The following is a 144,179-nucleotide window of genomic DNA, read 5'->3' as shown; positions in this document are numbered from 1 at the left end:
GGCTGGGCTTCTACGCCGTGTTCTCCCAGGCTAGGCTGTCATGTTTTTTATTTCTCGTCATACATCTGAGGTGATTCCGCCCCGCTGCTCAGCCCTTGCTTGTTTATTTTTTTTCAGGAGCAATAGGTTCATACTTCCTTGACGTTGTAGCAGCGGATGCGCCATGGCATATTGTGTGTGTGAATGTAACACAAACAATGACAAAGCCTTTATCTCTCTTTCTGGAGAAATCCAAGTCAAAGGCTCCGTTCTATGTGGGCTATTTGCCGCAGCTACAAATTTCCTCAAAGCCACTTTTGTAAAAGATTGAAAATGGCGCTCTGAGACTTTGACGATAGCAGTGTGGAAAATGAAAGAAAAAAAATCGTACAAAAAATAGGCTTGGTGACTCAAAAGTTTGTCATTATGTCCACGGTGGAAAAACTTTTTCTTTCCTTGAGGGTGTCAAGAGTAGAGCCTTGTGGTTGATAAGGTTTGTGGGAGATCGTACCAAGGATTACAAAAAAACACAATATTCTATGCTTAATCACCAAATCAACAGCCTGCTTTTTAATAATATACCTGTACACATCAATTGTCAAACTTCATGAACACTTCATAATCCATTAAACTTTAAAGTTGTGATAGAATCAGTATTATTAAAAAATTGTGAAAAAAGCAGTGAGTAAAAGAAAACTGTAATTGAATATTCATGTTTTAATGATTTGACTTTAGTCCAAATTTGCAATGCATTAAAACATCTCTTCTCCTAAGCCCAAATCATATTTTGCACATGATGACACTGGGTCTGTTTCAGCTATGAATGGATTTGCTGAGTAATTGAAGGGATTGATAAGGATTAATGGGGGAAGTCGGAGATCAATATCATTTCCAGCTCATTTACAGCACTGCAATTATTCCTTTAAGCAAAGCTCTGAATAATTTACCTTAATTGTAAATCGATCTATTGTAAGGAATAGGAATAAAACTTAGTGATGACAGGAAATCTATGGTAATTTTAGGGGTATAGGAAACCCATAATAGCTTTGTTACTCAGTTACAGTCTTGTTTGCTCTAAGTTTATTAATATAAATATTACTCTACTCAAATATGTATGTTAAGAGGCAGAAGCAAATGGGCAAAATAAGAGTCTATTGGTACATTGTGTTGAACATTATTTTGATTTACAAAGGTAGTTATAGACCTACTTAACTAATAATATTAAAATTAAATTTAGATCTTAAAGACTAATTTGTGAAAGAAAGCAAACCTTCAATACCGTTCTTTGCTCTTCTTTCAATGAAGAAATCCTCTCCAGTTCTAATATAACTGACGCTATTGCAACAGCTAACCTATTTCGCAAGCCGCCATTGTCGCCCCTCCGTGTCATCTCACACCCCTAAGCCACAGCCGTAGCTGCCAGTAGCTCCTCGCAGGACTCTGATTGGTCCGTGCTCTGGCTTGCCGGACACAAACGCATTACTTGTCTGACTGGATGGATTTATATGTGGTACCGGATCCAGCGATTCTCACCTAATCTCGCAACATCGTGGGAATCCAGCTGCCGTGCAAGGTAAGCCACACCTGACCATCAAAACTGAAAAGTTTTAAGGTCTTGTCAACATCATGCTTTTATTTGTGATATGTTGCTGAATAATTAGGTGTATTGTGTATATTTTCAGAAAGAATCTTTTTTATGGTAACCGTATTGTTTTACTTAATTTGATGACTTTACAATAATAGTCAAAATGTAAATGCTCTACCGATAGAAATGTCTATTAATGCTATCACAAACGCTTTGTTCAACAATTGGATATTGCCATTGATTACCAAGTTGTTTTTCTCTGAAAAATAATGTAATGTCATCATATATTTTTTTAAGTTATGATACCAGAAAATAATCATGTAAATCAAAGGTGATACTGACAATATTGTTAAAGTGAGAACAAGGCATTTACTAATCTCACTGTGATCTCTGGGTGTGGTGCTAATCCTAGGCAAAGGTTGCATCTTGATTGAAGTGTAAAGGAAACACTCGGGAAACAAGTCAGAGATGGTTTAAAGAAAACATCTATAAAAGAGGTTTCATAGCCCAAAAGACTGTGATTGTTAATACATGTCTAATATTATAAAAGACTGTTGAACTGGTGGCCCAGCCCACAGATGAGTAGGTATATTCTGGTTGTTTAAAAAATATTTCACATTTATATTTCATGTAAAATGTTCACATTTTGGAGTTTCAGTTATTTCTCTCATCAAAATATATCCCAGTTACATTTTGTTATAATTTATTTTAATTAGGGAGAAACATTAATGCACCTTTTTGAAAAATACTTATTCTGTAAACATTTATATCACAATGGAAATATCTATTGTTTGGTAGAGGCTCATGACATTGTTTTTTAACTATATGTTCAATTGAATACAAATATTTCTGTCTTAGTTTGGAAGTAAAAAATTAAAATAAAATCAATAGTTTTGCTCTTTTTCTGAATAATAAAGGAGTTACCTTTAAGTGACATTGATGCGGTTGTGCATCTGTACTTTGGTGACTTTTAAAGTACACTACTGACTATGTTGTTATATTTATAATATCTGCAATCATTGAAGCACAGTTCAATGTGCAATGTAGAGCCTTTCACTTACTTAGCATTCTGTCAAAGAGTTCCAACATGACAGGATTTGATTTACAGTTCTGCAGAAAATACTGAAGGCAGGGAGTGCTGACAGCTACCATAAATATGGAGAGAGCACTCAAACTGCAATCAAAGGATGCACAAATCATAGATTTTAATTTTTCTGCTGTCAATACATATGTGCACTGTATATTTGCCAGACCTCGAATGGAATTTTAGTTCCACATCTTTTTAGTGCCCAGCTGATATGCAATGAGATTGATTCTGTAGCTTTTTATCTGCAGTTTAAGTGTTTGAGTGCGTTTTTGTTCCATACTTTTCATCTTTAACAGAACACACTGTTAAGTCATCACCCAAACACACATTGTACAGAAAAATGGAAAACAACAGAATATTACTGCAAATGTGCATACAAACACACACACAGACACACATTCGAAAAAATGCAAGCAGCCACCGGACTTTACCTCCTGCTTCCCCAGAGATCCACACCAGATGGAAGCTAAGGCTTCCACACACTAGGTCCAACTGAGTTTGTCAAAGCACCATGGATCAAAAGCAAACGTCTGGAGATACCTGTGCAAGAGCAGACAGAGAAACTAAAGTATTTTTAAAAAAAGCAAATAATACAACAAGTGTGGGCCTGAGCTGAGCTTGTCATACTTTAGATTTAGATTTAGATCTAATGCAAATCCCTAGCAGTGGTGATTTTTTTTCAGGTATTCTAAAGTTTATTATTGACTTCTGTGGTCGGAAAGTAAAACTTGGGAAACAATGAGAATAACTTATCGTTATGCCACGAGATAGAATCACATGATTTCAGCTTACTTCCTTTAAAAAGTTGCCATTCAGCAGCCAACCCTCAAGAAACAGTTGTTCAAAGAGCAAATGAACGCACCGCAGCACACAAGCATTGTCAGTTAGTGTCAAAGCAGCCTATAGCATTCTTTTCAAATCAAAGGTAGTAAATGAGACAAAGTATTCAAAAGCACAAGTATGATCTTTGAGTAATGGGGAGAAAACAATGAATTCACCTGTGTGTAACCCTTGAACTTTGCAGCAATGGAGCGAGGATGGTTCAGAGCAGACAAGCAGTGTGCTAAATACCTCAGTGACAAGGGGAACGCTTTGTGCACTGCATGCAATTCAGAGCTAAAGGTGCTGGCAACTGCACAATGAACATGTACTGAAAAGGTAAACCACACGTGTTTGTGGTAGTGAATGCACACTCAGCGCAGCTCATCAGGCTCATGGAGAGGTACAATGACCAAAAGCTACAACAAACACGTGTGGCTAATCTATTTGGACTATCTGAAGGATAAATGCCATGTCTACTTATGCTCATGGCTTATTAAAAAAGGTGTCTTCATAAATCAGCAATTTGTATGACAATAATTCAATATTAAATGGCACATATAATAATATATTTCAGAAAACGTACTGCTTTAAATGGAAGATTTAAAATGCCTCAATAAAAACAGATCAAACAAAGAAATACAGTGAGCACATCGTTATAAATATTTCCATTTTATGTCGGTAATTGCTCCTTCCTTTTTGAAAAAAAAATATATATCAGATGTCTTATCACAGCTTGGGAACAGGACCATGGTCTGACAGCCTCCCACATTAAGTCAGTTTCTAGTGGGCCTGAGAGAGACAATTATTGATTGTACACTTAGTTCCATTTGTGATCGACTGTGTAGACTGTGCTGCAGGGAGCTGTACAAACAGACAGCAAAAGGGATCTTCCAACCAGCGCCCTGCCCCCCAAGCAATGATTGGACAGATGATTGTTATTCATTTTGGCGGGGGTCTCCATCTCAAAAAAAGAAACAGCTCCCTTTGTACCTTCTAATGACAGTAATTTGTGTATTGACAGATCTGACCATGTATGGCACACATGTGCTGTGAATAATATTTTTAAAATTTTTATGACATGCTGTCAAAGTTAAATGATAAGTCTGTTGTCTTTCTTACTTTTTGTTATTGACAAGAAATCTTTTGAAAACGAGGAAACAACCAGTGAGTTAGTCCTTTACTCAACACATGCCGACTCCTCCAACAGGTCTGTAGATGTAGTAATGTGTATTAATATAAAAGGTTAAATAGATTCCTAACTCAGCTGGACACTGTAGTTTGGGTCAAACATTACTCAAACTCCAGCAACTTAGTCATTTGTTGTGCACTATTTACAGCTGCGGTATTGGCACGCGAGGGGCTTCTTGCAGCGCTGGAATTGGAATTGACTCAAAATGAACTACACAGCATGTGTTTGTGGTAATGAAGGGCACCCAGTGTAACAGTGTTTCTCATTGATGTTTTTTTGATAGTATTTGGAAAACAACGGATGTCAATGGCACAATTGAAAAAGCTATATCAGGCTTTGGCTGTAGGGAAATAGGAGGATGTATTCACTGTTGGTTTTAGTCTCTAGACAGGAAATGTTGACTATGAGAAAATGAATATGTCTTTGAATATGCAAGCAGGTTCTGCTGAGGGAATTTACTCTTTAATCTCCAATTTCTGGAGATGTGAACGAATGAAATGAGCTAATTACAATAGCAAGCACATTTTGACGTTTTAGTTTTATCAGCGATACAAAGAATGGTTTTAATGAATGCATCTGCTAAGGAACAAGAGGTTTAATGATAATCATGAATGTTTCATCGAAGTGCTCACTGATACTGCATACGATTTGCTTTCCTACACTATCCTTTCCTTCAAAGGTTTCTTTCAAAACACTGGAAAAATAAATGTTTTTTGTGGTATACAACAGTAAATTCTAGGAGACTGGTTTGGGTTGGGGGCCATTTTTCTTTTCTTATTCTACAGATTGATCTCGTCTACTACCGAGTTTCCAGAACCTGTACTCTGGCTGCATCTGACAAGGGACAGCGATATGATTGTCACTGGGAGGATGATCTCTGTTACGTTTGGTCTTGCCCGGAAGTTGTAGCACCCCCTCCCCAGAGTAGTGACATCCAGAGCTGCTGGGAGCTGACATGGCAAATGTGACTCACGGCTGCTCTGCAGTCAGCCTACCACGCTTTGCAGTGAATATCACGGTGGACTAATCAGTGAGATACTACTACACTCACTCAGAATCAAAAGATAGCATTTTGTCCAGGGCTGTGTTTAATATGTTCTTTCTGTGTGACTATGTTGAGAAAACGGCTGTTTTTGCTCTTGCTAATGTGGCTAACATAGTGGCTAATAGGGAAAATGTGAATGGAGATAAAGCCATTGTTTGACAAGCTTCAAATTGTGACAATTCTTGCAATGCTGTTTGCGGTTTAATGCCGGGTATGTTTTTAGGTTTTGGGTCATTAGGCGGACTAAAGAGCTTATAGGCTAACAGCCAGGTGAGAGGCTTAATCTCTAAGCTGGTTAGAGGTTTTATCATGGAGAAAGCCAAAGGCAAACCATGCTTGGCACTGTGTTCACGGAGAAGGCTGATTTCTCCACCAGTATGAGCATTGTCCAAGCGCTTATAGTTTTACTGGACTTAACAGACAGATGTACATTATTAGCGGCAGAATGTTGCTTTTGTATCCCCCTGTCTTTTAAGGTGTGTATGCCTACAAATTATTTCAGGTCCTGGCTCTCTGGTGTTCGAATAAACAAAACATAAATATACATATTCAAAAAAAGACTCATAACCTGGGCTTTGGCACAAAATACTCATCTGCTGCTGTCCAGCTTTTAGGGGTAGGAAAGGTTCTCAAAAGAGAAGAAAAAGGGAAAAAAAAGACATGTGTTCCTCTTATCTGAAAGAATACGTCCTCTGCCACAAGCACAGGCATGGATGAGAGATGAAGACACAGGTTTAAGGCCGGAACCACGTCAGTCTTTACATTAAAAAAATAACTCGTTGACCCGTGCTGACAGGGTTGCTCTGGGTAGTGTTGTTCTGGACGGAGCGCAAGAGGTTTTGCTGTAGACGGAGAGGGTGTCAGGCAGGCAAAGACAGGTCATTTTCCAACCATGTAGGAGGCCAAAGTTGCAGACTCAGCAGTCCTGGATTCAGATGATGATGACAGCTATGGATGCACCCGGTTGGCTGCTCCACAAGGCCATTCCTCCTCATCAGCCTCTCAGAGGGTGGGTTCAGCCGAGTCAGCACTACACAGATAAAAATGTCGCTGTGTGGCCTCCTTGCTGTGCTTCGCTCCTCCATTCTTCTCTACAGAGCGAAGGAGAGTTAGCGAAGGAGAGTTACGCATTCACGAGAAAGATGGAGGGCGCAGGAATAGAAGACAGAGACAAAGGAAGAGAGAACAGAGAGACTATCCTTGTGGGACACACTCGCTCCGTCTCTTGCAGCTCCTGTTGCTCATAAACATGGAGGAGCACATCTGCGATTCTGGGTCCTGACATAAATTGCATTTCCAATTTTCTTCAACAAAATCTGGTCACAGCATATGGCAGTAATGGAATTCAAATGACAGTGAACGTTATATTTCCACGGTTACACTCGGGAATTTAAAGGCCTCAACACGAGCAACACCTCGACGATCACAATCACCTTACAAAAGTTCTTTGGTGAGAGTTATTTTGTCTTTTATGTTTTGGATGTTTGAAATGTTTGATTTAGCATATGACTAGGCAATGAAAATGTACCAGTGTAGGAAAAATAGAAATACAGCTTTTCAGTTTCTCTACATCTTGATTAATGGGTTAGACAAGGAGGGTTTGTGCTTAACTGGTGAACCACAACTTTGCCTTCAGGATTATCAAATGCAAACTCCAAAAATGTTGTCTCTTTAACTTTTATCTGTTGCAATTTCATTTAAAAACATCTTTAAGGAGTGGGCTATTACAGGTTTTCCTTTATTTGTCTAATGAATTGAAGTCAGTGAGATGCAGTTGTCTGATAAACATTTCTTCAATGAACTTGAATATTTTATTCATATCAGTTTAATATAGGTATCCATAATATGTTGTGAAAAATGTCTGAAGCTACAAAACATCTGTTGAAAAAATATGGTAAATGTATGTTTGGCCTTTCTATCCAACTGTGAGACCGGCGTTTATGTTTTAAGCAAATGAAACAAAAGGTCTACATGAATACAGAAAATTACCTCAAGATGTCACACACAAAGAGATCCAAGTTGCAAAATTGCTATGGCAACAGACATTGAGTAGCCTCACCTCCAACTTAAAACAAAGGTATGTTTATGTAATGCACGTGAGAAACAGTCAGAAATGAGTCCTGCTTTGTGTTAGCTAGTGAGTGGATGAAACTGACACTCACCAACATGATCTGATCCCATTACACATTAGATCATGTGGTTAACGTTGTGAAACGGTGACGGTTTAGGCAACAGAACCACTCAGTTAAGGGTAGGAACAACATCATGGTTTGACTTGAACTAAGTACGCTTGTAAGGTATTGTAAGCTACAGTTGTGTCACGTCAAAATCACAAAAATGTTGGTTTCACATGGGGCAAAAAAGCCAGTCCCCTGCGATAAAGTCCTGTGTTTGTTTGATGTTGTATTGGAGTTACTTGAAAGCTTGGTGCGTCGCATCGAGACGCCAAAGGGTGACTTGTGCGTAGGTATCACGACTCCGAGGGCCACTGCCCAAGCGTCGGTGTTTGACGCCCTGGGAGTGAGACTCACACATCAAAAGGTGGTGCCCAAGTAACTCCAAAATAAGAAAACCTTTCATCTTGTGACAAACATTCATTAACACTTCAGTATGAACCATTTCAACCAGAAAATGAAGATGGAACAATAAAGGAATGGCTTGGCAGCTTTGAACAGCTGTTGACGCTGTTCTATATCTTGGAGATGTTCGCGAGACCACCAACGTAATTTGAAAGTTAATTAAATTCACAGCGTTGAGTTTATCTTTAAATGAAAGGGAATAATAGACCCTCAGCCTTGATTTGGTTTGTGATATAAATGAGGAGTTGATTATATACGAGATTGTCTGTTCTATTTTTTCACTCTTTTTATTAGATTAAAAGAGGACATTGGAGTTCAGAACGAAGATCATCAGCCACTCCTCTGTGCCTCTATCCGTCTTTCTTCTATACATTTCCTCTAAATTTCCCTCCATCCTTGTCATTTCCGGTCCTCTCTCCTCCCACGGTATCTTCCCTACCTACCGTGTGCATCCTCATAAGAGCAGCATCAAAAAACATGGCTCCACCAGTTAGTGGGGAACGATGTTGGCTCAGTATTGACTAAGCTCGTCACGCACTCTGGTGACTCATGTTAAAGCGCTTTTTTGACTAAAGGGATTGGTAAAAGATGTGTCACTCACAGAGCGTTTCCATTCCTCTATCCCCCAGTGTTGGGTCTCTTTAGATGAGAACAGCCAAACCATTATCTTTTTTTGCTCCCGACTTATCGACAGGATGCTGGAAGAGGGCTAAATGGAGGTTAGCCAATCACAGCTATTAAGGTCAAGCACATAAATATACACTTCTTTGACATGGTGATAGGCAGCATGAGGGCCAGGCTTTACTCCCTGCTGGATTCACATGGTGATCAAAGCAACTCGTACACTGACTGCGGTTGTCTCATTGAGAAAACTGTACCCTTTTGATGTCAGGAGACAAAGACTAGTAGAGCTTAACAGTTGGCAGTGCATATGTGAGAGTGGAAAAGCCCATTTATCAAAGCACATCGGCCAATCATTCAACACAGGTCGTTGATGAGTCAGGTTCACAGTGGGTGTCCGACTCTGAACGTCGCACTTCAAACCGCCAAACGGCGGCAATGTGATAGAATCTTGCTTCTCACATTTTCTGAATTAGTTCCAATCCTAGTCAGTATCTGCATGATATTCACAGACCTGTGGTTCAGAGACGTAGACTTCACACTGCATAACCTTTATTATAGATTTAACTCCATCCAGGTTACAGCGCATTAGATCTGCACTGTTTGTACAACAATAAAGACAAGCAAGCTCTCTTACCAAAATTAGATTATTTTGTCAGTGGCTTACAAAACGGCCCATATAAGCATCTTAACAATGATTCATGATAAATCCCAAGTATAAATCGGTGCAGTCTATGTGTTGCTGTTTTGTGTGTTGTCAGGTCAAACCAGATCTCATGGGACGGTATATGACTAGCAAGAGATTACCTGACCATTCAACATGCCATGGAGTGCATTTTAGGCTTTTAGCGTGCCACTTATAGGCCTAGGGGTTAACATATCGTGAAAGCCTGAATAGCAAAATTGTCAAAATGTCACATGCAATTGTCACTAAAATGTATTACAAAAGCTTACTAATGGTCCAGCAGTTTTCATTATTCAAACTGCAAAACATCTATTTATATATATGAGGAGCGAGTGCAAGAGACAACTTCCCGCCATAAATCATACAGCATGCCAGAAGCGAGACTGTCTTCAGGTCTTTGTAGACCTAAATGGACCCCCTTTGGACAAAGTTGATCCAGTGCCTTTTGTGAAAGCATTGATGAATGCAGGCAATTATCTCTCCTCTTCTTGGATACCAGGACGGCAACAAAAAGAAGCCAAGCCAAGTTCTGTGCATGTGTGTCCGGTTAGCGTGCGAGGGTCGAGTAAGCTTTACGTATTCTTTTGCGGGGCGTAGTTGTTGTGCTGTTGTATTACGTGAGTTGCCTTGTGCTTATTGTGTCTTGAGTCTGTGTAGGACTTTGCCACTATACTGGAGTGTGCGCGGTGGGGGGGGGGTTTGCACACTAGACCACTTAGTTAGGTTTAGGACAAACATCATGGTGGAGCTTAAAATAACTACGTGAACTAAGTAAAATATGTACAAACACAACAGAACATATGTACGGAAAACATGTTACAAACATCAATAATGTAAATAAATAAATGGCAACACTTTGGGACACTGGTCTCCTTATAACAAGTGTGTTTGTTTGAGTCAAACACCTCCCCACTCTCCCACCATGAGCTGTCTCTCGGACATTTTACACTCGGTCACATGTTGAGGGCATATTATAGTGACGTGGATGTTTTCATATTGCACTCAGTACAGACTGCACGTCATACAAAATCAAGAAAGACAATCTTATTGCAAGCAAAATTACTTACAAATTGTTGTGTCATTCATATGCCAATTGGTGAGAGTGGGCTTCTTGTATGGAGTGCATTGTCTGTCACAGAATCTCCCATAGGTTGGTGGGAGGCTTTAAAGTTTAGGCTACTAATGATGTTTTCTCATTTCAAAGTCTGTATCCGACTTTGTTTCAAGTCCAACTCAACTTACACTATCTTCTGCCTGCTATAGCATGCATATCTGCTCTTAAAATCACTTGTCCTGTGTTCCTCTTTGAGAGAAAAACCCCAAAACCAAAAGAGACAATTTCTACTATCAACACAAGAGCAACTTTGAACTTTGAACAACAACCACATTAGCTTTCCTAGTCTCCTTCTTATCTCCCTTACAAAACATGAACATACAGCTTTAGTCCACCCTAGCTTGTTAAACAAGCCACCAAACAAACATTCAGCAGGGAGAAGTGAACCGCTAACCGCTTGGAAAAATTTAAAAAGATTGTCGGACACAGCTGCCCTATTCCACCTGGAAAATAGGTGATTTCTGAGAGTTTGATGATCTGACAAACAGTCATAATTCCTCTTTTACCTCTGAGAAACTCAGTCATTATTCTAATGATCGTAGGATTTTGGCTTTTTTGAAATGTAAACATAGATTTTGACAAAATAATTGGCCATTAGTTCAGGTCCTATTGCACAGCCATCCTTAGCAGGATGACTTTACCTATAGAATTGCAAATATAGCTCATTTTTAGTTCTTTTGTCTGGTGAGGACAGTTTCTGTAGACAAATGCATTGAGACACTATTGTCATACGGAACAAATGGAGGCAAATGACCTTCTCTCATAAGCAGATGGTCCATTTTTTGTGAATTTGTTACTGATAAATGTTACATTGCAGGCAGATGGCGGCGGACAAAGTTCTATCAAGCAGAAAATGATACAAGGTATTTCACAAAGCTGCTACAAACAGATGTTTTGCTCTGTTGTCACCAGCGATGACCTCCTCAGACACATTATCATTAGATGCCAGCTCCTCTGACTGTGGCTGCCATCTTGAATTAGTGACGGCCTGGCGTGCGCAAGGCCTTCCTGTCTCCCTGTCATCTCCATGGAGACGGAGGAAGTGGATCTCGCCCACAGCTTGTGCCCACATTTCACATCTACTCAGCTTCACGCCACACCATTCCTGTAGGCTGCTGCGGAGCACGATTCTACCCATGAAGCCAAGCAGACTTAATAAACATGATCAACTCTCCCCATCCCTCTCCATTTAGGGCTTTAAAAGTCTTCAGATGATCTAAGTACAACAGCGGAAGCAGCAGCTTGGCTGAATGCGACATTACAAATTGAGGCGTGAGTGCAAGCAACCATGTTTGTAATTCAAAATTTCAGTGTATTGCACCAAACATCTCTTAAACGGCTACCTGGCATCCTGCAAACTCAGACGAGTTACAGGAGACTGTAAAGATGATTTGTGTCAGCTCTCTCAGTGACCACTGTCGGGCACGGCTAGCAGAAACCAATGAGGTAATGGACAGCGCACAAAGCTCAATATACTGTAAGTTTATTGCACTTTGATCAGAAGGCGGGATGTACTACAGCCTGCGACTTAAAGAAGAGACAGTGTTAAAAGATTATTCCCAAGGGTTAAAAAAAAATACTGCAGATTGAGAAAACGGCACATAAAATGGGAACTTAACATAAGTCAAGATGTGTTAATTTTACTATGCTGATGAAAGCAAGAACACTATGAATAATCGTTTTGTCACACATGAAAACTCCTAGGCGGACTTCTTTTCATTACACTTATTTAGATCTACTTCCTCGCATAAAACGAGAAGAAAAAACTAAAAAACAGTGAGCGTAGCATTACTCGAAGGTAATATGACAAGCCACATATGGCACTGCAATGAGGAGAACAAACATAAAAGGATTATCGTTTTGACAAGGGCTGTTTGATGAAAATCAAAGGAACGGGAGATTGATGGAGCGTTGAAGGCAGTCAGGCTGTATTTATGTATTCATCATGACATTTAGCTTCCTCAGTTTCAAAGGGTTTTCTCTACTGTCACTTTCAAGGAAGCTCAGCTCATTTCCAAAGGAGAGTTTACCCTGTTTGACATTTGAAGTCAGTTCGACGGGAACTCCAGGTGGAAAAAAAAAGGCTTAATGGGGACGTAAGTGGATGAAATATGAACTGTGCAGGAATGGAGAGTTTATTGCTGTGCCACAGTGGTTGTATTTATGCATCATTTCGTAAAAGAAGTGGCATTATAGTTACAACATCTTTGTTGAAATGTTGGATTGTGTGAATGATATAAAACATATAGTAAATGGATGGATGGCCTGAGTGTAGGGAAAACTAGCAACAGACAGTGAAAGACAAATAATTCTACCTTTTTTAGGATGTCATTATCCATTATTCATTTTCATTCTGCACAAAGTCTGACCATAAATCAAGTGCACTACTCTGAATCTGTATCTAGATCCATTTGAGCTACTGCAACCCGGTGGGCAGCGTCAAATTTTGCATTCTAAGTTTCAGCAAACCACGGATAAGTTGAATCTCGACATTCCGGAACCAAACATGTATTTCATATCAACATTTCTACATATGTCTATATCAATCTTATAGTGTTTTAACCGCTCCTCGTGCTTTTGCCATTTCAAAACTGCACTCTCAATTAAGCTTAGGTTTAGGTAAATACGTTTTTCACATTTGGTTTCACACAGAAACAATGGACAGAGGTCTCCTGGGTTAAAGTCCTTTGTTTGTTGGACACACCCATCCACCCCGACCTCTTCTTTGCATGGCAAATGTTGATGCAAAATGCAATTTACCGTTTCATTGGATAGGAAAGACCAGGTTGGCTTCTGGGGACCTTTTAATTACAGGAATATTATACCCACAACCTATATTTTTTATGCCAAACACTCAATGTGGGCTTACAAGCTGACTCTGAAAATGTTGTAGCTGGTCGCCTATATTTTTGAGCGTTCACACTGAAATTTGTGTTTTTTGTGAGTAACAATCAAATGCATTGTATCTATCTTTTAATTCAGAAAAACATGTACAATGCCTTTCCTTCGTCATTAAACATTTGCAAAGCCAAGTATTTTAAATCCAACATTGTTTGCAACAAAGTCAGCCGCCGCTTGTATTCGTGCTGTTACAGTACCGCTACTTGAAGCTGCCAGAAGGGAAGCAGAAAAACTTGCTTTTCATTTAAATCTTAATGATATACAACAGTTTCCTTATTAGGTTTGTGTGCTATGGAGTACTTCTAACAATGTTCCTGCCTATTACCAGAAGTAGTTTCACTATATGTTACTGTATTAGGAAAGTCAGCTCACACATAAAAATGTCCTAAAAAGTCAGCTCACATGAAAATGTTTTCCTTCACAAGCTATTGTATTCCTGTGCAGAATGACCCTGAAAATCAGCAGTAATATTACTAACTCACCCCAAACTAAATTATAAAGTTGGCAGCCCTGGTGTAAAACCATTGGCAGGCCTGTGTATCCTTTCCCGCTCATGCAAGTGTGTCCTCGTGACAACTGAAATGATGACCCACACATAGAAAAACAGCTCCTTAACTGTTAAAAACTCCACAGGGAACCTTTTTTCATCGGTTTGTCAATAACCGATTACAACCATGCCTGCTTAGCAACATGCTAATCATTGGAGCTATGTATAAAGCCAATTTGTAATACAATTTTCAGGAAGAATTCTGACAATTTTTAAAACCAGAGCATAGAAATTAAATACAGAGAAGTGGATTTGTTGGAATATTTCTTTCACTGGAATTACAAAAACATCCATAGCTCAGCACTGTTAATTCGTAATTAAAGGGAATGAAATTAACCATTTTGTTTAATTATATTATAATAATGCTAAATGTCATTCTAAATATTAAGTCTAGATTTATGTTTTTGGTGCTCTATAATTGATTTGTCATGAAGTGCTCTTGACGGAAAACTAATAGGAACAATAAAAACAGAATCATCTTCTTCATATACAAAATGACCTTGTTGATAATATTGTCCCGTAACACCTTTCATGGTACAACGGGCGCATGCAACCGAGATTTGTGAAGGCTCTGACATCCCTTTGTATGCAATTATTCACTGTCACACCGCGTCCTATCTTAGTTGTCATCTTTTTTTTTACCGCCATCCCGCGTGTCATCTTATCTTCCTGAGCCCCAGTGAACCGTTTCCTCAGCCCAGATTCCAGGGCGCAGCGGGGAGCGGATATCTCAAACTTGCCTTGTTAAACACAAAATAGAAGGCAGGCCACTGAAAGGCTGAGTGTCGGAGCCACTGTGTTTGTTCAGCAAATACCATCAGCGAGAAATCCTGTGTTTGTTTAGAAGAGACGCTGACAGTGTGTGAAAACAGAGGCAAGGAGAAGGTGGGAACAAGGCACATAGATGCTCTCTCATAGAGGCATTTTCTGATCTGATGCCTCTGTCAATCGGGACGGCATCATCATATGGTTTGGGTTTAATTAAGCACTGTGCTGCAAAAGGGAAACATGGGTTGTATTGGGGTAGTTACTTTGTTCAGGTTAAAGTCTTGGTTAACTCCCAAATGGACGCATTCATGGGCATCTGTGGACAGTTCTGTCTGCTTGGAGGACGCTATGTTACCACTAGTGTACTAGTCAGCATGGTCACAACAAATTGGAAGTACGAGTCCACACAGAGCTTATTCTGACTTAAAAAGTGAAGCATCATCATGGTTACCGTAGTAAATAAATATTTACTGTATGGTAAAAGTTATGGAAAGATCGTGGCCATGCCTTAAACAGCAGTGGCTAGAAGCGGTTTGTCACTTGAAGGTTAACACGTGTTTTAGTGTGTGTGTGTGTGTGTGTGTGCAGGGGGGGGGGGGACTTGCTCAAACGACCAAGGGCTGTTGTTCTTGTGAGGGCAGACTCCAGAGAAGATTATTGAAAATTTGAATGTGACATTTTTGAAAAGTCAACGCATGTCACAACTTGTAAGACATCAGAACATCTGCACTTTGGTATGACATCAGCGGCTTGTTCCAACAGACTCTTCAAGTAAACAGAAGGCCATTTGAAGTCACTACTTTATTGGCAGATAGGTGCGATAGATGCCATGGCATTACAAATCTTTTAGCATGTAATTTACAAATGGGTATGTACTGTATGTGTGTGTGTGTGTGTGTGTTTTAGAGCCACAATAAAGAAATTCAGGGTATGGAACATAAAACTTCAGTCTGTAGTATTATTTCTCCAGTTTATAATTGTGAGTTTTAACATGTACAGCATAACTGCATTACTTGCATCAGTTAATGGTTTGTCCACTCAGCACATTTAGTGGCCTGGAGGTCATGCATACAGTTTCCGGAAGAAGTTTTGTCTTACTGTGATTGTCCGCAACATGCGTATTTGTTTCTTTTACAGCTGTTTTGCACTCTTGCCCCAGCGTAAACACGTTGTTAAATTGTATATGGATACATGATATTACACTTCAAGTTGAACAATTGTTTTTTTCAAATTCTCAAACTTTTAACACGTAGCGCTTTTTTTACTTCGCATTTTCTCTCGCTGTCTATTAAAGAAACAGCGCACATTTCAAGGGCTAGCCATCTCACTTTCTCTCTGTCTCATTCTGTGGGCACTTACACATGTACATACATACGTGGACCAGACAGGAGCATGGTCAATACCCATAGGGGAAACTAAGATGCGATAGCAGTGAAGCATGATGAGTGGGAAGTGCATGATGTTGAAGTGCCACATCTATTCTTCTGACTCTGCATGACATCGGTCCCAAAGGCAAAGTCTTGATACTGGATGTCTCTGAGTCATGGGGCACAGGGCCAGAGCGAGATCAGATCTCTACTTCCTCCCTGTCTCATAAACACACACACTCACACACACACACCTATATTACCAACAGCGGACTATGCTACTGCAATCAAGTGAGTACATCTCCCTCTGGTAATTTCTGATACTACAAAAAAAGGATAGAAAATGTACTTTTCAGGAGTTTTCACAGAATATATATACATTTTTTTTATTGCCAAGATGGACTTGTCTCTTTGAGCGATGTCTACCTAGCAAAGCGGGGACCTACACATACTGCCGTGGAACTGCACCAATCGTTTCAGTCACATAACTATTTGCCTTTCCTTTTATGCAAACGGTCAGTTCCATAATAGTAATGCTGCACCATTAGACAGCCTTCAAACATGTTGCACCATCTATATTCACCAATAAATATAAATCTTTGACACAGATATAGCCTCAATAAAAAATAAACATATATATATTTATACAAATGATATCAGGTTATAAGGATAATGAAGTGCAGGAAACAGTGATTATTATATTGACAAAGATTTAACTTGGTTGAATGTCGGTACCTAACTAGTAAAATGGATCAAATCATTATGATGCCATGTCTTCTGTGAAAACTGATGGTATTGTGTCTTAACCCTTTTGTCTTACCTGCTCTACCTGCCAGGTTTGTCCAGTCTCCATGAATTCTTTGTTTAGCATTGCAACCTCTGACATTTACCATATATGTAACTGACAAAAAAATAGAGGGCATGATTCAAATAAGATGTTTTGACTCTAAATCTAGTTTAAGCTCAGGCAATATTTTAATAACTTTACGTCAACCTTTGCCACCTACTCCATCAGTGCCAAGGCTTATCAATACATTTATAATACAGTAAATTATAGTGCCTATTTCCAAAATCTATGAACTGAATGTCCCAGGTTTATTGAAGAAAGTACGAGATGACAAAGAGATGGTCTTCTTTGCCAAAGTCTCAGTGGGGAAGGGCTGAGGTGCTAAAGATTAATATTCTCTCAAGACTGTCATTCATAATGTCAGTCCTACCCATGCAGTTTCTATCAAGCTGGTTCAAGGAGTTAAAATCGTTGTTCTCATCCTTGCTGTTCTGGTGTAATAACCTACTATTGTGATCAAGATAGAAAACAATGACAGTAAGGATAGCCACACAAGTTTCTATGTAGAAACGTAATGTTTTAGAAATGCATATCTTCTTCCAACTTCTCCAGGTAACAAGTATCACTATTAAACAATGTTTAACCATGACTAGCTCCAAACCCACTAAACCAACCTGAAAATGACAACTTTCAAACAATTGCATGCGAGTCTATGGAAAAACAGCCGGATAGCTATAGGACCCTGGTCAAAGCTGGCTGATGCTACGCTATGATTGACCTGACTGTGTTCAGACTTAGCAAAGGGTCAATTAACGTGCAGAGTTAACACAATGTATGCGATTAACAGAATTGCACAGTGTCTGCCCAGCTTTATTTTACTGTCATTTTAAAATAAGTCAATTGAAATGTTAAAGAACTAAAGCCCATTATTACATGCACGAATCTGTCTTGATTTTTTGTTGGTTCAATTTGACATTCATAGATTTGCATGTTATTGTTTTAAATATGCACACACACGTTTGTCCTTACAGTTTTAACAAACCCATTTTATAAGAAATATTTAACTAATTTGCATTTGAATGTTATGTCTATAAACTGTTAACAAGCACAATTTGTCAAATTTGCCAGTAAAAGAAAATGATGAAAGAGAATAAGTAGTGAGAATACAAATCAACTGCATATTATTCATCCTATAGTCACAAACTCTAATGTTTAAATCCAACTGTCACTTTCATTTCTGTATTGATGCTTTTTTTATTAGATTGTTGACTAATAAAAAAAAAAACTATTAAATTCCCAATGCTGCATCTTACAATAAAAACCCAAAATAAAAATCTCTATCCATTTCTATTAAGGTGAAATTGAACATATCACACAAAAAAAAAGTGCGGGTGTTTCTCAGTTTTGTTTCTTTGCTCTCCGAAAAGTCACATTTCAGAAATTCAAGAGTAACGAAACAAAAAGAAAGTCCTTGTGCGTGCGCAGTCCCTGCTTGTATGTTTACCATCTTACTCCACTGCCGGGATGTACCTTTTGTGATGAATGATTGTGATTTCCAAGGTGCACATTGTATGAAATTCTACCAGTGATTGATTTCCCCTTACACAAGGGGAATGACAGTGGGCAGATTATTGGCTTGTTTTTCTTCTCTCTACCTCTCTTCCCTGGTAATTTTCATGTTGTAAATGGTGGTATTGATTCACGCGCTTTGTGGTTTGTCCTGAGCTCAGTTTATCATCTACGGAGAAAAAAGAAAGGGAAACTTGCTAAGGTTTTACATCATATCATGTGGGACTGTGATCCATGGCTCCAACATGGCATGCTGTTTGCTCAGGGATGTTTGTAACACGTTTGTGATTTGAATTCCACTCTACTCTGTTGATTCACTCTAATGCATATTTCCCCAAAAGTTGTCCACAAACAAAAGTGCTTTTCTATCCTGGCTGGCCGAATCTAAATTTGCCGGTCAAGCTTCTGTGTGGTAGAGTCACGGTTGCCCTATTTTACCACGGCGGTAAGGATCTGCTTTGTTTTGAGAGTTCTTTTTTAGGGTTTTGTTTCCTCTTCTTTAAATTAGTCACCACGAGTAAGGTTGGGAACTGTAACTATCAGTTTGAAAGACCAGAACTGTGGCTGGCCGCATCTGAGTTTGCCAGTCGAGTTTCTGTGTGATAGAGAAGCAGTTCCTATATTTTACAGTGGCAGTGAGGATCTGCCTTGTTGAGTGTTTTCCTTTTCTTTTACTAACCCCCACAGACACAGGCACATAGTTACACACACACTGGTTTAGCTAACTACCTCAGACACGTGTATGTTAACACGGTCTCTTTTGTCTCTCGCCATTTTGGAGTCTCATGCCATTTTGTGTCTTGTGTGGCGTGGTCACGTACGAGACTACCCTCCTCCATTTTTATAGTCCTATCTACCACTGCCATATTGTTTGTAGTTCCACGTGGCGTGGCCTTGTTTTAGATTACATTCAGCCATTGTATTGAGTAGTTTCTTGCTTTTTTCCCCACACATACATACATGCACACACATACACTCTCACCACAGATTGTTTGTTGATTTTAGATAGTGGGCTCATAATTTTATAATAGTTGTTGTTCGCTTTGGATATTATTTGACTTGATCATTATTATTGTTATTTAATAAACTCTGTTATACATCACAGCTTTCTGTGATTACTTTGTGCATGTGTATTGTGATAATAGCTGGATATTGTGGCTTATGCTCAAATTCAAACCTTCACTGTTAACTCTGAATGCGGAATAATACTTTGTCTGTTGACAAAGACACCAATCTTGAGACTCAATTTATAGTTTGGTTATTGGTCCCTGATCTGAGGGTGGTGCTCCCTTATTATAACAATTGTTAGTATTCTTTTTGACATTAATAATTGTATTGATGTTAATAATTTAGTTTTTAATATTTGCTGATAACCAAACACGCTCCTGCCAGATCCCAACAAAGGTTAATGGATAGTTAGCGCTACTGGAATTGGGTCACAGCAAATTAGTTGAATACTATGGATAGACATATCACAGTGTAAACCTGTCCAATCCAACCAATGAGTAGACTGCAGAGGGCCCCAAAAAAATGGTTAGTAAAACTATTTAAATCACAAATGCAACCATTGTTGTGGTTCAATAATATCTCAGGTAACTAAGGCTTTTCTAAACTGGAAAACAAATAAAAAATCAAACGGTATTTTGGGGAAGATGGTTACACAAGTATTATCATCTGGCATGTAACACTGTCTCTTCTAAGTCATTTATTTTTTTCAGATTAAAAAAATACATTTAGTCTCTAAATTATACTTTCTTTGTCTCTATTAAAATACTAATTATTGATGGAAGGAAGAAAAACATCAATTAAACAGGTGACTGGTGACAAACGTATATGTTAATTATATGTCTGTTTCTACGAGCTATTCATAATCATTTCTTGATATCAAAATATTGATTATTTACAGCTTTAGTAAATCCAGCAGGTTAACCTCTGCTGACTTTTCAAATTTGATGAAGTGAGCACACCTTGCCAGCACTGTGCAAAAGCCTTAATGGGTCTGACTGGTGTTTTTTAGTGTGCCAACCTTGTCTCCTGTGAATTATGTTCTTACTGAATTAATTTAAATAAGCAAACCATTTTGGAGGGAACAATGCCTGAATTCATTGCATGCCATCCAAATTTTTTCAGTCTCTCTCAGCTGTTAACTTTCAAATAAAGACAATTTCCCCCGAAATGTAAATAAGACCAGGAGTGACTTGAAGCAGTCAGCAGGCCATTAATACCTCCATGACCAGATTAATAACTGAGCACAGCAGGCAACTGACCACCAAGGGCTCCATAAATCCTCAGTTTATTGCATGTCTATTGGTAATTTGATTAACTGTTCAATCCGGCTGTGCATCCCTTTAACTGGTAATGTCACAATCATTCCTCCAAAAATAAAATTGCCATTCATCACTGCAAACAACACTGCTTGGTATTACATATCTTTCAAAACTTGGCCAATATGAATGAGTAGTATAAACATTATTCATAGGCGTTTGGGTTCTCTTCGTGCCCGGGGCTCTGTCCCATTTCATTCGGTCCTATCCTGTTTCATCGTGTCCTGTCCTTCACTGACTGCTGCCTTACTCTTTGTTCTTCTTTTCAGTTCTACTGTATATATTAAAATATATATTATATGTTCATGTTCATTTTCGCAATGCTACAGTAGCAGTCCATAAAAGTTTTCCATATTGAAAATGGTGGAATATAGGGTGGTGAATGGTAATGTCATTGTTTACAAAATGTACCTTTAAATGGATTAGCTGGTCACATCGTCTAATCTTGAAGCAGAGTTTATGTAAGCCTCCAGAGTTTGTATAATATGGTTACATAACACACTGTAATAAAGGTAAGTACTTAGTTTCTCCTGGCAACCATGTTCATGCACTTCAACTGAAAGAATCACATAAAAGGAATATCTCAAATGCACATCAGATGCCTACTTCAAAAAAAGTTATGAAAATTAGGAAGATGTCCAAAAAGCAGTCAATCCCACAGCTGGTGTGAGTGTCTGTTTCTGTACTATACACGAGTACCGTAGTGTTTGATCAAGCTTTTGCTTTTGTAAAGCATGTTTCCTATTCTGTCTTTACGGAGAGAAATATATAATTTGCTAGTGCACATTTAGTGAATCTTGATTGATGCTTTTTTTTTTCCTGAATGCTATTATCTGTAAATAAAAATGTACATGTATTGCTGAATAGAGATGGTGTAACATATTTAAAGTCTGTCTAATGGTGCAGCAATGCTATGATGGAACTGAAAGTGTGTGTGAAGTAGAAGAAACGCATCGAATTACACATTACATATTGATACTCAGTAGCAGTTGGTCTTAACAGGCATTTACAGGTTAATTAATTTACTTGTACAAAAAGGGGCATTGACACATTCAGGGTAAAGATGGACTTACCTACATCCTCTCTCAGAACCAGCACAACAGGATGTAGACCTTTAAAGAGGGCTTCACATGTAGAATTTTGTTTTGTACTTCAGAATGACTGATATCCCTTCTTAGCCTGAACAAAATGACACTTCCCCCTGTTAAATGGAATGGTATGCACTAGTACAGACACAAATACAAAATGTGTTATGTGACATAGTTTGACAAAAAAAATTAGTTTGATCAGTTTTTGTTATTGTAAAGATTGTATTTACTGCTCTGTGTGCAGAGAAATACATAATTTGCCACAGAAACTTCAGTGAAATGTTTCCTGGCCTGCAGAAATAGGCGCAAATGCTTTATCCATGAAAAATAAATGTAAGAATAAATTAAACATCTACAATTAGAATACCATTTCCTATTTAATTTAATGTGTACATGTTGAGGAAACATTTCTAGCTATCTGTGATAAAAAAAAATGTCACTTAAAGATGGATGCCAGCAATGCCAGATGTTGTCACCATGTGTATTGTCACCATAATTGTGTATTTATATTATATACAGTTGAGATTTGATTATAAGGTTGCTTCTTGCACTGCTAAAACTGACCTATTTTTTAGGCCTCTGCTCAAAAATTGCATACTTATGGTGTTATAATAAAGGGAACACTTGTGAGAAATATCAGTATATATGTTACTGGTTAAGAGTAAATGAAGGTGGGACACAGCACAAATTGAAAGGTTTCAGGTTCGCTTAAAAGTAAAGAGCACTTACAGGATTACTATTTCTTTGTAATGATGCAGCTGCAGGTCTAAACCTCTCCCAAATCATAGCACAATATGTGAACAGTCTCTCTGCAAAGTTTGACTTTGATAAAGTGAAGCAGAACAACGTTAGAGAGGTTTTTGTACAGAGAGTTCAGGTCAATGGTCATTTTGGCACCATCTGTGCCATTTGAATTTACTCATGTACCAAACTATATATTTCTATATATTTCTATATAACTATATATTTCAATATATTTATATATGTGCTTTTTTTATATATAAAAAAAGCACATTTGCAGTAATATTCTGGGAAAGGACCGTAAAAGTAAATGTTTTATTATATTTTTGTTTTATCAAAATGACCAGAAGCAGAACTCCTCACTTTGTTGGAGTAATGTGATAGTCCACTCTTGGTAATGTAGGAATGCATGTGTGTTTGTGTGTGACTTTAATATCATGCCTCAGTAAAGCAAGACAAAAAGTGCACTGGTGACTTCATTTGTTGAATCAGTGATATCTGCCAGATTTTGTGAAATGCTCACTTTAGGAATGTACTTCACTGAAGCAAACCTCAAAATGTCCATGGTGGCTTATAATTGCATTCTTATCCAAAATTGAATCTATATATATATATATATATATATATATATATATATATATATATATAATATATATAAAAAAGTACTGAACTTCAAATTCACAAAGGACTCTGAGTTTGCTCCCTGAACCATGCCGTTGCATCAGTTTAAGCATAATTATTTCTCCAATAAGTAAAATGGGCATTGATCCTAAACTTTCAGTCGTAAAGACATTTAGGCTCATAATTCTTTAAAGTCAGAACTTTAACTTTGTAATCTTGGCCAGGTGTTTAAATCAATTTAATATAATCTAACTATCTGTGGGAGCTTCTGCTCCATTGGATTTATTCAGTTAATTTGGAGGCACTGCAAATACACAATCCCATGAGGCAACACCCTTTTAAGAAATGAGATTTAGCTTTGGTACCTTTTTTTTCACTCTTATTGTATATTTCATGAATGCACAGCAGAGGGTAGAAGGCTTTTTGCCCAGGCCCTGGCATAATCTTTATTGCTGCAGCTACAGTGTGGAAAATATCAGCTCTCTAACAGAAAAGGAAAGGTGAAATCATTCGCGTCTGACTGCATTCTTGGTGACGCTTTACATTCTTTCATTCAAGTAAACATTAAATTGACATGAAAGTGTTCTTAAATCTATCTTTGTGGATGAGAGGACTACAATTGCATTTCACATTAGGTACATGAAAATATCTGTGCCTATAATAGCAGCTGTTGGTCTTGATCACCTCGCAAATTAACATCCCTCTTTTCCTTGATGAAAAGTCCAGAAGTTGTACAAATATGAAAAATGTTTTACAGCAAAATAATTAAGAAACAATTCAACCAAATTTGCTCAACAATATGTATTAATCTACATTAGAACATTATTGTTTTCTTTTCTTTGCACAAGTCACTGAAGAATGGGTGTTGGCATATTTATTCTACATATGCCCTTATATAGTATATTCGGTAAATACACTGTAGTCCTCTATTCATGCTAAAGTCACACTCACATTTGCAGTGGAACACATGGTCCATCACAGCTGCATTTAACTGATAAGGCACTTAAGGAACAAACCTGATGGCAGCACTGAGACCATAGACCAGTAAAATAGATTGACTGTATAAATCCCATGTGGAGCTTTCCATATCTTAATAGACCAGCGAGAGGGCAATGATTTACAACACAACAAGCTATGGTGGTAGGTTGTGTGTGTGTGTGTTTGGCAAGCTCAGGATTTCCTGTGCAGGACTCGCATTACTTTCCGAGTTAAGAAATACAGCTCCTGCACTGCACACCTGCTCAGAGCCACAGAGGTACCCAGTGAGAAACCAAAATGATCAGCCACCGCTCTCTCCCCACACACATTTCCATCTTTCCATTGCCGACCAAACTATTAACTGTTTGTACCCTCTAATCCACACCTGACACTGAAGGCAAATCCAAATGAGACCGACTCTACTTTTGGTGGATCGGCTGGATTTAATGTGGAAATGCTCGAAACACACATAAATGGGAATTTTACCCATTCAGCCAACTATTGCAATAGCAGAATGTAACTCATTTTGATCAGTGAGTTGAGTGAACTATCTCAACAACTACTTGATGGATTGGTAAAAATATATATATTACACTCATAGTCCCCTGAGGATGAATTTTCATGACTTTCGGTATTCCTATGACTTTTTCTCTAGGTTTGCAGTTTTTAATTAAATGCCTTAAACACCGTTAATTAAATGTATTGTCATTAATTGTGGTTAAGAGATTCATATTCTCCTAAGATTGAATTCTGGTGAACATTACACCTGCTTGACATTAGCTTGTTAACATTGTCACCTCTTCTACAATATATCTAGATGCAAAGTGAATGTGTGGGTTTGTTTATATCATCTTGATATTGACTTTGTGATAGAGGAACTAAAAGCAACCATATTTAACTATATTTTGATTTCTCTATACACCGAAAAGCTTGGGAATAGCGATTTCCATCAGCTATCGGTCTGATGACGGATAACCCTCTGGGGCCAAGGGGCTATATTTCTGGGGTTCCAATTTGAGATTAGGGACTGAAGTTGGAGTTGAGAGACGACTTGTACGACCGGATTATTTCTTAAGTAGTCAGTTTACAAGCAAATTTTAAACTAATAATAAGCTCAATCATCGTCAGACGACAGCCGATAAGATCCAAGTTTTCACTTCAGCCAATGCGTCTGTTGCGCTCCACATGGACTGTTTACCTGTTTGGAACCAAAGCCTGCTTGGAAGTTATTGGTCAATACAACTCGAAATAAAATTGCTTTCGATGCTAAAATCCTGTACCATCCCCTACATATTCTACATGTGAATGCAGAATCTGTTTATAGAGATTACCGAGGAGCTAACCTGTGGGAGCCAGATAAAAAAGAAGCTTCATATATCTCTTGTGGCTGTTACCCAAGAGAATCTGTCCTGATTTGCTGAGACCTTTGATCTGGGATTACACAGGGACTGCTGAGAAGAGAACTAAGTGTTTGGCCTGGGAGAGCTCATGGTGCAGCCTGAGGTGTTCCAGGCCTCTGAAGTCAATGCTGTTGCTGAATCCACTGGAAAGATTTAAAAAAAGGTTGAATTTAAGTGGTAGGAATATTGAGAAAACTTGTTTAAGCCATCAGGAACACAGTCATTGCTAAATTTACACTAAGTAATATTTAAGTATTTGGCACAAAACAATTGTGTGTGTTACATGAATAGATATGAGCCACAGCACACTATTTTGAATATAATTGCAAGTTTTTATTGTGTGTTTTAATTTAGTGATTATTCTAATTCTTTATTTTTATTTTATTTTATTCAATTTGTAATGAGAGAGAGAGAAAAAAAGAAAAAGAAAAGCCATGCTCTCCCAAATAAATGCTCGTGTTTATTTAGTTCCATTAAAAGGTTTCTGGGGGGAAAAAGGCATTGAAACAGATGTAGCACCCATTCTCACACAGCCCCGGGCTTGACAGCTCAATGTTACTCCAGGAAGATGTCACCTCCCCTCAAACCAAAGGCGTTTTACAAAAAGAGAAGAAAAAAAAAGAAAAATGCACAATATGTGTGTCACAGAGCTCGCCTCAGGTCTTTAGACTCTGAGAGGTGAGATACCTGCTGGGATCCCCTTACATCACTGCACTCGCCTGAGCTCAGTGATCTGAATATTCAGGGAGAAATATCCTTACTAATGCAAATAAAGACAAATACGTTTACCATATCGTACCCATTTTCTTTTTTCCATTAGCCTGAAATGAACTTACAGCTGATTTTCTTTTTTTTTACACCTAAATGTTTCTTTCCTCTTTCCTCCTTTCCCCTCTTTCCCCATCAAAAAGCTTTGAATCAATTTCATGCCCTACAAATGCTGTTTACCCTCTTGGGTGTGAAACATCTGCTGCTAGCTCCCACTGGCTTCTTGAGCTTTCCTTGCTCTCTCTCCCCCTCTCTCTGACTGTTTTTCAAAGAGCTTATGAAGAAAATTGTCACAGTTCAGGCCCGGCGTGGAAATGGTCGATTGCTCATAATGTGCCTTCGAGAATGAGCGCGTGCTGCGCATTCATTTCCTGCATTCATTGATGAAGGACACTGCTGCAGTCGATTGTTAATTCAACCTACAGTACATTTCGTGCCGCAATCGTTTCTTTGTATCCAGCGCCTGTCTCTTATGAGCCTTAGTGTTGTTGCTGAAAACTTATCTCTGATGTCCAAAGAGCCTTTACAGTCAATTAAGGTTCCCGTCATGTGGAAATGTCCTTCATGAAACCCTTTTAGAATAGTAGTTGTATTTATGAACACCCTGTAAATACCATTAGAATTTCTCTCCGTGTCTTGCTGTCAGCCTGTTTCTTACTCCTGTTGTGAAATTTGCTTTTCAGGGGGCTGTCGGCTTTGGGGTGATTTAAAAAAAAGCCGATCACTTTTGGTGCAAGTTCTATATGCAGTGCTAACTACTGAAAAATAAACAGTTTATATCAGAGTACAATCTTAGGAGATGTACACATCTGTAAATATGCTTTTAATGGTCAGTAACCTATACTGACAATCAGTAAGAGGACTTGCATTATTTGTGTTGAAGCTCAAGGACTTATCAGTACATTTTGTATGGAGTAAAGGAATACATGAAATCCTGTAATCCACATTTTTTTAGCATGGTTTTACTCAAAAACAATACATTCAATGTTATTTTTAGAGCCTTTAACCAGTTACATGGGCATTTCTAATGAAATATGAAACCACTCTTGAAAGACATTACTTCTAAAAAAGGGATCTATATTAACCAGGCTGTAGCGTTTTCTCAATCTTTCTTCAAAGGTGAACTCTACCTTTAAAAAAAAAAATAATAAAATCACAATAGCATCTGCGAATTGATCTTATGCTAATTTCCTCTGTAGCCTAAACCTAGCTAAGTAGTTTTGTTTCAATCCCCAAAGTTAACCATGTGTTTTAAAACTGCCACTGAAAGGAAATATGTTTCCCTGGAAACATAATTGAGGATGCAGATTTGTTGTATGGGGACGGAATTCTTTGGGAGAGAAGGTTGTTTGAAAGGTGGAGGTTTTAAATTCGCTTTGACTGTTTTTCCAAGAGTGTGACTAGGAAATGCCACTCTCTTTTTTTTTCACTGGGACCTGACCTTTTCTTTTCCCAGACAGGCTCTCTGGGTTTTCAATGAATTCATCTCGAGATTACCGGGGTTTCAAACCCACGAGATAAATATTTACACAGTCATGACATTCCACACAGAGAGGTAGCAACAAGATTGGTACGGCAGGTTTCTATCCAAGGATTGAAGTTTAAAGGTGTTGTATTATCATGCTAATATAAACCCTCACAGCTGACATGATGCAGGCAGATAGATATTGAAATGACAAGAATCATGAATCCCTTGTTCATATTTCTATTGTTCAAATATACTACATGCATATACTGTACACAGTATACATTTTTGACCGTTATAGAAGTACCTGGGTTACTTTATCTCTGGGATTTTTCACACCTGAAAGTCAAAAACCTTGGTTTGCATTGTTGTCCCGTAGTGCGTATACATTGGATAGATAACACCAAAGACCTATACATGGCATACCTACATCCTGTCATCAATACCGATGTGAGCTGCGTTTCCTTCCATTGGTTGGTTTGCAGATAATTAAAGTGTCTGAATATTTGTACATTTCATTCCAACAAACTCTTTATAAAATCAGGGGACCAACAAGAAACAAAACAAACATTTGGTCATCTCCATGAACCACTGTGAATCATTTTGTTTTGTTGTGTTGTTTTTTTATTTTTGTGGGTTCTGAAGATAGCTGAAGATAGTTCAACCACCATCTTTCCTTTACCTTAAATAAGTACTAACTTTAATCCAAACTATTATTTTTCCCCAGATCCATGATATTATGCAGGAAAACACTGTTGTTCTAGTATTCTAAGGGTTTAAGCCAACTTCACATATGATGCTAATACAAAAGACAGCCTCCACCCACTTTAAAGCGTCACTGAGCACAAATATTTAATCCCAAACGACATATTTGAGATGAAATGCTTCCATAATTCTGATAATCCCAGAGATCCCTGCTGTAGTGTGACATTCAGGTAATACGGCTCTTATCCAGTAGATTAAGGTCAGACTATAGGCGTTAACATGTCACAACATGCTAAAGTGGGTATTCCAACATTGACAGGTTTGTCCAATGCAAATAATGTTACTGAAAAGCAAAACTCTAAACATAATAACCGTTTAGTGGGACATAAATCCTTTCATATGTCTGATAAGGAAACTTTTAAACCTCAACATATGTCAACGGAAATTGTGGGCTTTAATCTTTCCCTTTTTCATGGCAGTAGTTTACCCTTTGGTGTTATTGACGTAAAATGCTTCATTACAGAATGCTTACTGTGTTCTGCGCTGCGAGCAGCGTCTTGTTGGTACATCTAAGGTGGGCTGTTTCTGTTAACCCTTACCTGCGCCCTAAACGGGTCACCACTCTGGGGAGGTGATTGTTCTCTAGCCTGGTTAATGGTCCTTACTGACAGCACTTAATGAAAATTAATGACCAGCTTTATAGGACGGCGCCCACATAAATAGGGCAGCCACTGTATTTTGCTCGAATATCACAGATTCGCAAAGCAGCCGCGGTATGAATTTAGATAGATAGAAACATAGATACATGCAGATAGATGGGGGGCACTAAGAGTTTACAAAGTCCTATCAATGTGTTTGCAGTCCGTGCCAATGTGTCCCCTTCGCAGAATAAACGATCAGAAGTAAATCAAACATCCCCGCGCTAATACTCCAAATTTACTTGATGGAATGAACTCCAGGATGTATTTCTGTCTAATAATAACTGATTTCAGATCCTGGCCAAGCCTCTGATGAACTACCTTGGCAGTATTCTTGCTTTATCATCTACTCATCGGCTGGCCCAGCCGCATGCGATGAGAAAGCAATAGCTAGAAGAGATCAGCCCCCAGCACTAAGCCTGTGAGAATCCCATTAATGAGCATTAATAGATGTCTTGGAATGCCGTGATCCCCACAACATGGATCGGATCAACAGCCTCTTAACCGGACTCTAGTCTCAAAGATTAGGATTTACTCGAGTCGTAGGTAGATACATTTTACTGACTGTCTTTGAGACTTCATCACCTTCGTCGTGCACTGGCTCGCAGCAGATTTTTTACCAAGACTGTCATTTTCCTTTATAGTGGGCCAGTAGATAAGTGGCATGCACTGTGTGGTGTTTGAGGATTGTGTTGTTTGCCTTATGATGACATAGCACCATTTCATTTATTTCATGATTAGAATTGCGTTGGTCGACGTGCTGGACTCAAAAACAATGCATTTCAAAATGGCTAAAACATGGGAACAATTGTTCCAGTGCAATATGAGTGAATCCAAGTTTCAGTGCAGAACATGTGTGAATTCATGTTCTTGCAGAATTTGGATGGCCGCCGAGCGACACAATGATTGTTAATGTTTCATTCAGATTGCTGTCAGTATTTAGGTGATCTTTTGGATCTCATCTGAAGTCAAAAGCTTTGGTTATTTAGGCAGGTAGAGCGTTGAGATTGGTGTTGAACAAAGTCAAACCGTGTAAAGACGTGGGACTCTGTACATATACACAACTATGTTAATCTTGGTTGTCTTGTTTTAGAATATGCACCTGTCATTTGGGGGTGAGGTATTCGGGGGTATTAGCTTTTAGTGGGAAAATGTGATGTGTAAATGTAGCCTCCAAACATTGGACATAAATGATTCGACTTTGAAATACATTTGAGAGTATGCCCGAACAACGGCTCACTGAAAAGACCGCTGGCTAAGTGAGTTTAGTATGACCCCGTGTTAAACAGCGCTCATTCACATTGTGGCTGCTATCAGGAATATGTATTACATTCTCTGAGAAAATGTGTACTTAATAACTAAGCAATTTCATGTAATTTTGGAGTATAATTATTACTATGACTAATGCCCAAAACGTTTTCAGAATAAACGTCTTACAGTTAAATAATTATTGTATTATTTACAGATACCAAAGCCTTCATCTGAAATGTAATTATAGTTGGACAAGTGTGACCTATTCTGTAAATCAAGAAAGCAGATTCATCTGAATTATATTTTGTTATTTGTTCACATTTTTACTTGGTGAAAGTTATGTTCATGTCTGAGAAATGTCTCACAACTGCAACAGCACTGATTGCTTTTTTAATACACTGAACTGACTAAATCAATAACTAACTAACAAACACGAAGCCGTGTTAATTGGTGGCAAACATCATGTTTATCGTTACTTGGTTCCCTTTGAGAATACATTCACACATCGCACGTGATCCCCAGTCTGTCATAACTTCAAATATGTCCATTCCAACTTCAGCTGCTGTTGTGTTGCTCTTTTCACTCTGATTGATTTCTGTGTTGTGCATTTAAAACACTGCATAAGTGGTTTAACGGATCTACCGAACATGCTTATTATGAAGCATTCCCTAAAGTTTTCCTGTTTCGCAGAGTCAGGGGAGCCTTGGTGAATGTGCAGAATTGGTGAATATTTAGTGTCACATTCAGCAAGAGGGAGACTTTCATTTGGATACAGTAGGTGCAAGCATCAGGGCGGCAGTACATTTGCATGAACACATGCTGTACACATAGAGCATATTGTATGTCGCATGCTTGTGTGCATTAAAATGTATATATGTATGTTGTGTTCACACGTGTCTGCCTGTCGAATTACATTGGGTTTTTTTTTCTGGAATAACAGATATTTCTTTGTGTCTGGGTTTGTTGTGCTATTCCACAGAGGCCCAGCCAAGATATTAGCAGTCAATACTCGCATGAGGCATCTGAAACCATTGCAATTTATAGGCCTTGTTTTTGCTGATGCAGCCCGGCTGTCAAAATCATCAGCGTGTGCACACACACAAACACCGGTCCTTCTGCAAGGCACGGAAACGCATACCGAGCAGACGCACCACACACCCCGAGAAAGAGAAGAGGGAAGAATTGAATACCCACTCTCTGTGTCTATTTCTCTTTTTCTCTGGCTGTTTATCTTCCCCTGCCTCTACCACCCCTCACTACTTCACGCCACTCAGAGATTATCTTGTTTTCCTCCACTTCCCAGTCAAGCTGGGATTTGTGTGGAAAGCTGTCAGTCAAAAACCTCTCAGCCGTGCTTTTGCAAATATTCTATAGCATTAGAGGAAAATAGCTGAGGTCGCTACATGCAATGCTGCACGGCAGCAGCGAAGCGTGCAGGGGGGAAAAAAAAATATCTATTTTTCCAGAAAACAATTCAATGACAAGATATTATTCAAACCGTGACAGTGTGTGAGTTTAGAGTTGCATCTTGCAGAAGCATTTTTTTAACAAACATTTATTAGTTACATTTTTTCCTGCTGTGTCACAATGTGCACTATTATCACCAGCACTCTGGGTTAAATTGGCCACCATTATTTTATTCCCAGTTGGCCACACTAGATATGCCAAAACCCTAAAGAGATGGATACAATTGGATTGTGAGATTATGAAGGACTGATAAGTCAGACTGATAAACCCGACACACTGGTTCCTCCAGTGGCCTGATCCAACATACCTGTTTGTATCAAGCTACAATGTCAATACCACACAGTGATTTGATCTCTGCCTCCGGGTCCTGTGATAATTACCTCGCGAGAGCATCAATAAGGATTTATTGGTCTTCGCTCCGCAGTGCACAAAAGAGCCTGCCTTTAATCTTTGTGGGGTTGAGAGCCTTCGACTTGTTAGTGACGTGTGAAAAGCCCCATCGTTTCTCTATCCTTGACTGATCATGAGTGGAAATTAGTGTGAACGGGGGACAGAGGGAGTGACGATGATGTGTGAAGGAAAAAAATAAAATAAAATGTGAATGTGAACCATGCTCACAAAGTAGATGGTCACTCTCCATGACAAATACGCCACACATGACCACGAGAGGCCAAGGACAAGGCAGCCCATTCAGGATTGAGGTAAACATTTCTCTAATGCTGAGTGGACATTAGTGGAAATTATAAAATTATTTTCTTTGTGTGTGTCGAGTGTGAATTTTCCTGATGTTTTTCCCTGTGTTTGTGTTCCTAACTAAGGCAACCTTTGGGGACACATTTCAAACTAAAGACCAGTTCATTGGGGGTGGCATTGGGGAAGCCATGTCCCCATAGGGAAAAAGCTGTTTTTTGATTAAAGGTTTTGTAGGTGGTAGTTCGGGTGATGGTAAGTCTCCAGGAAATTAATATAAGTCAATGTATTGTTCCCAAAAGTGATTTAAATACACATGCCTATGTGTGTGTTTGTGTGTTAATTTCTGTCTATGGCCACATTCGTGAATGTTTTTTGACAGAAGTCCATATATTATGAACAGCTTTTTTAAAAGTTTTTATTCAAAACTGACTTTTACATTTATTTTATTTTTTTATTTGGATTAGGTTACACTTTCCTACTCTCTACAAAAGTGTATTTTAGGTACATATAAATGGCACTAAATCATACACTGATATAATCTGCTCTGTTGTAATGCAAATGCTCCGATTGATAAATGTATTATTTGATTTTCAACAGTTGAATTATGTTGTTGTTATTTAGCCTTTCTGAGGCTATTGCCAAGATGCTGCTCCAACAGTCTCGCAACTTTGGATAGCCCAACCTAGTCTACCCGAATGGAATGATCCTTTGTTTCACTTTCCGCCACTGCAACTATTCAACTGTGAGATTGGCAGTCGAATCAGGCTCATTAGATTGAATCGGCGAATAGTCTACTATCCGGGGTCAGCCCTTAACTCTACGCAATTAGATTCAATATGTTAATTAAGGATATATCATGACTGTGTTTCAGCTCAAGCATTTTTGCCTCTGCAAACATGTTTTGGTTTTACTGCCATACGACTTTACCATCTTGGCCGTTTCCAGGTGCAGCAGGCAGCTGTTTTTAGAAAATAAGCTCAGATAAAGCAGCGCTGCCCAGCGCCAAATGGCAGACAAATTTAGTGACTTATTAAATGTGATGATGTGTGTGTTATGTTAAGAGCTTGTTTCCACTGGCCGCAAGAGACCCTGAAAAATGTCCACTGCAGGTTTAAGGTAAAGGTTAGCTTTAGGCATGGATAAAGGTTAAAGTAGCCTTCACTTTATTGAATGAAAGTAAATAAAGTGTGCTCTCAAGTAGGCTAAACTGTTTTCTGTGTGTGCGTGAGCATCTGTGTATTCCCATACCATCCAAATCTAGGTCACAGAAGCCAGTAAGCTGTGCCCTTGGCCTAAGCGTGTGAACTCCGAGGTCTGAGGAAGGTGACTCCCACAGTGTGTAATTAAACAGCAAACTGCCTCACTAAACGTGGACGCTGCCCTACTGAGCGCCTCCTCGCTCTGGCATCTGTGCCCGACACCAGAACGGCTTCCTTCGCCCATTTTTCATGGCACTCCTCACTCTGTCAAAAGAGTCAACCAGCCAAACCAGGGAAAATCAGTCGCACCATATCTTCAGCTTGACAGGTTCTAAGTCAGGAACTGTATGAAACACAGAAAAGTTTGTTTCACCCAAGGTAACACATCTCACAGAGCCTCATTATACTGGGTCTCCCACAACACGGAGGTGGCAGTTATTATATAACAGCAAAAAGCACACTTTGAAGATGGGATTTATATTTTTAAGGAAAAAATGTCATGAAATGTCAAAGACAACAGCACTGAGAAAGGAAGAGGCATTTACTCAGCTCCCTTCTTTACCGTAGAATACCAGAGCCAAATTCCAATTTATTGCAGGTATTGATATTTTTTACAAGCACTTGGTGTTTTAAACACTAAGATGGATAGATGGGTGGATGGATAGATCGAGAGATAGTTTGATGGACGGATGGATAGGGATGATTAGTTGGATGGATGGATCAAAAGATACTTGGATGGATGGATTGGATGGATTGATGGATGGAGAGATAGATGGATGGACGAACGGACGGACAGAACGGTAAGAAAAATTGTAGTAAGTAGGTGCTTTCTCGCTTGATGGCAAGACGTTATGAAAGCCATAAAAAAAAGCCTGACATACAGTATTCTTCCTTCATCGACAGTTAATGAACCTCTGCAGGAATTTTCTGAGCAGCCCACCCAGAAATCGGAAGTGCTGAAAATGCCACATGCTGCAAGCACACGGTGCAAACTTGACACAACAACAATATCCACTAACTCCCCCCAAAAAAAAGGCCGTACCGCACAAGTTCAAAATGAAATACTCTCTCGCCGAGCCACAAGTAATGAAACCTTATATTTGTGTGGGTTTCAAAATGATTCTGTGCATTGGTGTTTAACCACGGTCACCCGTATGAAATAGCCCGAGACCATCTGCGATTTATGATTCGCTCCCAGCCTCTGGCAAGCCAGGCTGAATAATTTACATTGTGCTGAGGCCTACGTGCCCAGAATGTCTAATGCCAAAAATAGAGGAATGAGGGGCTGCGAGCGGGACGAGGGGACGGAGTCTGACGAGCCCCCATTCCTGTTGGAATGTGACACAAGGTGGGTGTGTCGGGGGGGGGGGGGGGGGGGGGGGGGGGGGGAGGGAGCGGGTAGCACGCTGAGTAATTGGCCAAACATGCTGAGTCATATGGAAGTGCTCTTCAGAGCCTTTGCTAATCTGTGCGCCTCCAATGTGTCACCATGACACCATAAACACTATGTGCAGGCATCTCTTTCCAACAATAAATTAGGTGGAAAGAGTGAAGTCTTTTTTTCTGTTACTTAAATGTAAAATACTGTTCATTTGGCTCAAATGAAAATATAAAAAATATGAATGTACATAAGTTGTAAAAAAATAAGATAAGAAAGAGAGGAAAAAGAACTCGGGAGGAAATCTGTGCAGGTGTGTGTTTGTGTGTGTGCCTGTTTGCAAAATAGTCTATCCCACCAGCGCCTTCTGGCTATATAATAACCTTGGATGGCTCTGACTCTCTCACAGGTGAATGCACTTTAACAAAAGGTGCAGCCCCACTGCTCACAGCCCCTCCCAAAGCCCCCCCCAAAAAACTGCAAGATGCGGAGAAAACAAAAACTGTAGCAACGACCCCGTTTTTCATGGATACAGCATGTGTTCATTTAGTGAAGGTCACAAGTAAAAGAGCCATTAACATTGCCAGAATTATGGAAAATAATGAGATACGATTATGATAATAGCCCGATGATATTGCCTCCGCAGAAACAAAACACTTTTTTGTCACTAACAGCATTAAGTGTGTCCTTGAGGATGCTTTTCTTGTGTCTTTGAACACAAAAGTAAGCAGGCACACATGAAGATTGCGTTCAGTGATAATCTTCAACTTGTGCCAATCAGCCAGGCTAATCACATTGGGGCTTTAATGAAAGTGGAGGACCACAGGCAGCACAAAGTTAAACTGAAGCAGATAAGAAACTCCAGTGGCCTGTAATTGGACCTCATTGATCTGCTGGATTTATAGATCCTTATCATCTGACATTATGTAAATGATTCCGTCTCGCAAGAGCATCAACAGACATCCCTTGTGTCTCTGCCCACATGGTTGTAGAAATGTCCTCTGTATAGAGGTAATAGGGGCAATGAAATACATATTGTAAGACTCCTGGTATCTTCTCTATTTTATATTACCAACATGAGATCACATCAGCTATGGAAGTTCACCATTTCAGATTTTCTATCAATAAAAGATATAACTCGGGTGATTTGAGTACATAATAGCTTTCTTTTGTCATGCTTGTAATATAATAAAATAAAACAAAATTAAAAAAATAATTAGATTTGCATATCTCATGAACCAAACTGGAAACTATCTGCCGACCCATGTTCCACCCATGTGAGCTTATGTCCACAGAGACCCCATGGGCAGTTGACAGATGGCAAGGCACTGCCATACACAGATGCCCACCTCTTATCTCTGACATCTTTGCCAAGACAAAACACACGAAGCAGGCATGGAATCAAGCAGTTGAGGGAACACATATATATATCGGGAGAAACACTGAGGGAAGAAAGCCACACTCTTACACTACAGAGATGTGTCTAATCAGCAGAAAAAAGTATATCTTCAGTGTTGTCACGTCTGGCACAAACACACAAGGCTAACAATTGTCTTGTGTTGAGGAATGTGTTATCCTGTGAAAGCAGATATACAGCTTGAAATTATTCCAAACTACAAATAATCATACATTTTGAAATGATATTTGAAGTAGGGCACATACCTATTTTCTTTTTGGCTGGTTTTGAATGCATGTGTTGGCAAACGTTTTGAGAGGATAGGGGAAGCAAAGGCAGGAAGTACAGGCTTGTGTACAACACAGTCCCTCAATTCCATTATCACATATAAACCTCCCTAAAAACTAAATCTGCTACAGAAATATGAATAAGAAATCTGAGCTAATATTTACATGAAGAGAAATGCAAAAGAGCAACGAATTAAGTTGATTTAACAGCAATCTAACAAGTTCTTCTGTGGGTGGAGAACAACACAGAAAATGTGATAATTGCTTCTGATTTATACCAGGAAATCTTAACAAAGACAAGTTATTATGTTTTATATTTCCCACATATCATCCAGACCGTATAGTAAGGGTTTCTTTGGATTCAAGAAACTATTCATTCCATTCCATTATCCTAACCGCTTATCCTATAGAAACTATTCATTCAATAAGTAAATTCCCAACTGGATCATGCACCCACTCTAATGAGCCAGATCTATCAGTCTCACAGTTCATGAACTAGTCACAGAATAGAATCTATTGCTATCGTGTACAGGGAGACAAATTGCCCGTATTCTTCGTGTCGCTTTCTTTTTCCCCGAGATGACACTACATTAAAAAAAGGAAAGTTAAGTTTTGGCAACTAAACCACTTTGTTAGGTTTGATAAAAACAATGTTTTGGCTTTAAATAACTACGTACAGTTAGGTTTAGGTAACAAAACGAACGTTAGGTTTAAGCAACAAAATCACGTAATTAGCAACAAAAACACAACCATAAAAACACAACGCGATGTCAAACACTGGGCTCAGGGTTGAAAGTCCTGGGTTTGTTGGACTAATCCACCTCCCCTCCGCTCTGCCATTAGTTTATTTTTGTATTTAAACACTACGTCACTTGCTCTGCCTGTTGCTTAGTCACATGAATGCCTTTTAATTTGTGTGTCCGCCATGAAAAAAAGATCCCAATTGACTTTCCTTCGGCATTATTTTTTCGTCCTGATCGACACAAAAAAGAAAAGATGTGCACAACCAATAGATTGCATTTTGTGACTATTTCCATTTCTATGGGCTAATCTATGATGAGGATCAAAGGGAACTAAAGGAAGCAAAACATTGGGGAATCTTTGCCTCAGAAAAAACATATATTAATTAAAGACTTACAATTTTTCTTCTGCTCATCCTGCTTCACAGTGCAATCCACCAGGTAATGTAGTTGCAAGCCCCGCGCGTCTCATGCATACGCTAAAGAGTGTCAGAGAACGGGTTAATGGTGATTCATTCAGTTTACCATATTTTCCGTATGGTATGAAAATCAACAATTCATTCATTTTAGTCTTACTATCCTTGCATGATAAGATACAAGCAGAAATAATTAGTCGCAGTACTAATTAATAAAACAACAACACAACTCTGGACAAAACCACACGATTCCTGGCTTACCAGTGATGAACGTTACAACGAAGAAGACCCGGCATCACATTTCTCGTCGATAGCTCCGGCTACTTGCACTGAGCGAACAGGTCCAGGTTCAGTCTCTCCACTGAACTCAGAGACCAAAACTGATATCGACCATCCGTTTAATCCTCAAATTTGGCAAAGAAGCCCACCCCCAAATTTATGAAGTGAAAAAGTGTTACCCTACACGTAAAGTAGTCGCAATAATGTAATGTGTTACTAAATAATGTGTTACAGCACAGCTAAAATGCAATCTTTACCATGATGGATTCCACAAGCCAAGCATGTTTCCAGAGCATGCTTATATCATTTCATTTTGTACAGACATTGATGGAAACCAATTAATCACTGAAATATTAGACTAAATACACAATTTAAAACAGAGCACCGGGATTGTCTTAATGGTTTGCCACAGTGTAAAGTGTGGGATATGGGCTAAAACGTACACGCCGGTCCAGTCTTTTCACACCATACCATAAATTGCTCCCGTAGCTGTGCCTACGGTATGATAGCATCTAAAATGTCGCTTTGGATAAAAGCGTCAGCTAAATGACTGTAATGTAATGTAATCTAATGTAATAAACCCTTCTCCTCTCCTCTGCGATCTATACAAAGTGTGTGCTTTACCCTGTTTGTTTAACATGCTCCAAGTGCTTTGCATGCGTCTGGTTTCAAGCACGTCTAAACCCAAACACCTCGGCCCCAACCTGAGCCGCAGTGTGTGGAACACAGCCCTCCAGATTGGAACCCAGCTTGAGGTAAAGGTTAATGGAAGCGACCTGCAAAAGCAGAGATTTACAACTACCGCATCTGCTGCGGCAACCTTGGTATCACAACATTCTTTGGACTAAAAACAGCTTCCTTTATTTCCCCCCCACCAAAAACAAAATAACCAAAGGGGAAGAAGAAAAAGTTGTATTTTCGTATGGCGCAGTGTTGGCTGTATAAGCTGTCCCTGGATATTTGCTCGATGATTCACATTCATCTGTGAACCCGAGAAACTCGATGTCAGCTTGAGAATTGCCTTGAGGCAGGTTAAGATGATTCTGCCAGGCTTAAGATCAGAGGAAATGGAAAAAGAAAAGAACACTAGAGAGAACAAGTCCCAGTCTAATGTGAACACGAGAAGGACAGTGCAGAGCTGTCTCTCACCCTGGAGAAAGCCTGAAAATATCTTGTGTTGTCAGAATCACTTAGACAGAACACATGCACCGGTGAGGGCCATACATCTACCCATACAGGCGAGTCTTAGGAACATTCTCACCCTGTTCATCCATCTATATTGTATCTCAGATATTTTTGTACTCTTATTCAACTTATATCTTTATTATTATACATTTTCTTTACATTTAAAAAGCTATTTTTAGCCATCAAAATGATGCTTTGTCAGTGGCAGCATGCAGGGTGGATGGGCCCGTGCACACACTTCTGTTTGGTTCCCAGTACCATCACTTATGAGCTTATGAATTGCTTCCATGCAACGGAGAAGATTGTCTGTATTTTCAGTCACTGCACACTTTTGTCTCTGAGAGAGCTCAAGGAGAAGGTGCTATTGAAATCACCGACAGCCTCAACATTTGAGACCTGGAAGATTGTTCAACATGTGAACGTTGCCGGGCAACTAACACAGTTCCAACCAGGGAAGAGTGTTTAGGCAGGTATTGGCTTTAAAAAGGTGCAACGTGTGAGATTTGGCCGGAATTTTTGTTTAAAACATTCAATGAAATTAAACATAATCAAAAGAATGTGAAGAAGCAACAGTTTGTGCAGAATACGTAAATGTATTGTGCTGATGTGATTTCATTTCATAATGTGGCAGAAATTAGAAAATGACTTGAGCCGCCTCGCCTCGTCCTGCCTCCTCACTGCCGGGAGGCTGCCTGCTAGAGTAGAGCATCCGGCAACAGCTAGTTGCCGGATGCTCAGCCAACCAAATACCCCAACAGTGTTGTAAAAATTGGCCTTTCTCCCGTGAGACCGCTGTTCGTGCGTGAAACGATAAAGTCAAGGATGATTTATTTGTCACGTCACGTCCGTACTGAAGCAACGGCCCTACTGTAGTTTTGTTGTCCAACTAAGTACTTCATGATCTTTTCCTCAACCTGACGGAGTAGTTTTGTTTTCTTAACCTAACGTAGTATTTTTTTACTCTCTTTTCCCTAAACTTAACCAAGTAGTTCTGTTGCCCAAACCCAACTAAGTTGTTTCCTGTAAAGACGGAGGTTTATTTTTTTCAATGAGATATCATTCAAACCATTGGATCAGGGATACATTGGCAGATTATAAGCTGTTTTCTTTGACCGGCTCTCAGAGGTTCAGAAATGTAGTTGAATTTTGTCATCTTACTGCCCTGGCTTTTCTTTGATAACTGACGACTGCAAATTCATATTGATAGGACCCAGTAGAAGAGGTAAAATACTGCCCCCCCCCCCCCTATTTAGAGCAGATGGCGAGACATTACATGTTACACATTTAAAACTATATTTTGTTCGGGGAGGACACAATCTCTCATGACAGCGACCGGCTACAGTCGCAATATCGTCAAGACTTGTCTTGTCTTGTTCAAGACCTCTAAATTACTCTCCCCCCCCCCTCCCCCCTGTGCAAATGTTGAATACGACCTACCTGACAGACGCTTAAACCAACAAGCAAAGGCAATTCATTGGTAGAGTTAAAAAAAAAAAAGGTGAGGGTAAACTATACACAGTTCTATTTCTTCAGGATAGAAATCACTGCTGTGGGCTGGCACTGTCTCTGTCTCCTTAACTTCACAGGGTATTAATTGTTTCAGCGCCGTCAGCAGAATGGCCTCTGCTTGTTGAACCACATCCAGGAGTAAAGTCATCAGACAAATTGCATGGCAGCCAATGCTGAGGCTGAGCCACGGAGCAAGCATGCTGAATTTGAAGACGGTGCCGGAGAATCGTCCGAGAGGTGCATTGAAAACAGGTAACCGAGCAGATGAATGGGCGCGGCCGGTCGGTAGCATGGGAAATTGCTAATGCATCAGGACAGGATGGCTGTGAAAAGACGTGATAGAGCTGAGAGATGTCATTGACATTCATGCGACATGTCTCACCGACACTGATCTGCAGTGCTGATTAGTAGGCGAGGATATAATATACCATGAGATCAAGTGAAGAGAGGCATTTGGTGGCAGTCACATACCAAGTGATTAGCTGGGAATAAGTGCAAGAGGTGCCGCAGGGTGTAAACCTCTGTGCTAGCTTATAACGATGGGGGGACATTTTCGTTTAAATAGTCCAACCTTTCACAGGGAAAGACATACGTCACCCAGCAGGTTCTATTTAGCAAGGGCTCCAAGAATGTTAGTGGTGGAAGTGGTATTCAGATCCTTTATTGAAGTAAAAGTACTATGATGGAAAACTACTCTGTTTCTGCTTTTAGTAAAAGTGCGAACATGTAGCTGGAGCATACACTGGAGTAACAAACAATAAAAGTTCTCTCTGTGACTGTTGGTACTTTGAGAATATTAAATCATAATTTCAGCTTGTTGGCTCCAAGTTTGACCTTTTATTTTTCTCCGTATATACTAGTTACTATATCATATATCTAGTACGCTTATGTTTTTAATTGAGTATATATACACTCAATTAAAAACATAAGCGTACATATATATTGCGTATATATATACACATACATATAAAATATACTGAAGTAGCAAAAGGTTAAAGTTATCTTTGTGACTATTGGTGCATTGAGAATATGAAATCATTATTTCACTAAGTGGCATTTTAATTTTGTAGTTGGCTCCCATTTGTACCACTTTTTCTCTGTGGAGACATTATGGTATATATATATATATATATATACACAAAGATAGGGAAGAAATAATTAGTAGTTTTTATTAAAATGCAGAAAGGTTCAAATATACAAAATGGAAAAACCCAAGTGAAGTACCAGCACTTCTGCCAGTACAAACAAATATATGACAAAAAAGAAAAGAAAAAATACCAAATAATTCCTGACTTAATAAGAGTTATTTATAGTATATGGTTGCATGGATGCCAGTAGGAGGCCAGCTGTATTCAAGTCTGAAATAAAGGGTACACATAGATTAGCAACCAAGTGCAGATGCAATCCACATTAAAAATTCAGCTGCCGGTTCCTTCCTTAAATACACCCAAGCTCTAAAAAGGCAGCTGGGGGCGACGCGGAGGGAGGCCGCTGTCGATTAAGTGCCCTTTGCGTTTCCAATCCGGGTTGGTGCAGAATGTTAAGTATTCTGTTCACGACTTCTAGTTCCGGTCGTTCCCTAGAACCTGTCACTGTTAGAAACTAGGAATCAGAAACCCTGGGCAGTTCCGAAAATCAGTCACATTTCAGCACCACGGACAGCGTCCTGGAGCCGTCTGTATTGGTTCACAGTATGTAGGTTACCCTCACGATGGACCTCGTTCCCACACACGCAGGCCTGTGCATGTTCTTTACAACACAATGCATTTCATCGATTCTAACCACAGACGTAGCGACAGCAACAACCTGCAAACATTTATCTAACCTGAATCTGAATCCTTATTCTAACCTTGAGTCTGAAACTCATTCTCTGCCCTCAAACATGTCACTCTGAAGGTGTCACACTCGAAAATGGTCCTCACAAATATAGAAGAGCACACACGCAGGCGTTTAAGCACACTTCCATGTTTAGGAAATGATAACTAATTAATTCCTTATTATATACAAATTCCTACCTGCGCATATGCTCAACAATGGATTTTGGAGAGAGTTTTTTATAAACACATGAGGCTGTTAAAATAATGAAGGGGTCGCTTGTGATATTTGATTTTCGGTTACGCCGTAATGGGGGGGGGGGTGGGGGGGATGTCGGTGTAGTCCGTGGCAGCACCCTCCCCTAACACACGTCTCACCCTCAGACGAGTTCACGGGTCGCGGTCTCGCCAGAAGAGGGCATTCCGGTTCTGCCTGACAAAGTTGCATTGACACGCGGTCGTGATTAACCACGGCGTCACGCCTGCATTCCAACACCGAGCGGCGACGAGACCTAGAGGAGGATTTGGAGCAAAAAAAAAAAAAGAAGATGGATATTCGGATGGGTGATTGTTGCGCGTGACTCCTTTCACGGCGGTTTCGCAGAGACTTGTGGACAGCCGACCGTTACTTTTTTTTCTCCCTTCTGTGCGCCATGCGCGGATCCGACTGAGCATCCTCGAGGATAGAGACGCCGGGGGTTCACTTGGTTGAGGAATCTAAGGGCTGCTTGACTCATTTTGGAAAATAACGTCTTGTTGATTTTTTTGTGTGCACCATGCCACCCGATTTGTGAAGTTTCTTTGGCGACAGGATTTTCGCGGATTCTTCGTGTAAGACTGACACAATTCACTTGGACGTGGCTCCGTATTGTCTGCACCTACTGCAGTACTCTTTTTGGCTGTAACTTGAAAAAAAAAAAAGAACGATTCTCCCGCTGCGAAGACATGGATAGGCAGTTTTGAAACCGGATATTTCTTTTTAATCTGGAGTTGGAAGTAAATTACATTAGCCCCGGTTCGGCTGCGCGGTTATAGATGCAGAACTAAACCGGATAGCACAACCAGGTCCGGGAGAGTGAAAAAAGGGCAGGTGCGCTCTGGAAAACGGCGGCTGCGCGGAGAGACCGGGCTAGTGGATTAGACGGTACCTGTCTGTGGAGAGCGCGTCATGCGGACTCGGATGTCGCGCACCAGAAGCCATTAAAACCTGTAGGCTGGAGCTGACAGAGACGCGGACATGGGTGAGTTCTGTTTCGTGTTATCATCTTTCATCATATTCAAAAATATATATATATTCTCCTGCTGTCTTCTTTTCTCTCAATACAACACGAGGACGCCTCTGTGTCTCTTCCGATCGGAACCTGGGTTAAATAATATGTGTGCATCAAAAAACGGTCTTCTTATTTTCCAAAATGCACTCTTGCAATGTCAAATATGGGCTTTTGGTGTCTTTTGTGAAGTGGTTCGGGGAGCTTGAAGGATGTGGCTGAAGCCTGTATGTAGCCTGTTAGTCGCAGAGCTGCAATGTGTTTTTCTCCTCCATTTCTTGCTGGTATATGGCTTATTAGAGCCCGTACTTATACTTGTATTTCACAACGCCGTGCGCCAAAATATTTGGTTCAACAATCGCTAGCAGAGCAAATAAGCTCGTATGTCTAAATGAGGTCTATCCTTTTTTCTTTTTTTTTCCATGACTACTTAGAGTCGCTGGCTCACTGGCGTGGACTGAAATGCTAATCACGGCAAACGCTGGACGCCAGTCAACTTTATAAAGCGTGGCCCTGCATAATCATTGATTTGGGCTTAATCTGTGCGCACGAAGCCCCATTGTCCAGTTTCAGCCCGGTGCTGACGCCTCCCCCGAAACTCTTTGCGGGCTGAAGGCGCGGGGCTCGTGCAGGTTTTTTTTCTTCTTTTTTTTTTGCTTAGCGGACTGATTTTCATTCAGAGACAGCCGTCGTGTTCTGCACCTGGCACCGAGAGGGACTCTCCAAAATCCAGCAGAAAACTGCGCGTCCATCTATCAATATACTCTGCGTCTGTGTGTTTGTTTGCAGGCGTGTGCGTGTGTGTGTGTGTGTAAACACCCCACTCTTTCAGCAATGCATCATGTTGTTTCTCTGTCTGCGCGCGTGCACGTGTTTTAACCACCTTATTCGTAATCATATACATTGAGAATTAACAATGTTTCGCCTCGTTCTGTGTCCTTTACGCGTGTGTCAGTTGCACACTCGTAGTCCCCCACTGCTCCCCCCCACACACACACACACACACTCTGTACCTCTCTTGGTATTTAACCGTTAGCTGTGTCGTAGTAATTCATGCCTTTCCTCCATGGAAAAATCTAATCAAATCAAACATTGAGCTTCTTCTCCTCCATCTTTTGTTTTTGCATTGTCTCGGTCTGATTTCATTGTCTGGGGTTGCCCTAATCTCCTCAGCCATCCTTAACTGGTATACAGATGGCCAAGTTCACTGGTGGTGCTGTGCCATTAATTGCGAGGCCGCATGATGTATCGACCCACGGCGGGTTACTGCACCACATCAATATAAGCTACAACAGCGCAGAAAAGCCATACAGTATGGGCCGGTGGGAGCTCAGATGTAATTTATGTGTGCTGCAAAGCAACCATATATTGTTAATCATAGAGGTCCAGTTTATGGGCCCCAGTACCTTAATTTAATACCAGAGTATGTCAAAAGAACCCGGCATAGTCGACGTGCAGAGATTTTTGCTCCAAAAGTATTTCAAGTCCAGGGGTTCAGGCCAGCCCCCGAAAAATGCAACTCTTGTCGGGCACACGGCGTCACGCTGCTGCCCACAATTATTTCATGATTATGCGTCGCCGTAATCTCAGTCATCCGCCAGTGTAGCTGACAGCGATGCTCTTCATTAGCAGCATGCAACGCACTTATGTTTCATGGGCCATATCATTAGAGATCTCCCTTGCAGGAGAACAGTAGGGTAGGGATTGTAAAAATTAAATAAAGAAATAAAAAGCCACAGCCAATGAGGCAGTTGCAGAGCTTTAAGATGAATTCAGAGGCCTGAATGACATCCCACATGCTGTCTGCATCATACAAAATAAAAACAGATGCACTGTTTCTTTGCATCAGTGCGACAGTGGCTCGTCCGGCGAGCTCACAGTACTCAGTGTTATGGGCAACAGATGACATTCTTCTAGCCCTCAAGCATCCTACAGGTAGCATTGTTGAAATGCCACGGTAAAGCAAGTCAAGGGCCGGAGATTAAAAGGCCCTTTGAGGGCGATATGGGGCCTTTTCTTATTTACATTTACTTATTTTGAAAGAAAAAAAAAATCAATTGCTTGTGAGGCGCTTGGGATCCAGCATTTATAACCTGCAATATACATGCTGATCCTGTCCAGGTTTTTAGGGCCTGGATGCATTGAGCTACACCCTGGAAGGGTTTGCCAGTAACATTTCATATGTGTACTAATGTAATCTAATCATCAGCAATGTTAGGCAATAGTCCCAGTCAAAGAGATATAAATATACTGTTTTTTATCTTCTCTACAAGAACACATGGAGGAAGTCAGTTACAATGCTAATCTAAACCCTAAAACAGATCTTTGAGGAAGTGTGGGGAAATCAAATGTGATCCTCACAAATGAAAAACCAGAGCAAGGCCACTTGTCTACTTTCAGAGTTATGCATGTTTTTATTGTTTCTTTGCTCTTTTGTCGGGGGTGTGTTGCCCAGTCAAGAATGCAATCCCATCACTATGGATTTATTAGTTCAACTTGATCAGGATGCTGCTCTTTTGTTGGGTACCTGAGCTATTGTAGGATGACACGGTAGAATAAAAACAAAGCACAACCTTGACATATGAGGTCAAAACCTAGTTTGTATTGAGCCCTGAACAGGAGGAAAGCTGTTGCCTGGTTACTGTTCATTTACCTTTTGTTCTCCAAACTGGATAGGATAAGGGTTGGGTGATCACTTCTACTTTCACATCATCCATTTGGGGTTACTCGAGATCGCCAAGAGGCAATCTCAATCGCCAGGAGGCGGAGTGGGAGAGGGTGTTATGTTACAGCACGCCAGTGAAATGCCATCATGGAAGACTTTGTGTCAAAAAAGATGTAGTATCTCGTATTTGGGGATAATATGGGTTTTACCCAGATGTCACGTAACTTCCATGCTTAAGTGATGCCACTTCCATAGTTACAATCTTTTCTTAAACCTAACTAAATAGTGTGTTGCCTACCTGCGAACCAAAACCAACATGGCGAAGGCCAAAATGACAAACCCCAAAATGACTACATATCACAAACCAATGAGTGACGTCACAGTGATTATGTCCACTTCTTGTATTCAGTCTATGGTTCCAACTCACACAAGCTCCGCCCTCTACTAGAGACCATGCTTAGTACTCTTCTCCAATCACAGGCGCGCATTTAGTCCAGCCGAGGGCCAATGCTGTGTTTATTGAACTAGACTTACAGTACTGTAACCTTCCTATAAATTACGTGGATATACATTGATAAAAGAGTTTGAACATTTTATGTAAAACATTTAAAATTTCTATTCATAAAACAAGCTCCCTTTTAAAAGCCTGGGAGTCTGGGCATAGTGCGACAATATTACAACATACTTGTTCCGTTTACCATCAATATACTATTTTAAAATCTCAATACAAATCACATCCCTAATGTTAACTACTCTTATGGCGCTCAAAGCAACATTTGTTGAGCGAGCATATGGATATCCATGGAAAAGAGACGGCAAACTGTTTCATAATGAAGGATTTAAAATTCACTTGTAGCTCGTGCTGATTAATTGCGCTCAGCGGGCGGACATGCCATTCCACCGGAAACATCTCTAAATGCACAGTGGGGCTCAGATTCTAGAGATGTTTTTAAATAACATCTTAGGTCTGATAGGAAGTTAGTTAAAATCGCTTTAATATCGGTGTAAAAAAAAAAAAATCTGCGATATACGATCCGATCGCCAACCCGCATTAGCCTAGATTGTACAGTAATTTCAGTTTCGAAAACTTTGGCAGATGTAGCATTATAATGTATTGTCACAGTAACCGTGTGTATGTTCACAGTATTCATGACAATACTCCCTGTAGTGCATTTCCATATTCTACCCTAATCACTGCTACAAATACAAGACGGGCACGCCAGGACACACTGTTTCCCAACCACTGTTGAGATGGGCCTAACTTGGCAGGCCTTGCTATCATCTCAAAGATAATTGGAGACTAATAGGATGGCTTAGGCTGGTCCGGGGACGTCCTTCCCTGTGTGTTCGGCTCTTGTCCAGCCTTTATGTGCAGTCAAGGCTGAGGCTGGTAGCCGCTTTGTCAATGACAGGCAACACATAGCAATGAGCCACTAGTGTGCACTCAAAGTGCACCAGTTAGCGAGTCCATTTCCCAAAGTTATTAAGCTACATTTGGTTTTATTTTAGGTCAGCAGTAAAGTGCACTTACTCTCTCCATGCGTTAGGGTTGAGAGGCAGAAAACGGCTATCTTCCCCGTGCTGAGGACAGCAAGGCCGTCTGCTACACAACTAAGCGTTACGAACATGCCTTGAGACAAACTTGAGCTTTGACTCTTCCATTTGTATTAGATCTAGACAGATAAACTGCAGAGGGTGACACAGAATCACAGGTGTCCTAAAAGCTGGATCTGATCGAGGCAAGGAAAAAAGACGTTTGGAGGGCGAAAATGGAAATCAGCAAGGGAAGCGAAAGGGCCACGGAGATGCATAAAGAATAGGCATCACAGTCTAGCAACAGCCTGATGGCAGCGTGGTTCAAGGACGTGAATAACTAGCATATTTTCAAAAAGGACAGAGAACAGAATGAGGGAGAAATTATTCATCTCACTAGATCCTGCATAAGAACAGTAATGGTGAGAGGTGCATCAGGTAAGAGGTAATGGAGACACAAACCCCACGAGTGACAGCTCAGAGGGTGACTTGTGCTCCTTTGTGAATAAGATAAGAGGAGTAGAAGGGAATGAGATGACTTACAGAGGCATTAGTGCACAGGGCGCTCATTAAACCGCATACAGTGTCAGTGTGTGTGTGTGGGGGGGTGGTCTTGTGAGGCAGGCTCAGTTTGAAAGAGACGGCGGAGTCACTTCTAATAAAACAAGCCTATTATGCACATGGGAAATAAAAGCAATAGGTGTCTGTTTCTGCAGCCTCCTGGGACTCGCGAGTCAGACACAAATTTTAGAAAGCATGCATTCATGTTTAACAGCCCACACATTCTCTTCCCCAGTCTATTAAAATTGCTTCAAAACCACATGGAACATTACACATGGCCATTGTTCTATATTGGCATTCGTCTGCCGTCTTTACCTTTTTTGCCTTTGATGCACAATGTTGTTGGCAAATTAGTTGAAGCCACATTCAGAAACCTGCCCTGTAAAAAAAGCAAACAAATTGGCTGCACTCAGATGCGCTGCGTCTTGTGATCGCCGTCTTTTGTCTCCGTAACGTTCACGGGAATGTATCACAGTTGTTGGAATCCAAGATGAAGAAACGTGATTGATGTATCTGCTGGTATAATCAATAGACAGCACAAATTATCTGTACAGTTCCATGGTTCCCTCCATCTGTAAGGAATGATGAAAGATTCCTCTGAAAAAAACAAACAGTAAGTGTGTCTCCCTCCCTCAGTCACACTCTCAGTCAATACCCATATGGGATCAGCAGATGCTTGGCAAGGAGTGGAATGGCTATGTTAGATAGCATATGCTCCATGATGCCTCTCAGCCACTCTATGTCAGGGAATTATTTCTGACAAATCCTGCAAAGATTACAGAAAACACTAGACAAATCCAAATAACGCTTATTGCCTCAACTGCAACGGTTATTCCATGTTTTTAGCTCATCCTCAATGCAACACAACTCATTTCTGTTACAAAATTCATCGTGGTGCGTGCCAACACATTTTGTAAGCTATTTAATGTGTGGACTACTTCCATTGTGACATATTAATATTATATCACTATGATAGTGGTAATAAAGTCCACACTTGATGATATTGCCTTGAGAGACACATATAAGTAGTGAATCCCCCCATACCACTCCCTCAAGGGGAAATCAATGCATCTTAATGACACATCATTAGTGGCTCTGTAAAGGGGAACGATTTTAATGGAAACAACTCTGTCTCACCTCAGAACAAGGAATGATATCACAGGGAGCTACTTACCACTGTTTTTGACTTTTCAAATAGTATTTGAAGCCCTGCTGCACACACACACACACACACACACACACACACACAATTAAGAAATTTACATCATAGAAAAGTAGCAATTCTCCACAGACACATTTTGGCATTCAGTTAGTTGTTTTCTGCAGCACAGATGAGTTGTGTAATTCCATAGGGTTTATAGTGATTTCTCTCCGAACCAGTGGAAAGCAGAATCGATGATTCATGCTGAACCTGTGCTGCTTCGGTTTTGGTTATACATGAAATGGCTGGAATTTTGAATTGAATACGCCTCCGGGATTGTATGCACAACCACCAGCTCTTGAATGTTAATTTGCTCTGTACACGCTGCCTTTCACGACTTATCTGCCTCTGCCATTGGTGCAATGATGGCTTATGGGTTGACTGAATGCAAACACAGATAAAGATATGACTGAGCAAAATTATAAGTTGCTTCGCCTCAACACTGGTTGTCAGTTTGTATTCAGTGTAAACATGCAGGGGCAAATTACATCAATTGAAACAGCTAACAGCATGTCATTTGAGGTAATGCATCCACACAATGTTCTGTATCTGATTGTGAAATGTTTTTGTAATTGAAACAAGACTTTGACTATACTATTCGGTCATTAAGTGGGAAAATTCAATTTTCAAAAGAACCAATATTACTTAGTATATAACAACTCCTACTGCTTTAAAATAAATCAATAAAAAGTACAGTCAATTCTAATTTACAACTCAGTCTATAAAGTTTTAAGTCGCAGTAAAATCACAGTAATGATCATGGTTCATGATTAGACACAGGTCATGAACCCTCGGGGTCCAAACAAGTCATGCTGTAGGCCTTCTCTTGATAATATTATTTCCACTGTCATGTGGAACAAATTGGTGTCAGACAAGCTGCTTGCTGGCTTGTCAGACTACCCGCTAGTCATCTGACCATAAGATTCACCAAGAACACTGGCCATATCAGAGATGACATTCTTATTTGTATGCTGTAAGTAAAACTTACTGGGCTGTCATTTATTCCATAAATCCATAGCGTCTGTCCTGAAAATATTAAAATGTATGTGAAGAATCTTATTTGCTTTTACCTCCCCATCCATAGATTACATAGTTCAAATGGTTTGGAAGCCTTCGGGGTAGGTGAGTCACGTCATTCACAGTCACAAGATGTTTTCCAGAAGTTTTTTAGACTTGAATTTCACAGCAAAAACTAGGCTTGTGAGATGTACTTCGGTTATAAGAGATGACAAATCACTTTACATCTACTGAAGCTGAAGAGGCGTCTATCTTTACTGGGCAAGACTTCCTTTGTCCCAACCTACATAGAAGTTGCGCTGTGGAGTTTTGTAAAAAATATCTATAGCTGCAGACACTGGTGGTTTGAAGGCACCAGGTTTGATGACTTACTGTAAAGGACATTCTCCTCAATTGTAGAATGTGATGTGACTGGACCTAAGTGTCAATAGTTGTGTTGTAAGGATGGTGAACAAAGGTCTGTGTAGGGGGAGGTGTTAACAATGTATTTTACAACCTTGGAGACTGCACATTTCACAGGTTGATTTACAACATTGCTGTGACAGTTGAGTGGAAGTAGGGGGTTTCCAAGAAAAGGAAAAATGGAAACTGGAAATACTAAACGGACAACCAGTTTTGAAGATAAACAATTCTGAAAAGAGACCCTGACAAGTGAACCTCATTGTTAAATGCTGGCAACTCCACATCAATCAGTATATGGAAGAGTCTTCCTTCCTCTAGTGTAAGGGGCAGAACTGGCAGGCATGATGAGTCACAAGTGGATTTAAAAAAAGAGGGGTTATGTACCCCAAAATAAAGCCAACAATTGTCAAAATACGTAAATTAGGTCTGAGCTCATAAAAAGGGGTCAACTAAACACAACTACACTCAATAACAATACAACAATAACTTAATAGACTAAACTGACCTAATAATGACAAAAAGTCACCAAACAAACTGAACTCATAGGGTGGTGGAGGATGAATTGGACCAAACAAAGGGGTAACACAAAGACTAACTAAACTACAAATAAAACTACAGGACAAAAAGTTACTATCAATAAATAGAAATATTTCAGCAAATAACCTAAACAAAACTAATATATAATCAGTTGAACTAAAAACTAGAACTCCCAATCCCCCTCACAATGTGACGCTTGGCAGCGTCCAGCCGCACTGCTATAAGCATTGGTAACTCAAAGAAATAGAAATCAGGGGGGCATGAGGCCAACTTATCAAAAGACAAATTAAAGTGCCTGTAAATATATAATGAACTATAAAGTGCTTCCATCACATCTGGCATATAAAAGCTTTTATCTTTATTTTTCTTGACTTCCACAGCTCAGTGTTGTGTTTTTTGGTGAATTTCCCTTGCTTTTTTTACGCTTTTGGCAAACGGGTTAGTGTCCTGAACACAGTCATCATTACACTGAATATGAGCTAAAAACACAAAAGAGTTAACTTTTTCCAGCAATATTTTTACACGATAATAAAAAACTCATCCAAATGTTAAAGCACACTATATTTGATGCTGTTTCTGGCTACCTCTTCAGTAGTGGTAAGCAAAACCACAGAGTTTGCTGTGCCTCAAGGATGTGGCTCTGGATGTGTTGAAATATATTCTTATTTTCTTTTCGAGAAAACAACCAATGGTTGGTGAACACCATCATTTACAATACTGAACACAAGGAACAAATAAGCTACTCAGTAGCATGCATTTGTTTACCTAAAAAGAATTATAAATTCTGGTTTAAGGTTTCTGTAATAAACTCATCCGCTTAACTTTTTTTTTCTCCTTTGCCATTTTCCTCTCCCTCTCCCCCTTCCCTTTCCCCTTCCTGTAGGCTCAGCTTTGCGGCGTCGCTGGTTAGTGGTCCAACTCCTGATGCAGGTGTGGCTGGCAGCAAATCCATCTTTGAGTGAGCGCGCATGCCCCAAGAGTTGTCGCTGTGATGGAAAAATTGTCTATTGTGAGTCAAGCGCCTTTCGCGATGTCCCCAAGAACCTCTCAGGAGGCTGTGAAGGCCTGTCTTTGCGGTACAACAGCCTTGCCAGTCTTCGCGCAGGCCAGTTTGTAGGCCTCAACCACCTCATCTGGCTCTACTTGGACCACAATTACATTGCCTCTGTGGATGGAATGGCCTTTCAGGGGGTCCGCAGGCTCAAAGAGCTGATCCTGAGTTCCAACAAAATCACGTCGCTCCACAATACCACATTCCACCCTGTCCCCAATTTGCGTAACCTGGACCTGTCATACAACAAGCTGCAAGCCTTGCAGCCTGGGCAGTTCCAAGGCCTACGGAAGCTTCTCAGCCTTCACATACGCTCAAATTCTCTTAAGATTGTCCCAGTGCGTCTGTTCCAAGATTGCAGAAATCTTGAGTTCCTGGATCTGGGTTACAACCGCTTGCGCAGTATCACTCGGAATGCCTTTTCAGGCCTAGTCAAGCTCACTGAGCTGCATTTGGAGCATAACCAGTTCTCAAAGATCAATTTCTCCCACTTCCCTCGCCTCTATAATCTGCGGGCACTTTACTTGCAGTGGAATCGAATTCGCTCAATGAACCAGGGCCTCACCTGGACCTGGGCCTCCATCCAGAAACTGGATCTGTCTGGAAATGATCTGATGGAAGTGGATGCTGTTGTTTACCAATGTCTACCTAACCTGCAGACCCTCAACCTGGACTCCAACAAGCTGACCAATGTCTCGCAGGAGGTGGTTGATGCCTGGATCTCTTTAACTACGATAAGCTTAGCTGGGAATGTATGGGACTGTGGCCCTGCCATGTGTCCTCTGGTGGCCTGGCTGAGAAACTTCAGAGGGGCAAAGGAGACCACCATGATCTGCGCCTCCCCCAAGAAAGCCCAGGGGGAGAAAGTGATGGATGCTGTCGAAGCTTTTGGTGTTTGTCAATCAAATCCAGCGACAACGCTCACTGTGAGTATCCCTCCAACCCCATCCAGAGTCCCTATACAGACTGAACGCCGACCAGCCATTCTGGCCTCACCTACTGGTTCTGGAAAGAGAGGAGAGGGATCTATCAGGGGTCCCACATTGTCAGCTGTTACCCCACCTGTGGCCCTTCCCCCAGAGCAAGACATGGAGCCTGTGTCCTTTCACAAGATTGTGGCTGGAAGCGTTGCCCTTTTTCTATCTGTTGCGATGATCCTGTTGGTAATCTACGTGTCTTGGAAGCGCTATCCTAGCAGTGTCAAGCAGCTGCAGGAGCATTCGGCAGCAGCCCGCAAACGCCGCAAGAAAGCTAGAGAGACGGAGCGCACCCTGAGCTCTCCACTTCAGGAGTACTATGTGGACTACAAGCCCACCAACTCTGAGGCCATGGATGTGCTTGTGAATGGGACCGGACCCTGCACCTATACCATCTCAGGCTCCCGAGAATGCGAGGTATGACCCACACCACCGCCACTCCTCCTAAACAAAACTCTGTCCACAGCGCTGCGACCAGAGGTAATTATTTACACTGCTTTGATAGATGATTAAATCTGCTACTTGATTACTTAGCCTTACACAGCAGGTTAGGTAAACACTCTGTACACATGGATTATTACAGAAGTGGTTTAGCATCACTTTGTGTACATCAAGATATCTGCTGTTTTCAGATGCTTATTTGCATATTCGCTTAAACCTTAATCTCTGCTGAGTTTGTTTTGCTGCAAAAAAAGTGTACAGACATACAGATAAATGAGACTGATTGCATTTCCTATTATGCATAATCTTGAGCCTCAGCAATTCCGTTTGTGATGAGACATTTGTGCTTGTTTAGGTACTTGTTGGCTTGTTTTTTTGGTTGATTATCACAGGCTTTGAGCTTTGTGTGTTTACTCTAGTGCTATTCAACCTTTGATGAGCAGTATTGTGTAGGGACAATAGCTGAATGGTGGTTAGATTCACTTCTGGACACTGGATGTGAATGCTAAAAGAAGCTCTTGTCACTGAATAGAGCTTCCCCCTGAGCTTATGACTGTACACTTTTCTTGACAGAGCTATGGCTCAAGACAGTTGGAAAAGATGTAAAAGATGCCCATAGTCCCCCAATAGCACATCCTTCTCTGATAGGTTTCCTTCATTTTCACACAGACTTGCTGAAGTTACTCACTGCCTAATCGATTAGTCGCACAAACTGAAATGCATACTTTCACTGGCCATCCACAATGTAACTAAGACAGGGATAGGTGTGTGTCTGTGACATACAGACAGACACACACACACACACACACACACACACACACACACACACACACACACACACACACAGAAAGAAGGAGTGTTTGATACTCCCGAAAGGAGTGGGACTCCTTTGAAATGTTTTGTTCACTGGCAAGTGAATTTCTTCAAAACAGTTTTTACAGACTACAGCAATGTGGGAATACTACTTTTCTCCCTTTGCTTTCAGCTGCTACACTCTTGTGTACCTGACATACTGTACCATCCTTGGTTAAACATTTTATTCTACTGCTGAGTTTATCCAGGTTTTTCCACGCTATATCTAATCAAAGCTGCTGGAGGAATGTATTCATCATCAATGATTAACCGGCATATTTGTAGCAGGGAGCTAAGAAAGCTTACCTGGATGATTAGGTAGCCCACATTCAGAAGCTGTAACCCAAGCGACATAAGACATATTTTGGTTAAGCTCTCCATATATTTACACATTACCAGCCCACTCATACTAAGTCTAGTTCCAAGATTCCCTCGGCATTTCCATCACATGAATTTCTGGCAGGCTCTCTCCGGAGGAATGACTATAAATCCAGAGGTTTAAACATCATGGTGGAGGAGGAGGACTCTATACCTCAAATTATTTTCTATTTCTGTTACTGCCCATCTGGCTTTCCTGGAGACAGGTCGCCTGGTAATATGTTATACTTGCAGGACTGTGAAGAGGGACCACCAATCACAACTGCCATCTCGTTGTTGTTTGCCCTGCCCTCTCCTATATATGCTTTCGGTGCCTCCTTGCAGCCTACAGTGCTGTTTTATGTTTGAATGTCAGACTCCATTGAAAGTGATGTTGGATGGATGGAAGGGGAAAAAAAAAAAGAGGATGCTGCAGTTCATTTTAACGGCTGTGATTCATGCTCTACAAACATCCATTTGAATTATATGCTTTTCACTTTATTGCATTTTGATTACCTATAGGAAAAAGGCACGAGTTGCAATAAAGATGAATATTCTCAATTACTGAAAAAGGGAAAAAAGTGATATGGATACGGATTACATTTTGACATCCTTTGTCAGACGAAGATAGTTGTCATTAAAACATTTGAAAATAGTAATCAATATGGACCCCTGGATTCTCACTGTGTTTACGCCATATTTAAATGTGTCTCAGGGAACTAAATAACAGACAACAAGCATATGTTTCCATTGTTTGGTAGAGAACTGCTAATGCCGACAGTTACATGATAATATACAAACAATTGAAAGGTAGGTGAAGGCGAACAAAAAAGTGCATTGATTGCCTTCCTCTGTCCCGTCACAAGGGATGAAATGGCTAACTTTAATTCCCAACACTCATTGTCATTCACGATGCCCCATGCCAGTTGGATCGGAATATTTTCACACTCATATTGCTCATATTGAAAGTATCTATAAAAAGGTGCCCCCCCAACCTCACCTCGCTTTCTCTCTAAGGGACCCAACACAAACTACCTCGCAGCCTCTCCGTCAGCGTAAGCAGGCCTGCAATTTACCATTGAAATCATTGCGTCTATCATTAGCCTTTTGTCTTGACTTGATTGAACTTGGCAATTTAGCTGGCTCCTTTATCTTTTATCTGTGAGCAAAATAAAGCAGAAATTAACCCATACTAAGAGGGGCAAGGGCCAAATCAACATTACAGAGCCAGCAGAGTGTAACAACTCACCCGGAAAATAAGGTACGGGAAATATCTGTGACTCATAGACAAGCGTATAGGAGAATCGTCAACAAAGAAATAAGATCCAGAAGAAAAGTCATTTCGGGCAAATCAGGAGAAGATCGAGTAATTCAATGAAAAGGTGGATAAAGGAGAGAGTAAGTGAAGTGAGCCATTATCTCTACAAAAAAGTACACACAAATATATTGCCAACATGGTAAGGTGGTTTCCAGTTGAAATTCCTCTGCAAGGCATACATGAGGAGTAGAATAGCAGTATGGGCTCCAAGTTGTCCACCTTGTGTGTGTCCCTCCCTCCCCTGCTTTCTGCAATCTGCTAATTAATTCAATACACCTGTAGGGGATTGCTACTGTCAGCACTGTGGCATGTTAGCCTCCGGTCTCTTACAGCTACAGCCTCTATGTAGGCATATTGCGTGTAAAGCGTTTAAACTCTTTGTGTGAACACGTGGAGGGGAAGCGAGTGAAGGCCCGCCCCCCCCCCCCGCTCTCCTCCATTTTGTTTCTTGAGATATATTCTTGAGAATGCATTCTTTCCAGCCTTATCTGTCCCTCTGTCTCGTCCCTAAAACATTGCGGAGGGCGGACGGGAACTATCAGTCAGCGGTCCCAAGTTCATCTCAGAATGTGCTCCGATCTTGTTCCTACGTTCCGCTGCTCTCGCGTGGACATAAATCACTCGGCGTGAAGGGACAGCAGCACCTGCGCTTGCTCTCTCCACCACCTCACATCCCCGGCTGCATCTCCTTCAGGCTCCAGGCCGTGGCGGCTCGGGGCCTGTTCATCTCCTCTGAGCTAGAGTTGTTTATTCCCTCCCGTGTGTCACTCATACCTTTTCTATCATTTGGATTCCTTGCCGTCACCATAACTCACAGTGGACCTCTTCACATGATTGTCCTTTATCAGCCCCTGGGTCCAACGCTGACATGGATGCGTGGTCGGTAGCCTTTCTAGTGAATTGCCAATCCTCATTTTTCCGATGTCACTTCAACCTTCCCACAGCGAGGCTTATTTGTATCACTTCATCCCCATCTTCTTTTGATCTTTTTCCTTTCTAGCGGTGCTCTCGATGCGACCAGTGCATCTGACCTGATCTTGAATCTGTGTTTCATGTCTCAACATCACTTTTCCGTTTCTTGCATTATTTTTTTCTGTATTCCATCTGGAACCTGGCCACACTACGAGTTAAGACTTGCCGGCCTTTTTTTTTTTTAAAACAATTCCTTTCTTCTTCCTCTCATTTCCTTTCACTTTGCTCAATCTGTCTAGCAGCTCGTATCGTCATCCGTTGACCTCCGCTCATTTGTTGTATCCTGCCCCCTTTGGTGGTCTGAACCCCAGTGAGTAAGTGATAGAGAAGTGGCCGAAATCTTCTTTTTTATAAATGCTTTGGTGATATGCCAAGCCTGTTCTGCCATCTACCCAGCAGTTCTAGCCCTAATTGACTCAGTACTTCAATCTTACCCAACTTGTCCTAAAAAGTCCCGAAACTCATTTCTGCAGGCAGGACATGCTATTTTATCCTCTTTTGACTCTACCTCCTCAGCCCTTCCTGTGTTACTGCTGCTGACCTTTTCCAAACTACAATCTCATCCACTTGCTGTAAAGTCACACTGCATTTAGCTGTTTTTTAATGAATTAATGTTGTGCCTATTTTTGAGAAACTCTTACGTCTGATGCGAAAACCTAGACAAATGATATCGCACCTAGTTCTCCTGAATGTGCTGCCCTTTAAACAACTTACTCAATCGGTCTTACAATGCTGAGGTTGTTCTCATTGCAGTCACAATTGTAACTTGCTATGGCAAAGAGGGAAATTACTCAAACTCTTTGAATCTACCAGCTAACTGTGCTGCAGTATTCATGGTACACATGCTGAACTTTGACCTTGCATTTGCTTTAATTGGCTCTTAAAGCCTTAACAAAGTCGGGGGCTTATTTCATCAAACCGTTGTTTTGGACATGAATACATTCACACAAAACATGAATATTCCGTGGTGAAAAAAATGTTTACGTTACGAGAAAGCATGTTGTGGGGTTTGTTGGATGCCTTGCATAGCAGACTTAGCTACTGAAATGTGACTCTTCTGTGTCAGTCAAAGGCCATGGTGCAACACTCTGAAATGAAAAAGTGCACACATTGTTGTGCTAAAATGTAAAAAAAGTTAACCATGCTGTTACTAATTTGACCTGTGTCACCGCACAGTGGGAGCTGTTTCTTAAGGTATGAGGCATTCTCTTCTCTCCCTGCCGCTCTCCCTTCTTTGCACGATGCAAGGTCATGGTGTCAGATTGTTAATTGCGCCGAAAAAAATCAACACAAACACTGGGAGGCGAGCCAAGGGCAAGCGAGCTATCTGTAATTCAGTGGGGAGGCTGAACTTCTCGATGCTAGTGTCTTCAGTCGACAATTAGCCGTGTGGGAGACTTCAAACATGCACTGTGCTTGGGAGAACATCTCTCTCATCCTGCTAATCCTGTCTGTTTCACACTCTGGTTCCATGCCGCTGCCTTTCTGCACCGGCGTTTGATCCATGCTTAATGAGGGTGTTAGATCACCAATATAGCAATTACATTACCTTGGAAAAGAAGGAAGACTCTTTTCTTTTCGCCCCAGTTTCCACCGTGCAACCCTTGAGCATCGTTAATGCTGAGCTTCCTGACTCGCCGCCTCTGTTAGGGTCGCTGCTCGTCTGCCATGTTCATCTCCAATCCTTTTACAATTTTCATGTGATGCGCTTGCTTTCTACCTTCCCGCTCAGCAATTATTATTATTTTTTCCCCTCTGGCGGTGTGTTCACTCTCAAAGCCTTTTTTGTTTTACACAGGTGTCTTGCCATTTTTACTGCCACTTACTTGTTTCACTACCTACTGATACAAGTACTGTTGCTCTACACCGCTTGTTCTATTCAGCCCCCCCACCGTTTGATCAGAATACTAGAATTGCATATTGTAACTGCACGTGAATGAATGAAAAAATAATAATAATAACTCATCCAGCTTTTATTAATTGGGTATCATAAAAAAAAGCCGAGATTATGAACACAGACAAAATGCTGAAAGGGTAATATCACATTAGAGCCACTACTCGGTTGCTTGCCCGTGAGTGATCGGTGTTTGCTGCCTTTTTAATTTTTGACAATGCATTTAGTTACAGTGAATCCTTCACCTTTTTTCCAGCATGAATCTACATTTATGTCTTTTCTATATTAAAACAAAAAGGAATAAATCAGATTTGGATTCAAAAGAGACTTATTTGTTGTAGGAAGATACGAGTGATTAAAGCTGCAGTTGGTAACTTAGAATATAATATAGAATTATTTCTATTATATAGAAAAGAAAAAAATCAGGTTCCTCCGCCTCGTCTTCATTTTAGTGCTCCTAAATGGATTTGCAAGTATCCACCAAAAAGATTTTCCAAGATTTCCACCGGCCGTAGAAAACTTTCTAATTGGCTAAACACTCCACTAAGGAGAGAAATAGGCAAATCAATAACAGAGTGTCGATTCATGTTCGATCAATTAGTTTGACAGTTTGATCAGAATTCACGTGCAGAAAACGCCATTAGAAGCACTAAAAGGAGGCAGAGGAACCAGATTCTTCGCAGATTAGACGTCTTGTGTACTACTGTCCGGATAGTGACAGTTTGAGCAAATGTTCTAAAAAGTTTTTTTTCCAAGGATGCGTCCAACTGCAGCTTCAAGTCTTATTTTTGATGGTAAAGATGAAGATTTTAGCATATGTCCATTTCACGAAGCAATTTGACTCTTTTAATAGTTGATTGTAGGTGTGTTGTTTGTAATGATAATTGATCGGAAGCTGTGTGGAATGAAGGGAAACAAGGTTAGACATTAGTGTGGATCCAGAGCAATGGAGCACTCATTTTTCCTCATTAGTGGACAGCCTTACCATCACCTTGCGCATTAGTCTCAAAACTAAAATACGTATCAGCTAAGCATGAGGGAGGATGAGTCACTCATGGACCTGCATCTGAGTTCAGGCCTAAAGTGACATAAAATGAAGACGTGAAAGGCGAACTAGCCATGCCTATGAAATGCTTTTTAAAAAATCTCTTTCTTTTTTTGTTTTGTTTTCAGAGTACTTCTGCTAAAGTTGTAAGAGACTTGTTCACTCTTACCAGAAGAAATGATGTTCCATTTAATGATTTGACAAAGAGTCAAGTGTAATTAGCCTGTCAGCCTTGCATAACGCCGCTGTCAGATGTAAATAGTAAAGCTCTCCGAAGTCAAGAAACGTACGTAGAATTACAACACTGCATCTTTCAAGGAAATAAACTCTCAATTCATTGCTTCTTGGAAGAGTCGTTATCCAGTTCTATAGTGCGTCCTAATTAACCAACTACTGTAATTAGAGAAACAGTCTGAAAAGAGAGGGTAGAGGCCTTGTTCTCTGTGGGTGAACTGAATATAAAAAGACCACAGATCTGTGTCTCAATAGGATTTCTGTTATCCAGCCTGCTTTTTTTTTGTAACCGTTCCTATAACTAAAGAACAAAGTACATGATCTTTCCACTGACATTTATGTCTCTTGCGATAGCGCTTTCATGTCTCTCTATGAAACCATTCACATAGAGGAAAGAGGAAAAAAATTAAAGGGCATTTTGTGTGGAAACATTCTCTCACTTCCTAACCCAGAAATCATCTCGGGACCCCTCGGTAGGGGTCACCGATGCAATGTGTTCTCGGCACACCCTCTCAGCTGTTTCCACTTAACTGATTACACGTCTTCACAGCAACGTGTGGGCATGGACGCGCTGCGCGTGATTGGCATCCCTCTAAATCTCCTGTTACCGACGGAGCTCTTGTACCGGTTAGGATGTGAAAACGTACAGCTCGATTGGTCCTATTCATGGACGTACCAGTAGACATTAGGTCACCAGCCTTACATACAATAAACCTGCTCTGAGACTGGCTAAAGTAGTATGATACAGTAATATACAAAAAAAAAAAAAAAAATGTATCTGTAACATTTTGTTTCCCTAAAAAATGTCTTGTTCAGCGTCTGGTTGTACTTAGCTCCGCCCTCTCGTGTCACTTCTGGTTGCAATAAACCAAGATGGCGACGACCAAAAACCAAGATGTTGACGGACAACATACAAAGATGGTGACATCAAAAAGAAACATGCCGATGGCCAAAAACCAAGATGGGCGACAGACAAAATGCTGAACTCGAGGCTTAAAAATACGCAGTCCAATGGGTGACGTCATTTTGACTATGTCCACTTCTTATAAACCGTCTTTGGTGGCTATTGGCCGACCGCACAAATTAAATTCCAGACATCGCCTTGACTAAAGGATGAGCAAGGAGGAACCCACTAGCTTGAACTCTACAGATAAATAAAAAATACAACAAAAATAATAATTCAGCATATTTTAAATCATAAAATATTTACATTGTATCAATGTGTTGTATTAAAACACATGCAATCTTAAGACATTATGTATCTGTATGAAGTCTTAAGAAAATGTCTCCAGTTTCCCCAGACATGAGCAGACGAATGTGCGCTTATTGGTACTGACAGCATTCAAGTCACCCTGTTCAGTAAATTCAACAGGCGAAAGAGATAGACCTGCTCCGGGTTGAAGTGGAGTCAGACAGGTAGGCAAGTGAACCTGGCAGAGAAGCACGTTCAACAGGATGGAGCGGTGGACAGGCGGACAGGAGAGGCAGTTAGAAAGCCAGCAGAAATCAGGCAGTCATCCAGACTCAACAGCTAGATTGGCAGGCATCCGTCCACAAAGACACACAGGCCTTTGTCCGCGAACAGCTGTCCATCCTCTGATCGGTGATGGCTCAAAGCCTTTTCTTTTTTTTTTTTTTAAGTAAGATAATAAGTTGGAGGCATGGCCCAGCAGATTGTCATGTTTTCCCCCAGTGGTCACATCAAGACTGCTATGCACCGGCGATGGTGTGTGCGTTTTTCAGAATTAAAAGGGCACTTTTGATCAAAATTGTGTCAAACTTGTTGGGTTAATTATGCCATTTGGATTGGAAAAATTACAGGTGAGATTAAAAAGTACTAATGCATTAACTACCAGCCTATTTCAATAACACTGTTGAACAGACTCCACACTACAGGCCCAGATAAACACATTGTTTCCTGTCCGTATTGGACAGATCTGAGATATTTCCATTTAAATTGCTATTTCACTGCAAAGTCAATTAGTTGATAATTGAGTAGAGTTGATTGACTGAAATGTAATCAACAACAATTAAGGTAAATGCAGCTTGAATATCTTTGGGTTTTCAACTGTTGGGTGGAACCATGCAACCATTCTAGGGTTTAAGGAATGTCTATATATATATATATATATATATATATATATATATATATATATATATATATATATATACAGTATGTATATACTTAACAATGTGGGTCTGCTCCCAGCACTTTTGCTGGTTTAATCAATTCAAATTAATGCATAATTTAGCTCCTTCAGTTTCACATCCCATTCAAACCAATCACGTCACATGCATTATTTACATTTCTACAAGTTACGCCAGTCCAACGCGAGTCGTAGCGCGCACAAGCACAAGCAATCAGACATCGCATTTCCCCAACGTCGCTGCCAGGCTTTTATGCTGCGTATATGAAGAACTCACATGAAGGGGTGCGGGTGAGTGAAATATATTGATGTTGAAAATCTAATGAAACTTCCCCATGCCTTTCAAGTTTGATCCTTCTCCGGTGTTGGACCTGCATGTTGGACCTGCATCCACTCTCGTCTGCATGCAGAAGCAACCTTCATCTCTCTCCGGCGAGGCTATTCTCGGAGGTTTCATTCCATTGTGTCTCCTATTTCTTTTTTTTTTTGCTCGGCAATGTCGAGTACATATTATTTTTAGTTAATTACCTGTCTCTGTCAACCTCCAGCGTCCCACGCTGTGGCCTCGCTGCATCAGCCTGGAGTTCAGGCTGTCTTCCAATGCAGGAAAATGCACACCTCCCATGATTGATGACTTCTATTCTCCCACGGCTTCACTTTAGTATTCCGGCCTCACATGTCCGAGCTGCGAGGAACATAATATAAACACTTGGCCTGCAGAATAAGTCCCAGCCCATTGTACACTGTTTTTTTTTTTGTCATGTGTGGTGTTCCGACACAAACAGAAAGACATTTTTTAAGATAAAGGGGGAGACGGAAGTATTAGAGCTCTCAAATACACATACTCGAGCAATATCTACTCTACCGTGCGACACCCTCCATGTTGCAAGTCATATATTTGGAGACCATATTTCACCGTAAAATATAACGGTCCCACTTTTCTATTGAATTAGCAAGGTAATAAAAGCTCTGTATTGACAAAAGTGACAATGGCTACGTTTGGGATTGATGGTGCCATGAAGCTAGCGAGGCTACTTAGGGATCCGGATCCCTCTCTGCATTCATCAACTGCCTCTTGGAAACATGAAAGAGAAGATCACAGATAATGATGATCATAAAATGATGAAATGAGGACGAGTGCAGAAACCCACCTGAGCCCTGTGTCTTTTTATATATCACGACGTCTGTTTCCCCACAAAGTCCTTGCACATCCTTTAAGAGTACAAGCAGTAATTACAGTATTTATTTGGAATGACCACATTCGTACAATTGCAAATTGCTCTCAAGGTCAGCATTTGAATATGTTTCATATGCTCTATGGAGGATGAGACAGAGTCAAACCAGCCCTCCATCTACTGGAGGCGGAAACATTTTTAATCTTACGTAAGCACAGTACCGGCAATTAAAACAAGGTGGGGCCTCAAGATTAGATAATGATATGCATATGAGAAAATAGTTGTATAAACCGGTCATTCCCAAGTTTGGGGGGAGTTTACACTGTGGCGGAGCCCAAAGGTGGGGGCAGGAGAATGTGTTAATGTCCACAAAAAAGCCTGTTAACTCCCTAAATGCATTTATTTGGACTAATTTACAACGTTTTTCACCTGTTTTAGTTTTTTGTTCCACATGCATAAAAGAAAACAAATTCAAACGTGCATCTCTTATAAATGTCCGGTTTATCTATTCAAGACAACACGGCAAGACAACTACATTAGCTGCTACTAGCGGTTTTACACATTAGTCGACAGCCAGACGCTCACACTGAACACCGTGGATCTTTTTAGACTAATAGCTCATCTGTGGTTTTGGCACAGTGCGGTATTAAAGCAGCGGCGATGCTTCGTGCTATCCCTGCAAAGAAAGCAGTGGAGTTGTTTCTGCAGTCAGACAGTATCTCCAGCCCAGACAAGCTGCTAGGTTTATCCCGATCAGATTGCGACAGAGCCTTGGTGGGTCCCGCCTACATTAGTTAAACCTTTACTAATTGATTTTCAGACCTTTTTGAAAATATAATCTCCCACAGTTAATCGACTGGTCGACTCATTTCTGGGGGTATAGTTGATGACTACTAAAATACAGCAGTTGTGAATGCCCTTGCTGCATCTGGCATGAAACGCCCCATATCCTATCAAACTTGAGATGCATCGTGGGTATTATAGGTGCCCGGTTTTGACAAGGAAGAAGAATGAGAGGCATAAAAAAGTACAATATCTCTGGTTCGGCTTTTCGTTCTCTTTTTTTTAAGACTGGGCCCCGGGGGTAGATTCATTCATTTTGACTGGTTGGTAATACAGCCTTGTGTTCGTAATATGTTTGGTAATGTTGGAGTATATTTCCCTTAATAGCTAACTTCTTTGTAATCATTTGGTGCAGTTGCTGTCAGTGAATCATGCACCATCTGAGCGGTTGAGTCAGTTTTGTCCTGTACGTATAAAATAATAAATTGATCCACGATAATGGATAATGAACGCCGCGTTGCCACCTGTTACCCTCGTAATGACTCCTACAGTGAATGACTGGTGTGCTCTACGGGCTCTAAAAGGGCAGTTATTCTTTGTGCGACCGCTCGTTGTTGTGAATTTTTGATTGAAAATCATTTGCAAAAGTCATCTTTCGTGCTTTCTAACTGTTGAACAACTCCAGGAATATGATGATCTGTTTCATGTCATTGTTAATGAAATATCTGATGAATCAGAAATGAAACATGATCATCAGTTGCAGACCCTAATGCAACTGTTCTTCGACTTGTCTCTCCTTCATGGCGAACCCATCAAGAGACCGCCTTTTTCATCGCTGAGTGTTTCCTACATTCCGTCCATTTATCTTACCTGATACGCAGCCTTTGAGATATGATTCTCCGCCGCTATTTTGCCACCGATTATAACTATTAACAAGCAGAATGGATGGGGTCGCTACCCTCAGCATTAAAACATTCACCGGGGGAGTATGATTTACTGGGTGCTCTCACCAAGCCGGGAAAACTGCGCTCTTTGCAACGTGGGACATTCAAAACGGGACGCATTCCAGAGTGCATCACAATCGACGCATATAGAGCATTTTAATCACCTCCGCCACTCTCCTCCAACTCTGTTCTGATTAATTGAGTTGTTCACTGCTGCGTGTCTGATTTGACAATGTGGCTCGAATGCTATGACACATCCGAGCTCTTGTGTATAAAGAGAGCATAAAGAAGCATTACTGTGGTTGTAATAGTTGTGTACTTGAACAGTAATTCAATTCAATTCTGCAGTCCCATTTCTTTTTAAAGATGTGAACTGCCCACAAATTAAACAGTTAAGCAGATTTTTTTTTTTCATCATAATAAGGGTCAGGGCAGGGCAGTAATCAACATCAGGCCAACCATAAATGGGTTAACAAATTGATGTTTTGGACCTATGACTGCTAGAGGTGATGCTGGCAGAATAATCTGCACAGCGTGCATGGGTGCACAGATTAAAGTGGTGGGTGTCAGTCAGGTTATCCTTTCAGCGGCGAATTAAATCACCTGCAAGGGATAAAAACGATAAAAATAGAGACAAATACAGAAAAAGGTACAATAACACCAGGTACTGGGGAACATTTTACGCTGTCACCTACTGTATATTTATCACACAAAAAAAGTTGTGGTACAGAAAAAGACACAGCAAAACAATGGAAAATTACAAGTTGAGCCAAAAGATAGGAGTAGACAAAAAGTCGAGAGAAGAGAGAAATGGGCAGGTGGACTCGGAGTGATGTGGAATTGGGGACGGAGAGAAATTGATATTTGGAGTGGCGCAGAGCGCACACACAGTCGCGCTCTCAGCTCTCTCTGACCTGAGAGGCACAGCCTGTTTGATTTAGTGCCAATCAGATTTTTTAATGTCTGTGCAGTGCATCATAATTTATTAGGATTATCATAAACTTGCGTTGGGAGTTGGAGAGGGGGCACTTGTGCCTCCCTCTCAGAATGAATTACTTGCTGCGAGCTGGAGTGTCAATCAGGCCAGAAATGGCGACACCGGCTCCCCCTCCACACACTTTGTTTAGTTTCTTTTCTCGTCTTCAACCTTTCCATGCGGCCCATCAAAGCCGGGACCCACAATGAATATTCATCCCATCATATTCCACCCTAGATGGGGGGCCAAGGATATGAGGTGAAGGAGAGCTAAAGAAAGGCAAGCTTAAATTGCATTCTAGACTGGAGCGGAGTGTCTCTGTCATCAACAGCGAAGGTGGGGGCTATGTTTAGTCCCCACCTTTTTACTAGTGCAGTACCCATTTGGGGCATGGCTCTTTGGGAGTGCGTGCCTGCTCTTAACGGGTCCATTTCATGGCTCCTGGCATTGCTGCTAGTAGCGTTGTCAAGGGGGCGTGCCCGCTCAGAGCTCGTGGCCATTGGGAGCATGTAGCCATTGTTGGCACGTGGCCGCGTGAATGTTCAGAGCGGGGCCCAAAGAAGTGCTGCTTGTGGCGTTGTGGAGGAACCAGCTCACCTCTCGTTGACTCCAGCGAAGTTATCTGGATTGTGGGTCGGGTAGCAGCAGTCGACTGTGGTCAATGAGCCACGGCCTGTAAAGGCTCGCTGGAAACCACATACAAACCCCTGAAGCCTCGCCCCCCCACTGATGCGCGTGTCGCATGTTCAAAATTGCCCCAACTTGGACACTGCACATCCTTGGCTCCCTGGCAATACAGACGCCAAGTGTGAAGAAGATCGGATGAACGGGTCTCGAGATATGCATTGGCCACACAGACATCGGACAGACAGATTCCTTGCTTTATAGTGCGAAGAGCCTAAAGCTATAGAGGCAAATTCATATGTTCCTCCTCCATCCTAAATATATTAACAGATGAGTAAAAGAGGAAATACAATCTCACAGGTACAGACCAATTTGGAATAGCAGCTTTTGTTCCTCATCGTGGACAATGACTAATTTGATTTGCATCTCTGATTTATCCACCATTATATGAGTGGAATTATTGCCATTAATACAATTAATAATTGTCACTTTTTTCAACTTCGTCCCACCACCCCTCCTGCATATAATTCCAATATTGAGTAAGTGAGCTTTCTGCTTCCTTTTGTGACAGCTGAGATTCCGGCTTAATTGGAACGCCGGGTAAAGGGGACACTTGTCCCTGGCTGCGTCTGTCGAGATTGAAGAGGAGACTCTTCTGCTAAGCCTTGTCATTCCATTTTAATCACGTAACAAGGAAAGAACCATTGAAAGCACCGCTTTAAATAATACGGTGTTGAAGTGTTAGTGTCTCTTTCGACATGATGGACTAATATTGAATTAATTTACTCCGGCTGTGTGGGAAGACAAACAAAAGGTGATGATGTAATTTGAGAAAGATCACTAGCTTTTTATAAAAAAACAACATTTTTTACTGTGTCAAGATGTGAAATAAATACCAGATATTAATTCATTTGGAGTTCAACCGACCCTGCGAACGCCTCAACGTCTAAAATTGACTCATTTAAGTTTTATTTTCTTTTAAAAAGGAAACATCTGTCAGTGGAGTCAGTTAAGAGAAATTATAAGTATTATATAGTATTTGAACTAGACATAAGTCCACAATATTAAATATTTCAGTCACTCATTTCTAGAAAATATTTATATGGAAAAAAGTATTTTGTGAACATAGTGTAGAGTCTGCACATCCCAAAAAACTGGAACTGATGCTGGATCAAAAAATCAACTAAGGCACGAATACCCCCCAACAATTTGAAATAAATATATATATATATTATCCCATTAAAGTTACATATTACTCTTTCAATACTTTTTGTATTTTGTACTTTTTGTTTATATTTGTTTATATTATTTTGATCTGCCTTGTGATGGTGATTGGATAACGTCTGACATAAGATCTTGGTTAGATCGAAACATTGCATTACTAAAAAATGCAGGGTCCTTTTAATTTGTCTTTTGTTTGGACTGCGAGATAGTTTCCTCTTAAGATATTTGTAGTAGTGCAACCTAAGTGGGCAGCATCATGAGCACTTTATCACAAAGTAAAAGGACCTCAACTATCAAACATTTCACCTTATTGCAAATTAAAGCCTCTTTAACCACATGTGGCTTGCAGTAAATCGCAAGCGCTCAGGCATTAAGCACCAGGTTGTGTCTTTCCTTTTTAAGGGTCATTTTACTGTGATTTACAGAATTTACAGCATGGCTTTTATACCCCACAGTGGCCTGCGGTGATAGTGGAAACAGACATTCCAGTGAATGAATGGTATGTCTGTGGAACAATAGATGGGCTGGCTTTTGGAAACTGGTTTGGGGCCTGTATGCTGGCATGAAGCTCAGTGGGAGTATGAGAGGCAGGCACACTGGAAGCCTAATTAATCCAGCCTTCCTTAATTAGTCTCCCTCACCCTCCGTGACGCGCTCGCCAATCTTCCTCCGCTCCCCTTTTCCCTTCTCCGCTCTTCCTGTCTTCCTGAAAAATGCTCTCTGCTTTTCCCCCCTCAATCCACATTTCCCCGTCTATTTCCTCCCTTCCACTCCCGCTCTGTCTGGGCTGCCGTGCTTTTGCAGGCATGACCGAACGGTGACAATATGTTCTGAGGTGATAAACACAGCGGCAGGCTGCTGCAGAGGGCAGCTCAGGCAAAAAGCTACAGCAATCTGTGCCGTGTGTGTCGCCACCGGAGGACCGCCAGACTCCCAACAAAAAAACAAAACAGCTGTAGGCGGCAGAGATGGTCTTTTAGAGATACACGGGCGCGTCTCACAATGCTGGTGGTCGCCCGCGCGGCTGGATGGCTCTATACGTCCTCGAGCGCTCATGCCTCCTTTGCGTGCAGTAATCGCGCCGGTAATCTGCGAATGCGGGCGCAGGGGTAAAAAAAAAAAAAGCTGCTGCTGAATGCATCCCTCCAGCTTGCCAGGGAAAACAGGCCAGGGCAGTAGCTGTGACCGTGAGCTGCTGAGCTCAAAGATGCTGACATTAACGGCCCCGGCCCTCACACTCTGTGTCCAGAATAATGAGGCAGTTATTTCCACTTGTGGCCGTGGCCATTCAAAAGGACTGCACTGTGTGAATACCGATCAAGACTAACTGTTGACATTTCCACGCACCACGCTGGCTCCGTAATGAGCTGCATGATGAACTCATCAGGGTTTGCTTCATCTTTCTTGCGGGAAGACTAATGTACTCCACTTCAAACATAGAATTTGATGTTGCAGCAAAGCAAACTGTTCCTTATTTATTAGTGATCAGTGTTACGCTAAGAATTATGAAAAATAATGTGCCAAAACCATACATTTGCAGTGGAAATGCGTGTTATTTTAAGTTCCAACATTCCTACTGTATTGCTGCATCTATCTTTTTTTTTTTTATACATATCTATATTGAAATTTGATAAAATAACAACAGGTAATGTAATGATGAACCCATGGAGGATAACCACTTACTCGGCAGCTCCGATAAACCCACCGTGCCCATCACAGAATAGAACACAGACCGTAACACATGTAGCTACACAGCTGGATAGATTTCTCCCGAGGTGGTGGGGAACAAACCAGAGCTCATCGGAGAGTAAATTCAACTTGCAGTCATCAGGCGGACATAAACATGACTCCAAATGAATGGGAATGCATCGTTCCGGCTTTTTCAGTCCCAATACAGATACCTGCGCTTTGGGTTATCGGCCGATACCGAGTACTGATCCCATACCAGTGCTTACTTAACAAGCTTTGCATCAGTCTTGACTTAAACACTGTGTAAAACAAAATGTAACACATACATAAGTAGTTATACATTTATGGAAATGTTATTTATAATTAGAATAATAAATCGTACACCAGCAACTTGGTTAAAAGTCTCCAAACCTACCAGGGATTACAATTCAACTGTTAACCTTTTTTTTTTTTTTTCATGCAGCAACAAATTAGTCAAAACTTAATCAGGAATTAAAATCATAAAGTAGTAATAAGTACCGGTCCATCACATAACGCTGGTCTGTGTCTGCTGAATAGGCAAATTTATAAGGTGATATGTTTTGTTTATGTTTTTTTCTTCACAATAGTTTCCAGGATAATTGTGTTTTCCAGATGATTTTTAATTCCTGATATATATATATATATATATATATATATATATATATATATATATATATATATATATATATGAGACTCTATCCCCCATGTGGGAGTATCAGACAGCCTCGCTCTGCTCCGATTAGTGCAGCTTGACAGTAGATTGACTCTCAATCATGCAGATCACGACCACATGAGAGAGGAATATGTCCAGCATCTGTTGGACGATGTTCTGGATGTGCCTACCCTGCAACCTGTTCATCTTTGGTATCAATCTTCTCATCTAACGCTCTGCAAAAGTTATAAAAAAATGACTCCTAAAATGTCATGCTATTTCTTTAAGCAAATCAGAGGTATGTTTTAACCACATTAATGCACTGTCATTGAATACACTCATCTTGATACAATTTTTTCAAATATTTAAATAAATAAAGCTGGTGAAAAATATGATGGAACAGAAGGCGATAATTACCTGAGACAGATCTGCCACACTGCCAATGGACCATAACTTGATAAATAACTCAAGGGATTATTTTCCCCCACTGTTTCCCCCTTTTAAGATTGGCTATTCATGGATCAAGGTCATCTTTCATCCTCGCTGCATATCCACAGAACACTTGCCAGTTTTCTTTTTTTTCCTTTCGCTCTATTTCTGTCTCTTTACTCGTCGCCATCTATATAAATATATATATATATAGATTTTTTTTTTACTTCACTTTCACTTCTGACCTCTTATTTCCACGGGGGTAGGACGCAGTCTGAAATAGAGACCAGAAAAGGGTTGAGGTGAAGTTGTCTTTTACACTCCAGGAGCTGAAAATTCCTTTTTTTCTCCTCCGTGCTCCCCTGTAATACTGTTTCAAATGTCAAACCTTGGTCATGATTGCCTTCCACCATATCAGAAGAGGCTTTGGTGGCATTTTGCAGTGAACTCGGTTTTCAAATGAGATAAAAACACCCCAAAAAAAAGGACTCCTTGGGATTGTTTCAGATGGTAGTGGGTTGGGAGGGGGTTTCAGGAGGAAACTTGAAAGGTTTACGATTGAGACGTGAACGCAGTGTGCTGTAGCTTTGTGTAACTCACACAGTTCAGCTCCGGGGAAAAACCCACGGACGGAGTGATCCCTTCTAAGAAGCAAGCGTTGCCAGAAACACAAGCCGGAGTTGTCAGCTTCTTGTAGATTGTAGCGTGTAGCGGCTTGGCGAGTTCGTCTCCGACTCCTTACCCCTGCCTGTAATCCCAGGTTACTCCGAGGACGTGTGGGTCTGAGATCGAGGAGCTTTCAAGGTTCTGCACTCTTAACTGGTGCATATAGTGACTCACCGCTCACACTGCAGTCTGCAGACTTAACCGTCGCAGTCCCCAAGCGCTGAGCGTAAATCTGTTCAGTCTGCTCCAGTTTCTTCTTTCCCCCACATTTCCTGTATATTTGATGCCGTGATTCACCGGCTTTGCATCTCTTCTTTGAGAATATCCGATTTTTGGGGCAAAAAAAACAAATTTTTGGCCTGTTAAGTGTGGCCCATTTCTTTTGTGTTTTTTTTTTTGGGGGGGGGTTCTCTCTATGTCTATATTTCTCTCTCTCTCTCTCTCTCTCTCTCTCTTTCCCAGGGCCTCCACGGCATCATTTGCATGGCCTACTTTCCGTACGGGGTTTGGTTTAATACCCACAAGTAGACACTCAAGCAGTAAACACTTCCCCTGCCGTGACTACCAGCGGGCTTTCCTGAATGAACTGATCCACTTAGGGCTTGATCTGTGTAATGCCCGCTATACCATGCTGGACCATACTTCAGGATCTTGACCGAGCAATCGCACACCTCCGCAGGGTCAAAAGACACTTATTTCAGTAATGAGATTAATTTAGTTCTTAGCAGGGATATATAATCTGCACTCATGTCAGTAGTTCACTCTATCATATAGAAGAGTGAGAGGTCGTAACGAGTCTTGTGTGAAAACCTGAGTTAGCTCATCAGAGAATAATGAAACCTGCATTTTGTAGCAGTGAGGATTGTTTCAAAGAGCGTGGCAACGCTACATGACTGAAACAGTGTAAGAGCCATCAAAATACTCAACAGGAGAAAAAAATATAAAAAATAAAAACCAAGGAACATGCTGCAAATTATGGTTATTGATCTTACCGACAGATTTTCAGCAGACAGGAAGACGCAAAATTTTGACGTACAGTTCTTCCAGGTTCCTGAGTCAGTGCGGCGCGTTCACTTCCACCTGTCACGGTCCCTTTCAAATTGAGCTTCAGATGTGCAACAGCTGAATCTACTCAGGAACTGACAGCTGCGCCTCTTTCACTTGAGAGGGAATCTGTTCCTCCTTGTCAATTTGTTTCCTACTGTGCTCATTACAAAGTTGAAATTCCTCAAAACATTTTCAAAAAGTTGTGAGATGAGATGCAATGTTTTTTTTTTTTTTAGCTGTAACATGGATTTTCTAACTTCAATTCATTCCGTATTAGTTCCCCTGTATTCAGCATTTATAAGCCAGCCATGTGTTTTTTTTTTTACACATTTAAATTGCCACATGCACACACAAGGCATAAAGGTGCAGGAATGATGTATTTTTGCAGGCCAACCCAGGAAGTTAGCATCGCACTGGTTCCCTTGACAAAAAGCCAATGTGATTTTTCCAATAAGCTCTGTGGCAAACAAGCGTTTATGATACTTACATGTTGGATTCTGCAAGATGATCTTCTCCAATCATCACTTTTCTGATTTTTTAAGTGTGAATACAACAGTCGAATGAATTGTTTGTAGTCTTATTTCGCCACTTGTTAGCAACTGCCTTTTTTAAGACATTAAAAAGCTTCAAAACTTACAAGAGGGGTATCTACTGATGTCTTTTTTTAATGGTAGAACAAAAAGTTGAAGACCTTATTTCAGGCATTTAACCAAAAACCTATTAAAAAACCCATTGACTCCAAGCTGAGGGAAAATGCTGACTCATTTCCGGGGTTGTCGGACTCATTCCTGCAGCACTCTATTATGTGCAGATAGACACACAGCCACATATAGTGTGTGAATGAAAAAAGGCAGAGCACATGCAATGCATAGGCCTACAAAACAACATCAGTGACTGGCTTCACCTGTCAACCTGAGCGCTGTTCTCCATATACCTGCAGGGTACGCCACTATTTCTCCATAAAGCGTTCCCTACAGAGAGGGGAAAGGAAAATAGTATCAAATGCATAACTTCAGAGCAAATGTTCAGCAGCATTCGCACATTTCCATTCATTTCTTCGGTATTTGGGAGGTGGGGGGGGGGGGGGGGGGGGAGATGTTGGCTGGGGGATGAGGATCTCAGACAGCTAATCTCCCACTGCATTTGCAAGGCTTTCTGGGACACCAGCACCCCAGGAGGAAGCTGTCTGCGCACTATAAACAACTTCTCCGAGAGTTTTTTTTTCTTTGAGAGAGCGGGAGATAGACACGGAGGTTTGTCTTCCCTAAGATGGGAGCGGCGAAATAAGAGACGGGGAAATGGATGAGAGATAGAGAGTGTGGGAGCAGGGTTCATACATAATGGCTGACTGGTAGAGAATGAGAATTGGCTGTTTTTCATTTCACATGTCGTCGTAAAGGAAGCGCCTGCCACAATCGGGGGCAATGTCACCAGGACGGACGATGTTTCCATGACAACTGGGAATCCCCCCCCCCCTCCTTCTTTCTGATTTGTGTTGAGCTGTAGGATGAGGTGTTTAAGGACTGCCGTTCTACCTTTTTTCTTTTTCTTTTTTACACAGAACGTGAGTGAACCCGCGTCATGTCCACTCTGTGAACAGTGTTGCGTCTTTCTCTCCTCTTCGTCGTCACATCGCTCCCCCGTATCTTTTGTCTCCGTGCTGCTGTTTAATCCCGCTCACTTCAAGCTGCGGCCTTTTGATCGTCACTCTGCTTGTTCTACATCAAACGCCGGCAGCGAGAGAGAATTTAACAGTCTGTCGTGCTGTCGCTAATGTGTTACATCTGTGTTTAACATCTTGGCAGCAATCAGGTTGCCATTTGCAGATACTCAGGTACTCTCCCAAGTTTTGCTCGTGTTTTGGGACGAGCTGGAGAATAAAATAATAAATAAAAGAGGCACCGGAGATGCCGCTTTGTCCAACAGAACAAAGAGCGCACAGGTTAAGATCCCCGTGGCTGTCTATAAAGATAACAACAGCCCATCGCGGTTTAGGACGTTTCCCGTGATATCTGTGAAATCCCCAGGATGAAATGTATCAGCGCTGTGATCCAGGATAAGACCGTGCTGCATACTGACACACAGCAGTGACTCAGTTCATCCGAGTGGTTTAATAAGTGTTGCAGAAAAAAAAATGGGAACATCCTAAACCCCTGCTCTGTTATCATCACAGTGTGTTTGTGTGTAAAGGCTCTGTCCATATGAATCACAAATAACAAATGTGTGGTGCTAAAAACACTTTGACAAAATACTTCATTGAAAAAAAGAAATCACTTGCAACAGAATCAGTGTCTGAACCATAGATAAACTACAAAGCACGCTGTCATTTAGGGATGCAGCGATTTATCAGCCCAACATCTGCACTGCCCCAGTGTTCGCCTTGTTGACTGCCATCAGCCATATCTATCTGTTTTGTTCACCAAGCAGTGATACAATGGCTTACACAACTTCTTTAAAAACAATCACTGCAGTCTGGGTGGGAAGGAACGTCATGCTTGTCAGTCCAGCGAGTGCTGACGCAGCACTATAGGGATGCGCTGATATCGGATATTGTGCCGATACGGACTCAAATAGGATCGGGTATCGTGACAATTACGACCGATCTATTGATTTCAATCTTACTATACAGATAATATAATGTTTTTTGAATTCCTGTTTAAGTTTTGAGCCATTTGTTGTTGCATCAAACAGGTTTGCGCTTGAATGTGAAAGCACTTATCAGATAGGCTCTCAGTGTTGGCAGACACCCAGTTATCAGGACTGAAAAAGTCTGATAGTGGTGGGGCATGTCCTCCATGCCGTATGGCAGTCCGCCGCCCAGACCTGGATGAGCGGAGTGCAGCAGCATGTCGGGGTGCCGCATCCTACTGTAGTCCGGCTATGTGAAGGCCTTCAACTTCGCTGCCCCCCTTCGCTTTACATATGAATATTTTTTTTGGTATTATCTCATTTATTTTCCCCCAAAAAAAGAATCTTGCATTAGATGGTTATGTTAAAGACTGCTTCATGAATTTGTATGATTGAATTTGTGCTCTGAATAGCTTTAAAACAGCTCATTTTATTATAATAAAGATGTCTTTTTCTTCCTGGCATCAAAAGTGGAATGAATAACATCAAAAACAACCAAAACATCAGTATTGACAAGGAATTTCACAACCAGTGCATCCCTACTTTCAATGATGTTTTCTTCTGTAGACAGTTGTTGAAAAAGGGAAAAAAAACTTCACAGCAAGTAGATAATCGACAGTAACCTGTTAATGGAAAGACACATTGATGTTGAATTGTTCTAATGTAATTTCACAGTGCCGATTATCTCAAAACCTCAACAAATAAATCCAAATCCTACCTGCATTCGTAGATACCACTGGAGGCAAGCAAGAAAATGTGTTTCCTGTTGTAATTTGGGTGAACCAACAGTGAAATTGTGTGAGGCTCTTCGACCGCGCGGGGGGGGGGGTAAGATGTAAGTGATGGCACTGATTCAGATAAGATCTCACATAAAGCACCACGCAAAGTCTTTTGTGGTTGGTATTGTTCCGTTGTTGTTGGCTTGCTCACAATCAGACCTGACGTGGAAAGAAGAAGAAAAGAAGTTCGAGCGAAATCAGGGGCCACTCTTCCATTGTCACGCAGTTGGAAAATGATGAGGACAATCTGTGCCACGCAGGGAGAGACAGTCCCCTGTAGGCTTACTGATTTTAAGGCAGTACGTTTATGTCATGTTCCTCCATCTCTCATTTCGGGAGCTGCAGGTGGGCTTTTTATTTATTTTTTTCTGGCATTGAGTCACTTTCCGACAGACCTACAGTAGCACTGCGCCATTTTCAAGATGTGTTTACTGTGGTCAACAGTTATAATCGAGGTCCATTTCACCTCCACTGAAGCACATTATTAGGTGCTATATCTCAATAATATGTTTTGGTTTCAGAAGCATTTCTTGGATATCATATATATATACGCAATATATATATATATATATATATATTGTGTGAGGCAATCAAAATGTTGATTTGAATGGTTCGGTCCAGTGGAAAACAACGGTTCGAACAAATGGAGAAGTGATGATAAGCACTTATATTCCACATATTGATTCCCATCCGAGCCGCACATTCGTAATCATCTGTGATCCAAATCTTGACCACAGAGCTTCATTTAAGATTCTGACCAAGTACAGTATTATAATTATGCAAATGTCAGCCTTCTTTTTTAAGTCCCTCTAAAAATCCAGTCCTGCAAATGTGATTTATTCATATCGAGTCGGTGGAAACACACAAAAGAGGAGACTGTTTGTTTGACATTGCAGGACTTGGTGCTGGTGAAACTGTATTTTCAATTAAAGGCTGGCGTTCTTTGCCAAGAAACTTTAGATTGTAGAGTTTTTCTATAACAATCAATTTGAGGCTGAAATAAGGCCAAAGTATTACTCACTCCCACAATCAATCAGCTATTTTTGTCCTTTCCCCCCCTTTTTTCTTTGTTGTCACCACTTTGTTGATCGGTTTCTTTTTTAATCAATATATGCATGGATTTCTGTTTGAAAGAATACCACTTCATTTATTAGATAGATTTGTTACATAACCATGTCAATATTATTGAGTGCGAAAATATGAGGTCGATCAAAGTAAAACATTGTTTTTAGCATGAACAAAAAACAATAAAAAGGTTCTGGGCTGAGTCACAAATAGCTGGAAGAAGATGGATGAAGACGGATGTGTATTAAGCAGCATTTACTGGTCCCCACATTTTGATCAACTCCATATGAACAATACTTCCTGGTTTCCCTCTGGCATGAATTAGAAACTGATTGGAAGCTACAGGACAATCAGTTGTTGGACAAAACAACAAGGGTGCAAGAACTGCAGCAGTTTATTGGTATTCTCTAAGCTGCTGGTAGCATTTAAACTTGTTAATATTTAAACACTTGAACTCTCCTGTGTATACACTGCAACTATAGTTTTTGTGTCCCTGACTAAGTATTCACATTGTCAAATTTGATAGGTCAAGGCTTTCCTACCGTCAACTGATCGTTGAACCATGGTGTCCTTGGCGTTTCCAGAAGAATAGGATCAACGAAGTTATTGCCTGTGATACATGTGGTTATTGCTTGGCTGTTTCAGGATAATGGGTAGTGTGAGGGTGTGTGTGGATGTGGCACTTTCCAGAGTACTGTTCTGGATCGATAGATAGACACCGTTTTGTCCTGCTGGCGTTTCATGGTAGTGTTTCTACGCACCTCCTTCTGATTTTAGAGAATTTTTCATATAGTCAAATAACTATTTAGCACTTCGACAGTTCTACGTTCTTATATGAGCGATATGATCAATCAACGTGTTCATTGATTTTGAAACAGAAGCCTTGTTGTTATTTAGCTTTTCTGAGGCCAAGATGCTGCTCCGATGGAAAGTGCAAATTTGGAAAGTGCAACTTAGTCTGATTTATTCACGCCCACTTGATTTAAAGCTACAATTTGTATTCACAGTGTTATTAATAGGCTACGATTTAATGACAGAAACCAAGCAATTATATGTATAATTAGACATTCAGCGCATCATTTTGTTCCTTCAAATAGCTGACTATTCCGGGTCACCTTTCATACTTTTAGTGCAACAACTTGATGAACTGCATTAACCTCTCAAGCACAATAAGAGGCTTGAAGGACTGGCAGCAGGTTTGCTGCAGCCTACAGACATCTGGACAGCACATCACACATCTAAAGTCACATCCACGCCTCACGTAAACGTTGTGAAAGTAATCCATTAAAGTTCTGGTCACATTCTAGTCAGGGTTGGTATGGAGAGCTGTAAGTATAGTCAGTGCGGGCACTTGGCTGTCATGAGAAATGCATGAAGTCTGTGGTTGTATCACCTCCCCGACTCCCACGGTACCAGCCACGCTTGGTTCGATCAGTCTGGAGCCGGGTTGTCAGTTTGAGGGGTCAGAGTTGGGACAGAACTCTTAATGACTCCCAGCAGACACGACATCAAGGCTGTGGTCTCTCACTTCTGCCGTGATGCAAATACACTGGAAGTGTGCATTGATTTCCCCCTCATGTCAGGACTATTCAGCAGCGCCAAATCCTTTCCCAGTCTCTCCCAATTAGCTTTCGGCCCGGGGAACACTGTCGATCCCCATCTGCCTATCTGCCTGTCAGTGGCTTCATTCCACCAAAAGGAGAGAGAGAGAGAGATAGGGAAGGGGAAGCAGGGAAGGAAATGAGCAAGAGAGCAAGCAAGCAATGGATAATTCCGTGTTTGGCGGCTACGGGCGAGAAAGCTTGGCAAATCCGTCCACAGCTAAAGCCAGTAGGGGTGGTTTGGAAGCGGAAGGACTCCCTGAGAGAGATACTGTTGTTCGGATGATAGAGCGCGGCACAATGCCCACTCGCTCGCTCCGCAGCCATTTATCAATGAAAACATAGGACTCGTTCTCCGTACGGCCTTTGCCAAAAGGAGGGATGTAGATTTCTTGTTTTCTCTCTGAGTTTCATTCATCTCCGTTTCTGTCTATCTTCCATATCTCCCCCTCGGGATGGAGCTATCACAGCGCCGCCCTGAAGGTTAGGGAAACTGGTCCAGATAATGGCCTGTCTGAGAGGACTTCGGCTGAGTCTTTCACTCTCCCAAAAGGCCTTGGCGTTTGAAGTTGGCAGAGCCAGATGGACGCTCTGTATAATTGCCGTCTCATCACTTTCCTCTGGCTTCCCCCCCCCCCCCCCCCCGAAAAAGAAGATAGTTCCCCCCTGAACCGAAATGACTGACTAGAATATATCCTCACAGTCGCCAACCGCGTCAAACGTTGCTCCGTATCTTCAACTGCCCCAAAAAAATCTGCCACATGCCACAAACGTCAATTTGGTGGCTGGAATGAGAAATCTGCACAGAGATGAGTAAAAAAAAAAATAGTCTTGTCTGTCAAATTTAATTTGACATCCAGTTTTCTCCTCTCAAGGGGTGTTCTCTGCCTTGCCCACCTCCCACAGCTGAATAGTGCGTAACTGTATTCATATGGAGTAGCTGTTGTATTCAATTGGCCGTGAGTGGTTCCATCCTTTTGGCTCATGACGGAGGCTTTGTCCACGCACATTTAAATGAGAGTCGACGCCGCTCTCCTCGCTCATTGGTATTCCTCCTCACCCTTTGTCCCCCATGGGTGTAATTACTGAAGCCACGGGGAAGTGGCTGGATTTTATAGAGTTAGTAAAAAGCCTGCTGGGAGCTGCCCACTAGCGGGGAGGAGGAGAAGGACACGCCGCCCTTTCGCGACCTCATCGACTGGCCACTAAAACCACAAATTTGATGACAAAAAAAGAAATGCATCCACACGTACACAGTTGATCAGTCATGATTGGAGGCTATCATCCATACACACAAAATGCTGCTTGGAAAAACATTCATATAAATGCATGCTCACACGGCAGGGCATGTAGTCACACATTGTGAAAAAGTAGCTGTCCGCCCCTGCACGCAAACAGATAAAGTCGCCATTGGCCCGGGCTGCAGGCCGATAAATCCCTCCCACTACATCCCTTTATGGGTTGTGCTTTATTTTGCTGCTGGGGGTTTATCTGGGGGCAGCAGTAGCTGAATCCGCATATCCCGGGCCCTGGCACAGCCGAGACTTCGCCTACAGTGCATTAGCTCTCACATGAGGAATGAGTTTTTTGATGAAACGGTCCGCCATTCTCTGGCCTGATGGAACACCAATACAGGTTTAGCCACAGTGATCTAATCCGCAGCTGGGCCCAGACACCGGCAGACATACTGGTGAGAGGGCAGGCAGACAGAGAGAGATTGAAGGAGCTGAATAGAAGAGATGTGGAGTAAGAGCTGGGGGATTGAACCAGAATGAAAGGGATACACTCTGCGAAGGAGAAGCGGCGTGAGAGGATCTTCCATTAGAGAGTCCATATTTGGCGTGTGTGTGTGTGTGTATGTGTCTCACCCATCTTGCTGGCAGATAAACAACGCCTTGCATGACTGCAGGCGCACCGGTGGGTCAGCGCGGTGTGTTTGAGGGGGTAGATCGCGAGAACAAACATTGATAACAACATCCAAAGTAAGCAATAACAGCGGCGGCGGCGGTAGAGAAACCCTGGAGGAGCAGCGGCTACATTCAGGATTGTGGGCATGACTCATCGGTGGGCTATAATGACCACAGATGGCCATTAGCGAGGTGTGAGGTGAACTGCGCACCGGGCCCCTAGCGCCACAGAGGTGCACGCTGCTCAGTTATGACAGGCTCAGACTTGATGGGCGTCTAACGAGCCCCCCCGGTAAGTTGTTCTCGTTGTACGGGGATGCCGACCTCTTTTCGCCTGCGGGAGAACATTTTGTTTGCTGTAGGAATATTCCACATCTAAAATCATGGAAAGTCTCGACTGTTGTTTTAAAAAAAAAAACGATTCTCCGGCTCAAATAAAGTCACATTCTCTAGCCTGTCAATCAAAATGTGTTTTGAGTGGGATAAGTACTTTTACAGGATAAAAAGTAATTCCTTCATATTTTAAGGCGATGTGTTTTTTCTAACTATGCTAATCTTCACACACAGTAGTTAGTGTTCCCTACCTGCCCTCTGGCAAGAAACAACCAATTTCCATTGATCACACCAATTCATACAAACTTGGGAATAATGTGGTTGTTTAAATGGATGCCGAAAAGCTTTCTATGGAATCTAGTTTTTTGGAGAAATCAGAGCAGCGCACGACTTCCCTTCATCCAGCCGTGTGTGAATTTTGCATGCCTATGACCCGCTTCCTCAAGCATCCTTCTCCCTGCATCCTTCCCTCCTCCCTTATATCACCTCCTGTGCGAGGAGGGTCTCACTCAGCTGCCTGAGGGTCTCATGACACTCTTATTCCCCAGGTGCTTTCTGTATAACTGTATGGCTAAACCCCCCCCCCTCTCTGCTGGGGAGTGAGTGCTCAAACGCCTCGAGGAGTTTGGCTGGAGTGGGGGTTTGCTACTTCCCTCTATCGCTCGCGGTATGTCCCACATCCCTGACTCTTCCTCCTCTCCCTCTGTCTCCCATCTTTCTCTATAAGCTCATTTGGATTTCCTGCCACGTTCCATCGTAGCTAAGCTGAACAAATCCCTGCATATTTTCCTAATGGAAGCAGGGCTGGCAAATTTGGGTTTTATTTATAAAAAAAAAACAAATAGTGAGGGAGGAAAGGGAAACAGACTTATAGTCGGATCTAAAGCAGTATTGGCCTACTAATATGTGTTTTCCTTTATTTACACACAAACTAAAGGGGGTATGTATTCAACCAACCATGATATTTTCCCTAAAATTAATTAAGTGATTTTGTTGCCTAAACTTGATGTTAAAATATTTCTTGTTCTTATAATAAATCACATGCCACCTTCACGTAATGGGCTTTTAAGAGGTTGTGGTTGTTTTCATGTATTTCTGCCACAACATTGTAAACCACATTTTTTTTTAATCTTGCTCTACCACTGACACTTGTACACCTTTGGTTATGTGGCCTCAAGAAGAGGAGAGCTCACACAAATTGGGATGCAGCTTGATGCTGTGAACACCAATGTGTTCACATACCGGGTGAAGCCATGTATTATTAATAGGGTACATGGCACTAAGTCTGGAACAGCCAGGACCTCTCCAGAAAGGGAAATGCGACAAGTCCAAGCAAGTGCATGGACACCACTGTCCCATTTGCTGGCGTGTTCCTCTTTGTCAGGTTTAGTTTGACACTTTTTCCAGTTTTACTTGCAATTTCATAGATTGGAAGCCGGTCACAAGCCTGTCCCAAATCTGCCAGCAGAGTCACACCTACCTTATTTTTTTTTGTTGCTTTCTCGGTTCTACTTTCAACTCACCTTGTTGTATTCTACCTATTATTTTTTGAAAAGCATAAACCCTAAAGCTATTCACGGATTGTGCATGCGTTTCACCATAATGAACTTGGAGAATCGTAATCCAAACCCTTCAATGTGCACATACTTGAAAAGTTGGAAAGTTGCTCAAATTGAGCAGCAGCTTGATTTGCTTTGATGTGTGGTCACCTTTTTATTATTTAAGTCGGCTGCATATGTAGATATTAGGCAAATGTAGAAAAATGTCTACAGCACTATGTGCACAGCAGGGATCTCAAGTTCTGTTCTGCTGGAAAATAACAAGCATGTCCTTTCAAATATATTGGCCTAATTCCGTTAATGCCAACGTGCATCCATGGGCACAATATTTAATAATAATGTTTTTCCAGAATGGTTGAGTGACTGTTTCATAACTTTTTCCATTAGTGTCTAACATGACTAAAACTAGCTTGCACTTTGCAACAGGATCAAACAGTTTTCATCTGCCTCCTTTTTCCTGAAGCTCAAAACTTCTTCAAAGAAAAGCATTGCATAGCAAGACTGTTTCCAACTAGTCACGCTTTGAATTTCTCTATCCTTGTCCTCTCGTTCATCAAAACAACAGAGTCTGATCCCCACGCTAATAGGTTCTGGGCGTCCTTCGTGGTCCTTTATGGTGCATCAGGCTGGCGACGGAGCGGCTTTGCTCGACTCAGCAGGTATCCGTCTCCAACTCCTCCTCTCTTGTTGGAGCTCGGACACCGAGCGGACAGAAGCGCAGAAGCCTGTGGCGGGGCCCGAGCGATTTCATCACATAAAAACAAAAGCAAGCTGACTGTAAATGAGCACGGGAGCAGAAAGTGTGGTGGGGGGGGGGGGGGGCGGGCGGATGCAGAATGGCGGCGTCTGGGTGAGGCAAGGAGCCAACAGACCTCGGACCAGACGCTCCGATTCAACACATCTAATCATTCACACCGCCTTGGGCCACAGCAGGGGTATTATGGGATTCTTCGGGATTTTCGTTTTCAGCTTTGTGACTGACAGCTATCTACATTGATTGACACTGAGGGAACTAGCAGCCCACTGAGAGCGGGGGGGGGGGGGGGGGGGGGGGTAAGGCTAATTGACTGTCTTCCAGCTGGTTGATGGCTGACTTCGGAAGAAACGGCTGGGCCCCGCAGCCCACCGCCATTTGTTTTCCTCTGCAGATATGCCTGGAAGTAGTGATGAATTGTAGCTGCTGGAATGTCTTTGGCAGAGATGCATGAACTCGGCTCGCCAATTCTCACTTTGTCTTTTTCCATAAACATGTGGATGTGGTTAATGTGAGTCACCAGCGCCGCCACCCTGGGTGTGGGGAGTTTTTGTTGTCGTTATGAACACTGTCTCCACGCTCCAAAGGCAGAAATTGGAATTAGACGGAGGCAAGGGGGTCTACTAAATAAAGCATTTCAGTGGCTGAATTATTGAACAAATAGAGATGTACACCTGCGAGCAAAACAGTGGTGCCTGATGGTCTTTTTGAACACAGCAGCAGAGTCATTCATGTATTAAATTACGTGTTCCAATTATTTGCTCCAGCGTTGGACTAGGAGATTATTTTTTTTAACAAGACCATGATTGGTAAACAATAGATATTGCACGTAGAACATAAGCGTGCATTGGAAGTAAAGACAGAAGCTTCTGAGAAGACGAGCCAGAACTGTAACTGAAAAGGCTGCTGTACTTTGCCATGGCAGCACAAATTCACATAAAGACGGATCATCATTTCATTCACCAAATACAAAGCACACGTTGGCTTCAAACATGTGATTATGAACACACGGAATACCACGTTTTATTAGGGCGACATGAAATTAATTAAAACATTTTTCTAGATTCACTTTTTTTCAGTTTATATTTTGCTGAATATTTTGTCATCATGTGGCGGATGAATACAATTTCAACAATTCACAAGAAGTTATTCAAAATTGAATGAATATCAATGTATTTGAGGTAACACAACATTGAAAAAACATTGAAACCCATTCCATTACTTATTTGTCAAATAAAGGGTTCTAAATGTAGCTGTTAGTGTTAACTTCCTCAGGTTTTTGGATGACTATAGGTGAACCCTCTCCAAAGTTCCTCACCAACACATGTCGTATGCTCTGTTTGGCTGTAGCTCCCCAACAGGTCAGATGTTTAGCCTGATAGGTGATCCATCTCGCCTCGAGTCTTTGAACAGCGAGCACTGAGCCAACGCCCCTTTGCCTCTGATCTGGGGCTTTCGTTGGGAAGCTCCAAAAACAATCAGTGGGAGGAAAATCAGGGCTAACGTCATGTAGTGAGAACTATGCTAGCCGTCTCAGAGCTAGCCGTCATTTGTGCAAATTCCACGACATTTAAAAAGAACTTTAAAATAAACTTTACGAGCTAGACGACGTTAATAAAAACGCCCATTTCAATCCATTTGAAATATCTCTTCAGCAATGCTGATAAACAATATCTGATCCACAGCTAATATCCATTCTAATTTGCAGCAGATACACAATGTCTGCACTGAGGTCATCCCATTGATTTAATGTAAGCTGCCTCAATGGGAAAAACATGACATTCATTGAACCCACACAAAGAGGGTTGCATTCAAAATTGATTTTGCGAGACGACACAATCACTGTAATGTTTCAGTACACCCCGACTATGAAATCTTTAAGACAAATTAATACATTTGATCCAACTGTGGCTGTGGAAAATGAATAGCTAAGGTGAAGGCTTGATGAACCATAAAAAACATCCTAGTCAACTCTTATGTAAGCCACAAGGGAGAGTGGCCGGCGTGGAATTTGGAGGGACCATCCAATTTATTCCTCCAGTAGATGTCTGTGGGTGTTAGGTGTGCTTGTGGAAGGCCATGCTTTGGTGATACCGCATGGAGGCTTCAGTTTAGAGTCAGCAAAGAGTGTGCAGAACTAAAATAGGTAGGTAGATAGAGAGGCCCTGACTAACCGTTTGAAAGCACTGGCCTGTGTTTGCGTGTATGGTGTTGCTCCACAGCTCTGGCTTGGGCCTCGGCATTGACAAGCTGTCCACATCTCACTGTAATTTAGAGACCTTACCTCGGAGAGCGGGCCTGAGTTATACAGTTTCTCTCTACCCACCCTTCCTACCTTTCTCGCTCCTTCCTCCTCCCTCGACCCATTCTTCTTTTTCCAATGTGATTTGGTTTTTCTTCTCGCCATTGAATTTATTTTGAGGGGGTTCTTTGGGTTCCTGCGACTTGGATCTTCCATACTTATAGCCATCATTCTTGCCGGTCATTTGTATGAGACGCATCAGGCTTTATATCTATGGATGGTTGGGTCAAACAGACATGGGAGACTGTTGTTTGTGTCCCGTGTGAAATCGAGTCAACACGACTTATTTGACCCTGCTCATATGTAACTGAAGTACTAACTAACCCAGCGTACGTAAGTTGCGCAACAAATTATATTGTTGCCTAAACCAAACTAAACCTAAAAAAACTAGTCCGACGTTACAAGTTGATTTTGAAGACATTTTATGTAACAATCTCAGAGCCCATCGGCTATCAGTCTGATGACGGATAAGCCTCTTGGGGCAAGGGGCTATACTTCTGGGTTTCTGTCACAACCAGCGCATATCCAGGCCAAGACTTCCTTTTCCTTGTGCTTCTCATGGTTTGCTCTCCACTTAGCAACTAGAGTTGAGAGTTTGAAGTAGAAGTCAAGAGACAATATATACACGACTGGATTTTTTTCACAAGTAGGCGGTTTACAAGCACATGTTAAACCAATAAAAAGCTAAATCTTCATCAGACGATAGACGGTGGCCCCTTTTGGCCCCAATAGCAGCTGGTTTGGTGCCTCACTCTAAAAGAAAACAACAGCAATCTCATAAGTCTATTTTTCTACGTGGGTTTAATGGAATTCTGAATCAAATTTTGCATCATCTTGACATTATAATGCACAGAAGTGTATCTAATTTTGACAAGTAGATTGGAATGGAACATTCTCTGCTCCGGGATACTGCAGAGGTTAGTAATTGCAAAAGCTCCCCCCCCCCCCTCATTTTCCTTCACATCTAAATATATCCTCTGTGGTCTGAACCTTCTTTATAAAAGCACATGTCTCCAATCAGCCGGGGTCCTTGATCAGGTGTCCCACAAGACTGGTTAGAAGTTGTTCTTCTTTACGCATGACTGAGAAACAATTACATGAAATGAAAATGGACATCCATCCCCTTGGACACAAAAGAAGCCGTTTATCAAAACTTTCATTTTGTACCAGTAAATTACCACGTAATTCTGTCCCCCCGCTTCCAAAACAGATGGCTGCGATCAGCTCAAGATGGTTTCTGACAAACGTTTCAGTTTTCAAAAGGTAAGAAGTCGGTTCCAGAGAGGTTCCACCACGCGCCTCATCACTGTTGACATTTCCGTCTGACAGCGAGAAATTAAGACCGGCCACTTTAGATGCTAATTCAACGGTTTAGCACATGTTTTTCCATTCTCTGCAAAGCTTTACTCCCACCATAAAGCTTTCACTCCGGCATCCCATTCTCGCCTCTCCTTGCAAGCTGAGGTTCAGAGGTACAGAGCAGTCCTCCCCCACCCCCGCCGAGAGAAACGACAACCTTCACTCTGTTAAGTTTTAATCACTTAATCCGTGCTTTAATACAGAAGTAAACAAATAAAAGCACATCGGAGTAAATTAACAGTTGGGGTTGTTCTATAATAGCTCGTAAATCTTTCAGAGTTTGTAATGAGCTCCTCTCTCCTCTGGGCTCGGCGGCAAGAAATCGGCACTTCACACGCGAGTGAGAGCGCCGCGCAAGCAGATTCCCACTCCAAATGTGCACTATTGGGAGACTTGGGAGGTTAGATTGGATTGTGTGTTTGGGTATGTTGCGCTAATCTGTGTGTGTGCAATTGTACAGTGCTCGCCATTTTGATGAACGCCTTCAGGAAACGATACGGGAATGTGGCTTTGTTTAACATGCATGGATGTAATCACACAACTATCGTGTTTGTGCTCATTTTAAGCATTAGATACCCAACATTAAGATGAGGTGAGCACCATTTTTTTTCCGTGTATCTAGGCAACAAGAAAACCACATAACATTTCCCATCTTTTCTTTCCATCTCTAACTCTCTATCTGTTGCTCTCCAGGGAACACTCCGTCTTACTTTACAAATTAAAGGCTCATGCAGAATATTTTTCTTTTCCCTTTAAATGTGTTCACACTTTCCCTTTAAAGGCAAAGAAAAGAAGAAATAAAAAGATGTGCTGGTGTGTTCCTGGTGCACCATCCGCTGAGCAGTGACTGTGTTTTATGGGTCTCCTTGAGGAGTGATGAAATGTTTACCAGTGGGTGAGGAGCAAACAAGGCAGAGGCGGCGGAGGAAGGGGGGGGGGGGGGGTGATATGTGGGAGGACTGGCTCACTCTGACCACAGGAGGGATGGGCAGGGAGGAGGAGGAGGAGGAGGGGTTTGATGTCATCTAGGCACAACCCCGACAGAGATAAATCAAATGTGTGTACAAAGTTATAGAACGCCGTGTTTTCCTTTATGTGTGCGTCACGCATGGACGTTTTTGCCGCAGCACGCATTTCCGTTTTTTCCCTCCATGCCATTGGACTGTGTCTTTTTTTTGCAATTTATCCTGCTCTAAATGTTTCTGTTTTCTGCCCACCAGTCTTCAATTTGCAATGATTTGCGACCATCAGACTTACGTAATCTTCATTTGCCCATGATGTCTGGTATTCAGCACTGATGCTTTGAAATCCAGTTGCCACAGAAACGGTGCTGGATTTTTACTGCTGGCGGAACAAATAAAATAAAGACAGCTTTGACTAACAATTGTGTTTTAAAGGCACAAGGGGGCCATTCATTGTTTTGAGTGATAATCATTTCTCAGTAGCATATAATCAATTATTTGCAATTGTTTCCTTGATATGACATGTCAGCGTTGTATACGCATAGACTAGTTTAATTTGATTTTTATTTGTCTGCTTTCAACTTAGAAATATGTGGGTCATTTATTTTTTCTAATTAGCCTCAGATGATAGGAAAGGAGAGCGGCCTCTTCCAGGAGATCTTTTCTGATTTAGTTTCCCCTATTTCTCAATCATCCCCTCTATCATTGAGATTTATTTACACACTTCTTCTTTTCCCATCTTTTTTGACATTTGAAAAATCATAAACAAACTGAGGGTTAACTTGCACACGGGGCCCCTGGTGCATAGTTTATGGTGGCTCTTTGTTTAATCTCTTTCTTTTACTCTGCCACAGAAGCTTTTAATAGTTCAATTTGATGCATTGGTGGAGTTTCTATGCTGAGAGGTTAAGGAGTTCATTTGTCTTTATTTTATATTTTTCTCTCTCTCGCTTCCGCAATCCCCTGGTGTGCGTAACATAATATTAAGTGACAATACACAATATCTGTAGCAATAAAAATGACAGCCTCCACACAGTGAGAGCTATTTCAGGCGCTGGGTGCTGTAAACACAGTGTTGCCCCGCTTGTTTCCAACATGTGCAGTAAGGAATATCTTCTTTTTTTTTTAAGTAGGGAGAATGTTGATCGACTGCACAGATATACTATCTCCAAATGTTCATCCCATGTATGATAACCCGTTCACCCTTAAAGTGACGAAGCATGACGAATGGAAAGAAACGTTGCAGGTGTAGCTGCTGGCACGAGTTCCACTCATGTTTTAATTTATTGCGCTTGCAGCTAAATAAGTGCCCCTGCTGAAGTCCCAAAATATCCATGCTTTTATTATTATTACAGATTTTATGTAGTTTTTTACTTTGAGAATATATGGCAGAAAATAACCTAAATGCTGTAGCACAACCTAAAACGTGGATATACAGATGTATAAATTGCAATACGCATCAGGAAAAGGATTGGTATTCATTTTGGGAGGCAACAATGTTTTTACGTGTTTATCATTTTCTAAAATAGATAAATAGATCATATTTTAGAGATGCTGGAGGATTAATAAAATATGCAGGATGCAGATAAATGTGCCAGGTGACTAGACCAATAAAATATACTGGACTGTACTGTTGCTTTGCAATAGTCCCTGACTTATAACTGTCAACATGATGGCCTGGGGAAGTTTCTATCCAGGATTTTAGTCCCGCAATATCTGGCTCTTAGCTTCTATAATTCACATTATGTGTGTACAAAAATAGATAAAACAGACTAATGGAGCTCTTAACAAAGAGAATACTTGCCTAAGATGCGTACGTTTTACCTGCCCTTAGATTTGCTCTTGATCCTCAGAAAGCAGTAAGGCAGCAGGAAGGCTACAGAGGGAGATGAGACACTGACTCCGGCTGATAGCTGCGCATGATGGATGTGACTCACAGGTGACAATTCATGCTGACAACCCCAATGACAGCGCCATGCTTTATAGCGGCTGGTGAACTACTACCTGCAGCTCGGTATAGCCTCTGCAGTGTAAAAATCACTTGTGCCACAGTGATTCCGCAGAGTGATGCCATTGAGAAGTGCCACCATGTCGGGGTAAAGTGGGGTCAGCTGCACGGACTGTAAAGTCACAGCCACACACACACACACACACACAGAAAATGTTGTCGGTGTTTAGGTTCTTCAACGTGACTGACATAAAGCTTTAAGGAACAACCTTGAAAACATTTGGAGCAACTAACTTAATCAGACACTTATTATATTGTAATTCATTCCCATGCATGATGCTCAGAGTAATCGCAGGTCTCTTTCTAGCACAGCTCTGCATATAACGATGCTAACCGCTAACATAAACGGTGGTTGCGTTGACTTGCATTAGGTTGCTTTCAAGCTCTACTCAGTAAAACTGAGAAGTGGGCGAAGGCTGTCGTGATGCTTTAACACGGAATCTTGTAAAATGTAGTTTTTGGCGAGAAACATCATGCAATCATTGAAACTAGTATAATAATAATTCCTGACAGTTGTCACTGTCTATGGGGCGGTTGAAATTAAGTTGGTGAAAAGAGTCAATCTGAAGGTCACACTTTTGAAAATTAGAAATCGGAATAAAACATTTCTATAGGTGCATCTCTTGTTCGATTCCATCTATGTTGGAGGAGCAGTACGCCCGCCATGAGTTGCAGCGAAGAATTACTAGTGCAGTGTTTAATTATAACCAAGGTGCATTGCACAAGCACATATCAGGACACCTCTGAGCTCGAAGCGTATGTGTGTGTGTGTGAAGGTGAGGGTGGTGTTGTTCTGTTTGTGTAGCCTGCAGACATATTGTGTGCATGTTTGCATGTGCACCTCATGTCTGTGTGTAAACGGCATCATCACACACATTTTCCCAGGCACTAGCATTAGCATTAGCACCAGAATCTGAGATATGGCTTGCAGGAGGATGCAGAGAACAAACACAGAAATCCCACAGCCTATAGATATTTTCTTTTTATGGGAGGTAAAAGAAAGAGGGCGAACAGGTTCCTGTCAAATCGTACCATTCGCAGATTCATTCCATGACCTTATTTTTCCTCTAAAAAACCCCCCCATCCTTTCAAGAAGAGAAACCTGCAGGGGAGAAAACCAAACGTCAACACCTTGCTGTCTACTTTTCTATCGTCTCACTCTTCGGTGTGAACCATACTATGTGGCAAAACGAGACTTATTAGAGTGCATGAGAAGAACTGAGTAAGGAAGATAAGCTCAGACTCCACTTTAAGTACCTCTCCATCCATTAAGATGGAGATTATAGTTTCAAAGCTAATTGTTTTTTTTTCTCCCCTCTCTTTATTATTCTTTTCATGAAGAATGTGCAGGAAGTCAAGAAGTCTTTCTTTTCAATTTCCTTCCTAATAAATCCCCCCCTGCTTGTATCCCTTGCTCTAATATATAACGGCAAATTAAAATTCATTGAATTTCAACATGTTCATTAGGCTCTGAAGGTGAGCTCTCTGCGAGAGGATGTGGTGCTCTGGAGCCACTTGTCTCCCGCTGTATAAGTGAATGACAAATAGAGATGGAGAGTCATAAGTGAATGCAGAACGAGAGGTGGCGGAGGCTCCCTCTTTCGCTCAAGGAGTTTCACTTAAAGTATGCCGTACCATTATTGCTTAGAACTCTGCACTGCGGAAACACAATGGATCGCCGATGGCATACGGATCCGTTCATGCTGTGCTAGCCCCCCCATGCACTGTGCACCAGTCATGAGAGGTTGGCTACTTATTATAGATGACAATTCAGGAGTTTTGGATGCTGACGCGACGATACAAAAAGTGGTGCTGGCAGCTGTCGGGGAGTCATGTGCAGAACAGACAATGGGTCAGTAACCCTGACTTCCTCACGGAGATGCAAGCAGACGGTCGCGAAGGGAAGCACTGCGAAGAAACTGACTTGGTACGATGTTGATGTACACGTATAGTTGCCAAATGTGATAACATGTCATTCTAATAATCCTACGTCGACACTACTGCTTTGCTCAAAACAACAACAAAAAGATGGCGCATCGTTGTCAATCTTTAAACTCTCTTTTATAATCTTTAACAGACTTGGAAATGTAGTTTGGTGAGATTACAGTGGTATCGGTGAGGTCTGATGTGAGGCGGTGACTGTGTATAAAGAGGGTGATTCTGTGTAATGCGTGTCGGTGCACCATACCAGGCTGCTGCTGCTTCCATGTATTTGTCCTTTCAGGTTGTTTGGGGGTTTTTTTCAGCCTCAGACGGAGCCGAAATCAAGGTGTCTGCAGAGTAAAATTGGGGTTGAGTCACCTGAGTTAGGTTTTATATAAGTGATTATTTCGAGGTCACAGCAGGACAATGGAGTCTGACTTAACTTGAATGCTGGCATCCGTGTATGTCTTAAGGGCTCTGGTAAGATCTTTGTTTTTCGTTTTCTTTCCCAAAATCGACATTATTTTTCCTTGCCACTGAAGCAAGTTATAGCTACCATCTACTAGGGAATAAGCTAGAGCAGTTACCTGTGTATGCTGCTAAGATGTGCTATACTATGTCTGCGTGACAACAATAATGCATTTTGAATGATTGCAGCCAGCAGTCAAGGTCGTGTTTAAGTATTATCCCAAATTGGTCGAACTTGTCATCATTCTTAGCTATTACTAAAACTGCAAGAGGAAATAAAAGTGTGTAGAAAAAATACAGATTTCAGTGTAATTTCAACAGATTTGGTTTCAAGAAAGGAGCCATTTGGATCCCAGCAGGGAGATGGGAGAGTGTAGTGATTAATCATTTTGATCGAGGGAGGGGGCAATTCTCCACTCGAAAAAAACCTTATTCGTTTGCTGCCTGGGATGCAATATAAAACGTGTCTGATGTAAAAATGTAAGGCAAAGTGATTCCAGTATATGTTTTAGTGCCATTTGATAGAGTCTTAGACAGATAACATTGTGACGATGGCCGGGATAATCGGGACATTTTCATATTGTCCTGTGCCTACTTCCGAGTACCCATACAAGAATGGAAATGCCGTCTGTTGGTCCAATTTTCGACTGTCTGTATGTCTGTTGTTAATGCAAGTAACACTTACGTTTGAATTTAGATGCATGCGTGAAAATGTAGAATTTTATTTTTACAGACAAGTAGTGCAAGCACTCATAGATACCATCACCCCGAATGGATTTACATGAAATGTAATACCATAGATATGAATTAAGCATGTAGGATTCCCAGTAAACGATCACATGATGTATCTAAGCGGGTGCATTAATTCCCTCCCGCAAGCTTTGACCTTGTTGTTTTGTTCTGAGGGAGAGACAATGACAAAGAGAGGGGAGAGGGAGATAGTGAGGTGACGGACAGAGAAAACAACAGAGTTCCTAATGTCTCGGGCCTACTGCGAAGTATGCGTGGGGGGGGGGGGCTGAGCGTGTGTGTATTGGGATTTCAGGGTGATGAGAAAAACCAAGGACAGCCGCCTGTGCCTTCCCTAACTCTGTTAGGCCAGACTGGCATTTTAATAAGGCCTGCTGAATACCACTGCTTCATCCCCTGGGGAACACACACACTCACACACACTCACAAATCTTCGGCCACATGCACACAAAGTACACCGAGAGGTAGAGGCACAAATCAGGTGTGAATGCGCAACAATGCTATTTTAAAAAATGACATATATGTCTACATATTATAAAGATAGCCCACCGGTTCGAGATATTGAATTACCTCAAAAGTAAATCTATACATGATGACTTAAGTGGCTGGCAGAGACCATGGGAAACCCTTCCCCACATTGTAATACCATTACTGTCCATACTAGGGTGGGCCGCGTGAATGCGAGAGAGATTCACACATGTGGTGCACGCAGAGCCCACAGACAATAAGGAGTGTGGGGGTGATGAAAACACGGCGCGGGGGCTCGCATTAGCGTCAGCGGCCTCTGGTAGCGACACATCGGGCCACAGTCGGCGGAAGAAAAGTCAAGATTGATGCAGATAGATGAGCTCTGCCTCGTATTGCCCATCGCTGATGAAAACAAAGAGTCGCGTACGTGTGTTCACACGTACCAAGTCCGCTTACTGCGATCGATTCCCAGGCGTGGAAGCAGCGGGAGACGGCGGCGGGCGGGCTGCGATGCACTCATTGGATTATCCTCACTCTCGGCAACATCCCGCGTCACAATGTGCGCAATGCCTCTCTGCACGGAAGCTCGGCCTAGAACACGTCTCCCTTTGTTTAACCTGCTTCGATTAAAAAAAAAAAGAAGAAATGCCATCAGCTAGAAAATGCAGAACATCTTTAAGTAATTTGTTTTCATTTTGAACAAGAGTGGAAACACAAAGTCTTTGACTGCAGCGAGTCGCAAATGCAGTTTGGGAACCAAGCTAATATTTTGACCTTTTAAGCTGACAAGTGTGTAATGTGATTGCACACACGCGGATCCGTTTCTATTTTTCTCGCGCTTCGTTTTCACGCGGCGGGGAGAGCGGCTCGTGACAGGGGAGAGCGGCTCGTGACAGGGATCAGAGCGGTTTGCGATACCGCCCCGCCTTTTTTTCTTTAGATGAAACAGAGTAACGTCCTCATTGAAGTTAAATCTACCCCGATTAGCTTTGCTTGGCTCCTTATGTTCTTGTTGCTACTATACTTTTTCTGCCCTCTACTTTTTTTTCTTTTTTTTTTGGCTACTTGCCAGTCCAACCGTAATGTAAAGTCTGTCATAAAATACTGATAAACTCGGATAATTATTCCCTCTTTAAAAGCTCATTTTCAGCTGATATCAGAATCGTGCTCAAACGAATAAACGCCAAAGCATAATTTAATTTCAGCTGAAGTGTTTGGAGGGTCATGCATGCATGCAAACAGGGTCATGCATGATTATATTGTGAATTATCATATGCATTACTTCAATTCAACTATTTTATAAGGAAATATTGGTTTTGCACTGCACATCTTGATTTATTCATTTCCATTTTCCCACCAAGAGCAATGGAGGACAGCAGGGTCCGTGCCTTTTTTACTTCTTTTTTTTGCTTCCATTTGGACCTTATCTATACACACCTATGTATAACCCCAACATGCATAGGCTCTGTGTCGGCCCTTTACATTATTGGAATTGCCCAATGGGCATTGACGGTGGGGGTTTAATGAATTAAAGTGGACATAGCTGACTCAGTTCAATCGATAACTGGTCCCCTGTGGAGCCCTCTGCTCCGTGCGCCAGAAACAGCAGAGAAGGGGAGATAGAAAGACGGGGAGATAGAGTGACGAATAGAGCGAGAGAGGAAAATGAAAGAGAGAGATAAAAGAGGAAAAAAAAGCATACATAAAAGGGAAAACGAGAAGGGACTAACCCTCAAGAGAGAGATGATGTGAGGGGAGAGAACCAGGGATGGAGCGGAATACAAAAACGAATGGAGGGGATGAATGAGGTCTGGCCGATGAAAGGGTTAAGTGTTTTGCAGTTCCTCACCCTAATGGCTCCTGAGGCTTCTCCTCAAGAGGGCTAGTTTGTACTATATCCCCTCCCCCCTCCTCCAAAGATCTTGGGTGATGCACACTTGATTCCTGTTTTTTTTGTTTTCATCCCAACAGCGGCTTGTTTGTACTTTACAGCACCAACAAACTGGGACTTTATAACACATGTGGCCTCATTCAGTCCGGCGCTCACAGAAGCAACATTTGTCTTGCTCGTCATCTCAGTGCTGAAATCATAATCGTTGCGGGCCCTTTTGAGCAGTAAACACTTTCCACGGGTACGCTTTGTTCCAACACGCGATCCAGGCAGTAAAGAAAAGTTTTTTTTTGCGACAAGATACTAAAGAAAACTGCTGGCCTCGAAAAGAAGTACAGAAGAAAAAAAATCTATCTATCTCTCTAAATGTATAATGTATTTTGGCGGTGTCATGAGTATTGCACATGTGAGTATAGATGTTATGCAGTATCCGACCGAGCCCCACTGTTGAAATAAATGACAATATTGGCCACTGGGTCAAACAAAACAGGATAGACATAGTGTGATGCTCTTAAGGGGGAGTTCAGACTATATAGAATATTTAATTTTGCATATGTTTTACTTGCCACGCATAGTTATTTTAAGCCCAATCGTGACGTTTTTTCTTAAACTAAATGTTTTAGTTTGAGTTCAACGTTAGCCACGTGTTTGCAGCATCAAAGTTTGACACACTGGGCCAACCAGTGCATTAGAAAGTGGCGCCAAGAGTTCCGACTAAGCGTCGGTTGGGATAAGAACGTGTTGTCAAATGATTTAGTTCCGGTTATCCAGCAACACCACTAAATTCATGCGTTTTTACAAAACGACAATGTCAATGAGAGCGCTCTTGCACAGAGTAGAAAAAACGTGAAACCGCACAGATGGCATATAAGTAAAGTTTCTTCACAGAAGTTCACACGGGAGTAAACACATCCGTCCGTTCTGAAGCGATCGTCTACATCGGTCCTGTTCTCATATTCTATTATTTTTGTCTTAGTCTCCCCCCGCCGCCGCCCTGTGCTCTCTTTTTGTATTATTCTGCCTTGACAGGAAACGGTCTCGCCTGTCATGTCACACTTGTGACTGACTGCATGATGGATGGTATTCTGGTTAGAGCTCCGCTCTGTTAAAGGCACACAGCGGGGCTGAGGCAACCCGCCACCACCCACTCCACCTGTCACGCACCGCACCCTACTCACGTCACCCCGTGTTAGGTTTTTCTCTTACTGCTTCTCCTTTTTTTTTCTTCTCAAAGCACACTGGCTCTCCATGCATTTGTTGTTTTTTCACTCTTCGCATGGCACTGTTTGTCCTTCTGTGTATCCGTCTGCTGAAGACGGCAGATCATTGTCTTATACTCTGCGCTGTGATTCTTTCTGCATTTACATTTCTGCCATTGTTTAAGCACAAGGTAATAACACTGTCTCCTCCGGTAAACAGAGTCATAGAGTTTTTTATATTTCCTAAAGCGTCTCTGCAGCTCCTCATTCCTCTCTCCACACTATTGTCTTTCAACAAAGACAGTTTAATCTAATAGTAGCTTTTTTAACACTTTTTTTTTTGCATTAGGCTCTCTGTTCTACCATCTTTTTGTTCCCCTGCAGTAGCCCATCTCGCTAATCATGGGCGTGCGTGTGGACAAGAAGTGTTAAAATGTAGTTACGCTAACAAGGAGCGGGGCAAACTGCAGCCTCTTTCCGGCGTTGCCCCGGTAATGGGTCCTTGACTGATTGACAGGCCTATTCTCTGCTCCTCCTGAGTGACAAGTCTGCAGTCACCGCTGCATCGTAGGAAATGAGAGTGGAATTACAATACCAACCATGTCACCTCCTCAGGGGACAGGAGGAAGGAAAATACAATCACAGTCCCCATCAAAACACACACACACACACACACACACACACACACACACACACACACACACACACACACACACACATACACAAAGACGCAGTCTCCATTTAGCTGCACTCTGGTGGAGAAAAGAAACACACACGCATTGCCCGCACACACTTAGACCCCAGCAATGTTTTTACCTGCTGTTATACTGGTCGGTACTTTTAGGGAAAATCCGCCACCCTTTTACGTGAATGTCCAATCAGTGTTGGTGGTAAATGGAGTGGATTGACGCAATATATTCCTCAGTGTGTGCTATATTAACCGTGCTGGCAGCGCCTACATTTACCAGGATGCATTGCGCGCAAGGTTCCCTACCGGCCGTATCCTCTGGCATGTCTTATGCGGCCTTGGCCTCTTTAGGCTGTATTCCTCCGGCCGCACAAACTGGCTCGAATAATAAATAATATCCAGCCACAACACTGTAAAAACATCCACGTAAAAAGGTTGGCGAATTGAACCTTTTAAAGCTTACAATGCAATCCAGTCCAGCTGTTAAGACAATTAAAATGAGTGAAAGGCTGTATCTCTGTGGACACGTAGTCTTTGGATAATGGTGCTTGTATTCTTACAAGAGAAATTCAGTCCATTATGTTTTATTAATTAAGATTTTTTTTTTTCCTGTTTTTAAAATTTTGGCTTTGGAGCAAGTGACAATGTGAATACAAGACGAGGGCAATCCATTTCATCTTACTGCGGGGACATTTAAGTAAGTGTCGTTTTCTAAGAAAGTACTGTGAAAACACCCTTAATATTTTAGGGTGTCCCAGGGATTTGTTTAAAGAAAAAAAAAAAACTCTCTCTCTCTGCAAATGTGTGTTTTCTACTTGTGCATAAAACTGAAAGGACAGGGGGAAAAAAGAAAGCATGCAGGAATTCCGAGGTATCTATTTACGCCACATGAGGAAATGCAAATTCAAAATCCGCAGATTTCTCCTCTGTCAGTCAAGTCTAAGTAATATAATCCTTGTAAGCATGGGGGGGGGGGGGATACTGGTGTTGACAGAGGTGTCAACCGCTGAGTGAACTGCAAGTGGGGATCTTTGCTGCATTTTTTGCCAGTTTGTGCTGCAAATTTGCCCGTATGCACGTGACATCACCAAGTCTGGTTTTAATACAGTGTCTGGGTAGATTAAAGTCTAAGTTGGGACGCTTTCTATTACGGCTGCTTTTACGCGGAGACAGCCACCGTCCCGGAGTCCGTTTGTGCTGCATTTACTGTGGTGCGAGCGGGAGGGGGGGGGGGAGTTATGTGTTCATAAAAGGCTCATGACGCATCACCTTGCTTTTACAAATTCAGACACAATAACTCGGCCCATATGTCCTTTCCTCTTCCCCCCCCCCATCCCACATTTCTGAACCATCCCAGCACGTTCCTCTAACCTTGTTAAACCCTCTAACCTGGGCCGCTTTGGGGTTGTTACACGCCGCCACAATCTCTGGCAGGGGATTCATTTCCACCACCGTTAAAAACGAAGGGGAAAAAAACGGGTTCACGTCTGCCATATATAATTTACAGACACCACGATCTTTAGAGGAGGGAGGGACTGTTGTGATGCTCCTTGAAGGTGTGGCCTCCGGGGGACAGGCTTCTAGACAAGAGGTGGGTTGGTTAGCGCTCGCAAACGACGGCGGGGCCTCTTCGTGGCGTGACAGGCCAACAGGAAGGGAAGGGGTTTTCGGGCCCGTAAAAGCGGGAGAGGTCCGGAGGCAGACAGACGGATCCGTGTATGGACGGGTATAATAATGAACTCTATTGAAGGTGAGCAGGAGCCAGGTGGCCGGCCCTTTCAGGGGTGGATAAAAGGCAATCAGACCTCAGCCCCCCCCCCCCCCCCCACACATTGTTTGTTTGTGTGTGTGTGTGTGTGTATATGATGCACACGTTCCTGTACAAGAGGGAAGAAGGGATCAGTCAGAGAATGGAATTGTGTGCGAGCGTCGAGAATTGCTTCCAGGGGAGCTGGAGAGTGCTGCTGTAGATGGACTGGTTTTATAGCCTCAGCTAGACATCCATTGGGAAATCCCCTCAGGATTCGTTGTGGTAAGAATAAAGTCCCGATGTCAAGCATAAGACCGTTCAATAATTCTCCACTGTAAATTGATAGTTTTGAGTGTGTTGTGCCTCACAGTGTCATGGGCTTCTCAAACGGTTTTCTTCTTCTTTTTTTGAGCTATAGGTTTTCGCATCCTGCAGTTAATGAAACTTGTGTTTTATTCTCCCAACCGCAACCATCCATACTTCGAGATTCAAACCGGGCAGCACCTGTTTGAATGAGTGAGGACCAGCGCAATATTGTGCTGTTAAGGAGCATCACATGGGGGGGGGGGGTGGAAGAATGATGATTGTCTCCTTCCCAGAAAGGTTCCTCGGAAGCCACAGCATGGCGCCCACTCCATAGATAAACCACCGGATGTTTCGCCTCCTTCGATTCAGGCTATGAATCTTCTTAACTGCGGCTCAACCCTCCCTCCCCGCCCGGCCCACACAAAATGACAGAACAAGTAATGGTCAAATCACTATTTGTGACCCCCTACAATTTCAGCTCTCCCGACAACCGCCGTTGACGGTTTCCCTTTCACTCGTCCCCACCCCTTCGACTCCACGGCCCTTCCTCGCCTTTTTCCGACGGGGTTCAGCTCCTGTGGCACGCTGCGCTGTTCGCTGGCGCTAATGCATTTGCTATCAATGGCTAATTAAAACGGAAGCATCGCTTTGGTAAAACATCTGTTCCGTTTCTCAATGAGTGGGGGGGGGGGGCTGTCTCGAAGCGATTGCACTAAGTGTCATTAAGTGCTGATCAAACGATGCTGCCCGGTCAGTGGTGGTGAATGTTGCCGAATGTGTGCATGCCCTGAATCCAAATACATCCAATACACAACAATCACAATTTATCATCTTCCTTTTTTTTTGGGGGGGGGGGGGGGGGGGCTGTGCTCTGTCATTGCTGTATGTGGTTTGTTCTGTCTTTTGCATTCAATGTGCTGCTTTTCTTAAATATGTTCACTTTGTTACCAATTCATTTATTTGTTTATTTGCATCTCTCCAGGGACTATCTGTTAGCCCTGGCTAATATATAGTTTTTCTGTAAATAAAGATAAAAAAAGGTTAATTTTGAAATATCCAGTATGATCCACAATCTCGGTTCTCATGTTATTTTTGTTCTGGACCCCTTGCCCCTTCACCCATGGACATGTGAATGTTGTTCTAGTTGTTGCATGACATCTTACTGAACAGTCTAAATTGTCCCTGATTGTTGGTGTTTAGACATCAACAATGGGGATTTTGAAACCATTTACCAAAATGAAGCTGTTTCCACTGCGCTGTGTCGACTTTACCCGATCAACAAATGCTACCCCTGCATGTATCTGGGGCACCCATTTACATACAGACAAAACCCAGACGGGGAGAATGAGAGAGGCTGGGGAGAGAAAGGAGAAGAGGGAAAGATATCCCCAAAAATTATTCATCTGAAAGTCGGAGAGCAGCCGGAAAAGAACCATCAAAAGGGGAGTGAATTCTAAGCGAGATGCGGGATACTTCAGAGAGACTGATGGTGTGTTTCCTATCTAGGTCAGACAAAGGAACCCGTGACATCTGACTGACTTTAATGATAGATATGGTGAGATAATGTAGCTGATGGTCTGACTTCTCAGGCCAACCCTGTCTCGTACAGAATTACCTTCACGTACAACTAAACCACACTCTGAATTACGTTTTGAGGGAACTTTTCACTCTCTGATTAAGGTCGCAGTCTGAAACACGTGGTTGACGTTGTAGATTGTAACCGACCCAACAACCAGGGATCTTTCAGCCAGGTGGCCATTGTTCTTGCCCATGTTAATGTTGGATTTATACATTTTGTTTAACTTAATTAAGTTACGCCACTGGTTATGTGAACCAAACATTGCTCTTTTCTGTGAAGACGAAATTTTATTTTGAAAAGACTGCATGTAACGGTAGCGGTAATTGACACGTGCTGCCGGTTTTCATAGGAAAACGTGCAAAAAATCACACGAACTGTTGTATTAGGATACACCCATTGTCTGGGTGAAAGTCACAAACCATACTCAGCCATACACCTTGATTTGGTGTATGGCTGGTGTCACATACACAATACCTACAAATGATCAACATCATCCTTCTTTCCTTTATTCACACAGTGTGTCACAAAGAAGACACAAGGATCAGTTCACTAACATATGTCAGTTATGGTTATGGATCAGCAGCAGGTGAGCGCCGTCGGCTGAGAGCTCATTCCATATATATTCATCACTATCTTTTATTTAAAAGTTGGAGTCCAAAGATTATCTCGAGGGCAGCTGAACGTACTTTGTTAAACCATAAAAACAACAACAAAGTGAGTCATGTCAAGGTTTACAGACTGCATGAAGTTTATTGCCCTTGTGATAGTCTTTTTTATTAAGACTTAATGGATTTGGCCGGCTAGCGCAACTCTCCAAGGCTTTTGTGTTTCCAAAGATGCTCTTTTTTAACTCCCCCCCCCCCCCCGCTCTTTGCTCTCTCCCGCTGTCCCTGCTCGAATCGTCACTTTCTGAATTATTGTATTTCCCTTCTTCTGTCTTTTCTGTGCATCCCCTCTATGTGAGCGCACTCTGTCGCTTGTGCCCATATAATGTCTAAAAGGCGGCATTCCAGGTCCTATTGTGTAATGCATTGGTGTGCATTGCTGAACTAATGGCTTTTAAGATGTCAAAAGGGAAATGTAGCGCGCAGAAAAAGAAAACTCCCTGCCCTGTGTGGGGTTTTCATCTAAAATTGGTTCCTGTGCACTCGGACGGCTGCCATCCATTCTGCGAGAAACCTCTCTTCCCCTCTCTCTCTCTCTCTCTCTCTCTCTCTCTCTCTCTCTCTCTCTCTCTCTCTCTCTCTCTCTCTCTCTCTCTCTCTTTCTCTCTCAATGAATGGTTAACAGCAGCAGGCAGCCGTGGCAATTCAAGTGGATGCATATTAAATTCTCTCAATGTTCACACCGCCTTGTGAACTTGAAAGCACGGCGTACAAAAGATGTTAAAGATGCTGACTGTCTTCTTTTTGGCATTTCCTTTGACTCTCGATTGCGAGGCTCTCAGGTGGCAGTGGGATGGATCTGAACCAGTTATTTCCTCTCCCGGCTTTGTTAAAAACAGCGTCCGGTCCGCTCTCAGGTGAGCAAAGAAATCTCACACCCGCCCCGCCGCCACAACGGCTCGCACGGCGCTTCTTTGCTCTGGCAATCTTTTTCTAACCCGGCAAATAAAAGGGAGCTGTGTGAGTTTTATCGGCAGCACAACGCTCCCTCTGAAGGCTCCCTCTCAGGAAATGGATGAGGAAGTGAGGGGTTGTGCACCGTCAGTTATCAGATATACAGTAGTTGCTCTGGGATATTACTCGCTGATAGATTCTGAATAAGACATCTGCCGGGATGCTTAGCGGGCCACTCCTGGCGTAGGTGCTCTTCACAGGAGAGCAGACACTATTTGATTCCGAGATTGGAAACCGAAAGCAAGTTGCAATTGTTCCAGTTGTTATCGGGGCAACATAGTAAAATTGCACAGCCGCGCTGACTCCCTCCACCCTCCCTAATTTACCAAGCCATGTAGGTTAAGAGGATGTGTAACCAAGACAAGGGGACAGCTCCGCTACATCCACAACACTTGCACAGACACATCCAAGACAGGTGCTAAAATGAGACATAAGGGCCTGTAAAACACTGAGGAGTAGCTGAGGAGCTGCAGATTCTGAGAGGACAAGGAGACTCCGCCGTCTCAGGCCATAACCCCCCCCCCCCCCCCCACGCACACACACACACACAACATAACCACGTATCGTTAGTCTTCACGGATGTGACACTCTTTAATTATTTCCAGGGGAGGCTGAATGATTTGTATTTCTGTCGATGAGCTACGGGCCCCTTTTCTTCATCTCGTGTTAATGATTTAACTAAGTGCCTCTCATGTGCTTTATCTGCATATGAATTCTGTTCCCCATATTTATTTATTTTTTTAAGCCCACCAGCATATTCCCACTGATAGCTGTATGATTCTCTGGCTCCTGCTTCATTATCATTGGAGTATAAGGTAATAACTACCGTTGCTATTGATATAATTGGCTTTACTGTGTGTGTATATGTGTGTGTGTGTGTGTGTGTGTGTGTGTGTGTGTGTGTGTGTGTGTGTGTTGTTGTTGTTTTTTGAAAGAGATGTCCTTCGGTCGACAACTTCTTTTTGAGAATCAACCTGCGAGCTTTGAAGCTCTGCCTCTCGCTCCGTTTCTTTGTTTTGGTTTGTTTACCTTGTACATTGGTGAAACCTTTCCTCAACCCCCCCCCCCTCCTTTTTTTTTCTCCCCATCTCCCAAGACATTGTCGCTGTAAATAGATTTACCTTTCCCCATAGCAAAGTCCTTCCTGCATATGTTTCCTCTCCCCGATCAAGCCTTTCATCCTCCCTCTTCTCACTTTGGGACTAAACTGAGGGGGCAGATTGATTCAAGGTGTCGCCCCCCCACCCCCATCTAGCATCTCAATTGTGCCATTAAGTTCGGTTCTATTTGTTCTCCCACACCATTAAGCGCCAAGGACTTCCTTGTTGTTTTATCTGCATCTAATTAATTATGTACGTCCCTCTATTTCATTAGAAAGCAGCATAAACAAACCCAAGATGTGCTTTTTCTTGAGGTGAAAAATGGCCTGTTTAAAGATGCATTTGCACAAGCCGCCGTTGTAAGAGCCTCGCTAAGCTGACAGTGTTACCTCTCCATTCATTCAACATTTAAATCTGCCTGCCACACGACGGCAAACAATGGAGGAGTGGCTTCCAAAATCCCCGGTAATCCATCTTCTCGCCGAATACCGTGAAAGGACTGGCTCGTAACTGCTTGTGACAGCCAACACGACGCGCCGAGACAGATGTCATAAGTTATTGTCGTTGGCAGTCAAGAGGTGTTATGCAACTTTAATGATGACTTTTGCCGTGTGTCGTACGCGGTGCGATGTCTCTCTGGCCCCCACGAATTTGCCACTCAGAGAGCCCTGATCCTGCTGCTAGAGGAGGCGTCGCTTACAGCCACCTTGAGTTGTGACGCTGCTCCTCAAATAACTCATCGTGCAGAAGGAAGTTGCTCTAAGCGCAATGGATGTGCTCAGTCGGCAGCGATGGACCCGAAGGAGTCCGAGAACACAAATGGGGCCTGAGAAATATCAATTCAATCCCTTCCTCTTTCTCCTCTTTGTCATCCGTGCACTCATGCACAACATGCGATGCCCCCCCCCCATGTCTCTTTTTCTCGACCAAGTTTGGTTCTCAGAACATTTCACTGCGATGGCGGCAGAAGTCCTGCTATTCCTCCGCCCGCTAATGTTCAGACGGCCCTCCAACATGTCACCTGACTCTTGCTCGCGCCTATTTTCGTCCCCATAGCTCACGCCTAAATCCTCCTCCGTAGGTCTAGGATGTCCCACTGTCTCCCATTACCCTCAGTTGCCCCGGCCCCCGTTCTGTGCGGCGTCGTGGAAACCCACTCATCTACAAAATGTTTCCTTTTACTTTACGCATGGTTACCGGCCGACCACGGATACATAATCCTCTACCCAGCTCATCGGGGCTGCCGACAGCGGCGGTCGCTCTTGCCAAAGCCACCCAGAGCGGAGGAAGAGAGAGAGAGAGAGAGAGAACGAGGGCAGCGGCCGGGGTTTTCGGTCTGCAGGGTGGGCGGAGACAACGAGGTGGGGAAGCAAATTATCCCGAGGATGATCTGGCTTCTGGACTGAGCAAAAAAATAATAATATTAATTTGCCAAAGACCACCAAAGTGCAATGTGCATCCCTAATGAATGGGAATAGCAAATTATGAACTGGCATATACAAACACAGGCTGTCTGAATAATTCCATTAGAAAACAGTCAATGTTAATTTGGGCCGTAATTAGGCCCCTTCTCCCAGAGACATGCTGGCCTGATTGATAGGCAAATTGTAGGAGATTGTGTTTACTTTTTCATCCCATCTAGTTAGGAATTCTCCCTACGTCGCATGTCTCATGTTCTGTCTTTCATCCACCCCCCCCCCCCCCCCCATAACAATCCGTCTCATGAATAAACCAACAGAATGGCCGGAGGTTTATTCTTGGAAACAGGAAACACAATTATTGTAAACTCCAGGTACACCTCTCTAAAGGGAGGATGGGGGGGCTAAAGCAGATTAATTTCATCACTATGGGTGTGTGTGTGTGTGTGTGTGTGTGTGTGTGTGTACAGTATATGCTTGCTTTTAACCCCCCCCCCCCCGTTAAAAATATAATTTGTCCGTCAATGCTCACAAAATGCTTTTCGAAACATTTAAACAGTGCTTTCTATTGTGCCTTTGGTCGAAAATGTTTGCTTTCTCCATGGCTCATGGTGGAATGTTTAATCTGCGAGAGTACAGGTATGGCATCACGGTGTCATCATGGTCCTTGAAATCTTCAGCCCCGGGGCGGTGCACGCTACCCACTGTGTTGCAGTGTTTCTGCAGAGGAGTGTGCCTTCCAGTGCACTGTTTTGTGCAGTTAACCTTTTTTTGTTGTTCCTCTTATGTCATCTGTGGGGGGTATTCGCTGCAATGTTGGATGTCGCGTGCTGCTCTCGTAGCGCACTGAATGACTTGAATGAAAATCCGGTTGGATCCTGATTCAAACGGTCCAAACGGTCGGTCTGAGTCTCGTGATTGTAATGAGCGGCTGTTTTTTTCTTTCTTTTTTTGTAAACGCTGCTCGGATGAATTGACAAAAATCCATCCGTCTGGCTTTCCCAATTTTTGTTTTTATCTGCCCTTCCTAGATTCCTACAGTGTCCCCATTAATGCAAGAAAAAAGAGAAGGCAGAAAGTGACAACCTACTCTTTTTTTTCTTTGACCATTCAACCAGCTGAAGGGGGGCCGGTGCATTTCATAAGTGCCCCGCGACAGCAGTTTTGTTTTCTTTATTGTCCGCTCAGGAGTCTGGGGGCTGATGGAAAAAAATAAAAAGGAAAAAAAAAACAACGCCACCCGCATCCAATGGCAGCACACTCGCCCTATGTGCGTAATCGGAGTGTGCTGGCAGTGCCTGCAGTAATGACTTAATATCAGTCCTCCCACGGCGGAGCAGATGAGAGCACAGGTGTGCAGACTGTCCCCCTGTCACATGGCACTGCAGGGGCCCACACAAGCCATTCTCCATTACTTATCACCGCCATCGGGCCATTAATGCACATACTGGCATTAACATTTATATATATATATATATATATATATATAGATCCTCTACTCTGGTAGCTCTTCCTAGCTGTTTTGCATACGAGGCATGTGCAGACCATTGCCCCTTAGGTGTGGAAACATCCTACCCTCAGGCGAGGATGTGCTACCACTCGCCCTCTTGTCTCTTTCTCCCTGTTTCCCTCTCTCACACACACACACACACACACACACACACACACACACACACACACACACACACACACACACACATGCTCCCGCCATGTGCCAACACGACTACATTGTCTTGCACAAAAATGCAGCACTGGAGAGAGGTGAGGTGAGGAGAGAGGGGAATGGCGATGACTAGTGATGGGGATGTGTTTCAGCTCGAATCCCATCCAAATCGCCCCCCCTCCCCCCCGTCCATGGCAGGACGGACCCAGCTGCCATCAGGACAGAGCGTGCACGGCCCTGTTAACAGGTCAGGTCGGCTCTGTTGCCACTGCACTCCATTACTCCTCTCTGAGTGTAGCAGCCTTTCGTTTTGTGTCGACAAATGGCTTGAAATGGAGACAAGATCACAGCATGCGTATCAAAGACAGAAACACAGGCAACGCGTATTTCATTCAGGCTTGAAAAGAATGATTTAAAAAATTACAACACTGGGTCCCATTTGAGTAGTTTTGGCCGTTGTTTTCGTTCACGCCGCGATGGTCGCGTTTACAGATCTCAGCAGATCCTTTGGTGTAATCATAACCCGGTAAAAACACACAGCCAAATCCATTATGATGAGCCTCACTTTTTTTCTTTAATAAGCTAGAATATCCTTTAACACGCTTCATTTGACACAGCTGTGGCACATTGCAGGTGAGAGATGTGAAGTCAACGAGAAGAGGCAGACTCTTTTTCACGATAATCTCAAGAGCATTTTTTCATACAAGTTATAGCAGCAAGTTGATTACATTACATTACAGTCATTTAGCAGATGCTTTTATCCAAAGCGACTTACAATTCAGATTATATCACATTTCTACACAGTAGGCACAGCTACAGGAGCAATTTTGGGGTTAAGTGTCTTGCATCAACATGCGACTAGTGGAGCCTGAGCCGGGGATGGAACCGCCGATCCTCTGATTGAAGGATGGCCCTGCTACCCACTTAGCCACAGTTGCCCAAGTTGATCTCACCATAGCTGCCAAAAGATATAAGACAATTGCACACAAAAAAAATACAAATAAACAAACATCATAACGTGGATGTTTCATTTGGGTAATTCTACGGCTGAGAGCATCATCTCGTTGGGAATTTAAATGCATTCGGTATATATTCAGAGCACATGTCCTGGAAGCAGCTGCAGCATGTTGGTGTCAGCTCACAGTTCGAAAGAAAACACATCAAGGCAGTTTGACTCGCTGCTGGACACCAAAACATTTGCTGCGTTTGAAAAGAGAAAAAAAAACAAGAAAGAAACTGACTCTTACAGCGTGCTAGTGGCTTAACAGCTTAAGAAAGTCTTACTGTAGATGAGCTAGAGCGGGATGAGATGGCCAAAAATACCTGCGAAACCAATGGTAATTGACTTCACGCGGTTTTCTGTCTGAGTAATTATCATTTTTTCTACGAGTTGATTATAAACGATAGTGTCTGAGTAGAGAAGTTCAAAGGAAAAGTGAATGTTTTATCTCAACAATAAAATAACGATGTAATGTAGAGCAGCCATTACAAATGTCTGCATGACACCGTCGTGGAGCACAAGGTCAGCTATGATGTATATTTTCCAGGAACACGAATGCTTGATTTCTGTCTTTGATTTCCCTCTTGAAATCTTGTTTACAAACTCATGCAGAATTAATTTGCACTGTCAAGATGATTTTCTAAGCAGCAAATTTAGCCCCCAACAGGCGGTAGCTGCGTTCCAAGGAGCCGGATCTGTTCAAAGCAGTAGCTGTACATATCTGAGAAACGTCTATTTCAAGGTTGATGAGTTTGTGTAACAAATGACAAAAAGCCAGAACAGAAACAGGATTTGCAACCAGCGGAGACTAAATTACCTCTGGCAACTATTATAAATGGTTACTGTGAAGTCAGACGAGGCCTGTTCAAACCAATGAAATATAAAAAAGTAATGTAAGTAACCATTTTGCCATGGAGTTTCCCAGGTATGTATTTTTTGACCGAAATTGTTGCACATTTAAAAAAATAAATAAAATACAACCTCATGCTGTGTCAATCGCGTCGACACCCCGACTCTCAAACGTGTTGTAGTCACTCAAGTTTTTGGAACAGATTTGATCAAAGAGTTGTTTGACCAATCAGAGCCACCTTAACACAATGGCAGCTGATTCCCTCAAATTCACTGTGTTCATGCGTCTCACAGCACAAAGCGCTTCATGACAAACAAAGTGAAGAATACAGCGATGCAGAATTTAAAGTTGGATTGTGGCAGGTGTTTGTGGAAAAGCTTGGAAACTGGGGATGGTCACAAAACAAAGGATGTAGGTAAGACAATAATAATTGTGCTACAGGGAGCTAAACAATAGCTTCTTGGTAATGTCAATCATTCACGAGCCCTGTTTGATACTAGCGCTGTCTGTTGCACCCACGTTGTTCATTCATTTTCGTCTTGTATTGCGAATTTTAGCATTGAATACAATAATACATTGCATTTGACTCGGTGTGCATTATTTCTGAACGTAACACTTTATATTTGATGGTGGGTTTAAAAACTCACCGAACTGATGACACAGCGGGCGACATGAGAAACAAACCAGTCTTCACTGTCACAGTGTGCATTTCTCTTCCCAACACCGTAGAGTTTGCATCAAGCATTCACTCCCATGATGTTCTTCCATCAATCTGAGGTCAAGCTCAGGCCAGCGTGCTATTTCCTTGCAACATAGCTTCAAAGAAGTGTGGGGCCATTCAGAAACAGGCCTGCTCTTTGAGCTGGCTTAGTTCTTGTTTTTTCCTTTCATATATATATATATATATATATATATATATATATATATATACCAGCATATACACACATACGTACATATATATGTACGTATGTGTGTATATGCTGGTAGCAAGGATCCCACTGGTTGCTGTTTGAGATGTTGTGTTCTCGTCTTCAGACCAAGTCTGTAGAGTAAAGGGAATCCCACAAGCTTAAACTTAACCTAAAAACATGAACAATCTGTTAAGTCCATGTAATTTTCAAAAATAGGTTTCACACTGAAAAAAGTAGTCCCCAAAGATATGTTACAACATGTATCGAAATCTGGTGTTCTGATGAATTTGGTTCATCACTATTGAATTTCCAATCTTCTTTGCAATGCCTTAGATCTAGTATATGCAATAATTAGCATTTCAAACATACCTGTTTTTATACAATGTTGCTGTTAACAACCTGGCTGAAAAGAGCCTAAATTCCTATCACCACATCCGCACAAGTAGTGCTATTCAAACATTAGCTGTTAATTTGGCTAACCTTATGACATGTGGGGTACCTCACAGCTTCACAAATGCATGATTCATATCGTCCGTGGCAGAGCTGAGTGGCTTGTGGGTGTCGAATTTGAGATGAGCTTGAAATATAAAAGGCTGTGCACGGAGTTCATTATTTGGCGAGTTAGGCATTCAGAAATAGTGCTGGAATATCAATAAAACCCAGGCACTTTTTGATAAGTTGAAAAAAACTCTATAGATGTCTTACTCTGTATTACCTTGTATTGAGAGGGACGGGGAAATAACACTTACAAGTGAAGTGCAATTGGAGGGCAGGTTGTGAGAACTGCATCCTTCTGATGTGCATTTCCAGTGAAGTAACTATTATGGCATTGTGCTTCCAAGAGGTATGTAATCCAGACACGGGGTGATAATCTGAGAAAGCAGAGCAGATGTGCTATGCATGTGCACTCATACCCTATACAATGAGCAAGATCCTAGGGAAGTGACAGCAGTCTAATCCTTGGAAGAGCTCAGAAAAGAAGGTGCTGTACAGATGTTGGTTACTAATATTAGAATGTTAACAAACAGAGAACAAACCGGAGATCTAGGGCAGGCAGGCTGATTGTATTTACACATGCAGGTTCAGTTCATTTCTCAAGAAGCTAGGCACGTTAACTATTAAAGAGTCCATAGTACTGACACATGAATGAAATACCGTATGAGATGGAAATGAAATAATGATGATTGCACAGTCTGTAGCGGTTCAATGAAAGTTATGAGGATCGCATTTCATTCCGTATTTATTACCATTTCCACTACGTAACTGGAGGGTACAAGTCGCCCTTTCCATTGAGAGCGGCTAGTGTGGATGAAAAAGCCCATTGTTGGAGGGGTTCTCTTGGGCGACCGTTTTGCGATCGCTGTTCAGCTTGCAGCCACAAATATCACTTTTCACATAAAACCCCCAAATACAGCAAGAGGAACATTGAAGTTACTCTAAAGCAATTAAAAACCCGACACCTTCGTAATTAAACATTCCCCCAGAAAGGTTAGGGTAATGCCAGTGGGTGTACTGTCATCGACACTGGGACCCGGTTAATGTAGAATTTAGCTTTACAGATATTACACACGGGAAGAAAAACAATGTTAACCATGAGTTTACTGCGAACACAGTGGAGCATCATAGTTTGAGGAGCTGTGCTACTCAGAGCGTTAGAAAGTGTCCAGACCAAGAGTCATTATCTGACCAGTTAGAAAAGAGAACGGGATGGACAAATCTTCATGCCTGGTATTGTATAGGCACCCAACAATTGTTAAGACCTTAAGACACTGGGGCTTAGCAAAAAAACAACACAAAAATGTGAATTACCCGCTTGCAAATATTACATGTCTAGGGCTTTTATTGTGAAAGATAAGAACATAAGCCTGCATCGGTATGCGCTGCATAGGTTGAAGGGGATGATTGAAGTTTGCCATTTTCATTTGGAATACGGAGCCACCGAGACGTAAAGAAAAATTAAACTTGTTCCAGAAACAAATCGCGTCGCTTTGTCACAGCAGTATATTCACATTTGGCAGTATTCATGAAAAAACAACTGTTTGAAAAATGTCCTGAAGATAGAATGAATCGATTGAAAAGAAATGCCCCCCGATTAACTCACAGAGTTAATAATGTTAACACATAGTGTTAACATTATTAACAATTTATCCAAATCCCAAATCTCTCCCGAACCTTAACCAGAGTGCTTTTGTTGCCTCAACCTAAAAACACACTGGTCCTAGGTTTTTAACCCTGACATCCTCCCAATCAGACTGTTTTCTGTTCAAATAAATGTCAGCATAATCCAAACGGCAACTGCTGTATTTGGAGAACACATAATTGCTGCTAGCAATACTGAAAATTGGCTTCCTTGATCATTTGTTGAAATGCTTAAAACATGTTCCCTGACCTCTTGTTATTATGCAGATGAACACTGCAGGTAAGTCAGGTCAGTGAAGCATTGGAGCCTATGCTAGGGAATTATCTATAGTGTACCATATATATCCATATATAATATAGATATATTTCTCTATTAATGTCTGTGAAAATCCAATTATTGATTTTTCACGCTGGACTTAACCTTTCGGACATTGGTGCCTTGTTAGTATTGACCTAATTATAGGCACACCTACCTGCTTGACTGCACCTGAGTCAATTATCCAGCACTGCCTTGATTGCAATTGACGGTCAGCTGACACCAGCCATGGTATGTCTGTGAGCTGTTCACACAACCTGAAGAAGGCTGTGTGTTGAAATGTGGAGTTGCTCAGACCATTTGTTTTTTATCTATTTTTTTTAAGCTTCATATTTTTGCAAAGCAAAGGGCCTTTGTGTTTTTGCGTTATGTCTTATTGATCACAACGCTAAGTACAAGTTGAACCTTCCTCTTTCTTTATCTTTGGTCTCTTGATATGTCCTTGGATCCAAAGAGTCCCTTTTCTTAATTTTATTCTCCTTTTATACCTGCATTCGTGAAGTAGCACTCCACAGCCGATACCGGCATTTTGGACTTTCCAAAGCAAAATGAGTGCGACAATGTGACAATCACCCTGCATGGTACAAGTGTTGCTTCAACGCAGGGGAGCACAGTTTTAGGTTTTGTCTCCTATCAAAAGTCAATATTAGTTTCTTTTAAACTTTATTTGAAAGTGTTGGGTTTCCTAAACTCTTCTTAGCTAATAGGGGCTGCAGATCACAAAACACTTCATGAGTCATCGTGCTTTTGTAAGACAAACTACCTACAGCATTTTATCATCCTATGTTTGAAAACTTGCTTTAAACCTTACTCTGTGCCTTTTTGTTTCTCCTACATCATGTGGAACACATTCCCCTTACTTTGAAATAACTCAAAAGCCTTATCTTACCTTTTTTTTTTTTGAAGGAAAGTGATTGAGACAGCGTTTTTTTCTCAGAGTGTAATAAGATTGACTCAGATGACACACCCGCTTCATCACCGCTAATTGCCCTTTCTTGCAACTACGCAACAGAGGGATTTGTATGAACCCGCGGGACATCAAAGACAAGCATCCGTCTGCTCATCCATATATCCCCCGTCTCTTTAACATCCCCTCTTATAGAAAACATTGGTTTGGCTTAATTGACTCTGCCCCATCCGGAGTAGCTCTTCCATATTACTGAAACCTAAGCTGCTTGTGAGTGTTATGAAGCAAGCCAGCACGGGCCCAGAGGGGGCTAGAAAATATTCTGCGACAGCTTCCCTCTCTTCCCCGAGCCCTTATTGTTCTTCCTCCAGCGCCATTGGCTGAGAATGGAACATTTGGTTGATTAAAGGGGATTTGGTGGTGCGCTGTGTCATGTTCCTGTAATCTCCCAGATGATGGATTAGGGGTCTGCCCTTTCATATTCCCCTAATCCTGTCCCCCCCCCCGCTCCCCGATGACGTCTGCACGGCGAGTCCCGGTTGCCTTGACACCCACGTCGCCTTCCCAGAGGCCTCGGCTGCCCTGGAGGAGCAATTTGACCCAGTCAGCCAGATTCCTTAATACAATTGCATTGCATGAGCAGCTTATAGTCAGCGAATGCCTGGCACTTATCTCTCTGCATTCCTAAACTATAGCCATAATAGAGAGATTGTTGAATATTCTCTGGGTTTTTTTCCCTCTTCATATTTGATCCATATATCCCTTTTCTTCGAGATCAGAAAGGGTGGTGGTTGAAGAGCGAGATAATTACTATTCAGAGTATTTTTAAACCCAAGGAAGCGTCAGACTCTCCATCTGTCATGACGCATATTCTCACCTGACACCGATGATTCGGCCGGTGGGTCTCTCGGGATTTAGCATATGATGAAGCTGAAATATATTGAAATTAATAAGGTGAAATAGACTGACGCGAGCCTTGGCCTTTGCCTTTTAAGTGGCTGACAGTCGTCGCCCCTCCGAGACGCTCCACGAGGAGAGAGGGACGAGAGTGAGAGAGAAATAGAAAAGGGACCGAGTGGGACGAGGCGAGAGAATAGCTTTTCACTGCCTCCGCCCCTAACAATAGCCCTGTCATTTCCCTCCAAAGAGCAGATGCCCAGGTTTCCCGGTGGCATCTCCAGAGAGAATGTCAGGGGAGAAATAAATCTCCCAGCCAATTTATGTGAGGAAGGTGAAGTTTTTTAGTTTTGTATTCTTCCTTTCCATGGTAAAGGCGAGAAAGGAAAATCACTGACAGCTCTGAGTGCAGATTTTCTTTCTTCTTTCCTCGTTGACATGGCATTTTTATTCATTGGACCTCCCGAATGCACTCTTGTGCAACGTGGGGGTGAAAGAGAGTCAAGACCAGTCCATGTGAAACTCCCCAGACAGCTGAATGGTAAAAAAAGTGAGAAATGTTTCTTTTTATAAGGGAGCTCGAAACCTCGTTTTTTTGTTTTTGTTTTTTTTGCAGTGAGATTCCATAATAGCCAAGCTGTAAATACTCATGCGAGGAGCACATTGTGTCCTTTTGCATTCTTTTGCTGAGCAAACAGATGACCCCCCGTACAACTTCCTTTACAAGCTTCTGTTGTACATGCTCGTGGCATTTACCTCAAAGCAAAGTAACAAGAACATCCAATGGCAAACTGAAGCACATACAATTAGCTGTAATGATCTGTTTGTGTTGCTCTTAGTGATCCTGAAAAATGAGGACATAAAAAAACATGAAGCCAATCAGTTTGGCGGTAAAAACACGTATTGGTTTGCTGCGGGTCTAGTAACTGCCTTCAATATGTCTGCTCTCAGAAAACACACTGTAGCATGAGGGAAACATGCTCGGGATTCAGCACACGTGCGACACGCTGATGTATCATTTCATACCAAACAAAGCAGTTAATAAGCTTGAAAAGAAGTGGGGGGGAAACCAAGAATCCTGCAATTTACAGCATAGCAGACGAGAGGAACAGGTTACAGAAGTGTACTGTGAATTTACGTAACAGTGCCACCTTGGAAATGCCATGCAGTAGAGAACACCCACATCGCTACTCTTCTACAGTGAAAAACATCGGAATTATTTGCATGCTAGATTTGCTGATTAGCTCTTAAAACTAAGTACAGCAGAAGCTGATGGGATTCAATAGTTTTGCAGGTATTTGTAATTATGAACCAGTATTGTAAGTTTTTTTCTTTTGATGATGCACCAAATGAAAAGTTTAGGGATTGGTTTCCTCACAATTCATTTTGTAGTTACACTTCATCCTGAACACATGGATGTCTGTACCAAATGTCATGCCGATCCATTCAGGAGTGATAATCTGAGAAAGCAGAGCAGATGTCCTACGCATGTGAACTCATGCCCTATACAATGAGCAAGATCCTAGGGAAGTGACAGCAGTCTAATCCTTGGAAGAGCTCAGAAAAGAAGGTGCTCTACAGATGTTGGTTGCTAATATTAGAATGTTAACAAACAGAGAACAAACCGGAGATCTAGGGCAGGCAGGCTGATTGTATTTACACATGCAGGTTCAGTTCATTTCTCAAGAAGCTAGGCACGTTAACTATTAAAGAGTCCATAGTACTGACACATGAATGAAATACCGTATGAGATGGAAATGAAATAATGATGATTGCACAGTCTGTAGCGGTTCAATGAAAGTTATGAGGATCGCATTTCATTCCGTATTTATTACCATTTTCACTACGTAACTGGAGGGTACAAGTCGCCCTTTCCATTGAGAGCGGCTAGTGTGGATGAAAAAGCCCATTGTTGGAGGGGTTCTCTTGGGCGACCGTTTTGTGATCGCTGTTCAGCTTGCAGCCACAAATATCACTTTTCACATAAAACCCCCAAATACAGCAAGAGGAACATTGAAGTTACTCTAAAGCAATTAAAAACCCGACACCTTCGTAATTAAACATTCCCCCAGAAAGGTTAGGGTAATGCCAGTGGGTGTACTGTCATCGACACTGGGACCCGGTTAATGTAGAATTTAGCTTTACAGATATTACACACGGGAATAAAAACAATGTTAACCATGAGTTTACTGCGAACACAGTGGAGCATCATAGTTTGAGGAGCTGTGCTACTCAGCGTTAGAAAGTGTCCAGACCAAGAGTCATTATCTGACCAGTTAGAAAAGAGAACGGGATGGACAAATCTTCATGCCTGGTATTGTATAGGCACCCAACAATTGTTAAGACCTTAAGACACTGGGGCTATTGCTTGCCAATATTACACATCTAGGGCTTTTATTGTGAAAGATAAGAACATATGTCTGCATCAGTATGCGCAGCCTTTGTCAAGGTTGAAGGGGATGATTAAGTTTGCCATCTTTCTTTGGAATACGGAGCCACCGAAATGTTAAATATGTTGATATAAACAAGTATTTGTAATTATGAACCAGTATTGTAAGGGTTGGATGAATCAGTTTTTTTCTTTTGATGATGCACCTAATGAAAAGTTTAGGGATTGGTTTCCTCACAATTAATTACAGCCTTCTTTGTTCCAACAAGTTCTCATTCCAACTTGTCACTTACTTGCACTTTGTCAGACCCCTTTGCATCATTTTCTGAAGCGCTGGGTAGCCCAGCACATGGACGTAGTAAATACAACACTTGCTCAGGTTTAGGCAACACATCACGGTTGGGCTTTAAACGTCTTTAAACAACTACGTAAATTAAGAGAAATGCAAGTAAGTCCTTTGGGACATAAACACCGGCCCTTTGTGAGTCGGTATGGACGATAAGGGGTGTCACAAAGCGTCTGTATTTTGACGCCCTGGGAATGTTTTTTTGCAGAGTTAAAGAACCCCGGACTGACATTAACTAATCCAATAAGTTAAATGAATGAATGGAAGCAGTGTTCAATGCCAAGTTCCATCAATGAAAGTGAAACATGATACAAATTTAGAGATGCTCTGGCAGCAAGAGAAAACTGAGGCTAGTGAAAGTTTGAAAAAGTTTCATTTCTCGAAGATCATGTACATTTCTTAGGAGTGGGACCCGTGTGTGTGTGTGTGTGTGTGTGTGCGTGCGTGCGTGCTGGTATGTTAGTGTGTGTGTGTGTGTTTCCTGTGGTGTAAGCCAAGGATGACAGCCTTGTAGGGCACCAGAGGGTTGCACACCGCAGAGGTCAGCGACTACTTTCATTCGTTCAGCGATGACGAGGTTTTGCACTTAAGAGCATAACACTCAGGTTTCGCCAGGCAGCGCAGCGAAGATATTGACAAGCCACTACATGACTATGTAGACAGCGAGAAGTGTTAATTAGAGAAAGGGAAAAAAAAGAGCTGGTTGATGACTCAGTGGCAGTCAAAGCCATGAAAACATTTTTTTTGTTAAAAGCTGTTCTTCGCAAGAAACAGTGAAAAAGTATTTTTTTTTTTTTACTCAGGATTTCAATTAAACTGAGTCTGAGTCTTCTTGGCCTTATTGCACAAGAGGAAAGTCAAGAATAATTCCGAAAGAAAAATCATTAATCTTTGTGACACATCCAGAGTTCAAGTGGAAAGCTGGTGCGGAGGAGGTCTTATTCACATCCACCCTGTTCCGTCTGTCCCGCTCCGCGGAGCCTCCTGGCCCCGAGGGGGTCTGCCCGCTAGCGTGGCACACAACTTGGCGCAGGGATCCGCAGTGCCGGCTGGTTGCCGGGCAGAGTTCACATCTATTTCTGTCCGTTGCGGTGCATTTTCATTCTTTTTCTTTTTGTTGAGGGTGGCTCCTCCTCGGCAGGAATGTCAGCTATACCTATACATGTGCAGAAACGTTACCAAGGCGCTACCAGAGAAGCCCGCTCTCTTTCTGTTTTTAATGAGCCGGGCCCCATAAACAGGCACATCACCTGCACTGCCTGGGCACGAGGAAGCTCATCGGTATGTGCATAAAACACAAGGTGTACAAAATGGTATGCTGTCCCTCCATCCGATGTGGTGTTATTATGTGCATATCATTCCCTCCCTGGCCGATGTATTCAATGTATTCAATGTGTAGAATGTAAGTGTATGTGAACCTACTTCCTCAACTCCTTTCGCCGTAGGAGACTGTCATTGTGAAACTGTTTGTAGGTATTTTTATCTGTTGAACATCACGACAGCATATTTACAGTGAGCCAGGGGTTTGGATGCCTTAATACAGATTGTACTGTGCGCCTGGACGACAGGCTTATTCTCTTTCACTTTTCTCTTTCATATTGCCACGATGCTGCAACCATGTAATTCACTGTCATTATCTATTGAACACTAGTGGAACAGTATTGACAGAGAACATTAGACGTGGTGTACTGTGGCCATTTTTGCTGCCGATTCCGTATCGAGTTTGGCTTTTCTCCAACGACAAAATAAGTTGTTTTGATTCAAGCAATGGATTTGGTTAATTTCAGTCAACTAAAGCTGCTTGGTCTAGGTTAGAGAAAGGATCGTGGTCATGGTCAAAGGAAACTAGTATTGACTGTCCTCAGGAGATGGTCAAATTCAGACACAATGTGCAGGCAGTTATCCTTGCTTGCAGTCTGGTTTTCCAATTCATCCCTACAAACAAACAAACACGGGACTTTTGTCGAGGAGACCGCTGTTCGTGTCCCGTGCCAAAATTGAAGTTAAATTGACATTTTTTCTTTGGTCTCTTGAGTCGTTTGTGTGGTTAGTCACTACGTGACTTGTTCGTTTGTTTAGTTGTATCAGTCACGTGACTCACGTGAGATTGGACTTGGCGTGAGTCATTAGTCAAGTTACCGTCAACTAAGCTCTTCCAAAACATGTGTTGTTGTTTTTTGCCGAAACCTAACTTCCTGTGAAGATGGAAGATTATTTTGAAAAGACACTAGACACTGTTTATTTTAAGAGTGTATAGTGACACTCCGTCCCTGACACGTCCAAAACCAACACTAGAGTGGTACATAGATTATTAAACTTTGAAGCTTAGCTGCGGCATTTGACTCCTTGGTGTGAGAATGTGTGGATCTCGTACTATATTTTATTTTGTCATCACTTTTTATCTTACAAATGATTGTATTTTTTCATTGTCTTTCAACCTTATTAATATCTATGTATCCTATTATTATTGTGCTTTTATTGCGTTTAGAGCTGAGCTGATCAAAAACATTACATTTTTCGGGGGACCCTGTGCTAAACTACAAATGACTAAACATTCTAAACTTGTAACATGAATTCCTACTGTCATCACGTGCTGTAGCGTTACGACAATGACAGACATAATCATGGCCACATGTGTTTTGTCATTGGGTCCTATTCCCAGGCTTTCTCTCTCTCACTTATGGTTGTTTTTTTCCCCGCTTGCTGCAACCACAAAATTCACAGTCAATACCCATTGAACACTGGAGGAGCATTACGGAGTAAGCGCATTAGACATAACATATTTGCTGTTTTCTGCATGTCCGCTTCAGCTTTCATCCAGCCCACTGTTTTAATAACGGCATCATCTCCATGTCACATCCCACATTACAGTGCAATTTGTCCTGATGCGAAGTGTATTGTTCGTTTGGCGGCGACATGCAGGCCACGTTGGGATGTCGTTAATACTGTCAGATGGCATCGCTTTTTAGCCAGTGTATTTGTGTGGCGTGTCCATTTGGGAATGAATGTCTATGTGATTTTTCCCTTTTTATTTTGTGTTGTCGCCGTGTGTGTGTGTATACATGTGTAAGCGTGCACGTCCACTGTGGGACCGAGCTCTCCTCTGGACATGCCAGAGCGGGGGGGGGGGGGGGGGGGGGTCTCGGGTGATGGGATCCACTGCCGCTGTCGGCCATCCTTCTGAGATAATGTCATAATGGGGGGGACAGCTGGCAGCTTCGTTTCCTGTCGGCGCACATTTTCTACTACATCAATAATGAGTGCCACAGCCCAGCCATGAGCGCCACGGCTCAGTAGGCGCATGACTGTATTCTCATGTGTCCTCTCCTTCCCCCTCTCCTTCCCTCCCCTCTGTCTGCATATCCTCCCTCCCTCGCATATCTGTTGTTGAATTTTTCTTTTTTTATTTCATCTGTATTCTACCTCCTTCACTCTTTTTTTCCACCTCACCATTTTCATCCTCAAAGTATGTGTGATATCAACTGTTTCCTCCCACACAAATCTGCTTGTCCTCATTGCTATTCGCCTTTCTAGATACCTTTTTCATGTGAAATGAAGCATAAAAGCAAGCAAGGTTTACTGTGTCTCAAAACATGGGCAGCGTTGTGATATTAGAAGAGGTTTTCAGCAACGCCCAGGTACGTTTTTTGGTAAATATTGCCATATTTCAGGGCACATACAATGTAACTCCCATTAACTCAAATATAATATGACCTATGTTTACGTGCAGCTCGGCAGGACTCATCGAGCCTTCATGCAAATGGGGAGCCCTTGATTCTAATTACGAAGGATGCTTGAAAGCCATTGAGTAAATAATCCATTTCTGTTTGAATTTAATTTTGCTGCTCGACCAATATTGAATCTTGGGCGTTTTCTTGTAGAATTTTGCTCGGCCCTTGTAAATATTATAAAACAACATATTTACAAGGTGCACAGTAAACTAGAGACAGTTCTGCTCTCGACATGTTTTGCTGTAAGGGGTAAGGAAGTGACAGGGAAGTCAAGGTGGGTAAAAGTGACTGCTGTGTGTCATTAGGGACCAGTGGTTGGCATGAAAATGTGGCTGTCAAATGTAACTTGGGCTTTCATGAAGACACATGTAAGCTGAAGTTATTTGTCACGGTGGTTGTCTTTCAAAGAACATGAAAGAAACACACTAGAAAATCAGAGTGCAGTAACATTTCAGCATTTCAGTATAACCACCTGTACAGACTTCAACTGAGATGTTCTGGGATATATATGTACACATATTGTTATTGAGCCAAGAAGCATTGTAAAGTAGCATCACACGGTGAGGCATTTATCATGTTCCCAAGCAACATATGACCATTGCTGGAACGATATCATCCTAAATTTAAAAAAGACCTCTGTAGCACCTTTCAGCTGAAACCCCTGTGATTAAATCTAAACTTTGACACACAGAGACATGAACATGATGACAGTCAGAGTTCCCATTTTGCACCAATCAGAAGAGGGAAGGCTCCCCCCTTCACACTTTGAATGCATCGCATGGGAAAGATCCCCAGAGGATGAACCCTTTCAGGCACCACAAACAGATCTCAACAATGTCATAGCTAATCTTTAAGCAATTCATCAACTCTTTTTTTTTTTTTTTTTGTCTTGTACTTAGAATTGGTTTTATTCTTTGCAGTAACTGTGAGTCATTCCTGTTGTTTGGCTGTTTTGCATTCTCTTCCAGTCTTTTTAAGTGTTTCAATCTTGATACGTGTCTGTAAAGCACTTTGCGACTTGGTTTTAAAAAGTACTTTAGTCAAGTAAAGCTCATTATAATTTCAGTTAGCCAGTCCATTATCGGAACTTTGGTTTTGGTTATACCAGGGCTGAGTAATGACCTGGCAGAACCAGTTTTTTTAACAAAAAAAAGAAATAAGCACACTCAATATTCACTCCTTCCAAACATAACAGTGTCGGAAGGAAATAAAACTAGCATGTGGGCATGCAAATCGCTTTTCTACTATAATTAAGATAGCAATTGTTTGAACAACATAGGCCGTGGGTGCCAGATCAAAACGCTGGTTGCAGTTTTTCAACATGACGGTTCTAGTATCCTGCTGCTAGCTGAGCTGTTAGATTGAAGGGGGGGGGGACTTTGAAATTGTTAACGCAGAGTGCAGAGCAGAAGGAGATGTAGCCGGCCAAAATCTGCTGGAGCCAACGGAGGCATTATCTGGAGTCAAACATCTGGTGAGTTAGACTATTGTTAGGCTGCCAATATATTTTACTGGTTGTCTTTATTTTGTTTCTTCCTTTCACTGAATATTGGACTCAGGGGCAGTCATGTGGGCCACTGCTGATATGATGGAGGTGCATCCCACACCACAGCTAGGACAAAATGTGTACAAACCTCCAGTAACATTTGATGGTTTTGCAAATCGTATCTACTTATTTTACTTTTGTAAATGGTTTTGTCAGCAATACGTTTTTCAGGTGAAGTCAGCATTGTGGCCAGGATTCCACTATCGTTAAATGTATAAAATGAGTCATACTTTCTTTCAAATTCAGCCACTGTAAGTATTCATTAAATCCAAGTATTGCCTGGTGACTTAAACACTTCTTCTTAGGCATGTTTATTTTGTTGGAAACTCAGAATTCTTGACGTTTTATCGCATTGCTGCGTCGAACTTTTCTGTGTATTTATTTGAGTTTGGAGCCCCGCTACATAAAAACCCAACATATAGCTTTAGTACGGAGCGTGCTCGTTATCCATGTCCCTCACATTTTGTAACAAGTCATAAGGAGCTTTGTCTCATCTTGATCAAACAGCTGCAACATTTGTTTCAAGTCTCTTTGAGTTAACATTCTGCTGCTGAACATAGTAGCTCTCGTCTGAACTGCCTCCCCAAGATAAACACAAAGCCAAATCATTCTGCTAATATTAAGACCTGATGTCTCATTTTACAATTCAACAGAACCCTCGCTCTGGAAGCATGCCACAGAGAAATGTGAGCATTTACACGACTTGCAATGCATAAACAGTGTAATAATGACAGCCACTCTGCGGTGCCCCATTCCGTGATTTCAAACAGCATTACACAGCCACAAATGAGACAAATATTCGCACCAAGATGGCAGTGAAAATCCTCTTAACAATGTTGTGTCATTTATTTTTGTTTCTCAAGACAACATATTTTGTAAGAACTTGCAGTTTCCAGCGTCACTGCCATTAAAGTAAAATAAAGAAATTTAAAAAAGTGTGGTGGTTGATATTGCACGTCGACAAGGCATGAGCGACACCGCAGAGAAAATAACCAATTGTTCCCAAAATACCGAGCCTTAATTGAGTCGACTTTGCATCAGACGCTTGCGAGAACTTTTTGATGCGTGTCTGGAGGTGTCGCCATGGAAACGGCGCTCTTAATGCCCAGGACATGACCGAGCAATCAGACCACTTAGGCCGGCGAGTCTGAGGAAGGTGCTTCTTTGGCTCCCTCTCCCTCCCCTGTAATTCGGTTACCACTAGGCTGTCATTTAGCTCCGGTAGACTGACAGGGCTTTAAAAGTAAAGGAAGAAACTGCAATTACCCCGGGAGGACTGCAATAAAAAAGGCTGGAGCCATCAGGCCACTTTCATGTCTACTCCGACACACGAGAAGTGAAGGAACGGCTCCGCGTTCCGCATCACTGAGACCGAAGAAAGCGTCTTCAATCTTTTGATTCCTTTCTTCTTCTTTTTTTTTTGTTCTCCGTATAACAACTCGCCGCATTTTGAGGCCATTAGATGTGATAAGACTCGTAGCATCGTCGGTTGGACCGCATGTCATGTATATCAATGTGCTACACATCAAATGCAGCCAGTATCTGGCATTTGATAAGGAGCTGATTCAAATACAGAGATACGTCTGCCCTCAGGCAGTTCCTGACACATCCTGTCCAGTTGATGATATTTTCTGTAGCAGATTTGTTCTTTGGAGCCTTCACATCACAGACTGGACCTTTCTAACTTCTCGCCGTGTAGCCGTGTTTGACTTCAGTCTGCAGTCTATTCTTATCAGCGTTTAATCCGCGGTTGCAAGCCACGGCAGCAAGATACGCTTGGCAACCGATTAACGCGTCTCGTGTGAAAAACAACAACATTTTTGTGTCAGTACTCATTAAAACTAGAGCATACAAACATCATACACATCCTGTTCAAATGAGCAGACCTTACTCTTTATAGTGCTGGATGCGTTTGATGTCCGATGAAGACGAATCACCAGTAAATCAAGTTGAATCTCATCCAAAAAAAAGGCATTCCTTATTACCTCAGATCTGGCATGGTAGTCACATTTTCTTCAGTATCAGAAGTAATCAGGTTTATGTTCTTTGTACATAGAGTACAGTCACATGATTGGACCATAGTGCCGGAAACTGAAAACAGAATGACAGTAGGAGGGATAAACTGAACCCAAATCATATGAATACATTGTGTAAAATATATAAATTAACTAACTGTGAAACACTAACTGAATAAATGATTACAACTCAACTCATTATTATAAAAATGTTATTATGATTGTAACACATTTCATTTCATGTATTTTTTTTTTTTTGACAGCAGCTCTGTCACCATCCTTTCACGCTTAACGACTGCTGACGGATGCAGCCAAATGTCAAACTAATTCTGAATCAATTAACATGTTTTGTTATTTTTATTTTTTTTTCACAAGTAGTAACAATGCCTCCATAAAGGGAGTGAAGACTGAGGAGAAAAAATATTGGAGCAATAATTATCATAATTATCTAGCATTTTAGTCCAGAATCCCCCTTACAGACACTAGCTGGTGTGTAATTACCCAAACAAAGAGTTCACTTTCTAAGTGAGCACCAAACTAAAACAAAATTATCCTCAGATCACCTCATACTGCCGCAATAACACAAAAAGTAAAAGAAAAAAAATATACTTTTCTTATCATCGTGAGGGATAACTGTTCTGACAAGGACATCCAACTATGCTCTATTACAAGTCTGACGAGGTTTCAATAGGGTATGCAGCTAGGTATTAGTATTCCAGATCGGTATGAAGATGCCCTGAGACAGTTCGGCTGTATTAATGAATATCTGTATTTCTCCATAAACATGAGGTTTTGTCTGTGATGCCGTTGCGGGAAGATAACTGACTATACCAAGGACAAGAGGGATCCCCGAGGTCTTAAGTCCTTGGTCACCTCTCACCATCCGCGGTCCATTGTGAGTGCCGTTCCCACAGATTTACACTGTGGGGGGGATGTTTGATTTTGCAGTCAGGGCAGAGTGGGCCAGTTACTCTACATCTGTCAGCTTTAAATTCCGTCCGAGTACATACCAGGATACAAATTGAGCTCGTCTGCGTGCGCTTGGCTCAAAACCCGTGTTCAGTTGTTGGGTTCTGCCAATCGGTGAAATGTAATTTGGAGTAGAACTAGAGGGAAATGTTACGGGTCTGGTCCAGGAGAGGGAAATGTAAAATCTGAAAATGTACCATTTAAAAGACAAGGCGCCGTGTATGAATCTGTTTCAGGAGTGTACAAGACGGAATATGCGTCCAGCTGGACCGAGTGAGCGATTGATCGTCAAACTTGCAAGGACAGCAAAAAAGCAGTCAGATTTGCCACCGGCAAGCTGACTGCCACTATCAGCCAGAAGGACTCTGGAGTGCTAGTTTGGGCTCACACTTGACTTGGCCGGGAGCAAGGTGGTAAAAATGACACAGCTCGTCTTATTTATTGTCTCCGAGCACGAGAGATGTCTTTTCGAAAGACACGACGACGCCTACCAAAGTGTGTTTACTTGAGTCACTACTGTATCTGATGTTTCTTAACAATACGTCTGCTGCGGTCTGCAGTCTGCCAGCTCATTAGTCAGCTAGTCACTGGAGGACAGGCCTGCCGGGCTCGTCTCGAAGTTTACTTGAGCAGGGGGAATTAAATCATGACAATGATTTACCTCCAGATGAAACATCCGCAGCGTTGTCGACTTGAAACTTAAAAGTTTGAGGTTCCCTTCATCTTTTCTGTTTGGGAGGGTTTGAGGCTTTGCATAACACCTTAACTCCGAACCTTTTGAACAAAATAATAATGTGACAACAAAAGGATCGTTGAAAATGTCATGAAAGCTAAGGATTAAGACCAATTTTGTTACAACCTAACTAATGTACATGGGCGGGACAGTGTGTTGGTTTTGAAGAGCAGTCAGAATTGGCCAAAAATGATCTTAAATACGTTGGGAGGTAACAAATAATACCGGTCCATCTTTTGGGTGGTTAAGTCTCCAGTCTGATCTGAAGCTCACAGCTGATGATTTACGTTTTGTTTACATAAAGTAACGTAACGCTTCCTGTTAGGACACAGTGTTCTCTGCCAACAATATCGTTGTTGTTAGTCCTTGTTACATTTCATTTTCAATTGATAATGCTAGACACTGGCCCTTTAAGTGTCCAGCATCTGTAACTCATGTCCTGCAGCTCCTTCACAGTAAGGTAGTGCTTTTTGAATCAAGAGAACTCTGAAACTCGTTGTTCCTAAGCATTATATTTAATAAGTCCATTCATTTCATTTTTCAGCCATAAATTAAATGATTTAAGGACATGACAGGAGAAACCATCTGATTCCCGAGAATAGCTTCATTTTAAAGTTATTTAAAATCGTTTCAAACAAGCAAATCAAAGCATAGAGTAGACTCGTGCAGAATCATCAAAAAAAAGTACTCATTGGTTTGAATCAGACAAACGTGGGCGACTTGATGACCACATACTTAGCATGTAGAGCTCTGCATGTACTCATATAGTTGACTGTGTCTCTGAATCATTTGTGCGACCTGAGCTGAGCAACAGAAAGGAGAAGATGATGTACAGATGAGGGAAAGAGCAATAAAACGAGAGAAGAGAACAGCTCACAGGGAGCCTGGCGGTGCATGGAAACACATTGCTGTGGGCTCGGACCAACTGCTGTTCAAAGTTCAGTAGACTGGCGCATTTTGCTGTTAAAAAAATTCTGTCAGGTTTCAAACCCCCAGACCACCCAATTCTAGTTGTGCAACCTCATATGTTAACAGAAGTGCTTTGAAATCCTGCAGTGCCCCGTCTGAAACCACTCAGGTGGTGCGGGAGTCATTTTATGGTTTGGAGCTGAGAGTGTATAACTGCAATATTTTTAAAAAAGTTATGCGGGTCCAAGAGGACCATCACTCAAACTGATTTTCTATAGATCTTTCAGTCACCGACAACAGAGGAGCGATATTTATTATTCACATTGACACGTTGTTCATATTGTACATTGGTGTGACAGCCATCCAGCCATCCATCTGTCATACACACTTGTCTATTATCTGGTCATGGAGTTGTATGGACTTGTCCCAGCATGCATTGGGTGGAAGGCAGGGAAAAAATGATGTTCATGTTCTCACATTAACCGGGTGTGAACCAACAAAGTCAGTGAAAAATGCAGTTCTGTTGTTCAAAAACATATCAGTCCAATCTGGTGTATTTTCATTGTGCAGAACTTGTTACACTTCTACGCTGCGTTTATCTCCTATTGGGAGCGTTTACATGTGAATTTGAGCAAATTGCTATATTGCTGAAGTTATGATCAAAGTAGCACAAGTGTGACTGTTTGCTTCTGTAATAGCAGCCAGAAGCTTCCTGTGAATATGCATGTGTGATTGTGTACGAGCATGACAAGTGCCATTACTTACCGCGCCGTGTGTTTTTATATGCATGTATCTGTACGGTACTTGTATGCATATGCAAGTTTGTGTTCCCAGTGCCATCTGTGTGAGACAGAGAGTGGGCGGGGGGGGGACTACTAAAGGCAATTTGAATACTGTTGCTCTATTACAACAGCAATCACCAAGAGCCTCCTGATGAAATATTTATCAGGGATTTGAGGATTCAGGCGGTTTTAATTACCATTTGCCAGCCAGGCATCTCGCAAGGTTTACTGCGGCGCCGTCGGTCCTGTCAGTCATTGTTTGCTTGTCTCCTCTGCTTGCAGCGACATGTTTTGTTCTGTTTGCGTTACAAGATGAGGAACATGGTAAACGAACACAGGAAATTTATTGTGTTTTTTTTTGTCTGATTTCATAGCCAAAAGCTTGGTTTCTCTTAAATTACAGTAGCTTATAATATGGCACAGTACAACACACGTCAGTTAATTCCAGGGGACAGTTTCACAAAGTCAAACTTAAGATAGACATCTAACTGCATCTGTTGCACAAAGTTGTGTGCTAACAGCACAACAGCTAACATATACATAGCTAAAACATAAATAAAATAAAATAAAACGTCAACAAATGTCAAACAATCTGAGACACTGTGATTTCTTAATATGGCATTAATGGGACTTCTGCTGACTCATCAGTCGGGCTTTGGATAGTTTCTTTGGTCAAACGAAAACAGCCTAGTCTTATTCTAAGATCAATAATATTAAGATTGGCCGAACACTTAAGACCAGTCTAAAAGCTCCTTGTGAAAAAAAATCCACATTCCATTTTTCTCCAAGGGCTTTACAATCTTTAGCATATGACCCCATTCATCCTCAGACCCTCTATTAGGATGAAGATCGTTTCTCATTTGCAAAGAATCGCAGTTACAGAATTAAGATGCCACAAACCAGAAGATAGCAACACTATGGCGTAAGAAGAGACGACTGTGGGTCAAGCTGTAGATCAATGGAGATTGAAGGAGATGACAAAAGTGTTTTGGTAAACGATTGTTACAATACAATAAAGAGCATGCCATTCAATTATAATAACATTATTTAGGTGATGGTGTGATGCAGTTAATTTTAAACTAATGAATATGAATATATAGTCTTAGCTGGGAAATGAAATATCTTGTATCAAAGTAAATGAAGAGAGATGAAACGGGCACCGGACTGCACGTCTTGTCAAACAATGGAAAGATGATCAAAGGAGCTATTTGCCACAGATTCTCTGAATTCCACATGACTGCATTGCTTCGCCGCTGTCTGTTTTAGTTCCATTTGCACAACCTCTAATTGAAATTCAGACTAGAGATGTTCTGGCCCCTAAGGAACAGTCTGGTCAAGGTTTCTCAGTGAACAGGTTCTCTCTCGGGGGGATCTGCTCCGCCTTAGTCGTATGCAAAACTGTCCCCTCGGGGACTGCCTGCAGCGACCTGGATTTTCCCGTGATTACTTCAGCCCTATGGCTAATTACCTTTTTCAGATGAAAACATACGCCTCCTCATTAATTCAACACTCCACAATCTATCATAATTACTGCCAAATAAGTTGTTGTTATCGCTTTAATTTAAATTAGTGGCTGCGCCTTGCATGTGTGTGTGCGTAGTAAAGTAAAATAAAACACACCCAACGTAACCTTTTACTAGTTCAGAGTGTGTGTTGTAAAGCGTGCTAGCTCTAAAGATTCTACATTTAAGCTATACTTCTAAATCTAAGTTTTGTAAACCAGATATATGATATTAATGTTTTGTCAATAGCAGGACGATACATTTTTATATTAGTGTGTTATGGCATTACATTTGAAAAGGTCACAAAAATATTACGTCCCAGCCAGGACTTGTGATACTACCCAGAAGCAGCCCGGTTTTTCCGAATCGTTACTTACTTACAGCCACCGTTTCACAGCGATGGCTTTCCACAACCACGCCTTACAATGTTGTTACAATGTTGTCACAATGGCCATAGACTGTGTATACGAATGCTGTCATCATGACGTCACCCATTGGTTTGTGGACTACCGTTTTGAATCCTCATGTTCGGCAATTTGGCCGTCGCCATCTTGGCTTTTTGCAACCGGCGAACAGAGGCGACCCTATTTGGAATGTGGAGGAGTGACGTAGGGACGCAGTATACGGCTCTGGTAGCGGCAGTAAACTTAAAGTATACTCTGCTTTATGGTCTATTTGACTCTAAATGGGAGCACAATTTACAAAATGAACATCATGCTGTATTGAACTCATGTTTACAATGTTTACTGAGGTAATAAATCAAGTGAGAAGTAGTCATTTTCTCATAGACTTCTATACAACCACATGCTATAAGTTATCATTAAAAATAGATTATAGCCCTTCACTAATTAGTTTCCAGTAGCTTCTCTATCTGACGTTCTAATCAAAAGCCTGTCAATAATCTTACAAGGATAATACCCCTTATACCACCGTATTGCATCAGCAATCGTTTGTTCAATTAAGCTCATTAATGTCCTGTTTTCCTTTTAAATTGAGGAGTATTCCTACACGTCAGAACAGTCCGAGCTCCCTATACGTGTCCATCGCCCCTATTTTTGCTTTCCATCTTCCTCTTCAATCAAATAAGGTACCAACCGCTCAATCACTGCCTCACTGCTGTGTGCCAGAGGCCGACGAGTGGGTGGGGAGGAGCGCCTCGCCAAGCAATGATTAAAACAAACAGGCATTTCACACATTTAATTCCGAAACGGAACGTGTTGATTCGAGGAGCCGAATCTGCAGTGAACTTCGACTGTTCCTGATCCTCGTCTCAACTTTTAAAACGGTCACGCAAGGGTTGAGAGAGAAAGAGAGAGAGAGAGAGAGAGAGAGAGAGAGAGAGAGAAAATGATTAAGCGTGAACGCCACATGCTGCCCTGAGATGTTTGTTTTTTTGTGTTGTTAGTTTGCATTGGTGAATATCTAGCTTTGTTAAATAAAAAAGGCCATCTGTGTCCGAATGCTGTCGAGGCAGTGCGCGGTGAGTCAGGATGGGAAGCAGATAGGGAGAAGGTCTGCGTAACGGCTCTGGCTGCTGCCCAGCTCCCTTTGACATGTCTTATTAGTCAGGTCTTTAAAAGCCCCGGCATTGCCTTCCCAGGCACACTCCTGCCCAATATCCCTGATTAAAGTGCGACTGACGCTCCCGCTGTAGAGCCAAGTTGGCCACACAGCGTTTGTGTTGGGTCATGCTCATTACTCAGAGCACACTGCCAGTGCCGCCGCGACTGGAGGCGGCACATAATGCGAGACACCGACCAGCCAAGAGATTTGGGGACTTTGAATTCCATGTGGGACGGCAGAAATGAAACGAAAATTGTTCTCCTTTGACACAACCGTCGTTCTGCCTTCTTAATATGAGCTTGGGCACCAGGGAATGTGTGAAGGAGATTTATTGTATAAGTGGAGCTGGAGGCAATTGAAATGTGTTTGTTCAGCGTGCTCTTACTTTGATCATTTGCATGCATATAGATAACATAAAAATAAAAGGACATAGATGGTGCACACGGTGCCTGCTATAGGGTTAATTTATTCTACACCACCCAGATTTAATGGAAGTGATGGCAACTAATAAATATAAAATACAATAATTGTTTAGTCCTCATGTTTTATCTCCTGTGATTAATATGTGCTATTCCTAAAAACTAGAGTGTTGATTTATTTTTGCATGCAGAGAAAGCAAAATACTTCATTCTTTTTTTTTGCCTAAGTTGCGCCTAAAGGTAATAAACACCCAGGGCAGCTTGCATGTAGCCTCAGAGGTAGACCCAGGGCAACAGAAGACAGGAAATCACTCGCTTCTGCTCGTCGAACTGATTGCTGAGAGAATCTGCAATTATGATAATCAATTCACCACCACAAAAAGCTTCCAGCTTTGAAATGTGAGAATGTACAGCTTTGTTTTTGTTGCTGTTTTATTTAATTACAAATGGAATATCTTTGAGCTTTGAACTGGTGGCCGGACAAAACAAGCTATTTTTGTAATATTTTTATGGGGGGGGGGGGGGGGGGGGGGGGGTTCTGATATATTAAACTAATAATCGAGGGAAAATAGTTAACAGTGATAATAATCAGTTGCAGCCCTAATCTGTACTGCAGAAGTGAGCCAACATGAGACTTTTAGAAAAAAACTAAACGTAACAACAGTAAGCATGTACTGTACACTGCTAGCTCTCCCATTGCTCACACATTCTCAGCCCCCGCGTTCATTAGTTGCTGTAATTGTGTGTTGTGCTGAATGCCTGTGTGTGTGTGTGTGTGTGTGTGTGTGTGTGAATGCAAACCAGGCTAAGCAACGTGTCGAGCATTGAGTAACATTTCACGGCCCATTTGCTGTGGTCAGTGGAAGCTCTACTGTACGTACCGTCGAGTGGGAGGAGGCTGTGATGAGCCGACGCTGGGCACCCATCGGTGCGTGAAGGGGGGGCCTCCATCCTTGTTCTCTCCTTCTCCGTCTTTTTTCCTCTCGCTTTCCCTTCCTCTAAACCAGCTCCCTAAGTGGAGTTCTGCATGTATTTACTAGTGTGTCCATCTAAATGTGTGTGTGTGTGTGTGTGTTGTGCCAGGGACCTGTAATCAAGAGTCACGGCACATAAAGGGACCTCCAGTCATTAAGGAATTAGTGGGAGGCTAACGGCTTGTTTAGAGAATCAATTAGTTTAAAATGTGGACATGTGGGCTCATTTTCACACACAGCTCTGCGAGGGGAATGTCAAGGTTGTACATTCTGCCTCTGAAGTTAACTGACCCTTTATGGCTCCGCGGCTATAGAAGTCCTGGGAGGCCTCTTGAATCCACTGGAAGTTTGTCTTCGAGACACAATGAAGCAGCAATTAGAGCGTCCTCGGCTTCCGCCATGTGATCTATTTCTGGGTGAATTGGAATATGTGGGCAGGGTACAATTTCAGGAAAGGATCGCTGGGGGGAGGGGGGCATTTGATCTTTTGAAAGCGGGCGTTAATTAATGAGCACGCGGCGACCCCTCAATTTGCGTTGTTGTATCGGGACGCTGAGGGAGGAGGAAGAGTGAATCAATTGCAGCCACTTCGACCGCAACGGGAGATGTGACACATGAGAGGAGACATGCGCACACACACACACACACACACACACACACACGCTTGCACACAAAGCTGTGAAGTCTTCCTCTTGGGATGCGCTGTCTGAAATCAAACCGATGGTGTTTAGCTTCACACCCCCTCAGACACGTCCACGCACACCGCTCTGCTGAAAACCTGACTGGTGGGCTCCGTGTCATTGACGCCCACCTGGCAACATCTGTGCTGACTACCCTCGCATGCTAGTGCTGCATGCATTTGGAAGACGGCGCGTGCAAACCACCACATGCACGCGGTGTCATGCGTGCACACTCACACAGTGGCGCTGTTTGCAGAGGACGTGTGATATAGTTGTTTCAGTTTTGAGAGTGAACTTGTGAGTTTATGATTTCACAAAGCATGATGAATCATTTGATGAGCAAAAGACATCTGTATATACATATTTACACACCTTGAATATATGCTACTAACATACGGCATTTTGCAAGCTGGAGCTGTTTAGGATGCATCACTCTGTCACTTGTTTCACTGAACTATAGTCTGCTGACACAGGTACTGAACAATGCTGTATTCTTAAATCTCTTTTGTCATGTGTTCAGTTTTGTACCGTACATGACTACAAGTTGGAATTAACCACCATCACATCCACCAGTACTACTTCTACCACCACTAGCAGTGCTACTACTACCACGACTAGTACTACGACTATCACCACCACATTCACCACTAATACTACTACCACCACTACCATGACCACTATTACTACTACCATCACCACATCCACCACTATTACTACTACCCCCACTACCAGTACTACTACCTCCACTATCACCACATCCATTTTCACTACTAATACTACTACCATCACCACTAAAGTACTACTACTCTCACCAATAAGACCACCACAACTATTGTTACACCCACCAATACCAGTACTACTACTACGACTACCATCACATCCACCACTACTTCTACCACCCCTTACTTCTCTATACCACCACTACCAGAACTACTACTGTCACCACCACCAATGCTACCACTACTTATACTACTACCACCAATACAACTATTACTACTACCACCACCATCACTAACAGTACTACCACTGCCACCAATACTATTGCTAAAACCACCACTAGTACCAGCATATCCAGCACTAGTACTTCTACCACCCCTTAAGAGTACTACTGCTACCATCACATCCACCTCCACCACTACTACTACCACCACACCCAATACTACTACTACCACCACTACCAATACTGCTACTACCAACACATCCACCACTACTACTACCACCACTACCAATACTGCTACTACCACCACCTCCACCACTACTACTACCACCACACCCAATACTACTACTACCACCACCTCCACCACTACTACTACCACCACTACTGCTACTACCAACACATCCACCACTACTACTACCACCACACCCAATACTACTACCACCACTACCAATACTGCTACTACCAACACATCCACCACTATTATTGCTACTACCACCACTGCCAGTACCACTACTACCACCACCACCACCACTACTAGTCTCAGGTGGAGCTGGTCGTCCTGTGTGTTAGTGTGTGTGAATATTAATTAGTAGTATGCTACTAACGTGAATGTTTTAGAATATATATATAGTTAACAATCTGTACCATTACTTTCTGATCACACATTCAATTTAAATGTATTATAAAGCAATGTAATACTAACTTGTTATTTCATTAAGCAATATGCAAGTAAAAGCGAAGACAAGATAGTAGTGGAAGAGGAAATCATTTTGTTGTGGGTGTAAAAAGCATGGAAGAAACAAAACCCAGAGCTCAGTGGGAGCTGAGATGTATCCCCAGTGGCAGCAAGTACTTAGTACAACATGGTGATACTGAAACAGTTTCAACAACATAAACACTGGACCTTTACATCAAATATGCATCACAGCCTACTTAGATGGACAAAAGTGATTCTTGGTAATATATCTCTAGACTTCTACAAAGAGGACTAGAGGGATGAGAATTAGACAAAGAAAATCAGAGAGTTATTTCCAGTAACTGTTTATTTCAATAATTCCCCAAAATGAAGAGTAAGCCTTGAAATGTGTTTATATTTATCAATGCAATATAGATGATATGCATGCTGAAAACAATGTTATAGAAGAATAACAGTCTTAAGAGTGATTTTTAACAATGTAAAAAAAATATTTTTGGGGAAATACAGTGTGATGTCCACAGAGGCAGACAAAAAAGAACTGCGAATAAAATGAAAGTTACATTCAAGTGGGAGTCTGTTGCACCTCCTCTTCACCGTGTCGCCCTGCAGTGTGCCACAATACGGTGACTTGAGAGGATCGAAGTGTTTGGCCGGGAGAGCGGCAGACTTTTGAACCGTGATGCTCCTAAAGCCTGGGGAGACACTAACTGTGCCTGTGGCACAGTTAGTGTCTCCTTAGCTGCTCATGAAAGCGTAAATTAAAAAAAAGAAACACAACTTCGGAGGGCCGCTGGAACGCTGTGAAAGAATGAGTTTATGGGATTTGGGTCTTCTTTTAAGAGACTCCCCTTGTAAATTAGAGCTGCTCTGAGGAAGTAACGTAGAAATATCCACAGCTTGAGCAATTCTCTAATCAGGTTTTTGCAGTCTCTGGTTAATCAGGCAAGTGCGCAAGAGTCTGTGCAATAACAATTTTAGTTGAACAGCACCTTGAAATTGTACCAGCAACAAAATATCACACAGCTGATATTTAAACATACAAAAATCATAAAGAAAAATAAGTCTCTCAGATGAAAGCTAGTTTTGGAAAAAAAGATTTAAAAGATGGGCTGATCTGGGTGGCTTAATGTCCTTGGGCAGGTTGCTTCAATGCTTTGGAGACAAAATGGCTCTAAGGTCGCTCTAGTGTGTTCAGGCATTCGGAGATAAAGAGGCAGGATGCCAGTCATTGTCAGCCGGAGCACAACTAGGTACAGGTGGCAGAGATCCAAAGAAGCAAAAAAAAAAAATCATCCAGCGTTGCAGCATTTCAAGTTGAGTTTTACTTTCCTATCCGTCTTTCTGACAGGTGGATGCTGCAGTAAACAACACTGCATATAGGATGATGCACTCGCACTAAGGCTCTCACACACGATACACATGATCAGCTTTGTAAGTAAGCCATTATTGTCCTATAGAGGTGCTAAACCTAAATTCAGCATTGCTCACCTGCTCAGATTGTGTCCAAAGGTCAATCCATTTCAACTTTGACCTTTTATCACTGGTGACCTTTCAATGCATGCTTGCAATGACTTTATTTTTTTATTTTTGTTGTTCGTGGAGTCGGTGGAACATGCAGGTAGGAAGATGAGGCGGTGTGAGTGGCGGCGGCTGGGCGGCGACGTGGCACAGGAATCTTGAGGCAGAGAGAAAACACAAGTTAGTTTCAAAAACCAGAGAAACGAAGTTCGTCACTTCTCCAAAGAGGAAAAAACTCAGAGGGGCCGAGGTTGTAGCTACCGCTGAGCTGACGGAACAATCTGGCGATGAGAGTGAAGGCAGCCGGGGTACTTGAGCTGTCGGTGATGATGGTCTGATTGTTGGCAGGTGTGGAGATGAGCCCAGGTGCCGGATGATTGAAGCCACGCCCATGCCACACACACACACACACACACAGAACAGAGGGTAGATGCCGAGACGAGCTGAGGTCACAGAGGAGCCTTGACAACTATAGCCCAAAGTTCTTTGCTCTAAGTGTTCTTGAAGTTATATTGTCTCCTCCCCTTTTCTTTGCTGATCCGAAAAATGATCCGAACCGTGACTCAAAAACCGTGATCCGAACCGAACCGGGAGTTTTGTGATCCGTTGCACCCCTACTCAGAGGGAAGACTGCCTTGCTTGGGCCCTCTTCTGTCTTAAAGAGCCAGTGTGTAGCCTTTAGGTTGATCTATTGACAGAAATAGAATATTCCTAAGTATGTTTTCTTTCGTGTTTAATTATTCTGTGATACTTCACGGAATCCGCGATGTTGCATCGCAATGTTTTTACAGTAGCCCAGACTGGACAAACCAAACACTGGCTCTAGATAGGGCCATTAGGCTTTTATTTTCATCGTAGTTCTCGTACACGCTTTGCGTACATGAGAGGCTCCAATTAGTTGCAATCTGCCGCCAAATCCTGCACACTGACCTTTTGAAACTGAAATACATAATTAAAAAACGTGTCTGTGCCTTTCTGCTACCTGCTGCATAGTGACGTGACCGTATGCTACCCGTTTCCACTGCACTATACACTGTACTCCACCTTGCACAGCTCTTCCCCGTGACCAACACAGATAGGGGACTTTAAGTGATGTCGGATATTGCAAAGTAAAGACACCATATAAAGCAATCATTCCCTAAAGACATAACAACCCGGTTGAAGATGAACCAATTTGTCAAGCATCAGTAAATGCTATGTCAGACCTACTTTTTTTTTCCCCACACAGTGGCAACAGAGACGGGCGCCCATTCAGAGCTGAATATGTAAATGATGTGCTCAGTGCTAAACAAGCCTGAAAGCCACAGATTTAGTGAGGGAGCCAGCCTGCGTCATTGTGTCTTTATGCTCGGATGGAAGGAGCGTCTAGACCTTGTGACTGCCAGAAGGTTCCTGCCGGAGGGTCTCGAGTTGCACTCACAGGGGCTCACCGGTACAAAAATAGAAGAATATAAAGTGTCCGAACAAAGTGTGCTGATCGTTGAAGTGCTCGATTCAGTTCTGAGTCGCAGTTATAGGCTGTAAGGATGCTGCAAACAGAATAATATGAGCTATTACACCACCCTTCTCTCCTCGAATTGATGCAAAAACCACCCTCTGAATGCGATTAAGCATACATGTACACAGCCAACATGTCCAAGAGACCAGAAATCTAATTATTGATAGATGAAATATTACAATTTAGAAAGACCTTTTTTTTCATGTGGTAGGCACTTAACATTTATCTGGCAGGAAGAGGATGTCATTGGAGGATAAAGGGTCAGAAGAGCCGAGATGAATATCTCAGTGAATAGTAATGGACGGATCACATACTGAAAGAAGGATTGGCTCTGTGATGTTTTCACTTTGTGGGGAAAAAAAACAGCAAAAACTTCTCAACAGTGTTTACCTTTTAGATAAGCCCCCAACTTCATCCATTCCCACCCACACCACGTCTTTCTTTTATAGAACATTTGGAAAATAAATTGAATTGTCTATGCTGTATATTTGTTAGTCTGACCAGATGTTATCTGTTCCCATATTTGGCTGTCTCCACAGTAAACAGACGATCCAGTGTGAGGAATTAATAATTTCCTAATGCTGAGAGGCACAAAGAGAGGCCGATGGCATTCCTAATGAGCTAGCGGTTCCTCATAACTACACGGTTTGGCCGGTGAATATCAATAAGCACCTTTTGTTCACGGAAACCACCATTAATGAGCGTTTTTTGCATCACTGGCTCCGTCCGACAAGCCAAGTCAGGTTGTCTGATATCGACGTTGCATGTTCTTTTTAGAGCTGCACTGAATGTTGAAACGTTCTCTTACAGGATCTTTAGCGTTTTTCTCTCTGTTTCTGTCACGCTCAGCCCCTTCTCCCTTCCGCAGGCGTCCACGTACAAATACGCAACAACACACTTAAATCACTCTCTGCACGATGGGCCAGATTTGTGCCCCGACAATGTGATGGAATCCACTGAAATGGTCAGGACTTAATATGGGTTAATTAATCCGTTGGACCTGTGAGCAGGGCTGAGGTGATGGTGGTGGTGGTGGTGGTGGTGGAGTCAGGGTTGGTGAAGGGTTTAAACTGAAAGGGGAATGAGGGGAGTAATCCACTGAGTGCCTGTAATGTAATGAGTCAGCCACGTTTAATGGGACTCCATTTGAGGGGGAACGAGGTATGAACTGAAGGAAGGCGGTGGCTCTGGAGGTGCGTAGTTGGAGCTGACAGAAAAGGCTGGGTTGGAGGTTTTAAAGCTGGAAATTTAACTCCAGTTTCATACATTATCTCCGGACCAGACGAGCAGGCTCTCAGCAGCTGTTTTATCGTAGAATACACCACTACAACTTTGCTGAATTGTGATGCAGCACTGCTTCGTTGAAGCGCGTTGCAGTAAAGGCTTGAGGCAACAAATAACACTTTTTTTTTTCTTTTTTTTTTAATCTGAAACAGAACTGGTGTTAATGCGTTCAGAGTGGCTTTATCTCAACCCCGCGGTTCAGGGTAATTCTTGAACCGCCGAGTTGCATTAGCCCAGACTGTTTCCATTTGACTTTGAAATCTGTGCACGCTTACACACACACACAAACACACACTATTCCCCCTTCCCAGCCAGCATATATCTGCATTTCATTGACACAGTCGGCCCTCTTTTCACAAATCCTGGCATGAATTCTCTCAAGTTCCCTGAAATAGGATTGCTCCACTCCGAATGCCATTATATGATAAGTATGATAAATGTACAAGGATATTGGTGACACGTTTTCTGGGTCGCACGTAGCAGTGATTCTCTTTTTTTCTCAGTCCACTTGGTTGACTTTGCTTTGTTCCTCTGGGACATAATTTGTAGTTCCTTCGTGATCACTATTAGAGTATCAGTTCACCAAATTCAAAATGATATTTTCTTACCTTTGGTAGCTACATGGCAGCTAGTTTTGACGTAGTTTCAAGGTTTTGAGATCAGTGCATCTAGAATAACTATTCTTCAATGAAAACTGTTCAAACCAATGTGTGTCTATGAACCAGGTAAACCAGAGGATCTGTTGCTTGAGAGCTCTTCGAATGTAATTTTTCAATGATTTGGAAAAGTACTAGTGAAATTCAGTGACAGCCCTAGACTGTATAGGTGGACGTGGTCACCGTCACGTCACCCATCGGTTTGTGGAATAACGATTTGAAGCCTGGAGTTTGGCATTTTTGTCTGTTGCCATCTTGTTTTTTGGCCGTCGCCATCTTGGTTTTGGCCAGAAATGACAGGAGAAGGGTCAGTAAAACCAAACTCTGAACGACACACTTTAGGCGATCAAAAGGCTGCAATTTAACTGCTAGCGACCTGTCAATCACAAGGTGGCCATGCCCATAAGCATGCCCTACTTTATAGTCTATTTAACTCTAAATGGACCATAATTTACTAAATGAACATCATGCTGTATTGATGAAGACTTGAAACTAGAGATTAAGACCATAAACTCATGTTTACTGAGGGAATAACTCAAGTAAGAAGTAGTCATCTTTGCTTTTTTGTAAATAAGGCGACCTGATTTATAGGGAAACTCACTTGTGAATGAATATATATATATATATATATATATATATATACACACACACATACTATTTAATTTAATTTTTTTCTCAAGATCTAGTTACCATCAATGGTTAAGGGTTAAAAGGAAACTTCAAAGATGTGCAAGGGAGACGGTGCAGTTGTGGCACTTGCTCTGCCTCCAACGCCTCCTCAAGAGTCAGGAGTTATATTATTCATGTCTTCCTTGTTGGTGTCAGATCTGCAGCTCCCACTGTTGTCGTGCGTTTCTTGTCGCCTGCCTGTACAGACCTGATGATGTGTCGCTCTGCCAGACTGCGGCGTTTAATCCAGGTCAGCTGCCATCTTACCCTGCTGTTATCACAGCCTGTTAGAAATCTTTTAATTGGCCTCCTTTTTTTTTTTTCAAGCGAATAAGTTTGCGATTTAGTTGGGCAGACAGAGTGTCACGAGAGTCTCATCTGTTTTGTTTGGCACGGTATTAAGGTTTTGGGGGACGGAACACTCGACCAGACACATAGCCAGATGTGACGAGTGCTCCTGGCAGGGACACAAGTGACATGGCACCGGAGAGAGAGCTGCGGGCTTATTCGCTCCAGCTCTTGTACAAGCGGTTCATCCCAAAAGAGGTCATAGTCGTAATGCAGCGCGTGTGTCCGTGTGTCATTCATACATATGTCTAAACATGCAAATGTGCATCTTCTTATTCAGTCAGCGTGCAGTGCAGGAAGTGTAGGAGTGAAATGCTTCGCAAGTCTGTAAAAAAAAAAAAAAAAAGCAGTTGTCGCAGATGCTTCGCAGCCCACATTTTTGGAGGGACTTTGAAGCAAATGGGTTTTCGGAAAAGCTGCAGGCTCAGGTGGTCACCATGTGAGGATGATTACAGAGGGCCAGCAGTTAACTGCCAAACTAACTGTGCTGTAGGCTTGGAGTCACACAGGCACAATGAAATGTTGTGTGACAAATTAACTGCATTGAGGGAAAAAAAAGAAACATCGTTTGAAAGTGTGCAATATTTATTTGAAAAGAAAAACAGCTCTGGCTGTTGTAGCTGCAGTACAACCAGGGCTGGCTGTTAGTTTACCATGATCACAAAACTACAGAACTTTTCTTTTTTTGGGGGGGGGGGGGACTGTTTCTCATATATTTTTTATAATATGATAGGACATCGTTTCTGGTGTTGCAATTCACCTTTTCATTATTACAAATGTGAATGTATTTTTTAAATGTTAAAAATGAAATGAATATTATGTAAAAAATGCAGAAATTGGAATAAAATCTGATTACATAAATTCTCTACGCAACAAAAGTATTATTGGGTTTTACTATGAACATCACTTTATTGGCTAACATACTTTTTTTTTCTCCCTGTCCCTTTTTGTTTCCTTGTCTCCTTCACTCTTGTACAATCCCACCCATCTGCCCACTACCCCGATGTCATCCTTTCCATCGCATCCTCCCTCTGTCTGTCTAAAACAGGTCCCCCACCAGTTGGGTGCGTTGACCTTCTACCGCTACGAGCAGCCTATTGTGGACTACTGCCAGGCCCATCAACCCCTGCGGCTCAACATGGGCTATGAGGGACCCCCACAGGGCCTGGAGGGCCTGGAGGACCTGGGGCCGTGTGATAGGGGCACCATACAGACAGTGGCGCTGCCGGCCGTGCCCTCCGCTGCCAGCATAGGTGCCCCCGTGCCAGGGCCTCGCTCTCCTCCGCCGCCCCTCAGACCACCGACGGACGGTCCCAGCGGCGGTCCTTTCATCCCCGGCGAGCGCACCGGCACGCTCAAATTCGGACGCTAGCGGGCCGAGCTCGGGTTGCTGGAAGTGGGCCAAGGGCCTCTGAATCGACGTGACTTTGTAACGAAGGGGCAGGCGAGCTGGTTATTCAGTGGGGCCTTGTTTTCAGAACAAGAGTATGTGAACTAGAGGACAAAACATTTTTTATAATTCTGCCTGGAGGGATTTGGCATCTGAAACACACAGTCTCACTAATATACAGTAGAGGGTGAGACATCCTTGCAGATGATTTTTATTTCTTTTTTCCAAAGCACCTCATATAAAACTACTGAATCATGGGAGGTAATACAGCATTATGACAGAAAAAAAAAACACATTACCTTGTTTCCACATCCGGTCTTTACCATATTTTGCCATATCCCATCATGGGGCACCTGTCCACAGCAGTCCACGTGCACTGAGACAGGAGTGAAAGGGGAAGTGCAATAAACACGAGGTCTCGATCATGTGAAGGCAGTAAAGTAAAACATAACAAAGAGGTGGCGCTGGACATCATGTGAAGGGGCTTCTTACTGTGATTATAGTTAAAATATCGAGTCAGTGTTTCATAAAGATGAGACGTTCTCCCGAGACAACTTTATAGAATTTCTCGATCCTTTGTCTTACTTTCTTTTGCTTTGTTAGGTGTGGGACTTCATGCTGAATTCCATTAATGTGCATGTCAAACCAAAGAGTTTACTTATATGTTTTTTTTCTTTTTTAATGCACATAAGCTACTTCAGCTGGGGGCATTCTTAAAATGCCAGTTGATCCACTGCAATAGCTTCTGCCAACTCACATTCACATTTACAAAACCCCCCCGTTGGTTTCAGACGGACTGGGCTCGTCTCAACAGATAAGCAGAGTAACAGTACGATACATACGAGTGAGGTAATGGAACTGAAATTTTCAATATATATTTATCATGATGATTGCCTGGTCCTCCCAACATCAATTTTAACTGGTGACACTACAAAACAGCAAGATACCACGCAAACACTTTAGAGGAGATGTTATGGGCATGTTCCATAAAATTCCTACATGCAGGGGGTCCCTTCTCGCAGCAGAATGGCAGGTCGTTGTATATGATTACATCCCAGCTGATTGACTCACTATGCTTTAAAGAGGTCTTCATGGGGAATTCATGGTGGCAAAATAAGTACATGTGAATGCAAAGTATTGTACATAATCTTACAAAAAAGGTCCACTTTACTGAAGGTCGAACCACTCTCACTGCCCCAAACGGTCATTTCAAACATCGTCGAGTCAATGTCTGACTTTTATCACACTGGACAATTCGGAGAGCACCATCTTGCTGGGTTGGCAAGGCTCTGGCCATGTGCTCCCGCCCCACCCCCCACTCCCTCCACAGCAGAGAACAACAGTGCCTAGCGGGGGCATGTTGTACCGGCACGTTGACTTCTCTTTAACCTGCGTTATGAACCCATGGACTGCACTGGGAATATTGCCTGACATCATCATTTTTTTTTTTCTTTTTCAGAAAGCGTGCCTGCAGTGCTGGACCTTATTGCACTTGGTAACTCGTTGTCGACCGTGTCGAGCACTGCTACCCATTAACTTAGCTAATGAGGACATAATGAGGACATGAGACACGGCTGCGATGGCCTGTCAAATGTCATCTCCGGCTTTATCCAAGCAGCGCACCGGGTCGTTTCTTACATGTCAGCCGCCGTACTCTCGGGAGTTGTGGAAACTGTGCTCGGTCCTCCCCGCGGCGCAACCGGTTGATCCACATATGATTTTGTGAGGGGCCAAAATGTCTCGCCCAACAGCGGGCGTATCCTCTAGATAAGAGAA

General features: G+C 42.0%; 1 protein-coding gene across 1 annotated transcript; it reads left to right on the top strand.

The window, feature by feature from the left end:
* Positions 1-51,736: 51,736 nt before the first annotated feature.
* Positions 51,737-142,385, top strand: LOC306710623 (leucine-rich repeat transmembrane neuronal protein 4; the record flags this gene model as incomplete). Its single annotated transcript, XM_079179265.1, has 3 exons — positions 51,737-51,749; positions 53,115-54,676; positions 142,062-142,385. The coding sequence occupies 3 exons, from the start codon at positions 51,737-51,739 to the stop codon at positions 142,383-142,385; spliced, it is 1,899 nt and encodes a 632-aa protein (XP_079035391.1).
* Between the last annotated feature and the right edge of the window lie 1,794 nt (positions 142,386-144,179).

Source organism: Pholis gunnellus (assembly GCF_910591455.1).
Source record: "Pholis gunnellus genome assembly, chromosome: 18".
Taxonomy (NCBI): Eukaryota; Metazoa; Chordata; class Actinopteri; order Perciformes; family Pholidae; genus Pholis; species Pholis gunnellus.
Note: the sequence above shows the minus strand (reverse complement) of the source record. Positions and strands in the feature narration are given on the sequence as shown.